Source organism: Pristiophorus japonicus, chromosome 2 (assembly GCF_044704955.1).
Source record: "Pristiophorus japonicus isolate sPriJap1 chromosome 2, sPriJap1.hap1, whole genome shotgun sequence".
In the NCBI taxonomy this organism is placed as follows: domain Eukaryota; kingdom Metazoa; phylum Chordata; class Chondrichthyes; family Pristiophoridae; genus Pristiophorus; species Pristiophorus japonicus.
Genome location: NC_091978.1, coordinates 73,839,229 through 73,983,407, shown reverse-complemented (window position 1 = coordinate 73,983,407; position 144,179 = coordinate 73,839,229).

The window sequence follows — 144,179 nt, the reverse complement described above, 5'->3', positions numbered from 1 at the left end:
CTCGAATTACGGTCATGGTACTCGTTTTCTGGCTTGCGCTTGACCTCAACTATGTCGGTCAGGACTGGGTGAATGAGGGACAACCGAGTTTTGAGTGTCCGTTTCATTAGTAGCTCTGCGGGCAGGACCCCCGTGAGCGAGTGCGGTTGGGATCTATAGGCCAGCAGGAAACGCGATAGGCGGCATTGTAGGGAGGATCCGTGAATCCTGAGCATACCTTGCTTAATGATTTGGACCTCACGTTCCACCTGGCCATTGGAGGCCGGCTTGAACGGTGCAGTCCTGACATGGTTGATGCCATTGCTCGACATAAACTCTCGGAATTCGTAGCTTGTGAAACATGGGCCATTATCACTAACCAGGATGTCCGGCAAGCCATGGGTTGCAAAGATTGCACATAGGTTTTCCACAGTGGTGGATGACATAGAAACATAGAAGCATAGAAAATAGGTGCAGGAGTAGGCCATTCAGCCCTTCTAGCCTGCACCGCCATTCAATGAGTTCATGGCTGAACATGCAACTTCAGTACCCCGTTCCTGCTTTCTCGCCATATCCCTTGATCCCCGAGTAGTAAGGACTTCATCTAACTCCCTTTTGAATGTATTTAGTGAATTGGCCTCAACTACTTTCTGTGATAGAGAATTCCACAGGTTCACCACTCTCTGGGTGAAGAAGTTTCTCCTCATCTCGGTCCTAAATGGCTTACCCCTTATCCTTAGACTGTGACCCCTGGTTCTGGACTTCCCCAACATCGGGAACATTCTTCCTGCATCTAACCTGTCTAAAACCGTCAGAATTTTAAACGTTTCTATGAGGTCCCCTCTCATTCTTCTGAACTCCAGTGAATACAAGCCCAGTTGATCCAGTCTTTCTTGATAGGTCAGTCCCACCATCCCGGGAATCAGTCTGGTGAATCTTCGCTGCACTCCCTCAATAGCAAGAATGTCCTTCCTCAAGTTAGGAGACCAAAACTGTACACAATACTCCAGGTGTGGCCTCACCAAGGCCCTGTACAACTGTAGCAACACCTCCCTGCCCCTGTACTCAAATCCCCTCGCTATGAAGGCCAACATGCCATTTGCTTTCTTAACCGCCTGCTGTACCTGCATGCCAACCTTCAATGACTGATGTACCATGACACCCAGGTCTCATTGCACCTCCCCTTTTCCTAATCTGTCACCATTCAGATAATAGTCTGTCTCTCTGTTTTTACCACCAAAGTGGATAACCTCACATTTATCCACATTATGCTTCATCTGCCATGCATTTGCCCACTCACCTATCCAAGTCACTCTGCAGCCTCATAGCATCCTCCTCGCAGCTCACACTGCCACCCAACTTAGTGTCATCCGCAAATTTGGAGATACTACATTTAATCCCCTCGTCTTAATGTACAGTGTAAACAGCTGGGGCCCCAGCACAGAACCTTGCGGTACCACACTAGTCACTGCCTGCCATTCTGAAAAGTACCCATTTACTCCTACTCTTTGCTTCCTGTCTGACAACCAGTTCTCAATCCACGTCAGTACACTAACCCCAATCCCATGTGCTTTAACTTTGCACATTAATCTCTTGTGTGGGACCTTGTCGAAAGCCTTCTGAAAGTCCAAATATATCACATCAACTGGTTCTCCTTTGTCCACTTTACTGGAAACATCCTCAAAAAATTCCAGAAGATTTGTCAAGCATGATTTCCCTTTCACAAATCCATGCTGACTTGGACCTATCATGTCACCATTTTCCAAATGCACTGCTATAACATCCTTAATAATTGATTCCATCATTTTACCCACTACTGAGGTCAGGCTGACCGGTCTATAATTCCCTGTTTTCTCTCTCCCTCCTTTTTTAAAAAGTAGGGTTACATTGGCTACCCTCCACTCCATAGGAACTGATCCAGAGTCAATGGAATGTTGGAAAATGACTGTCAATGCATCTGCTATTTCCAAGGCCACCTCCTTAAGTACTCTGGGATGCAGTCCATCAGGCCCTGGAGATTTATCGGCCTTCAATCCCATCAATTTCCCCAACACAATTTCCCGACTAATAAAGATTTCCCTCAGTTCCTCCTCCTTACTAGACCCTCTGACCCCTTTTATATCCGGAAGGTTGTTGGTGCCCTCCTTAGTGAATACCGAACCAAAGTACTTGTTCAATTGGTCTGCCATTTCTTTGTTCCCCGTTATGACTTCCCCTGATTCTGACTGCAGGGGACCTATGTTTGTCTTTACTAACCTTTTTCTCTTTACATACCTATAGAAACTTTTGCAATCCGCCTTAATGTTCCTTGCAAGCTTTTTCTCGTACTCCATTTTCCCTGCCCTAATCAAATCCTTTGTCCTCCTCTGCTGAGTTCTAAATTTCTCCCAGTCCCCGGGTTTGCTGCTATTTCTGGCCAATTTGTATGCCACTTCCTTGGCTTTAATACTATCCCTGATTTCCCTTGATAGCCACGGTTGAGCCACCTTCCCTTTTTTATTTTTACGTCAGACAGGAATGTACAATTGTTGTAGTTCATCCATGCGGTCTCTAAATGTCTGCCATTGCCCATCCACAGTCAACCCCTTAAGTATCATTCGCCAATCTATCCTAGCCAATTAACGCCTCATACCTTCAAAGTTACCCTTCTTTAAGTTCTGGACCATGGTCTCTGAATTAACTGTTTCATTCTCCATCCTAATGCAGAATTCCACCATATTATGGTCACTCTTCCCCAAGGGGCCTCGCACAATGAGATTGCTAATTAATCCTCTCTCATTACACAACACCCAGTCTAAGATGGCCTCCCCCCTAGTTGGTTCCTCGACATATTGGTCTAGAAAACCATCCCTTATGCACTCCAGGAAATCCTCCTCCACCGCATGAATTCAGAATGATGCACTCCATCCATTTCGAGTATGCATCTACCACAATAAGGAACATCTTATCCATGAACGGGCCCACGTAGTCAACTTGAATGCGTGACCATGGCCTGGTGGGCCAGGGCATGGGCTGAGCGGGGCCTCTCTGGGGGCATTACCCAGCTGGGCACGCGTCGTGCACCTGCAAACACAATGTTCCAGGTCTGAATCAATTCCAGGCCACCAAACGTGTGACCAGGCAATGGCCTTCATCCGCACAATGCCTGGGTGCTCGCTGTGGAGTTCCCTGATGAGTGCCTCCCTGCCCTTCTGGGGCATAACTACCCGGTGCCCCATAGTAGGCAGTCGGCTTGAATGGAGAGCTCATCCATCCGTCTGTGGAACGGGCTGACCTCCTCAGGGCATGCTTCGTGTGCGGGAGCCCAATCCCCAGTCAGGACACATTTCTTAATCAGGGATAGGAGGGTATCTCTGTTGGTCCAGATTTTGATCTGGTGGGCTGTGATGGGGGAGCTTGTGCTGTCAAAGGCATCGACAGCCATGACAATCTCGGCGCTTTGCTCCGCTGCCCCCTCAGTGGTGGCCAGTGGAAGCCTGCTGAGCGCGTTAGCGCAATTTTCAGTGCCGGGTTAGTGCCGGATGGAGTAGTCATAAGCCCATCGCTGTATGCGAGCTGATGCATTGGCATTGATAGCCTTGCTGTCTGACAACAGGGATGTTAATGGCTTGTGGTCCGTCTCTAATTCAAACTTCATACCAAAGAGGTACTGATGCATTTTTTTTACACCATAGACACATGCAAGCGTTTCCTTCTCGACCATCCCATATCCCCATTCTGCTTGAGAGAGCGACCTGGAGGCATAAGCCACAGGTTGTAGTTGACCCTCAGCATTGCCCTGCTGCAACACGCATCCAACCCCATAGAACGATGCATCATATGTCAGAACCAATTTTTTAACAGGGGTCGTACAGGGTCAACAACTTGTTTGAACAAAGTAGGTTTCGTGCCCGATCAAAATCCCGTTCCTGACAGTCCCCCCAAAACCAATCGCAACCCTTACGCAGGAGCACGTGAGCAGCTCCAACAATGTGCTCAAGTTCGGCAGAAAGTTCCCGAAATAGTTCAACAGTCCCAGGAATGAACGCAACTCCTATGTGTTGCAGGGCCTGGGTGCTCGTCGAATTGCCTCAGTTTTGGATTTGATGGGCCGAATCCCATCTGCAGCAACCCTCCTGCCCAGAATCTCAACCTCAGGAGCTAAGAACACACATTTAGACTTCTTGAGTCGCAGGCCTACCCGGTCCAGTCGGTGTAGCACCTCATCCAGGTTGTGGAGGTGTTCCTCGGTGTCTCAACCCGTAATGAGGATGTCGTCCTGGAATACGATCATTCCAGGAATGGATTTAAGCAGGCTTTCCATGTTTCGTTGAAAAATCGCGGCCGCTGATCGAATGCCAAACGGGCACCTGTTATAAATGAACAGTCCCTTGTGCGTGGTGATGGTGGTCAGTAGTTTAAATTCGTCGGCCAGTTCCTGGGTCATATAAGCTGAAGTGAGGCCCAACTTGGTGAACAGCTTGCTGCCTGCTAGCGTGGCGAAGAGGTCCTCCGCTCTCGGGAGCGGGTATTGATCTTGTAGGGACACCTGATTGATGGTGGCCTTGTAATCGCCACAGATCCTGACAGAGCCATCCGCTTTTAGTACGTAGGGGCTCGCCCAATCGCTGAATTCAACAGGCGAGATGATGCCCTCTCTCAACAGCCGGTCCAATTCGCTCTCGATCTTTTCCCGCATCACATACGGCACCGCTCTGGCTTTGTGGTGCACTGGCCTGGCGTCCGGGGTGATGTGTATCACTACTTTAGTGCCTTTGAAAGTCCCGACGCCAGGTTGGAATAGTGAATCGAATTGTTGTAGGACTTGTGAGCACGAACTTCGCTCCACAGATGACATTGCGTGAACATTCCCCCATTTCCAATTCATCTCAGCTAACCAGTTCCTCCCCAACAGTGCGGGACCATTGCCCGGGACAATCCAGAGCGGCAGCCGATTCACTAACCCATTGTGTGTGACAGCCAACAATGCACTGCCTAGTAGAGGAATGATTTCTTTAGTGTAAGTCCATAATTGTGTGTCAATACATGCTAATTTGGGTCTACTGGCTTTAAGTGGCCATAGCTTCTCAAATTGCTGAACGCCCATGAGTGACTGGCTGGCCCCAGTGTCCAGCTCCATGCGTACTGGGATACCGTTTAATAAAACCCGCATCGTCATTGGTGGAGTTTTGGTGCATGAACTGTGAATATTCGCCACATGGACCCGCTGAACCTCGGCGTCCATTGATTTGACCCAAAAGTCATCCGGCCTCAAAGAACCCTCTTCTGGTCCATCCGCCCCATATATTAGTCTGGTTGCAGACTTCCTGCACATTCGAGCTAAGTGGCCACTGAGATTGCAGTTCCTGCAGACAAACTGTTTAAATCTGCAAGATCTAGCTGAGTGTTTTCCCCCACACCTCCAGCATGAGTTAAAGTTTCCATTGTTGGGAACAAAGGAACTATGGCCAGGCATTCCACGCTGACTGTCCCTTTTACTGCTCTTAAGTACCCTATTGGTGGGTGTCAATGGCCCCATCCCGGGCCGCATTGTCCACTGTGATGGCATGAATGTCCGTTCAGCCTGCCATTGTCTCTGTTGAAATCCTACTCTGGGGTCTATTGCTGCCTGGGGAGTGTCAGACTTCCCCTGCCTGCCTGCGGGGCTCTGAGTCACATTGATGATGTTGACTCCCTGAGGCAGAATTGCGCGCATATATTATTTTTGTCTCTTCCTCCCCCGCCATGAAAGTTTGAGCTATCAACACCGCCGCTTCCAAGGTCAAATCCTTGGTCTCAATTAATTTGCGGAAAATTCCCGCATGACCGATGACCTCGATAAAGAAGTCCCTTAACATCTCCACCCTGCAGGCGTCTGTGAACTTACAGAGGCTGGCCAAACGCCGGAGGTCCGCTACGAAGTCCGGTATGCTCTGTCCTTCATGACGTCGGTGGGTGTAGAATCTGTGTCGAGCCATATGTATGCTACTCGCCGGTTTGAGGTGCTTCCCGATCAATTTGCTAAGTTCTTCAAAGGTTTTGTCCGCCGGCTTTTCAGGTGCTAGTAAGTCCATCATGAGCGCGTCAGTCTTTGGTCCGCAGCTGGTCAAAAGATGAGCCCTTCGCTTGTCAGCCGCTGCATCCCCCAGCCATTCTTTCGTAACAAAGCTTTACTGAAACCTCTCGACAAAATCATCCCAGTCTTCCCCAACACAGTATCGTTCCTCTGTGCTACCAGTGGCCATTCTCATGGGTCGTGAATTCCAGTTTCTCGTCGCTAATGTAAAGTCCTTACTCTACAGTATGAAACCACACGAAGCACATTCTGGGGACAAGGTCACTCTGTGACCTGAACTCTTTATTCACAGGACTCCAAAAACGATGATCCTGCGTGGGATCTCCCTTTTTATACCTGTGTGATCAGGTAAGGAATGTCTCCCACAAGTTCACCCCTTGTGATCAAGGTGTGCATCTAGGTTGAGTGTATACAGTAGTACAGTGGTGTTACATTGTGGTTATATACATGACACCGGGCATCAACTGCCATGATCCTGCACTGGTGGTCGTACACCAGCTGGACATTCAGGGAGTGGAATCCCTTTCTGTTCATAAAAGTCTCCGCATGGGTTTCTGGCGCCCTCAGACTGATGTGTGTGCAGTCGATGGCCCCCTGCACCCTGGGGAATCCTGCAATCCGGACAAATTCAGCCTGCCACTCCACCTGCTTCTCTCTGCTCATCAGGAATGATATGTATTGGACTCTTCTCTTATAGAGAGCATCGGTCACTTGTCGGATGGAGCGATGGGCGGAGAACTGTGAGATATTAGAAATATCTGCAATTGCAGACTGGAAAGAGACAGTTGCGTAGATGTTCAGCGCTATGGTGACTTTTGTTTCAATGCTGAGACCTGTCCTCAACCTTGTCTGAAGCTGCAGATCTGCCCACAGGAGATTGCACAACTCCCTGAGGATGTCCTTTCTAAATCTGAATTTTCTCAGACATTGCTCATCGCTTAACTCCAGGAATGAAAACTGATGTCGGTACACCCTAGCATGGCAGGACCTCCTTCCCCCAGGTCTCTGCTGGTCCCCTCCGATGGCAGCTGGCTGATTGCCTTCTCCCTCATCCTGTTGATGTTGATGGTCCTCAGTCACTGCAGGCTGAAGCTGGTAAGCATCTAGCTCCGCGCCCACTATCTGGTGCAGAAGGTCCTGCTCCTGACACCAGCTCCTTCCTGGCCAACCTCTTTGCCTTGAGGTCTGCGCCCATCTCCAGGCCCTTCTCCATACTGGGCAGCCATGGCTGCTTCTTCCCTTGCCCGCTGCCTCTGGACCCATTGGTGATGGCGCTGCCTTCTCCTGCGTGCCTCCCTGTCTCTCACAATGTGGACAATGATCCCATTGCTTCTGCAGGCTCAACCCTCACTAGGAGGCCTCTGTCGCGTACAGAATGAAGCCCCCAGACCACTAGTAATCATGGCAAGTAAAAAACTTTCCAAAAGTCGGCAAAAGTTCTCACAAGTCCATAACATGTTTTGGAACTCCCAACAATTTGTTACAACTCCATAAAATTCCGATCCCACCAAAACTCCTTTCTCCTCCGCTGGCGGTCTTGAGCAGCCTGGCAAAATGCTTCGACTCAAAAAGCTGTCGGGGGCACCGTCAGGAAACAGGTAGGTTTTTTTATAGTGAATATTGGGAAGAGCGGCAGCTGTGATTGCGTTATCACAGCCGCAAGCACAGTACCACAGCAGAAGTGGGGGCAGCAGGGCAAAAGTCATCACTGCTGGAAAAATGACCTAGCTAAATTTCGCTGCCAATGGCCACTGGACCGGAAGTCGGTGGCAGCTCGACTCCGCCACCTGGCCGCCGCATTCCGGTGGTAATGGGCCTTTTTGGGGCACCTGAATTTCAGCCCCGTAGTTTTCATGACTTAGGTGGAAGCTAAAAAGCTGCTGGAACACATATAAATGAAGTTATGTTCTTGAGATGTCATACATTTGAATCCATTCAGAAAGAACCCACAATGCATCGGACTGTCAGAGGCTGTTGTTCTTTGAGTCAACTAGAAATCTTGATAAACAGAGAGAATTTGGAACCAGGCAGAAGAATGATTTGGAGAAAAACAAAACCTGCAAATAGATAGAAGATGAGATTTAAAAAGAACAAATAAATGGATTCTTTCCATAACCACCCCCGTCCCCCACTCCTCACCCAGATAAGTTTTATTTCAGTAAGCCAGCTGAATGGCTATAATAGATAAAGTGATTGAAAAGAATTAGAATTTCTGCAGGCTTCTATAAGAAAGAAGAATTGCATCAGATTAACACACCAATATACTCGATGGGGGAGAAAATAAAAAGGGGCCAAAAATCCATAGTCCCTGCACCCTGGATGCTAGAATGCACTCATGCATGACCACCGGTACTGTCTCCACCAGGATCAGGGAGACATCACATAACTTAAATGTTGGAATCATGCACCTGTTTCATTAGAGGCCCACCCTGGACACCCACCTAACCCAGGAGGACCACACGCTGAATTGGAATATACCAATTCCGGGGCAAATAATGGGACCTCCCCTGGAAAGAGGCTGAATAACACCCACTGGCTCCCTTTATAGCTTCAGGGTGCAGAGCAAGTCCCAGGCTTTGACATGGAGCTGGGTCCCACTTCCTCCATTTGACAGGCTGGGTCAACCTGCTCTCAGTCAGCATATTGGTGTGTTGATGTCCAGCCAGGGTGGGAACATGGAAATTTCCAAATTTCCAGCCTGGTAATCCTCACCCATTCCCCCCTGCCCTCGCCCTCCCACCCCCAGCAGACCACCTCCCTTTCAATGGTGCTGTGCTCATTTGAGATGGGCAGAGACTCCGGCCTTTCCTTGGCCTCATGGAAGCCCTTAGGGAAGGAGTATCCGGACTTTAACAAAATATTGGCACTCCCATCGGAGTTACAGAAGAAGTGGACTGGAAAGACCACAGATCTTTGGCATTTTTCACTCTTTTTAACTGTGCAAGAATGATGGTGGTATTTATGAGACACCTTCCCCACTTGGGTGGTAAAGGGGTACAGTGGATTTCAATGTAAATCAGGCGGGTTCTATAATGACTAGACAATTCGATCTGCTGGTTTGCCACCCAAACAGTAAAGGTGAAAATTACCCCAGTGTGCGGTTGATTTAAAAAAAAACAATTTATAGCCTGCAGAAACCTAATTTTTCAAAGAGTTAAATTCAACCAAAGGAAACAAGAAGAAAACAAATCAGTGAACAGTTTCATAACAACCTTAATAGTGTTTGTCCAGAAAGTGTGCCTTTGATATTCTGCATGATGACATGATTTGTGATGGTATTATAGTGAAGCTAGGGATCAAGAGACTGAAAGATTACAGTTAACCATTGATAACACAATAGCTCAAGTGAACCAGAGTGCAGCTATAAAGGGACAGCATGTAATCTTCGGCCAACAGCCAGCAGGGGGACAATTATAGTCCAGTTGGAACCATAGAAGCTTATTGAACATTAGGAGGCCACTCATCCCATTGTACCTCATTATTAGAGCAATTGAAAAAGTGGAGAAGACCAAATCAGCCTAGTCAAAGTATATTTCCATTTCAGATTATAGAAAGGGAATAAAGACCGTAGAGGAACACAGATCTGTCAACAGATGTGGGAGATTCCTAATATATCCCAAATACTTACGTCCAGTGAGAGAAGCTGTAATTGTCACGGCAAAGCACAGCTCCAGGTGGTTTTACTGGAAAGAAAAAGTAGTTGGCAATATTTCAAAGGGGATCCACAAAGCACACAAATATGGCAATAGATTTTTGTCTTTACTGCCTGAGCGTTAAGCTTCACCTGGGCAGAGCGCAGAATAGAATAAAAGGAAAGTCTGTTGGGTTTTTCTAAGGGGTGTATGATCCTCCCCATCGAACCCAACTCTCTGTGCTCCGCACAGGCGATGCTTAACCTCCTGCCGATTAAACCATAAAATCTACCCCCACGCTTTTCTGGGTGTGAAAGAAAGATTTGGAGAAAACCCATAGATAGTAATACCATTTCATGGAAAAGTGCTGACACAATTTTAAATTGACCTAGGGCAGTTGTTTCAATAAGAGTTGATTCCCAGTATAAAGTAAGCAAAGGAAATGGCACCTCTATAGAAACAACTTTTATGTTCGAGGAGATAATGCTCTCGCTGTACAAGGGGCATTCTGAGGGATCCTGCCCTCTGAGAATAAATATATATTGCATGAGAGCCTAGCCACATGCTGTTGTACGAGTGTTGAACTGATACCCTGGGTAGAAACAGCAAAAAGGGAAGGTACAGGATACCAAACAGGCATATTTAGATGGAGGTTTACAAAGCATTCCAGTGAGCAAATTAGCAGCAAAAGTTAAAGGAACAAGCTTCAGGAAGATAACATCTGTAAACTGATCATGAAATACTGAGGGTAAAATTCAGCTTCAGCTGGGTTGCAAAATGGTCAGTAGCAAATCATCTGCATGTTATAAAACTCAACCGATTTTCTTTTCCACTGACATCAGGGGTGTATAACAGGGTTCCGATCCGCTATCGCCCATATTATGCTGACGCCGAAATTGAATTTTACCCCAATGTCTGCCGTGATGGCCAAAAAAAAATCAAAGCTGGATAGCAGACTAACACCATACTGAGACATGGCAGGAGAAGTGATGGTTCAAAACAGACTCCTTATAAAAAGGCACTCAGTTGGTTATTCCTACACCTATGTGCTCTGAGATGGTGGACACGCTGGGAGCTGAAAATGTCACGAGTGAGATAAGCCATTTATAAAGTGGCCAGGTTTGAGCAAGCAGCTTGAACAAATCAACAAGCACTATCCCAAACGGGCAGAGGAGGGAGCACACTAAGCTGAACCTATGATTCTATCTGTGTGTCAGTGGGAGAAGTTCAGAACTGCCTACATTGAATGGACAAGAGTTACTTGTCTCCTGACTCTATTTGAATTGATCAGCTTGGTTCCTCCCTCATGCATAAGACACAGACAAACAACCAATTCCAAATAAGCTTGGATGTTTTTCTCTGCAAGTGAAGCTGGTTTTTAACCCTTTATCAACCATGACAGAAAGAAAGAAGCCATGCCATGATATATCTTAATAAAATTGGTTCATTTTTTGCCACACTCCATTCCTAACGCACTCTTCCCACTTTCAAAAGCCTCTTCATGAATTACCTACCTTGGTTACATTAAAGGCTACAAAGTAATTGAACCCCTGCAATAGCTCCATTCATAAGCACACTAGTTAATGTGCATCTGAACCAAATAGACTTTAGTTCAAGGACCGTCAGCAGGTCGGGGCCTTCAAAGGAGCATACCAATTCAAGCTGCAGTGCGTGCTGGAGAGTGACGGCTGTGATAAGGGCGACTGGACTGGATATCAACAAGATCCAGGTCGCTGTTTGGAGCGTGGGCAGGTACAGCAGGAGCGGCAAGGTTGGGGCGCAGGAGTGGTGAGTGATTGTGCAACAACGTGATCGGGGCCCAGGGGAGGCGTGAGTTCGGGGCCAGGGGCCCAGGGGCAGCACGGGCCAGCCCACACTGCGATATGTGTGCACACAAGCAGAGCTGGACTCCAGTTGTCTTGGTTAATCCTTGCCACTGGACCAAGACCTAGCTCTGTCAAGCCCGTGTGGTGGCTGGTGTGCAACGGCCACCACAGGTTAAAAAAATCCACGCACAGGCATCTTCCACCCTTCAACATGTAGTTTGGGATATGGAATATTAGGTCCTTCATTGAACACCTGTGAACTCATCCCTTTTTGGCGTGGAAGCAAGTCATCCTCAATACGAGGGATCGCCTATGATGATGCGTTCAGATGGTGCTGAGATAACTGATCTCTGCTAGGGCAGCTGTTGTGTTGCTGCATTTATGTCAGTGCCCCTGAACTATGGAGGAGAAAACCAATGGGAGCTCTAAGGATAGACATGACTGCAGCAGTGCAGTATCAACTCTTATCGAGAAGAAGAAATATCACTCTGCATCAGTTTCAATTCTACTGCAGCTAGTGCAAGACTATCTCAGTGACGGGATCTCATACCATTTAAAAAAATTTATTCGTTCACGGGATATGGGCGTCATCCAAAAAGCCAGCATTTATTGCCCATACCTAATTGTCCTCGAGAAGGTGGTGGTAAGCCACTTCATAGAAACATAGAAACGTAGAAAATAGGTGCAGGAGTAGGCCATTCGGCGCTTCAAGCCTGCACCGCCATTCAATGAGTTCATGGCTAAACATGCAACTTCAGTACTCCATTCCTGCTTTCTCGCCATACCCCTTGATCCCCGAGTAGTAAGGACTACATCTAACTCCTTTTTGAATATATTTAGTGAATTGGCCTCAACAACTTTCTGTGGTAGAGAATTCCACAGGTTCACCTCTCTTGGTGAAGATGTTTCTCCTCATCTCAGTCCTAACTGGCTTACCCCTTATCCTTAGACTGTGACCCCTGGTTCTGGACTTCCCCAACATTGGGAACATTCTTCCTGCATCTAACCTAAACCCGTCAGAATTTTAAACGTTTCTATGAGATCCCCTCTCATTCTTCTGAACTCCAGTGAATACAAGCCCAGTTGATCCAGTCTTTCTTGATATGTCAGTCCCGCCATCCCGGGAATCAGTCTGGTGAACCTTCGCTTCACTCCCTCAATATCAAGAATGTCCTTCCTCAAGTTAGGAGACCAAAACTGTACACAATACTCCAGGTGTGGCCTCATCAAGGCCCTGTACAACTGTAGTAACACCTCCCTGCCCCTGTACTCAAATCCCCTCGCTATGAAGGCCAACATGCCATTTACAACCGCCTGCTGTACCTGCATGCCAACCTTCAATGACTGATGTACCATGACACCCAGGTCTCGTTGCACCTCCCCTTTTCCTAATCTGTCACCATTCAGATAATAGTCTGTCTCTCTGTTTTTACCACCAAAGTGGATAACCTCACATTTATCCACATTATACTTCATCTGCCATGCATTTGCCCACTCACCTAACCTATCCAAGTCGCTCTGCAGCCTCATAGCATCCTCCTCACAGCTCACACTACCACCCAACTTAGTGTCATCCGCAAATTTGGAGATACTACATTTAATCCCCTCGTCTAAATCATTAATATACAGTGTAAACAGCTGGGGCCCCAGCACAGAACCTTGCGGTACCCCACTAGTCACTGCCTGCCATTCTGAAAAGTACCCATTTACTCCTACTCTTTGCTTCCTGTCTGACAACCAGTTCTCAATCCACGTCAGCACACTACCCCTAATCCCATGTGCTTTAACTTTGCACATTAATCTCTTGTGCGGGACCTTGTCGAAAGCCTTCTGAAAGTCCAAATATATCACATCAACTGGTTCTCCCTTGTCCACACTACTGGAAATATCCTCAAAAAATTCCAGAAGATTTGTCAAGCATGATTTCCCTTTCACAAATCCATGCTGACTTGGACCTATCATGTCACCTCTTTCCAAATGCGCTGCTATGACATCCTTAATAATTGATTCCATCATTTTACCCACTACCGATGTCAGGCTGACCGGTCTATAATTCCCTGTTATCTCTCTTCCTACTTTTTTGAAAAATGGGATTACATTGGCTACCCTCCACTCCATTGGCACTGATCCAGAGTCTATGGAATGTTGGAAAATGACTGTCAATGCATCCGCTATTCCCAAGGCCACCTCTTTATGTACTCTGGGATGCAGACCATCAGGCCCTGGAGATTTATCGGCCTTGAATCCCATCAATTTCCCCAACACAATTTCCCGACTTATACGGATTTCCCTCAGTTCCTTCTTCTTACTAGACCCTCTGACCCCTTTTATACAACTGACTGGCTTGCTAGGCTATTTCAGATGGCATTTAAGAGTCAACCACATGGGTCTAGAATCACATATAGGCCAGACCAGTTAAGGACAGCAGATTTCCTTCCCTAAAGGACATTAGTGACCCAGATGTGTTTTTACGACAATCCGGTAGTTTTCGTGATCACCATTATTGATGCAAGCTTTTTATTCCAGATTTATTTATTAACTGAATTTAAATTCCCCAGCTGCCGTGATGGGATTTGAACTCATATCTCCGGATCATTAGTCCAGTCCTTTGGATTACTAGTCCAGTAACATAATCACTATACTACTGTACCCGCAATTTACTTAAATTTGATCTCTATCCAATGACTCTTGTTGTCAAATACCACATACTGATGTTGGGTGATGCCTGTGATCTCTTACATAATGGCATAGACTGCTAACATTCAATGTCTAGGATCACACAGGCAGAACAGACACTTACTTGAGGTGCAGGAGGGCTACCAACCTCTGTAGTATTGCTGTCTTGGCATGTGTCTTCAACTTCAGCAGAGGAAAGGAGAAAATTGGAGAACGAAAAGCAATTTGAGCAGCTTTCCTGCCGTCTCAAAAGACGATGCATGGTAGAGTATTGGTTGCTATTCGACTAGCAAGCCACAGATCGTGGGTTTGTAATCCCGCCAGTTCAGAAAAATGTGGTCATTTCTAGGCTGGCCCTAGAAAAAATGACCATTAAAGCTGCTGGGTTGTTGTAAAAACCCAACTGTTCACGCATGGCCATTGACTCCAGCCCCACACAATATCGTTGGTGACCTAGCAAAAAAAAGATCTATCACCTTCTCAGGGTAACTAGGGATGGGCTATACATCATAGTGCTTCCCACATTCTGGGAATTAAAAAAAAATTGCACTAATGGACCAAGTAGGAGGGAGGAATGAAAGTAAATCGAAATAACATTATAAAAAAAAAATAAAGGCGGGACATAGCGCTTGTTTCCGTTAGTGTTGTGTCCAGATTCCAGCACAATCTGGGCAGAATCAGCTGAACTAGCGCAAAAGATCGGGGAATTTAAAACGTAGGTGGTTTACGCGCCAAATCACTTATGTTCGTGTTTTCCGCAATCTTTTATGCTGGTTCAAGATTCACTTTGTCTGAATCAGGCCCCACCCACAAAACTGGCCGTGGTTGAAATTGCGAGATTCTGCCGATTGCATTGGATTGGGAAGGCTCTTCAAATTGTATTCATTTTCTTAGGCGCATGGACACTGGCAGGCATGTTTTAAATGTATTCTATCTCAAAAATTGTTTAATTTGCAAAGAAACTGATTAGTGTACACCAATGATACTAGTAAATGGTTCAGTATAGTTTTTACTAAGTCATTTTCAATGATTTTAAATCAGGTTACTCACAGGTGGAGGACTGGACATCCTTATTAAAAATGCTTATTTTTTGGTGATAATCCCATTTTCAGCTGGGTTACTAAAACTGCACCAGGTTACCACTCTTAAATACATCAAGGAATACTTTTTAGTGGAAAGAGAAAAAAACGATGATGTTCTATTACGTTGCCCGATTGCGCTGGTTCATGGAAGATTTTACGTTTGTGATTATGCAAATTAATTTTAACAGAAACTTGAAGCGTATCCTAATCAATGCACGTTCAAGCGCATTTTGTGCGCAATTCCCTGATTGTGCAAAAAGCGGAAACTCTACCACAAAATGTTCGAAGCTTCTTGTTTAACACATGGATAATAAACACTGATGAATGAGTGAGCACATGGCCTTCTGGGTTATGCTGATTTAAGCAAATGCCACCAATTTAATGACTAAATAACAAAAGCATCCTATGGCAAAAAATTGACTAGATTTTTGTGAATGAACTCATTACAGCTTGTCAACCAATACACTGGCACATGGCAATCAGTGGAGTTGAATGTCAATGTTCAGATTAGCTGTAAATAGTATAGTGGATGCTGATTGTTTTTGACTCCTTTCGCTGTCAGATTTGCTCCCTTTTGAAGGTGCTGACTTACACTGTGGTAAGCAACCCTATGGGACTTCATTAAAGTGACTGTCTTCATGTCTGCGCCTAGGCAGTGAGTGTTGGGACTATCTTCCGTGATCATCCTGAGACTGGCTCGGTTTTATATTACATAGTGGTTCAGAGAAGCTTTTATGTCTACTTTCAGCTTAATTCCATTATCACAAATGCATTTTTTACAGTCAAATAAATGAGTCCAACCATCAATTGCTGTACCATTGAAACATCTGCCAGTCACAAATGCAGTTGTGATTGCTGCATTTCTAAACATACATTCTTCAAGTTTATAAACATCAAGCAATCGTAGAGACCAAAAATCAGCTTTGTATTTATAAACATTCACTGAACTCATTGTCCATCAATCCAAATGTAATCTCTGTATCCATAAACACACAGACTTCTTGACTGCTTTGATAAATCATGGGTACAGCTGCTTCAGACTTTTGTTTCTGCACAATTATTGAATTCATAAACCGCCTTATCACATCTCTCAGAAGCATCACAAAGCCATTATTATTGCTATGGAAGTGAATGTGGCAGCCATTTTGTGCATAGAAATGTCCCATGAGCAGCAGTGAGATGAACAACCAGCTAATCTGTTTTTTGTGGTGTTGGTTAATTGAAGAGTGTTGGCCAGGACATAGGGAGAACTCTCTGCTCTTTTTAAGGAGAACTGGAGTAGACCATTCAGCTCTTGGAGCCTGTTCCGCCATTCAATGAATTCATGGCTGATCTGCGGTCTAACTCCATATATCTGCCTTTGGCCCATATCCCTTAATACCTTTGGTTAACAAAAAACGATCAATCTCTGATTTTAAATTAATAATTGATCTAGCATCAATTGCCGTTTGCAGAATAGAGTTCCAAACTTCTACCACCCTTTGTGTGTAAAAGTGTTTCCTAATTTCACTCCTGAAAGGTCTGGTTCTAATTTTAAGACTATGCCCCTAGTCCTAGAATCCCCAATCAACGGAAATTGTTTCTCTCTATCTAACCTATCTGTTCCCCTTAATAGCCTGAAAACTTCGATCAGATCACCCCTTAAACTTCTAACTTCTAGCGAACACAACCCTAATTTATATAATCTCTCCTCATAACTTAACCCTCGTAGTCCGTGTATCATTCTGGTAAACCTTTGTTCTCAGCCAAGTTGACATTTACTTCCCATGAAGCAGTGCAATACTGAGTTGCCATTAATATAATCAGGTAGCAAACTACTGAGATCCTTTATTTTAATAAATTACATTGAGAAAAATAAACCTCAAATGAAAATTGATAATGAACTCACATACTACAGATTTCAACTTGAGCCAGTACCCATCTGGAGCAGTGTAGAATTGAGTTTCATGACTGGCTCCATGATGTTCTCTTTTTATTCTTTTAAGGAGTCGGAATTTTACTGATAGGTTCAGATTGCTTGGAACTCTAAGGAAGGGAATAACGACACATTACAATATGATCTCTTTTCAGAAAAACCTCAGAAATATAGGGCTAGATTTTCGGTTCTGGTCATTTCGGAGCGGTAACGGCAGTGGACGCAGTAAAGTGTGTGCCCGGAAACAGTTTGCACCTCAGTCAGTAAAATTCATCAGCTGGACCCAGATTGTGGGGCGGAGCACTAAGGGAGGTGCACACACCTCTTTTAGGGTGCAAGGCCAACTGAAAATCTGTTGCTAAAGAGCCGGCCTCGGAGTGCCTTAAAAGAGGTTTCTGTGGCAAAAAAAATCGCACCTAAAAACACAACAAACATTCCCAATACCTTAAACATCCCACAATAAGCTACATTGCAAAAATAAAACTAAACAAAACAATCAAACTTACCTCATTCACCAATTACATCACTCACCGCTGCCGGGACAGTCCTGACGATCGGGTTTTCCAGGCGGCCCCCCACGGCGCACTACTGGATGCTAGAGCGTAAGCGCACAACAAAATTCACCACGCAGTCAAAACCAGCGGCGCTGCACTACGCCTCGATGCTCCCGGGTGGTGCTGGTCTACGCCCCCACAAAACCGCTAACAGGGGCTGAAGAGAAGACTGAAAATCCTGCCCATCATGTTTCACAAGTTTAGGTTCTACCTCCATGCTGACTTGGACCGATCCTGTCACTGCTTTCCAAATGCACTGCTATTTCATCTTTAATAATTGATTCCAACATTTTCCCCACTACTGACGTCAGACTAACCGGTCTATAATTACCTGTTTTCTCTCTCCCTCCTTTCTTAAAAGGTGGTGGTACATTAGCTACCCTCCAGTCCATAGGAACAGATCCAGAGTTGATAGACTGTTGGAAAATGATCACCAATACATCCATTATTTCTAGGGCCACTTCCTTAAGTACTCTGGGATGCAGACTATCAGGCACCGGGGATTTATCGACCTTCAAATACATCAATTTCCCTAACACAATTTCCCGCCTAATAAGGATTTTCTTCAGTTCCTCCTTCTCACTGGACCCTCGGTCCCCTAGTATTTCCGAAAAGTTATTTGGTCTGCCTTCGTGAGGATAGAACCAAAGTATTTGTTTAACTGGTCCGCCATTTTTTTGTTCTCCATTATTAATTCATCTGAATCTGACTGCAAGGGACCTACGTTTGTCTTCACTAATTTTTTTCTCTTCACATATCTATAAAAGCTTTTGAAGTCAGTTTTTATGTTCCCAGCAAGCTTCCTCTCATGCTCTATTTTCCCTCTTCTAATCAAACCTTTGTCCTCCTATGCTGAATCATAAAATTCTCCCAGTCCTGAGGTTTGCTGCTTTTTCTGTCCAATTTGTATGCCTCTTCCTTGGATTTAACACTATCTTTAGTTTCTCTTGTTAGCCACGGTTGAGCCACCTTCCCCATTTTATTTTTACTCCAGACAGGGATGTACAATTGTTGAAGTTCATCCATGTGATCTTTAAATGTTTGCCATTTCCTATCCACCGTCAACCTTTTAAGTATCACTCACTAGTCTATTCTAGCCAATTCACGCCTCAAACCATCAAAGGTACCTTTCCTTAAGTTCAGGGCCCTAGCCTCTGAATTAACTGTGTCACTCTCCATCTTAATAAAGAATTCTACAATATTATGGTCACTCTTCCCCAAGGGGCCTCGCACAACAAGATTGTTAATTAGTCCTTTCTCATTACACACTACCCAGTCTAGGATGGCCAGCCCTCGAGTTGGTTCCTCGACCTATTGGTCTAGAAAACCACCCCTAACACACTCCAGGAAATCCTCCTCCACCTCATTGCTACCAGTTTGTTTAGCTCAATCAATATGTAGGTTAAAATCGCCCATGATAACTGCTGTACCTTTATTGCAAGCATCTCTAATTTCTTGTTTGATACTGTCCCCAACCTCACTACTACTGTTTGGTGATCTGTACACAACTCCCACTCGCGTTTTCTGCCCTTTGGTATTCCGTAGCTCCACCCATACTGATTTCACATCATCCAAGCTAATTTCCTTACTATTGCGTTAAGTTCCTCTTTAACCAGCAATGCCACCCCACCTCCTTTTACTTTCTGTCTATCCTTCCTGAATGTTGAATACCCCTGGATGTTGAGTTTCCAGCCTTGGTTGTACAGGACCTTGGTGAGGCCTCACCTCGAATATGTGTTCAGTTTTGGTCTCCTAATCTCAGGAAGGACATTCTTGCTATTGAGGGAATTAGGCGAAGATTCACCAGACTGATTCCCGGGATAGCAGGACTGACATATGAGGAGAGATTGGATCAACTGGGCCTATATTCACTGGAGTTTAGAAGAATGAGAGTGGATCTCATAGAAACAAATAAAATTCTGACAGGACTGGACAGGTTAGATGCAGGAAGAATGTTCCCGATGTTTGGAAAGTCCAGAACCAGGGGTCACAGTCTAAGGATAAGGGGTAAGCCATTTAAGGCTGAGATGAGAAGAAATGTCTTCACTCAGAGAATTGTGAATCTGTGGAATTCTCTACCACAGAGAGTTGTTGATGCCAGTTCATTAGATATATTCAAGAGGGAGTTAGATATGGCCCTTACGGCTAAAGGGATCAAGGGGTATGGAGTGAAAGCAGGACAGGGGTACTGAGGTGAATGATCAGCCATGATCTTATTGAATGGTGGTGCAAGCTCGAAGGGCCAAATGTCCTACTCCTGCATCTAGTTTCTATGTTTCTATTGATGGCCTCTAGTTATGCTCTTCCCAACAAGTGGAAACATTCTCCCTGTATCCACTCTATCAAAATCTTCCATAATTTAAAAAATCTACATAAGAACATAAGAAATAGGAGCAGGAGTAGACCATACGGCCTGCTCCGTCATTTAATATGATCATGGCCGATCTGATCATGGACTCAGGTCCATCTCCCTGCCCCCTTCCCATAATCCCTTATTCCCTTATCAGTTAAGAAATTGTCTATCTCTGTCTTAAATTTATTCAGTGACCCAGCTTCCACAGCTCTCCAAGGTAGCAAATTCCACAGATTTACAACCCTCTGAGAGAAGAAATTCCTCCTCATCTCAGTTTTAAATGGGCGGCCCCTTATTCTAAGATCATGCCCCCTAGTTCTAGTCTCCCCATCAGTGGAAACATCCACTCTGCATCCACCTTGTCAAGCCCCCTCATAATCTCTACATTTCGATAAGATCACCTCTCATTCTTCTGAATTCCAATGAGTAGAGGCCCAACCTTCTCAACCTTTCCTCATAAGTTAATCCCCTCATTTCCGGTCAAGCCCCTCAACCCTCTATTAGGTCACCGCCTCAGCCTTCTGATTTCAAGAGAAAAGAGACCCAGCCGGTCCATCCTTTCCTGATATGTATACCCCCGCATTTCTGTTATCATCCTTGTAAATCTTCTCTGCACCCTCTCCAGTGCCTCTATATCCTTTTTATAATATGGTGACCGGAGCTGTATGCAGCACTCTAAGTGTGGTCTAACCAAGGTTCGATACAGGTTTTGCATAATTTACCTGCTTTTCAATTTTATACCTTTAGAAATAAACCCGAGTGCTTGGTTTGCTTTTTTTTATCATCATCATCATCATAGGCAGTCCCTTGAAATCAAGACTGACTTGCTTCCCCTCTAAAAGTGAGTTCTGAGGTGACTGAACAATCTAATACGGGAATTACAGTCTCTGTCACAGGTGGGACAGGCTATCGTTGAAGGAAAGGGTGGGTGGGGAGACTGGTTTGCCGCACGCTCATTCCGCTGCCTGCACTTGCTTTTTGCATGCTCTCGGCAACGAGACTCGAGGTGCTCAGAGCCCTCCCGGATGCTCTTCCCCCACTTAGGGCTGTCTTTGGCCAGGCCCTCCCAGGTGTTGGTGGGGATGTTGCATTTTATCCATGAGGCTTTGTGGCTGTCCTTGAAATGTTTCCTCTGCCTACCTGGGGCTCGCTTGCCGTGTAGGAGTTCTGAATAGAGAGTTTGCTTTGGGAGTCTGGTGTCAGGCATGCAGACAATGTGACCCGCCGAACGGAGCTGGTCGAGTGTGGTCAGTGCTTCAATGCTGGGAATGTTGGCCGACTCGAGGAGGCTAACATTGTTGCGTCTTTCCTCCCAGGGGATTTGCAGGATCTTGCAGAGACATCGTTGGTGGTATTTCTCCAGCGATTTGAGGTATCTACTGTATATGGTCCATGTCTCTGAGCCATACAGGAAGGCGGGTATCACTACAGCCCTGTAGACCATGAGCTAGGTGCCTGATTTGAGCGCCTAATCTTTGAACACTCTTTTTGTCATGTATCTTACATTATTAAATATAACTGTATCCTAACATGCTCTCCATGACTGTAATAAGATATGACCTGTAACAACCAGCATACCTTACCACCAGGGGTGCACTTGCAAGAGACAGGTATATAAGGGCAGGTCTCAGGCAAGTCCAGCATTCCAGAGCTGTGAAATAAAGGTGCAGGTTCAGAGTGACCTTGACTTCACTACATGCCTCGTGTGAATCTGTACTGAGGGGACAGGACTTTACACTTTTCCTCAGGTGGCCGAAGGCTGCGCTGGTGCACTGGAGGTGGTGTTGAACCTCGTCGGCGATGTCTGCCCTTGCTGATAATAGGCTCCCGAGGTATGGAAATTGGTCCACGTTGTCCAGGGCAGCACCATGGATCTTGATGACTGGGGGGCAGTGCTGTGTGGCTGGGTCAGGTTGGTGGAGGACCTTTGTCTTACGCATGTTTAGTGTAAGGCCCATGCTTTCGTATGCCTCATTGAAGATGTTGACTATGTCTTGGAGTTCAGTCTCTGAATGTACGCAGATGCAAGCATCGTCTGCGAATTGTAGCTCGATGACAAAGATTGAGATTTTTTTTAATGAATTTGCTAACCTGTATCGCAAGTTTTCGTGATTTGTGCATTTGTACTACGAGAACCCTTTGTTCCTCTACCCCACCAAGATTTGCATCTTCCAAGTAATAAGTGACCTCCCTATTCTTCCGACCAAAATGTACTACCTCAGATTTATCTTGTTAAACTTCATTTGCTATTTATATGTTCATTCTGCAAGTTTGTTAATGTCCTCATAATTTGATGCTGTCCTCAACATGTTATTTGAGGAATAAATATTGGCCAGGACACTGGGGATAACTCTCCTTCTCTTCTTTTGAAATAGTGCCATGGGATTTTTCTTGTCCACCTGAGAGAGCAGATGGGGCCTCAGTTTAACTTTTCATCCAAACAACACACCCCGCCCCCGCTCAATAGTGTCAGCCTAGATTTTATGCTCAAATCTTTGGAATGGGACTGTGAACTTACAACCTTCTGACTCAGAGGTGAGAGAGCTACCAACTGAGCCACGACTGACAACAGACCACAAGTGTATTGCGAGTGTAAAAGCATGAATCTCAGGGCTGAAGAACCACGGGTCCTCATTATAATATGCATAAAGAGTTCACAAGGCACTCAGCGGGTGGATTGTGCGATTAGCCAAATACTGCAATGGAATTTAGGGAGCTTGCTTCTGGGGCAGAAACCCAGCGTAATCAAAAATAGCTTCCATCCCATTTTACTGCTAATAAAAGTTCTTGCCCTGATTATACACTGAAACTATACCTAGTATATATCTTTTTAACCAACACCTATTGAATATTTAAATGCATTTTTGGGATGATAAATAATGTAGGAGGAAAAAGCAGAGGGTTTAGAAATGTTGATACTTATCACTAATAAGACCTAAATCATAGGCTAGACAGAGCAGTCTGAAACCAGAAAATGAACCAGTGAGTAACATCTGACCCAATAGCTGAGGAGTAGCTCCCTCCAATGGCTTCATGGGTACATGCAGCAATTCCTCTGGTACTGAGCAAAACAGAACACTCAGCATCCAGGTTTGATCTCAGTGCTGCGTGGAGTTGATGATCTCACCTGGTGCATTGGTGAGGTTGCTACAGCACTCAGCACCCCTTGGCTGTGGAGGGCAAAATCAGCCACGACTCCTACATTTGTTCCATCCAGTGAAACCTGCTGGAGAGTAGGCATGTATAATTGCTGAGTGAGGACTGTAAGATGATTTTACTCTCTAGTTTAGAACACAAAATTCTAAGAAACCAAGTAACACACTACAGTCATTTTCAAACTTTATAGAATATAATTTGACATCTCATGCTATAATTGCACCAGAAAGAAAGTAGTAATTTTTCATACAACCTTTTTTCTTTCTAGCAAGTACTACTCAGGACAAGGAATTGATCAGATTATTTGTCTTTTGGAGAAACCAAAGGTTCCTTTCCGATGTCGTCTTGTCCTGATGTCATCTGTGGTTTTCCTGAAAATCCTTGTAGATGAGCTGCTTTAATCCTTGTCAAAATCTGCTGCTTAATTACCAAATATCAAAGAATCTGTTAACCGTTTGCAAGCCTTGCTTCCTTATCTGTCCGCATTGTTTCATTAGTTACTTCGGGTATAATAGAAACATAGAAAATAGGTGCAGGAGCAGGCCATTTGGACCTTCGAGCCTGCACCACAATTCAATAAGATCATGGCTGATCATTAACTTCAGTACCCCTTTCCTGCTTTCTCTCCATACCCCTTGATCCCCTTAGCCGTAAGGGCCATATCTAACTCCCTCTTGAATATATCCAATGAACTGGTATCAACAACTCTCTGTGGCAGGGAATTCCACAGGTTAACAACTCTCTGAGTGAAGAAGTTTCTCCTCATCTCAGTCCTAAATGGCCTACCCCTTATCCTAAGACTGTGTCCCCTGGTTCTGGACTTCCCCAACATCGGGAACATTGTACCCGCATCTAACCTGTCCTATCACGTCAGAATCTTATACATTTCTATGAGATCCCCTCTCATCCTTCTAAACTCCAGGGAATAAACATATGAATATAAGAATTAGGAACAGGGGTAGACCATCTAGCCTCTCGAGCCTGCTCCGCCATTCAAAAAGATCATGGCTGATCTGGCCGTGGACTCAGGTCCACTTACCTGCCCGCTCCCCATAACCCTTAATTCCCTTATTGGTTAAAAATCTAGCTATCTGTGATTTGAATACATTCAATGAGCTCGCCTCAACTGCTTCCTTGGGCAGAGAATTCCACAGATTCACAACCCTCTGGGAGAAGAAATTCCTTCTCAACTTGGTTTTAAATTGGCTCCCCCGTATTTTGAGCTGTGCCCCCTAGTTCTAGTCTCCCCGACCAGTGGAAACAACCTCTCTGCCTCTATCTTGTCTATCCCTTTCATTATTTTAAATCTTTCTATAAGATCACCCCTCATCCTTCTGAACTCCAACGAGTAAAGACCCAGTCTACTCAATCTATCATATAAGGTAACCCCCTCATCTCCGGAATCAGCCTAGTGAATCATCTCTGTACCCCCTCCAAAGCTAGTATATCCTTCCTTAAGTAAGGTGACCAAAACTGCACGCAGTACTCCAGGTGCGGCCTCACCAATACCCTGTACAGTTGCAGTAGGACCTCCCTGCTTTTGTATTCCATCCCTCTCACAATGAAGGCCAACATTCCATTTGCCTTTCTGATTACCTGCTGCACCTGCAAACTAACTTTTTGAGATTCATGCACAAGGACCCCCAGGTCCCTCTGCACTGCAGCATGTTGTAATTTCTCCCCATTCAAATAATATTCCCTTTTACTGTTTTTTTTTCCCAAGGTGGATGACCTCACATTTTCCGACATTGTATTCCATCTACCAAACCTTAGCCCATTCGCTTAACCTATCTAAATCCCTTTGCAGCCTCTCTGTGTCCTCTACACAACCCGCTTTCCCACTAATCTTTGTGTCATCTGCAAATTTTGTTACACTACACTCTGTCCCCTCTTCCAGGTCATCTATGTCTATTGTAAACAGTTGTGGTTCCAGCAGTGATCCCTGTGGCACACAACTAACCACCGATTTCCAACCCGAAAAGGACCCATTTATCCCGACTCTCTGCTTTCTGTTAGCCAGCCAATTCTCGATACATGGTAATACATTTCCTCTGACTCCACGTACCTTTATCTTCTGCAGTAACCTTTTGTGTGGCACCTTATCGAATGCCTTTTGGAAATCTAAAAACACCACATCCATCGGTACACCTCTATCCACCATGCTTGTTATATCCTCAAGGAATTCCAGTAAGTTAGTTAAACATGATTTCCCCTTCATGAATCCATGTTGCGTCTGCTTGATTGCACTATTCCTATCTAGATGTCCCGCTATTTCTTCCTTAATGATAGCTTCAAGCATTTTCCCCACTACAGATGTTAAACTAACCGGCCTATAGTTACCTGCCTTTTGTCTGCCCCCTTTTTTAAACAGAGGCATTACATTAGCTGCTTTCCAATCCGCTGGTACCTCCCCAGAGTCCAGAGAATTTTGGTAGATTATAACGAATGCATCTGCTATAACTTCCGCCATCTCTTTTAATACCCTGGGATGCATTTCATCAGAACCAGGGGGACTTGTCTACCTTGAGTCCCATTAGCCTGTCCAGCACTAGCCCCCCTAGTGATAGTGATTGTCTCAAGGTCCTCCCTTCCCACATAACCGTGACCAGCAATTTTTGGCATGGTTTTTGTGTCTTCTACTGTAAAGACCGAAGCAAAATAAGTGTTTAAGGTCTCAGCCATTTCCACATTTCCCATTATTAAATCCCCCTTCTCATCTTCTAAGGGACCAACATTTATTTTAGTCACTCTCTTCCGTTTTATATATTGGTAAAAGCTTTCACTGTCTGTTTTTATGTTTTGCGCAAATTTACCTTCGTAATCTATCTTTCCTTTCTTTATTGCTTTCTTAGTCATACTTTGCTGTCGTTTAAAATTTTCCCAATCTTCGAGTTTCCCACTAACCTTGGTCACCTTATATGCATTGGTTTTTAATTTGATACTCTCCTTTATTTCCTTGGTTACCTACGGCTGGTTATCCCTTCTCTTACCGCCCTTCTTTTTCACTGGAATATATTTTTGTTGAGCACTATGAAAGAGCTCCTTAAAAATTCTCCACTGTTCCTCAATTGTGCCACCGTTTAGTCTGTGTTCCCAGTCTACTTTAGCCAACTCTGCCCTCATCCCACTGTAGTCCCCTTTGTTTAAGCATAGTACGCTCGTTTGAGGCACTACTTCCTCACCCTCAATCTGTATTACAAATTCAACTATACTGTGATCACTCATTCCAAGAGGATCTTTTACTAGGAGATCGTTTATTATTCATGACTCATTACACAGGACCAGATCTAAGATAGTTTGCTCCCTTGTAGGTTCTGTAACATACTGTTCTAAGAAACAATCCCATATGCATTCTATGAATTCCTCCTCCAGGCTACCCCGTGCGATTTGATTTGACCAATCGATATGTAGGTTAAAATCCCTCATGATTACTGCCGTTCCTTTTTCACATGCCTCCATTATTCCCTTGATTATTGTCCGCCCGACCGTGAAGTTATTATTTGGGGGCCTATAAACTACACCCACCAGTGACTTTTTCCCTTTACTATCTCTAATCTCCACCCACAATGATTCAACATTTTGTTCATTAGAGCCAATATCATTTCTCACAACTGCCCTGATATCATCCTTTATTAACAGAGCTACCCCACCTCCTTTCCCTTCTTGTCTATCCTTCTGAATTGTCAGATACCCCTGTATGTTTAATTTCCAGTCTTGGTCACCAAATCATACCCATTTGTAATGATTTGTGCCGTCAACTCATTTACTTTATTTCAAATGCTGCGTGCGTTTAGGTAGAGTGTTTTATACTAGTTTTTAAACCATGATTTTTAGTTTTGCCCCATCCTGTAGCCCCCTTATATTCATACATATTGTCCCTTCCTATCACCTTGTGGTTTACCCTTACCCCAGTGCTACTCTGCTCTGTTGCCTCCTGCCTTTTGCATTCTTTCTTGGGGTCCTGTTCATCTGAGCTCTCACCCACTCTAACTAGCTCAGAGCCCTCTCCTGGGTTCCAAATACTCCTCGCATTGAGGCACAGAGCTTTCAGGCTTGCCTTTTTATTACACTTTGACTCTTTAGAATTTTGCTGTACAGTGGCTCTTTTTGCTTTTTGCCTTGGATTTCTCTGCCCTCCACTTTTCCTCATCTCCTTTCTGTCTTTTGCTTCTGTCTCCATTTTGCTTCCCTCTGTCTCCCTGCATTGGTTCCCATCCCCCTGCCATATTAGTTTAACTCCTCACCAACAGCACTAGCAAACACTTCCCCGAGGACATTGGTTCCAGTCCTGCCCAGGTGCAGACCGTCCGGTTTGTACTGGTCCCACCTCGCCCAGAACCGGTTCCAATGCCCCAGGAATTTGAATCCCTCCCTGCTGCACCACTGCTCAAGCCACGTATTCATCTGAGCTATCCTGTGATTCCTACTCTGACTAGCACGTGGCACTGGTAGCAATCCTGAGGTTACTACTTTTGAGGTCCTACTTTTTAAGTTAGCTCCTAGCTCCCTAAATTCGTCTTGTAGGACCTCATCCCGTTTTTTACCTATGTCGTTGGTACCAATGTGCACCACGACAACTGGCTGTTCTCCCTCCCTTTTTAGTGGTCCTGCACCCACTCCGAGACATCCTTGACCCTTGCACCAGGGAAGCAACATACTATCCTGGAGTCTCGGTTGCGGCTCAGTTGATCCAGTCTCTCCTTATATGTCAGTCCTGCCATCCCAGGAATCAGTCTGGTGAACCTTTGCTGCACTCTCTCAATAGCAAGAACGTCCTTCCTCAGATTAGGAGACCAAAACTGAACACAATATTCCAGGTGAGGCCTCACCAAGGCCCTGTACAAATGCAATAAGACCTCCCTGCTTCTGTACTCAAATCCCCTAGCTATTAAGGCCAACACACCATTTGCCTTCTTCACCACCTGCTGTACCTGTATGCCAACTTTCAATGACTGCTGAATCATGACACCCAGGTCTTGTTGCACCTCCCCTTTTCCGAATCTGCCGCCATTCAGATAATATTCTGTCTTCGTATTTTTGCCCCCAAATTGGATAACCTCACATTTATCCACATTATACTGCATCTGCCATGCATTTGCCCACTCACCTAACCTATCCAAGTCACCCTGCAGCCTCCTAGCGTCCCCCTCACAGCTCACACCGCCACCCAGTTTGGTGTCGTCTGCAAACTTGGAGATATTACACTCAATTCCTTCATCCAAATCATTGATGTATATTGTAAAGAGCTGGGATCCCAGCACTGAGCCCTGCAGTACTCTACTAGTCACAACCTGCCATTCTGAAAAGGACCCATTTATCCCGACTCTCTGCTTCCTGTCTGCCAACCAGTTCTCTATCCATGTCAGTATATTCCCCCAATACCATGTGCTTTGATTTTGCACTCCAATCTCTTGTGTGGGACCTTGTCAAAATCCTTTTGAAAGTCCAAATACACCACATCCACTGGTTCTCCCTTGTCCACTCTACCAGTTACATCCTCAACAATTTCTAGAAGATTTGTCAAGCATGATTTCCCCTTAATAAATCCATGCTGACTTGGACTGATCCTGTCACTGCTTTCCAAATGCGCTACTATTTCACCCTGAATAATTGATTCCAACATTTTCCCCACTACTGATGTCAGGCTAACCGATCTATAATTACCCGCTTTCTCTCTCCCTCCCTTTTTAAAAAGTGGTGTTACATTAGCTACCCTCCAGTCCATAGGAACTGATCCAGAATCGATAGACTGTTCGAAAATGATCACCAATGCAGCCACTATTTCTAGGGCCACTTCCTGAAGTACTCTGGGATGCAGACAATCAGGCCCCGGGGATTTATCGGCCTTCTATCCCATCAATTTCCCTAACACAATTTCCCGCCTAACAAGGATATCCTTCAGTTCCTCCTTCTCACTAGACACTCAGTCCCCTAGTGTTTCCCGAAAGTTTTTTGTGTCTTCCTTCGTGAAGACAGAACCAAAGTATTTGTTCAATTGGTCTGCCATTTCTTTGTTCCCCATTATAAATTCACCTGAATCCGACTGCAAGGGTCCTACGTTTGTCTTCACTAATCTTTTTCTCTTCACATATCTATAGAAACTTTTTCTGTCAGTTTTTATGTTCCTGGCAAGCTTCTTCTCTTAATCTATTTTCCCCCTCTTAATTAAACCCTTTGTCCTCCTCTGCAGAGTTCTAAATTTCTCTCAGTCCTCAGGTTTGCTGCTTTTTCTGGCCAATTTGTATGCCTCTTCCTTGGATTTAACACTATCCTTAATTTCCCTTGTTAGCCACAGTTGAGCCACCTTCCCTGTTTTATTTTTACTCCAGACAGTGATGTACAATTGCTGAAGTTCATCCATGTGATCTTTAAATGTTTGCCATTGCCTATCCACCGTCAACACTTTAAGTATCATTTGCCAGTCTATTCTAGCCAATTCACACCTCAAACCATCGAAGTTACCTTTCTTTAAGTTCAGGACCCTAGTTTCTGAATTAACTGTGTCACTCTCCACCTTAATAAAAAATTCTACCATGTTATGGTCACTCTTCCCCAAAGGGCCTCACACAACAAGATTGCTAATTAGTCCTTTCTCATTACACATCACCCAGTCTAGGATGGCCAGCTCCCTAGTTGGTTCCTCGACATATTGGTCTAGAAAACCATCCCTAATACACTCCAGGAAATTCTCTTCCACCTCATTGCTACCAGTTTGGTTAGCTCAATCAATATGTAGATTAAAGTCACCCATGATAACTGCTGTACCTTTATTGCACGCATCCCTAATTTCTTGTTTGATGCTGTCCCCAACCTCACTACTACTATTTGGTGGTCTGTACACAACTCCCACTAGCGTTTTCTGCCCCTTGGTATTCCGTAGCTCCACCCTTACCGATTCCACATCATCCAAGCTAATGTCCTTTCTTTCTATTGCATTAATTTCCTCTTTAACCAGCAATGCCACCCCACCTCCTTTTCCTTTCTGTCTATCCTTCCTAAATGTTGAATACCCCTGGATGTTGAGTTCCCAGCCTTGGTCACCCTGGAGCCATGTCTCCGTGATGCCAATTATATCATACCCGTTAACTGCTATCTGCGCAGTTAATTCGTCCACCTTATTCCGAATACTCCTCGCATTGAGGCACAGAGCCTTCAGGCTTGTCTTTCTAACACACTTTGCCCCTTTAGAGTTTTGCTGTAATGTGGCCCTTTTTGCTTTTTGCCTTGGGTTTCGCTGCCCTCCACTTTTACTTTTCTTCTTTCTATCTTTTGCTTCTACCCCCATTCTACTTCCCTCTCTCTCCCTGCGTGGGTTCCCATCCCCTGCCATATTAGTTTAACTCCTCCCCAACAGCACTAGCAAACACTCTTAGAAAGGCTCCATTTCGTCTGGCTAACACGTACATTTCTCTCTCTCAGCATCCTCGACAATATGCATCCTGATTTCGGTCAAGCTGACAGCTATGTTCTTTACCAAGAATGCAAGGGTTTTTCAAGTCCATTATTTTAGTCTTCTTTAAAACAAGTATCAAATTTACAAAATCCCTCAGGACGGGATCAAGCCATGATGCTCCTCATGATTAAAGCCTGAGTGGACGTTAAGTGGAAGTTTGAAAGTTTAATACACTGTTATCCAGTTGGATTCTGTGCTGAGTCTGGCTGCTCACCTGTCGATGCCTGCCTTTCAGTGTGGACCTTTGTTATTAGTTAGAACCATGAAGAAATGGCACATTAACATCAGTCTTTAATGAATGGCTGAAGCACATCAGGGAAACGGGCTATAGGAACTGGGAGAGGAGTACCTGTATCAAAGTGGTTGGAGCACTGAAGCGAAATAGTAAGGTTACATTTTTCAAATTAAATGAAAAAAGCCGCAAATCTGAAATAAAAATATTAAAAATACTGGATATACACAGCAGGTCAATCAGCATCAGGGAAAAAAAAAGATTAACATTTCAGGTACATATTCTTCATCAGAATGATTCACCAGAAGAAAGCACAAAAAGTATAATGGTTAGTCAGCCCAGCAAGCCTGGTCCTTCCACAAACCATGTACAATCTATTCAGAGTTAACTGTGTCGATCCATTTAATTTCCTGAGGAAAAGTTCTGTAAAAGTTTGTCCGTGCCCTACAAAGCTAAATCAAGCAAAGTTGCAGAATACCAACCTGACATTATCTTCTATGTTGTATATCCTAGAGCTTCCTTGGCATGGAAGATCAGGAGCTATCATCTTCCACACAGCATTCAATTAACTCTATCTGTACTTACCCTGATATTCCTCAATCTGAAACTTCATAACCATGTTATAAACAAGGAACGTTATTAGTACAGGGCTTCATTTTATTACAAAGCATACATGATTATTTTTGTCGAATTGTTCTGCTCCACTCTTCTGACCCTTAGGTGTTGGATCCTTGTTGGTGACTCCAGTACCTTGCTCAATCATCCATTATTCCTCTATGAGCCTTGACAGTGAGTATCAGCATGCTATTTAAATGATGGTTGAGGCCTAACAACCAAGCTTGATCCTGTCCTCATATGATGTCCATACATGCATACTTGAAACAGAAATCATTGGACAGTGATCAAGAATTGGAACAATACCTAATATTCCTCTCCCTAACCAGACACACTCAGGTCAAGTACAGCAGCTCAACTGCCATCACAGTTGAAATCAGCTCGCTCAGCATAGATTGGGGTTTGAACCCGGTTAGTTTGTGTGAAATATTCTTTATGACATAACTAACAACACACACTACAAAATGGCTCCATTACATCATGTGACTTTTATTGTATATACAGCAGTTACCACAGTAGTCCACTAAGTGGAGCAGTGGTCTACTAGGGGAGCTCTATTACACTTCTCCCTCCTTAATGAAAAAGTAATCATAACAAAATAATCATCATACATTACTTGCATGGTTTTATATGTAACAAAAGATCTGGGGCTAGACTTTTTTTGCATGCATAACGCCCACTTAACATCCATTTTACCGCTGAAATGATATATAACGCCCAGATATTGCCCATTTAGCCACAAAATGGAAACTGACGCCCATTTTTTGGACACTTATCGCCGAGCGTTACTTTCCCCATGTGTGTAACGCCGGGAAAAAATAATACCGCCTGCCCACTTTTTTGAGGCGGAATCATCAGAATGGGCGAAACCAACGGCCATAATATCGCCCAGCGTTACTTTCCGCACGTAATTAACGCCGAGATTCAATAATACCGACCGCCTACTTTATTTTGTTGTAGAGATCACATTTGCCGAAACTAACGCCCAGGAGATCGCCCAGAGTCACTTTCACCACCTCGCACACATCTCGCCCACAATATCGCTCGCCCAAAAAAACCACCGGGAAAAAGTGGAACTAACCGTAACTATTCACAGCGTTATGGACGCCATGTTCTAAATCGCATGTCGCATCATTTAAAAGGCTCCTCTGCTTCAACCTTTGGGGGAGTTTGGATGTACTCTGGAGGTCTTTGGAGGTGATATGAACATCTGAACAAACATCTTTATGATACTGTGAATGATTGGAATTTAATAGGTGTCTTCGTCAGACATTCATACTTTGTGACTAATCGGTGGAAAAAAGATAGCTATTGGAATGGGGCCTATCCTTTCTCACCCTCTCTTGATGACCAATTACATGCTGCAGACTCGAGATGGCAGAAGGCACGCTCCACAGCATTCACCATCATCATCATCATCATCATCATAGGCAGTCCCTCGAAACGAAGATGACTTGCTTCCACGCCCCAAAAAAGATGATTTCACAGGTGTTTCGAAAGAAGGACCCGAACTACACCCTCAAGGGTGGAAGATGCCTGTGTGTGGATGTTTTTAACGTGTGGTGGCCGTTGCACACCAGCCACCACACAGGCTTGATAGAGCTAGGTCTTGCTCCAAGGGTTATCCAAGACGACTGGAGGCCTGCTCTGCTGCACGGACCCAGTCCGCACACATATCGCAGTGTAGGCTGGCCCGTGCTGCCCCAGGCCCCTGGCCCCGAATTCACGTCTCCCCTGGGCCCCGATCATATCCCTCCATAGTCTCTCACAGCTCCTTCACCCCGATCTCGTCGCTCCTGCTGCACCTGCCCACATGCCAATCACCGACCTGGACCTTGCTGACGTCACTCTTCACTGCCGTTGCCCTCCTGCACCAGCTCGCGCTGTACCTTGTAGTGGACTCCACGCTGCTGTCTGGGCCTCTGCGCACTCTCCTTTTATGGCCCCGATTTGCCGCTGATGGTCTCTCGCAGGTCGGGGCCTTCATGACGCCCCAGGGCCTCCGCATGCTGCTCATTTTATGTGGTAGGTCAGGGCCACAGCATTATGTGTCCAATGTAAGATGTGCCAGACTGATGAGGAGGACCAGACGTTACACCCCCCGCAAGTACAGGGAGAAGCAGTCTTACCTCAACTTGTCCAATAACACCTGCCTTCGGAGACTGCACTTCCACAAAGAGGTTATCACTGAGGTATGCCAGCTCATAAGGTGAGATCTGCAGCCTGCCAGCACTATCAGTATTGCACTGTCCGTCGAGGTCAAAGACACCTCGGCACTGTCAGTCTATGCGACGGGTTCTTTTCAGGCCTCAACTGACAACATTTGCGGTTTGTCTCTGCATGCCACACATTGCTGCATTAGACAGGTCACTGAAGCCCTGTACGCACGCAGGATGGACTTGATCAGCTTCTCTATGACCAGGGAGGCTCAGACTGAGAGGGCTTTAGGATTCTACCGAATTGCTAACTTCCCCAAGGTGCAGGGAGCAATAGACTGTACGCACATTGCAATGCGGGCACCTTTTCAGGAAGCAAAGGTTTTCAGGAACCACAAGGGATTCCGCTCCCTGAATGTGCAACATGTTGACGACCACCAGCAAATTATTATGGCAGTGAATACTAAATTTCTGGGCAGCATCCATGATGCTCACATCCTGCGTGAGAGCATTGTATTTGAGTTGGTGACAAAGGATATGGCCTCGCCATCTGGCTGATGACCTCCCTGTGTGACACCCACACCGAAGCCGAGAGGCGATTCAATGAGAACCATAGAGCCACTCGCACTATCATGGAGAAAACCATTGGAGTGCTTAAGCAGCGCTTTAGATACCTGGACCACTCAGGAGGCGAGCTCCAATACCATCCTGAGCAGGTAGCTCAATTTGTAGTGGTGTGCTCCATGTTGCACAACTTGGCTATCAGGAGGAGACAAGAATAGCCAGAAGGGTGTGACGGTCCAGCTCAGCAGAAAGAGGAAGAGGAGGACGAGGAGGTGGATGCTGACATCGGGCCAGACAATCAGGCTGATGCTGAAGCCATACCCCCCCCCCACTGTAGACTGCATGAAAGAGCCCATGGTGGCATCATAGCTACAAGACTCTTACGTCGGGAGCTCATAAATGAGTGCTTTGCCTGAAAGAACGTTGGTGGTATTTACAAGGCTGACACACTGTTGGGTGTGCAGGTCCTACATCAATGGTGGGCATCACCATGGTGACAGTTAAAGTTTAAGTTGATTGAAATTAAGTGTAATTATACCCTTTCATGTTACGGAATCACCAGTAATGGTGCAGCTATCTGAGCCAATGCGTAACAAGGTTTTGTTAAATAAAAAACATTTAAACCGAACATTTGTCTGAAATCATAAGTATTTCTGAAAAACCAGCCCTTCCCAACCCCACCCCCCTCCCTGCTTCTCCGCCCCACCTCAACACCTTCCCCTTCCCCTCCTGACTCCAAGTCACCTGGCCAAGGAGCTCCTCAGGTGATGCTTCATTGGTGGGTGGGGGGGGGGGGTGCGGCGGTGATGATCGAACTGCTGCTTGGACGGATACGGGAGAGGATGGTCCCGTGGTGGGAACTTGCTCAGAGCAAGAAACAAGATGCTGCTCCTGGCTCTCATGTGTCATTGACAATGGGGTGCGGCACCTTGGGGTGCAATGCGGTGCTCCAGCAGCAGTGGGAGCCCTCTGCCACTAGTGTTCCTGGCTACCAGTTCCAGGGCCTCCTCCATCCCTTCCATGTTATAAATTATTTGTTGGACAAAAACTCGGTGCCAACTATGTTCTTGGTGCTTAGTAGGCTTTTTGCTGCTGGTGAATCTCCCTCGTGCCTCCCACAGCAGCCAAACAAGCACACACCACAGCCACACACGCTTTCAGTCGCTCTCTGCTCCCTCTCTCTCTCTGTCTCCTCTTCTACGCATGTAATAATGACCCCTGACCTCCTGAATCGCGGGAAACGAGCATTGCCATGCCGTTGCGAAGGACGGCAACACTTTATGGCAGTAGGTCAGAGAGATTTTACGCTAACGCCCATTTCATATCGCTCGCGGTAACGCCCAATTTAAAAAATGAAGACTAGGGGCTTTGAGAATGGGCGACAAGCCTCGATTTGAAAATCCATTTTTACCGCCCATGCCGGAAATAACGCCCATTTTTGGGCAATCTGCACAAAAGTGTAAAATCTAGCCCATGGACTTATTTTGGCACATTTACAAATCAATCTTATTAACCATTGGTATTCTCTTTCGAATAGGATACCTTCGCTCTCGATCAGAAGTTTCCAAACTTGGTGTCAAACTTAGACTCATACCAGGCTGAGCCTTGATCTACATTTAAACTCTCTACAATTTCAGACTGTTTGTCTGTCTGACTCGGACTCAGACTTAAATTCTGACTTTCTCTGGAACTTGTTTCTAGTAGTAAGATTTGCTATTGGTACTCGACTTGCAACAAGACTATCTGATTCATCAGAAATAATCAAATCATTCCAACTTTCAACTCCTTCCACATCTGTAGGTAAAATGTGATCAATGTGAGCAAACCTAACCTGTCCATGATTAAACATTTTGATCAAATATGTACAAGAGCCACATATCTTCACTATTCTTCCTGGTAACCACTTTCACCATTTATGGTGATGGTTCTTCACTCTAACCTTCTGATTCAATTTCACACTTCTCTCTTACTCTACCTCTAATTGTTTCTCTTCTACTGTCGGTGCCAAGTTTGGCTTTAACAACAAGAACCTGGTTCGTGGCTGTCATTTGAGAAACAACTCTGCTGGTGTTCTACCAGCAGTTGTATAAGGAGTATTACAATAAGTAATCAGAAAAATTGCCAGTTTGTGATCCAACGACAACTGCCATTTCTTTGGATTTGGATCCAACATTTCTATGATGAGGGCACGTTTTACAATCTGTATTGTGCACTCTGCTGCACCATTTGAGGTAGGGTGGTACAGTGGAACTTTGGTAAGTTTCACACTGTTTTTGCTCATGAACTGTGCAAATTCTTCTGAGCAACATTGTGGCCCATTATCAGACAATTTCTTCTGGGAGGGCCTATGAAGAAAACAATCTTCACAAATTGTCTAGTGTTTTGCTTGTTGTTATTTTCCACATCGCAAACACATCGACCCACTTCAAATGGCTATAAATCACAATGAACAATTGTTGTTCTTCCAGCTCAGCAAAATCTACATGTAAACTTTGCCACACCCTGGGAGGCCAGTTCCATGGCTGTAATGGTACATGGAGAGGTATTCATTAAGGACACTGAGGCAGTCAGGGCCGGCTGGAAGGAATACTTCGAAGATCTCCTTAACTGAGACTCTGCCTTCGACGCGAGTGTCCCGAACTCCATCCCGCAGCATGCTACCCGCTACCATCTCAGCAAAACCCCAGCCCTGCACGAGGTAGGAAAGACAATCCATCAGCTCAAAAACAACAAAGCATCAGGAGCAGATGGAATCCCCGCCGAGACACTAAAGTATGGCGGAAAAACACTATTGGCACGACCTCATGCATGATGCATGACCTCATCTCTCTTATCTGGAAGGTGGAGAAGATGCCAGGAGATCTCAGAGATGGCGTAATCGTGACCATCTTCAAAAAAGGGGACAAGTCCAACTACGATAACTACAGAATAATCTCCCCGCTGTCGGCAACTGGGAAAGTCATTGCAAGTATCCTTCTCAATCATCTTCTCCCCATGGCTGAAGAACTCCTCCCAAAGTTGCAATGCGGATTCTGCCCACCAAGTGTTACAATGGACATGATCTTCACCGCACGACAACTACAAGAGAAATGCAGGGAAAAGCATCAACCCTTGTACATGGCTTTCTTTGACCTCACAAAGGCCTTTGACACTGTCAACTATCACGGATTAACGAGCGTCCTCCTCCATTTCGGCTGCCTCCAAAGGTTTATCACCATCCTCCGCCTGCTCCACGATGATATGCAAGCCGTGATCCTGACCAATGGATCCAGCACAGACCCAATCCACATCTGGACCAGGGTCAAGCTGGGCTGTGACATTGCACCAATGCTTTTCTCGATCCTCCTTGCTGCAATGCTTCATCTCACTCTCAACAAGCTCCCTGCTGGAGTGGAACTAAACTATAGAACCAATGGAAACCTGTTCAACCTTCGCCACCTCCAGGCTAGATCCAAGTTCATCCCATCCTCTGTCATCGAACTACAGTATGCAGACGATGCTTGCATCTGTGCATACACAGAGGCCGAACTCCAAGCCACCGTCAACACCTTCACCGAGGCATACGAAAGCATGGGCCTTACACTAAACATCCGTAAGACAAAGGTCCTCCACCAACCTGACCCTGCCACACAGCACTGCACCCCTGTCATCAAGATCCATGGCGCGGCTTTGGACTACGTGGACCATTTTCCATACCACGGGAGCCTAATATCAGCAAGGGCAGACAGCGATGATGAGGTCCAACACTGCCTCCAGTGTGCCAGCACGTCATTTGGTCACCTGAGGAAGAGAGTGTTTAAAGACCAGGACCTCAAATCTGGCATCAAGCTTATGGTCTGCAGGGCAGTGGTGATACCCGCCCTCCTATATGGCTCAGAGACGTGGACCATATACAACAGACATCTCAAAGTGCTGGAGAAGTACCACCAATGCTGCCTCCACAAGGTCCTGCAAATCCACTGGGAGCATAGATGCACCAACATCAGTGTTCTCGCTCAGGCCAACATTCCCAGCATCGAAGCACTGACTATGCTCGACCAGCTCGTTGGGCCGGCCACATGTCCGACACGAGACTCCAAAAGCAAGCACTCTACTCAGAACTCCTACATGGAAAGCGAGTCGCAGAGGAAACATTTCAAGGACACCCTCAAAGCCTCCTTGATAAAGTGCAACATCCCCACCGGCACCTAGGAATCTCTGGCCCAAGACCACCAAAAATGGATGAAGAGCATCTGGGAGGGCGCTGAGCACCTAGAATCTTGTTGCTGAGAGCATGCAGAAATCAAGGGCAGACAGCGGAAGGAGCGTGCAGCAAACCAGGCTCCCCACCCACCCTTTCCTTCAACCACTGTCTGCCCCACCTGTGACAGAAACTTTAAATTCCTGCATTGGACCTGAGAACTCACTTTCAGAGTGGAAGCAAGTCTTCCTCGATTTCGAGGGACTGCCTATAATAATCATGATGGTGGTTTCTTGCTTATCGATTGACATGTTGTACACTGACTAACAATGTATTCTATATCGTTATCAAGACCTGGCCATCATAAGTAACTGCATGCAAAACACTTACTCAAGCACATTCCTAGGTGCTGGTCATGAAGATCTCCTAACAATTTGGACCTGCACCCCACATGATACAATCTTTATCCACTAATAATTCATTCCTACAAACAAAGTATGGATGAATATCTTTCTCTGATACCTGTTTGGCCAGCCATTTGTTATGTAGTCATACACCTTTGACATAACTGGGTCATGTTTGGATGCTCTACCAATCTCTTCAGTTGTGATTGGCAGTTCATCAATGTATGAAAAATAGAACACTTCTTCCCTATTGGGTTGTAACTTGTGATGGGGGATGGCAACCTAGACATAGCATTAGCATAACTACGATCAGCTGATCATCTGTATTCAATGTCATATGTATATGCTGACAAAATCAAAGCCCATCTTTGCATTTGGGCTGCAGCTAAGGTTGGAACTGGGGACTTTGGATGGAGGATTGCTATCAGGGGCTTATGGTCAGTAACGATCATAAACTTACGACCATACAAGTATTTGTGGAACTCCTTGACCCCAAAAATTAATGCCAAAGCTTCCCTTTCAATCTGTACATAATTATGTTCACTGGCACTGAGAGTGCGTGAAGCAAAAACAATTGGTCTCTCCTCCCCACTAACTAGTACATGAGAGATCAATGTTCCAACTCCATATGGAGAGGCGTCACATGCTAGCTTGATCGCCTTAGATACGTCATAGTGAACTAAAATGGTACTCTCTACCAACTGGATTTTACACTTTTTGAATGCTGCATCGCATTCTTCTGACCACTTCCAATGGAACTATCTTTTCAACAGCTCATTCAGCAGATGTAACACTGTAGCCAAATTTGGTAGGAACTTCCCATAATAGCTCAAAAGACCCAAAAATGATCGAAGTGCAGTGACATTCTTGGGAGTGGGTGTATTTCAAATTACATCCAGCTTTCCCTTGGTTGGATGTAAACCATCTTTGTCTATTCTGTACCCTAAGTACTCCACTGAGTTTTGAAATAACTCACACTTATGAGCAGTCACTCGTACTCTGTGCTTCTCTAGCCATTTGAGTCATTCAATACATTATTATGGATTTGCCTGTTTGGTACTGAAATGAGTATGTCATCTAAATAACATACTACCCCTTCAATGCCTTGCAAAATCTGGTTCATCATCCCTTGGAATATGGTGGGTGTGGAAGACACTCCAAACGGTAGCCTATTAAATTGATTTAGGCCTAGATGAGTGTTTATAGTCAAGCATGACTTGGAATCCTCATCTAGCTCAAGTTGTGAGTAGGCATTTGTAAGATCTAACTTTGAGAAGATCTGACCACCTGTCAGTGTTGTGAACAAATCTTCCATATTTGGGTATTGGGTAGATTACCCTCTAGAATCTGGTTTATGGTTACTTTATAATCACCACACAACCTTACCTTATCATCTGACTTAGGTACAACAATGGATGTAACTCAATTACTTAGATCTACCTTAGAGATAATGTTCTCTGTCTCTAGTATTTTGAGTTCTTGCTCAGCTTTCTCCTTGAGTGCATATAGTATGGGACATGGCTTGTAATAAACTGGTCTAGCTTCTGTACTCTGACACCCGCCTTGAAACCTTGGATCGAACTGCCTGTTTCGCAGAACACCTTCGAATATTGCTTGATGACAGCATCCTTCGATGCAAGTCTCGTTTCAACTTGAAAAATCTCATTCCAATCCAGCTTTAGTGATCCCAACCAATTTCTACATATTAAGACAGGCTTGTCTCCTGCCACTACTAAGAAAGGCAAGCTCTGAAATTGACCCTTGTATTTCATCGGTACGGTGATATGTCTAATCACAGGGATTTGCTCTCCTGAGTAGCCTCGCAGCTTTATCTTCGACTTCTCCAGTGGAAAATCGTTCAACTTGTCGATATATAGCGATTCAGGTACTATGCACCAGTGTTGAATTCCATGGGTATCCTGGTTCCTGCAACATCTCCTTGGATGACGATACTTCGCGAATTGTTGTTAAATACCCATGTGCTCCTGATGACGTGTATCTCCTAATTCTCCTCATCCTGTTGCTTTTCTTCCATGCTATGTAACCTCTGGGGATTTCTACTTTTAGCCTTGAAAGTTGGTTTACTCTTCAGTCAGCATACCTTTTCAAGATGCCCAATTTTCTTGCAGAAGAAACATTCTGCCTTCACATATGGAGAGCTTTGAGCAATGTGTTGTCCCAGGCACCAATAGCACAACTTCACGCTGTTACCTTGGCCAGTTGCTGAGGCCTTGGGGCCCAACTGCCTTTTTCTTTTAACCTGCAGGCGATTCACCTCGGTTGTCTGGCGACTAGAAATAGCGCAAAAGTCTCGGGAGTACTGGTTGGCCATATTAATTGACATAGCTGTCTGACAAGCTAGATCAAAAGTCAAGTTAGGGGTAGTCAACAACTTTCTTCTGATTGTTTCATTTTTCATCCCACGAATAAAGCGGTCATGCAATGCTCGGTCCTGAAAGTTTCTGAAGTGACAGTGAATGGATAGCTTCTTTAAAGCTACAATGTACTCACTGATACTCTCGTCATTTAACTGATCTCATGTTCCAAAATGATAACTTTCATCAATTTCCAGGGGCTCAGGACTGTATTGCTGGAATCTCCTTCAGTGGCGTGGCCTTTGGTTTGATAGGAACAAGCACATTTTTCAGGGTTTCATACACTTCCAGATTTGCTTCAGTCAAGAAAATAGCCTGTTTTCATTCTAACACCACTCGGTCATGGTTTTCATCATCGGGGACTTCGACGATACTATTTGCTGTGAAAAACATTTCTAGCTGCTCCACATATGCTCCAAAAGTCTCTCGGTCACGATGGAACTCACCCAAGTGCCCTATTATTCCCATAGGTGCAGCCATTTGAATTCTAGCAATGTCAACAGTGTGCTTGAAATTTACCTTGGATTGTTAGCTGTGCCACAAAACAAAGGACCTCTCAAAATCTCTCTGTTGTTTGGCAGGAATCATCCACCAACAAAAATTTCAGCTAGGGAATCTGATTATCCTATCTTCATCACTAAAGTGATACATTCTTTACGACATCACGAACAACAAACACTACAAGATGGCTCCATTTCATCATGTGACTTTTATTCTATATACAGCAATAGTTGCATTACCACAGTAGTCCACTAGGTAGAGCAGTAGTTCACTAGTGGAGCTCTATTACAGTATGCACTAATAGGGTTGGACTTTCCACTTAGATCGCTAGGGCCCAAAAAATGGGCGATGTTTCAGCCTGAGTGATGTTTCAGCCTTCAGGATCGCTGGAAGATCGCCCATTTTTGGGTTCACTACTTTTGGCTTTTTTGGGGGGGGGCAATAGCTCAGCGATAGCCCAGCGATGTGAAATGGGCCCTAGCGATGTGAAAGGCAAGGCTTCCCTAGCAATGGCCTTCTACGCTTGCGGTTTTTTTTGCAAGCAAATTTTCCCACGATTCGGGAGATCAGGGGTCATCCACGCATGCAAAGGGAGGGGGATAGAGAGAGAGAGAGAGAGAGAGAGGATAGAGAGAGGATAGGAGAGCAGAAACAGAGAGGTGAGAGAGAAAGCAAGAGAGAGAGAGAAATAAACATCAACATGTCAAAGATAGATTCAGAGCACAGTGTGCAAGATGTGGAGGGGAGGGGGTGGTGGAGAAGGGCAAAGCCCTTTTCAGAAGAGGCTAACAAGGCCCTCGTGCAGGAGGTGCACGCCAGGTGGGCCCAATTAACCTGGGGTGGGCGTGGAAAACCTCCACCCCAGGCCTACCACAAGATTTGGGGTGAGATCGTCAACGTGTTCTCGTCGGCGTCCCATGAGGCAAGTGGGTCCGACCAGTGCCGGAAGAGCTGGAACATCCTGGTTGCTTCGGCAAGAATAAGTATGAGATAGATTTTAAATTGTAATGATGCACATAATATGTAAATCTCCCGGATTAAAGTTAAACTTGTTATTCTTGCATATTTTCCCTGCTAAGTTCTGGACAGGGCTCAGAACCTGCACCCTTTTTAAGTCTCACTGTGTCAGTCTCTCTGGCTGCTGTCACTTACACTATGACCCAGCCTGGACTGGGGGAGAGCTGTCCTTGCTCACTGTCTGTCCTGGGACACTTTGGAACATTAATTCCTGTTCACCAGCTATCCTGATTCCCACCACCCCCGGGGGCCCTTCAATGGAGATTGTAGTCGAAATGTTTGTGTCAAGCATTAGATCCTAAACACAATCTCTGTTATAACCATGCATCAATTGTGGATACAAACCCTATTAGCATATAACGTTGGAAACTGTTGTCTTTCCATGATAGTACCTAGTTAATTAGCTTATGCCACGCTATTGAAGGAGCCAAGCTGGGTAGGTTTAAAAAATATTTATTTTTGCTAATCTATTCACTGAACTCACCCGTTGAGGGTTCAACAAGTTTGAATGGATTTATTTCAAAAAAGCCTCATGAGTGTTAGATTATTTCAACAGAAGGGACCAACAATTGTAAATAAACAGATAACTTCAACTTATTGTGCCAGTGGGGTTTACACATTTATATTTCTACAAGTGTAAATAAATCACAGAACAAGAAAAACTATATGAACATACCCTGAATATTTGCAGGTTTGAGTTTGCAGTTTTAGTGACATGATTTATACTTTGGCAGAACATTCTGTCGCTTAATCATATCAAGGATTATATTTAATAGACTGACATTAAGATGTTTATTTTGCTATTTTCTTCTCTAGTAGTCTTGTTCTGACATAAGGCAAATTGGCCTTAACACAGAAAGTATACTTGTCAGTTTGCAGTCTTTGGCTTAAGGTTTGGATAATGGGGCCCCCACTTCAGGCCTCTACATGAATAGCATAAGGTGTCATGATAATTTGACATTTTTTGAAAAATAATTTCAGGACTGAAATATTCCTGCATTTCACAACAAATTTATTCTATTTCCAAAATATATGCTGCCAAAAACAAATGTTGCAATGAATTATGGCTGATAAAATTGCTGTGAATAATGAATTATTGGTGAACACATCGAGGACAAATTGCAAAACTTGTAGACCAATGTCTATGAAGATTACTGACATGATACATAGAGCAGCTATTTTATCACAGTTAACACTTGAGAACTGTGTCTGTGCATGTCTCTTATTCCCCGTCACTTATTTTTTCTTCTTCAAGATAAAGGTTTTAAATGGGATATGATCCACTGCTGCATCATCCACTGTTCAATCAAATAAGGTGGAACACTGCCCCCTTACTAAAGCAAGCAAGGTTTCCTCAACATATCTGTAGCTTGCCTGAATGAGGAACAATAGGAAGTACAGCACCAGAAAATACTCTGAGTTTCAGCTACCTGTCCTAAAATCTAATATCTTTCAATTGCCCGTTCCTTCAAAAACTATCCAATTCTCCTTTAAGTGTTTCCACATTACATGCCTCCTTGGCAGTCTGTTCCACATGTCCATTATCTTAAAAACATAAAAACATAGAATTTTACAGCGCAGAAGAAGGCCATTTCGGCCCAGCGTGTTCACGCTAGCCGACAAAGAGCCACACAGCCCTTGGTCAACAGCCCTGATGGTTACATATAAACATATGAACAATGAACAATGACGGAAAGGTAAAGAGCACCCAACCAGTCCGCCCCACACAACTGCGACCGAAACCGAAATCCAACCATGTGATCTCCTGGAAGAGGCAAAAACCAGATTAAAAACCCAGGCCAATTGGGGAAAAAAATCTGGGAAAATTCCTCTCCGACCCACAAAGGTGATCAAAACTAGTCCAGGAGATCACCCCGGCCATATTCGGTTCACTGCAGTACTTTCCATCATATCTGCGCCAGTAAACAAAAGATTATCCAGTCTAATCCCACTTACCAGCTCTAGGTCCGTAACCCTGCAGGTTACAGCACTTCAAGTGCACATCCAAGCAACTTTTAAATGTGGTGAGGGTTTCTGCATCCACCACCCTTACAGGCAGAGAGTTCCAGATCCCCACAACCCTCTGCATGAAGAAGCCTCCCCTCAAATCCCCTCTACACCTTCTACCAACCACCTTAAAACTATGCCCCTTGTAATTGTCCCCTTCACCAAGGGAAATAGGTCCTTGCTATCCATTATATCCAGGCCACTCAAAATTTTGTAAACCTCAATGAGGCCTCCTCTCAGCCTCCTCTGTTCCAATGAGAACAAACCCAGCCTATCCAATCTGTCCTCATAGCTAAGGTTCTCCATTCCAGGCAGCATCCTAGTAAATCTTCTCTGCACTCTCTCTTGTGCAAACATACCCTTCCTATAATACAGCAATCAGAACTGCACGCAGTACTCCAGCTGTGGCCTAACAAGAGTATTATACAATTTAAGCATAACCTCCTTGCTCTTGTATTCTATGCCTCGGCCAATAAATGCAAGCATTCTGTATGCCTTCTTAACCACCTTATCCACCTGGACTGCTAATTTCAGGGATCTGTGGACAAGCATTCCAAGGTCCCATTGTTCATCCACACTTTTAAGTGGTCTATACGCTTAATGTGTATACCCTTTCCTTATTAGCTCTCCCAAAGTGCATTACCTCACATTTCTCCGATTAAATTCCATTTGCCACTGCTCTGCCCACCTGACCAGTAGATTGATATCCTCCTGCAGTCAATGACTTTCCTCTTCATTATCAACCACACAGCCAATTTTAGTGTCATCTGCAAACTTCTTAATCATATTCCCTGTATTCAAATCTAGATCATTGATGTATACCACAAAAAGCAAGGACCAGTACTGAGCCCTGCGGAACCCCATTGGAAACATCCTTCTAGTCACAAAAACATCCATCAACCATTAATTACCCTTTGCTTCCTATCTCTAAGCCAATTTTAGATCCAACTTGCCACTTTGTCCTGGATCCCATGGGCTTTAACCTTCATGACCAGTCTACCATGTGGGACCTTATCAAAAGCTTTGTTAAAGTCCATATACACTACATCGTATGCACTATCCTCATCGACCCTCCTGGTTACCTCCTCAAAAAATTCAATGAGGTTAGTCAGACACGATCTTCCCTTAACAAATCTGTGCTGACTGTCCCTAATTAATCCTTGCCTTTCCAAATGTAGATTTATCCTGTCTTTCATGATTTTTTCCAATAATTTTCCCACCACTGAGGTTAGGCTGACATGCCTGTAATTACTGTAATTACTCGGCCTATCCCTTTCTCCCTTCTTAAGCAAGGATACCACATTAGCAGTCCTCCAGTCCTCTGGCACCATGCCCAAATCCAAAGAGGACTGGAAAATGATGGTCAAGGCCTCTGCTATTTCCTCTTTTACTTCGCTCAACAGCCTGGGAGGCATTTCATCCGGGCCTGGGGACTTACCTACTTTCAAAGCTGCTAAACCCCTAAAAACCTCCTCTCTCACTATGTTTATTTCATCCAGAATTTCACACTCCTCCTTGATAGCAGTATCTGCATTGCCCCTTTCCTTTGTGAAAACAGATGCAAAGTATTCATGAAGAACCATACCAACATCTTCCGCCTCCACATAGAGATTACCCTCATGGTCTCTAACAGGTCCTACCCTTTTTTTAGTTATCCACTTGCTCTTAATATATTTATAGAACATCTTTGAGTTTTCCTTAATTTTACTAGCCAAGAATTTTTCATGCTCTCTCTTAGCATTCCTAATATCCTTTTTAATTTTACCTCTTATCTTTCTATATTCCTCCAAAGATTCTACAGTATTTAGCTGTCGGTATATTAAATAAACTTTCTTTTTTTCTTTATCCTCCCCTGTAAGTCCCTAGACATCCAAGGGACTCTAGAATTTTTATTCACACCCTTTTTCTTTAAGGGCACATGGTTGGCCTTCCAGATCTTCTCCTTGAATGCCTCCCACTGTTCCGACACTGATTTAACCCACAAGTAGCTGTTTCCAGTCCACTGTGACCAAATCACTCCTCAACTTAATAAAGTTAGCTTTTTCCCAATTTGGGACATTTATTCCTGGTCTATCCTTGTCCTTATCCATAAATAATTTGAATCTGACTGAATTATGTTCATTGACACCCAAGTGCTCTCCCACTAATACCCCTTCCACCTGCCCAGCTTCATTCCCCATAACTAAATCCAGAACCGCCCCTCTCCCATGTTGGGCTTGTTAAAATACTGACTAAAGAAGTTTTCTTGAATGCATTTTAAGAATTCCGCACCCTCTGTACTCTTCACACTACATTTGTCCCAATCAAAATCGCCTACTATTACTGCCCTATGTTTTTTGGACTTCACAGCAATTTGCCTACATATTTGCTCCTCTATCTTCCTCCTACTGTTTGGGGATCTATAATACACGCCCAGCAGTGTGATCGCCCCTTTTTTATTTTAAAATTCAATCCATATGGCCTCATTTGATGATCCCGCTAACATATCATCCCTCCTCACCGCTGTAATAGTTTCTTTAATCAATACCGCAACCCCCCCTCCCTTTTCACCCTCCTCTCTGTCTTGTCGAAAAATCCTGTAGCCAGGAATATTGGTCTGCCAAACCTCTTTCAGCCATGTTTCTGTCATGGCTATAATATCAAACTCCCATGTGTCTACCTGTGCTCTTAGCTCATCCACCTTATTCGTTATACTCCTTACATTAAAGTATAGACCATTTAGTACAGGAAGACCTCCTTGATTATTACTTACTGACTCTTGTTTCCTCTGTCTTACAGATTCGCTTTCTAAATTCTTGCTATCCAATTTCAGCTTTACTTCCTTCCCTATTGAATTTGTTCTCAAGTTCCTACCCCCTGCTTAAAAAAAGTTGGGGTCAATTTTGTTATGGAGCGCGGATTTGGCAAGTGTTGGGCCTCCCCTGCTCACCCAATTATGCCACTTGTGGTCGGGCCTCATTTTAATATTCAGGAGAGCTGCCAGTCTTAATTTGACTCTCTAGACGCAACACACCAATTGGGATGCAGGAAATCTGTGGGGCAGTCATTACTCTTAAAGGGGAAGTGCACTCTTCAACGCTGGTTGCTGCCAATCAATTTTAGGAATCTGCTGACAAAACGACTTTGACCAGGCTCCCCAGATTTTCTGATAATGCTTTGGAGGTGTTAATTGAGCCAGTGAGATCCTCTTTCCCCTTTGATAGGAGCCAAGTTCCCAGGCAAATTTTCCAATAACAATGAAGATAGGTGAGAGTGCATGTCAACGCATGTCCGGGGTGTGTGGTGAGGCCTATAAGAGGCCCAACGTCAGAGGAGGAGCGGCAGTTTGAGCAGCGTGAGTCCGGGGTGCGTGGTGAGGCCTATAAGAGGCCCAACGTCGGAGGAGGAGCGGCAGTTCGAGCAGCGCGAGTCCTGGGTGCGTGGTGAACATAAGAACATAAGAACATAAGAATTAGGAACAGGAGTAGGCCATCTAGCCCCTCGAGCCTGCTCCGCCATTCAATAAGATCATGGCTGATCTGGTCGTGGACTCAGCTCCACTTACCCGCCCTCTCCCCATAAACCTTAATTCCCTTATTGCTTAAAAATCTATCTATCTTTGACTTGAAAACATTCAACGAGCCAGCCTCAACTGCTTCCTTGGGCAGAGAATTCCACAGATTCACAACCCTCTGGGAGAAGAAATTCCTTCTCAACTCGGTTTTAAATTGGCTCCTCCGTATTTTGAGGCTGTGCCCCCTAGTTCTAGTCTCCCCCACCAATGGAAACAACCTCCCTGCCTCTATCTTGTCTATCCCTTTCATGATTTTAAATGTTTCTATAAGATCACCCCTCATCCTTCTGAACTCCAAGGAGTAAAGACCCAGTCTACTCAATCTATCATCATAAGTTAACCCCCTCATTTCTCGAATCAGCCTAGTGAATCGTCTCTGTACCCCTTCCAAAGCTAGTATATCCTTCCTTAAGTAAGGTGACCAAAACTGCACGCAGTACTCCAGGTGCGGCCTTACCAATACCTTATACAGTTGCAGCAACACCTCCCTGCTTTTGTACTCCATCCCTTTCGCAATGAAGGCCAACATTCCATTTGCCTTCCTGATTACCTGCTGCACCTGCAAACTAACCTTTTGGGATTCATGCACAAGGGACCAATCGTAGAGCAGTAGAGGCGTGTCCTGCTCAGTTGGAGCTGTGAGCAGTGAGTGGAGCTGCTAGCAACTTGAGCTCCTGCCTGGAGAGCCCTGAGACCAGCCCAGGAAAAGAAGGAAGGAAGGGGCTTCACCTTCAACTTTACCCAGAGGGAGAGGAGGAAAAAGCAGAAAACTTTGAACATCTTTATTACCATTCTGCAAGGAGTTGGAGAGAGGGGGAAAAGACCAACAACATCCAGTCAGTGTGGAAGGAGGGAGACTCTACATTCTACAGGTGGGTGTGGGTGCATTTCCCCAAACAGACTTTGTTGTATCGGTGGGGGGAGGAAAGAAGACCACTGAGGGCCGGAACATCGCGGGGGGTGTGTGTGTGTGTGGTAGTGTGTGTGGGGGCCGTGCTTACAACTGGGCCCCCCCCACAATTGGAACCCCCCCCACCCCCCCCCCCCCAATTGCCTAGCCTGGGATAGCTGGAGCTACCAGGCTGAAGATTGTTGTTTTTCTTAAAACTCCCAATTAAAGATCGTTGGGAGTGCCTGGTGGCTCCAGCTACCCCAGGTGAAGACATCTTCTCCCCCCACCTGAAGACCACCCCAAGGACTTTTGTGTTTTTGCCATCTGGGGAGTGCACCCACCCACAGCTGCGAGGGGAGACCTGCCCTCGCAGTCCCCCCCACCCCTTCCCACCCCCCCTCTCTCTTTCTCTGCTACTCTGTTTCTCCCCTCTCTCTCTGAGGCCTCTTCCTTCCAAATTTGCAAAAAAAAAACCAATTAAGACAACTGAGCAGAGGGAGCAAGGCCTCTCCCCAATTGTCAACGAGGGGAGAGGTACCTCGTTAAGAGCTCCTCTGCTCAGTTAATTTACGAGGCCAATTAAGACCTTTAAGGCCTGTGACTTTGGGGTGGGTGTAGCCCTTAAAGGGACCCCGTGATGGCGACCCCATCCACGCCGGTGGCAGGGCCAGCAAGGACGTATGCGCAGGTGGCAACCGCTTCCACGGCCCCTCCTGCGCCACCCGCTGCCCTGCCACCATTTAGATTAATTACTAGAAAACACGGGGTCAAGAGCTACACTCACCCCACAATGACCATCGAGGAGTGCGTGCGGGCGATGGCTGGGGTAGTCGGCCCCTCGGCCATTGTCGCAGCCTCCAAGATGTCTGGGAAGGCCGTGTTCTTCCTGGGGTCGGAGCGGGCGGTGTCCCTGGCCCTTGAAAAGGGGCTCACGGTGGGCGGGACGTTCCTGCCGGTGGACCCTCTCGAGGCCACCGCGCAGAGGGTCATCGTGTCAAACGTCCCGCCCTTTGTTTCCGCTGAGCTCCTCCTCCCTCACCTACACCAACTGGGGGAGGTAAGGTCGGGGATCAACCCCATACCGCTCGGCCTCAGGGAGAACAGCCTGCGCCACGTGTTCTCCTTCCGCCGCCAGCTCTTTGTCCGGCTGGCGCGGGAGGACCTGACAGAAGGGCACTTTAATGTGGTGCACGAGGGGACTGCCTACCGCGTCTTCTGGACGTCGGACGGCGTGCGGTGCCATGCCTGCAGGGAGGTGGGGCACGTTCGCAAGAACTGCCCCGCCTCCAAGGCCGCCAAACCACCGAAGGCGGCCATAGCTGGCGCCGCCGCCACCCCTCCCCCTAGTTGCGTCCGCGTGCCGGGAGCCATGGGTGCGCGGGCATCGTCGGAGGCCTTTGTTTTCAGGGCCTCCGGCGGGGGGGAGGGAGAGCGTCCGAGCGGAAAGAAGGCGCGGAAGAAGGAAAAACATCTAGAGGCGGGTCCCCTCGGTGCGCCGGAAAGTCTGACCACCGCGCTCAGCCCAACCCAGTCACCGGCGAGCGCGGGGTGCCCCGAGCCCGTGCCCGGGCCCTTGAATAACACCACAGAGGGGCCCAGGCGCGGGCAAGAAAAGGAAAAGGGGGGGGCGGAGCGGGAGGCCTCGGCAGACATGGAGGTCTCCCTGACTCCGCGCGCCCCCAGGAACAAAAAGAGGCACCGCCCCAATGAGGCGGAGGGGGAACAACATCCCTCCGCGGAGGAGGCGGTGCCCGCCGCGTGTCCCGCGTCCCCCACCAGCGCCCCCAAATTGCGCTGCAGGCGCGAGGAGTCTTTCCCCGGGGAGGGTGAGGCAGTCGAGGCTGCCCAGCCGCTGCCTCCTGGGGAGGGCGTGGAAGATCTGCCTGTCGTGGGGGGCGTGGGGCCAGTGGAAGAATGCGTAGCCGCCGGGTCGAGCGTCCCGGGGACCGAGGCGGGCGGGGCCGAAAAGGCCGAACCTGAGCCCGCCCAGCCAATACACAACTTACCCCGGGATTTGCTCGACCCGGCAGAGAATGAAACAATTGATTTTAATGATACTGTAGATGCTGGGCCGGGGGGTGGCAGCGGGGAGGGGGAGGAACACCCACCCTCGCCCCTTACTTTGGAGCTGGAGCACTTGGAGGGCCTGGGGATTTCCTATGGCCGGGTCTCTCCTTGTTCTCCGGTTCCTGGGGCGGAGGGGGAACCCCTTCCGCTGTCATTTCCCGACCCGGCACCATTTTTAAAAGAGCCCAGTGGGGACTCCTCTGCCGACGATCCTGGGGGTGGGATCGGGGCAGTGCCAGGGCCGGTTGGAGCGGCCGGTTCATTTGCCGTACCTTGTGCGGTCGATGGGCCGGCTGCTGGCGGCCACCTCCCGGAGGAGGACGGGGACTCGGTGGGGGACGCGGGTGAAGACCTAGAGACCACCGCCAGGGAGGCGGTGGATCTGCTCGCGGCCGCCGCTGAGGCCCTCCTCGTTCCTGCAAAGGAACTCCGGGACTTTTTGGCCCAGAGCCGGGGTCGCCGCGACCAAGCCCGACTGGCCCTGGAAAAATGGTCCGAGCCGGAGCTGATCAAGGGGTCCGTCCGCGCCGCCGTTAAAACCTTGGCCGCGGGCGGGCCCTTGACAAAGGAGCAGCACCTTGAGCTGCGCGAGCTCGAGGGACTCCTCGCTGGGCTGCGGAGGGAGCGGAGTTCAACAAAAGACTCCGCTCCCTCCCCCACAATAGGTTAAGGTAGAGGTTGCACTATGCTTTTGCCATGAAGATAACCATAGCCAGCCTCAACATCAACGGCGGCAGAGGGGCACGCCGTAGATTTGACAATTTTTCGCTCCTGCGGGAGGGGAAATATGCGGTGTGCTTCCTGCAAGAAACCCACACCGTTCCGGGAGACGAAGCCACGTGGCTCCTGGAATGGCAAGGAGAGGTCCGCATGAGCCACCTCACCGCCATTTCTAGTGGGGTGGCCATCTTGCTGGGCCCGCATTTTCAGCCGGAGATCTTGGGGGTCGAGGAGCCCGTGCCAGGCCGCTTGCTGCACGTAACGGTTCGCCTGGGGGACGTGCCGCTCCATCTCGTGAACGTGTACGCCCCTCATCCCGGCCCGCAGCAGACGCGCTTCTTTGAAGAGGTGTCCGCTCTTTTTGGCTCCGTCGACGTCGGCGACTGCATTGTCCTCGGGGGGGATTTTAACTGCACCCTCGAGGCGAGGGACCGCTCCGGTGCCCCGCAGTGCATGACGGCGATGGAGAAGTTGAGGGACCTGGTCGGGTCCTTCGACTTGGTGGACGTCTGGCGAAATCTCCACCCCGACTCCAGCGCCTTTACTTGGGTGAGGCCTGGAGTTGGATGGTCTAGAGTCGACCGCCTTTACGTGTCTCGGGCGTACGTTTCCTGCGTCCCGGCGGCCTCCATGCGGCCGGTGCCGTGTTCGGACCACCACCTGGTGTGGGCGGAGCTCGCTTCGCTCCGCGCGAGGACGGGGTCCGCGTACTGGCACTTTAACAACCGGCTGCTGGAGGACGTGCGGTTCCAGGACTCGTTCCGTCGATTCTGGTCCGACTGGAGAAGGAAGCAGGGGGGCTTCCCCTCCTTGAGGCTATGGTGGGACGTGGGCAAGGCTCACGTCCGCGTCTTCTGTCAAGAGTACGCGAGGGGGTCGACCAAGAGGCGGGCGGCCAGAGTCGGGCGCCTAGAAAAAGAGGTGCTCGACCTGGAAGCCCGTCTCGGTCAAGTCGTCCGGGACCCGGCCCTGCGGACGGTGTACGAAGCGAAGAAGGCCGCGCTGAAGGACCTGCAGCTCGTCGGGTCCCGAGGCGCGTTCGTGAGGTCGCGGATCCGGTTCCTGCGGGATCTGGACCGCGGCTCCCCCTTCTTCTACTCGCTGGAAAAAAGGCAGAGTGTCCGTAAGCAGCTCTTGACGCTGCTGGCCGACGACGGCTCTCTCGTCTCGGATCCGGAGGGCGTCAACAACAGGGTCCGTGAATATTACGGGGCTCTGTTCTCTCCGGATCCGTCCAGCGAGGAAGCGCGTAGAGTTTTGTGGGAGGACCTGCCGAAGGTCGGCCCGGAGGGCGCCGAAAATCTGGAAGCTCCGCTAAGCCTGGCGGAGCTGACCGGTGCCCTCGCCCGGCTCTCGAGGGGAAAATCCCCGGGGCTGGACGGGCTGACCGTGGAGTTCCACAGGGCGTTCTGGGACGTCCTGGGGAGCGACTACGCGCGGGTCCTGGGGGAAAGTCTGGCGACCGGGGAGATGCCCCTCTCTTGGCGCAGGGCAGTCATCGTCCTGCTGCCTAAGAAGGGCGATCTCCGCCTCCTTAAGAACTGGCGCCCTGTCTCCCTCCTCAGCACGGACTACAAAATCTTCGCCAGGGCGATGTCTGCTCGCCTTGGTGCCGTGCTGGACCACATGATCCACCCCGACCAGTCATACACGGTCCCGGGCCGGACAATCCACGACAACATCCATCTGGTCCGGGACCTCATCCATTGTTCCCAGGAGGCTGGTCTGTCGGTCGCCTTCCTATCCCTCGACCAAGAGAAGGCGTTCGACAGGGTGGATCACGACTATCTGCTCGGAACTCTGCGCGCTTTCGGGTTCGGGACGCTTTTCGTCGCCCGGATCCGACTTTTGTACGCCGCCGCGGAGTGTCTGATTAAGGTTAACGGGTCCTTGACGGCGCCCCTTCGCTTTAGGAGAGGGGTGCGCCAGGGATGCCCCATGTCCGGCCAGTTATACGCCGTTTGCGTGGAGCCTTTCCTGCGCCTCTTGCGGACGAGGTTGACGGGACTGGCTCTGCAAGGGCCGGGCGTGGAGGTCGTCCTCTCGGCTTACGCCGATGACGTGCTCCTCGCGGTAGAGGATCCCGCTGACCTGCGGAGGATGCGTGAGTGCCAGGAGATTTACTCGGCCGCGTCCTCCGCCAGGATCAACTGGGAGAAATGTTCCGGACTCCTGGTGGGTCAGTGGCGGGTGGACTCCCTGCCGGAGGAGCTCAGGCCTTTTGCCTGGAGCACGACCCATCTCCTCTATCTGGGAGTCTACCTTAGCCCCGACGAGGAAGCCTGGCCGGCGAACTGGCAGGAGCTGGAGGCCAAGGTCGCCGCTCGCCTAGGGCGCTGGACAGGACTGCTCCGAGTGCTGTCCTACAGGGGTCGAGCGCTAGTCATAAACCAGCTGGTGGCCGCAATGCTGTGGTACCGGCTGGTCACTTTGACCCCTCCCCCTGCGTTTGTCGCCAAGATACAGAAGAAGCTGGTGGACTTCTTCTGGAACAACAGGAAGCACTGGGTCTCTGTCGCGGTCTTGAGTCTCCCGCTTGAGGAGGGCGGTCAGTCGTTGGTGTGCGTCAGCGCCCAGCTCGCGACTTTCCGTCTTCAGACCCTGCAGAGATACCTTTACGTCGAGCCCCCTCCTAGGTGGTGTGCTCTGGCGAGGTATTTCTTCCGCCAGCAGCTCGACCTCAATTATGACACGCAGCTCCTGTTTGTGAACTTGGGGGGTGCCAGGACCGCCCTCCGGGAGCTGCCTGTCTTTTACAGGGAACTCATCAGGGTCTGGAACAAAGTCTCCACCAAGCGCAGCTCTCCGCCGGCTGGAGTGGCGGCCGTCCTGCAGGAACCGCTGCTCGGGAATCCGTACCTCCACGGCCGAGGCTTCATGTGGCGGTCGGAAGAGAGGGCTGTGGCTGGTGAGGTGACCAGGGTCAGGGACCTGCTCGATGGCGGAGGAGCGGGCTGGATGGCGCCAGTCACGCTGGCGCGGCGCCTAAATTCTGCCAACGTCCGCCGCGCGGCCGATGCCATCGAGTCGCTAAAAACAGCTCTGGGCCCTGACTCCGTTAGGTGTATCGAGGAGGCTCAAGCACGTGGGGAGATCCCGTCCGAACTGACCCCCGTCCGGACGGAATTCCTCATCGGCGCCAAACCCCGGAACCTCCCTCGGGGGCCGGCGCCTCACAACTTGAGCCGCCTCGGGGAAATCCCCTCCGTGCCTTTCAGTTCCGCGCGGAGGGGTTTCCTGTACGGGCTGCTCCTGCACACCCTCAACTTTGCCATCCTCGCCGGCCGTCCGGACACGCCATGGCGTACCATCTTGCCGTCCGGAGGAGGCGGGGGTCCCCGATGGAGGGCACTCTACGCAGGGGTCCTCCCACTATTCATCGGGGACTTGGCCTGGAGGGTGGTGCACGGAGCAGTGCCGTGCAACAAATTTTTAAGCCGGTTCACGGACTCCCAGGCCGCCTGCAATTTCTGCGGTCTGGAGGAGTCCGTGTTCCATGTTTTTATTGAGTGCACGAGGTTGCAGCCCCTGTTCCATTATTTGAAGGGGCTGCTCCTGAAATTCTGGCTGCACTTCAGTCCCACCCTCCTGATCTTTGGGCACCCTGTGCGGAGGGGAGCGGGTAGGTCCGAAGGCCTCCTCGTAGGACTGCTCCTGGGCACGGCCAAGGGTGCCATCAGCCGGTCCAGGCAGCGGGCGGTCGAGGGGGTCGTTCAACCTGACTGCCTGCCTCTCTTCCGCTCTTACATCCGGTCCAGGGTGTCCTTGGAGATGGAGCACGCGGTGTCCACCGGTACGCTCGCGGCCTTCCGCGAGAGGTGGGCACCGGAGGGACTGGAGTGCATCATCACGCCCGGCAACCAAATTTTAATTTGATTTTACGTTTTAAAGTTAATTTGTTTTAATTGCCGGTGCTTTTAGTGTCCCCTTCCCTTTTATAGGGGGCACTGGGGAAAAATTGTGATTTTAGTGCCCAAAAAAAAACCAAAAAAAGAAAAACACAAAAAAAAAAAAAAAAGGGGGGGAAAAAAAGGGCCTTGTAAATGTCTGGAGTGTCACCCAGGTCGGGTGGCACCGTTTAATGTTTTATGTTTTCGCAGATAAACTCAAAAGAGTTTCATGCACAAGGGACCAATCGTAGAGCAGTAGAGGCGTGTCCTGCTCAGTTGGAGCTGTGAGCAGTGAGGAGAGCAGCTAGCAACCTGTGCTCCTGCCTGGAGAGCCCTGAGACCAGCCCAGGAAGAGAAGGAAGGAAGGGGCTTCACCTTCAACTTTTATCCAGAGGGAGAGGAGGAGAACAGAAAACTTTAACAACTTTACCATTTCTGCAAGGAGTTGGAGAGAGGGGGAAAAACCACAACAACCAACATCCAGTGTGGAAGGAGGGAGACTCAACTACTCTACAGGTGGGTGTGGGTGCATTTCCCCAAACAGACTTTGTTGTATCGGTGGGGGGAGGAAAGAAGACCACTGAGGGCCGGAACATCGCGGGGGGTGTGTGTGTGTGTGTGTGGTAGTGTGCGTGGGGGCCGTGCTTACAACTAGGCCCCCCCCCACAATTGGAACCCCCCCCACCCCCCACATTTGCCTAGCCTGGGATAGCTGGAGCTACCAGGCTGAAGATTGTTATTAATCACCCAATTAAAGATCGTTAGGAGTGCCTGGTGGCTCCAGCTACCCCAGGTGAAGACATCTTCTCCCCCCACCTGAAGACCACCCCAAAGACTGTGTTTTTTGTGTGTTTTGCCATCTGGGGAGTGCACCCACCCACAGCTGCGAGGAGAGACCTGCCCTCGCAGCCCCCCCCCCCTTCCCACCCCCCTCTCTCTTTTCTCTGTTACTCTGTTTCTCCCCTCTCTCTCTGAGAGCCCTTCCTTCCAAATTTAATTTAAAAAAAAAAACAATTTAAGACAACTGAGCAGAGGGAGCAAGGCCCCTCCCCAATTGCCAACTAGGGGAGAGGTGTGCCTCATTAAGGGCTCCTCTGCTCAGTCATTATACAAGAGGCCAATTAAGACCATTAAGGCCTGTGACTTTGGGGTGGGTGTAGCCCTTAAAGGGACCCCGTGATGGCGACCCCATCCACGCCGGTGGCAGGGCCAGCAAGGTCGTATGCGCAGGCGGTGTCCACATCCACGGCACCTCCTGCGCCAGCCGCTGCCCTGCCACCTTTCAGACTAATAACAAAAAAACACGGGGTCAAGAGCTACACTCACCCCACAATGAGCATCGAGGAGTGCGTGCGGGCGATGGCTGGGGTAGTCGGCCCCTCGGCCATTGTCGCAGCCTCCAAGATGTCTGGGAAGGCCGTGTTCTTCCTGGGGTCGGAGCGGGCGGTGTCCCTGGCCCTTGAAAAGGGGCTCACGGTGGGCGGGACGTTCCTGCCGGTGGACCCTCTCGAGGCCACCGCGCAGAGGGTCATCATTTCAAACGTCCCGCCCTTTGTTCCCGCTGAGCTCCTCCTCCCTCACCTACACCAACTGGGGGAGGTAAGGTCGGGGATCAACCCCATACCGCTCGGCCTCAGGGAGAACAGCCTGCGCCACGTGTTCTCCTTCCGCCGCCAGCTCTTTGTCCGGCTGGCGCGGGAGGAGACGACGGAGGGGAACTTTAATGTGGTGCACGAGGGGACTGCCTACCGCGTCTTCTGGACGTCGGACGGCGTGCGGTGCCATGCCTGTAGGGAGGTGGGGCATGTTCGTAAGAACTGCCCCGCCTCCAAGGCCGCCAAACCACCGAAGGCGGCCAAGGCTGGCACCGCCGCCACCCCTCCCCCTAGTTGCGTCCGCGTGCCGGGAGCCATGGGTGCGCGGGCATCGTCGGAGGCCTTTGTTTTCAGGGCCTCCGGCGGGGGGGAGGGAGAGCGTTCGACCGGAAAGAAGGCGCGGAAGAAGGCGAAACATCTCGAGGCGGGTCCCCTCGGTGCGCCGGAAAGTCTGACCACCGCGCTCAGCCCAACCCAGTCACCGGCGAGCGCGGGGTGCCCCGAGCCCGTGCCCGGGCCCTTGAATACCACCACAGAGGGGCCCAGGCGCGGGCAAGAAAAGGAAAAGGGGGGGGCGGAGCGGGAGGCCTCGGCAGACATGGAGGTCTCCCTGACTCCGCGCGCCCCCAGGAACAAAAAGAGGCACCGCCCCAATGAGGCGGAGGGGGAACAACATCCCTCCGCGGAGGAGGCGGTGCCCGCCGCGTGTCCCGCGTCCCCCACCAGCGCCCCCAAATTGCGCTGCAGGCGCGAGGAGTCTTTCCCCGGGGAGGGTGAGACAGTTGAGGCTGCCCAGCCTCTGCCTCCCGGGGATGGAGTGGAAGATCTGCCTGTCGTGGGGGGCGTGGGGACCGCGGAGGAATGCGTAGCCGCCGGGCCGGGCGTCCCGGGGACTGAGGCGGGCGAGGCCGAAAAGGCCGAACCTGAGCCCGCCCAGCTATTACCCAACTTCCCCCGGGATTTGCTCGACCCGGCAGAGAATGAAACAAATAATTATGACACTGTAGATGCTGGGCCGGGGGGTGGCAGCGGGGAGGGGGAGGAACACCCACCCTCGCCCCTTACTTTGGAGCTGGAGCACTTGGAGGGCCTGGGGATTTCCTATGGCCGGGTCTCTCCTTGTTCTCCGGTTCCTGGGGCGGAGGGGGAACCCCTTCCGCTGTCATTTCCCGACCCGGCACCATTTTTAAAAGAGCCCAGTGGGGACTCCTCTGCCGACGATCCTGGGGGTGGGATCGGGGCAGTGCCAGGGCCGGTTGGAGCGGCCGGTTCATTTGCCGTACCTTGTGCGGTCGATGGGCCGGCTGCTGGCGGCCACCTCCCGGAGGAGGACGGGGACTCGGTGGGGGACGCGGGTGAAGACCTAGAGACCACCGCCAGGGAGGCGGTGGATCTGCTCGCGGCCGCCGCTGAGGCCCTCCTCGTTCCTGCAAAGGAACTCCGGGACTTTTTGGCCCAGAGCCGGGGTCGCCGCGACCAAGCCCGACTGGCCCTGGAAAAATGGTCCGAGCCGGAGCTGATCAAGGGGTCCGTCCGCGCCGCCGTTAAAACCTTGGCCGCGGGCGGGCCCTTGACAAAGGAGCAGCACCTTGAGCTGCGCGAGCTCGAGGGACTCCTCGCTGGGCTGCGGAGGGAGCGGAGTTCAACAAAAGACTTCGCTCCCTCCCCCACAATAGGTTAAGGTAGAGGTTGCACTATGCTTTTGCCATGAAGATAACCATAGCCAGCCTCAACATCAACGGCGGCAGAGGGGCACGCCGTAGATTTGACAATTTTTCGCTCCTGCGGGAGGGGAAATATGCGGTGTGCTTCCTGCAAGAAACCCACACCGTTCCGGGAGACGAAGCCACGTGGCTCCTGGAATGGCAAGGAGAGGTCCGCATGAGCCACCTCACCGCCATTTCAAGTGGGGTGGCAATCTTGCTGGGCCCGCATTTTCAGCCGGAGATCTTGGGGGTCGAGGAGCCCGTGCCAGGCCGCTTGCTGCACGTAACGGTTCGCCTGGGGGACGTGCCGCTCCATCTCGTGAACGTGTACGCCCCTCATCCCGGCCCGCAGCAGACGCGCTTCTTTGAAGAGGTGTCCGCTCTTCTTGGCTCCGTCGACGTCGGCGACTGCATTGTCCTCGGGGGGGATTTTAACTGCACCCTCGAGGCGAGGGACCGCTCCGGTGCCCCGCAGTGCATGACGGCGATGGAGAAGTTGAGGGACCTGGTCGGGTCCTTCGACTTGGTGGACGTCTGGCGAAATCTCCACCCCGACTCCAGCGCCTTTACTTGGGTGAGGCCTGGAGTTGGATGGTCTAGAGTCGACCGCCTTTACGTGTCTCGGGCGTACGTTTCCTGCGTCCCGGCGGCCTCCATGCGGCCGGTGCCGTGTTCGGACCACCACCTGGTGTGGGCGGAGCTCGCTTCGCTCCGCGCGAGGACGGGGTCCGCGTACTGGCACTTTAACAACCGGCTGCTGGAGGACGTGCGGTTCCAGGACTCGTTCCGTCGATTCTGGTCCGACTGGAGAAGGAAGCAGGGGGGCTTCCCCTCCTTGAGGCTATGGTGGGACGTGGGCAAGGCTCACGTCCGCGTCTTCTGTCAAGAGTACGCGAGGGGGTCGACCAAGAGGCGGGCGGCCAGAGTCGGGCGCCTAGAAAAAGAGGTGCTCGACCTGGAAGCCCGTCTCGGTCAAGTCGTCCAGGACCCGGCCCTGCGGACGGTGTACGAAGCGAAGAAGGCCGCGCTGAAGGACCTGCAGCTCGTCGGGTCCCGAGGCGCGTTCGTGAGGTCGCGGATCCGGTTCCTGCGGGATCTGGACCGCGGCTCCCCCTTCTTCTACTCGCTGGAAAAAAGGCAGAGTGTCCGTAAGCAGCTCTTGACGCTGCTGGCCGACGACGGCTCTCTCGTCTCGGATCCGGAGGGCGTCAACAACAGGGTCCGTGAATATTACGGGGCTCTGTTCTCTCCGGATCCGTCCAGCGAGGAAGCGCGTAGAGTTTTGTGGGAGGACCTGCCGAAGGTCAGCCCGGAGGGCGCCGAAAATCTGGAAGCTCCGCTAAGCCTGGCGGAGCTGACCGGTGCCCTCGCCCGGCTCTCGAGGGGAAAATCCCCGGGGCTGGACGGGCTGACCGTGGAGTTCCACAGGGCGTTCTGGGACGTCCTGGGGAGCGACTACGCGCGGGTCCTGGGGGAAAGTCTGGCGACCGGGGAGATGCCCCTCTCTTGGCGCAGGGCAGTCATCGTCCTGCTGCCTAAGAAGGGCGATCTCCGCCTCCTTAAGAACTGGCGCCCGGTCTCCCTCCTCAGCACGGACTACAAAATCTTCGCCAGGGCGATGTCTGCTCGCCTTGGTGCCGTGCTGGACCACATGATCCACCCCGACCAGTCATACACGGTCCCGGGCCGGACAATCCACGACAACATCCATCTGGTCCGGGACCTCATCCATTGTTCCCAGGAGGCTGGTCTGTCGGTCGCCTTCCTATCCCTCGACCAAGAGAAGGCGTTCGACAGGGTGGATCACGACTATCTGCTCGGAACTCTGCGCGCTTTCGGGTTCGGGACGCATTTCGTCGCCCGGATCCGACTTTTGTACGCCGCCGCGGAGTGTCTGATTAAGGTTAACGGGTCCTTGACGGCGCCCCTTCGCTTTAGGAGAGGGGTGCGCCAGGGATGCCCCATGTCCGGCCAGTTATACGCCGTTTGCGTGGAGCCTTTCCTGCGCCTCTTGCGGACGAGGTTGACGGGACTGGCTCTGCAAGGGCCGGGCGTGGAGGTCGTCCTCTCGGCTTACGCCGATGACGTGCTCCTCGCGGTAGAGGATCCCGCTGACCTGCGGAGGATGCGTGAGTGCCAGGAGATTTACTCGGCCGCGTCCTCCGCCAGGATCAACTGGGAGAAATGTTCCGGACTCCTGGTGGGTCAGTGGCGGGTGGACTCCCTGCCGGAGGAGCTCAGGCCTTTTGCCTGGAGCACGACCCATCTCCTCTATCTGGGAGTCTACCTTAGCCCCGACGAGGAAGCCTGGCCGGCGAACTGGCAGGAGCTGGAGGCCAAGGTCGCCGCTCGCCTAGGGCGCTGGACAGGACTGCTCCGAGTGCTGTCCTACAGGGGTCGAGCGCTAGTCATAAACCAGCTGGTGGCCGCAATGCTGTGGTACCGGCTGGTCACTTTGACCCCTCCCCCTGCGTTTGTCGCCAAGATACAGAAGAAGCTGGTGGACTTCTTCTGGAACAACAGGAAGCACTGGGTCTCTGTCGCGGTCTTGAGTCTCCCGCTTGAGGAGGGCGGTCAGTCGTTGGTGTGCGTCAGCGCCCAGCTCGCGACTTTCCGTCTTCAGACCCTGCAGAGATACCTTTACGTCGAGCCCCCTCCTAGGTGGTGTGCTCTGGCGAGGTATTTCTTCCGCCAGCAGCTCGACCTCAATTATGACACGCAGCTCCTGTTTGTGAACTTGGGGGGTGCCAGGACCGCCCTCCGGGAGCTGCCTGTCTTTTACAGGGAACTCATCAGGGTCTGGAACAAAGTCTCCACCAAGCGCAGCTCTCCGCCGGCTGGAGTGGCGGCCGTCCTGCAGGAGCCGCTGCTCGGGAATCCGTACCTCCACGGCCGAGGCTTCATGTGGCGGTCGGAAGAGAGGGCTGTGGCTGGTGAGGTGACCAGGGTCAGGGACCTGCTCGATGGCGGAGGAGCGGGCTGGATGGCGCCAGTCACGCTGGCGCGGCGCCTAAATTCTGCCAACGTCCGCCGCGCGGCCGATGCCATCGAGTCGCTAAAAACAGCTCTGGGCCCTGACTCCGTTAGGTGTATCGAGGAGGCTCAAGCACGTGGGGAGATCCCGTCCGAACTGACCCCCGTCCGGACGGAATTCCTCATCGGCGCCAAACCCCGGAACCTCCCTCGGGGGCCGGCGCCTCACAACTTGAGCCGCCTCGGGGAAATCCCCTCCGTGCCTTTCAGTTCCGCGCGGAGGGGTTTCCTGTACGGGCTGCTCCTGCACACCCTCAACTTTGCCATCCTCGCCGGCCGTCCGGACACGCCATGGCGTACCATCTTGCCGTCCGGAGGAGGCGGGGGTCCCCGATGGAGGGCACTCTACGCAGGGGTCCTCCCACTATTCATCGGGGACTTGGCCTGGAGGGTGGTGCACGGAGCAGTGCCGTGCAACAAATTTTTAAGCCGGTTCACGGACTCCCAGGCCGCCTGCAATTTCTGCGGTCTGGAGGAGTCCGTGTTCCATGTTTTTATGGAATGCACGAGGTTGCAGCCCCTGTTCCATTATTTGAAGGGGCTGCTCCTGAAATTCTGGCTGCACTTCAGTCCCACTCTCCTGATCTTTGGGCACCCTGTGCGGAGGGGAGCAGGTAGGTCCGAAGGCCTCCTCGTAGGACTGCTCCTGGGCACGGCCAAGGGTGCCATCAGCCGGTCCAGGCAGCGGGCGGTCGAGGGGGTCGTTCAACCTGACTGCCTGCCTCTCTTCCGCTCTTACATCCGGTCCAGGGTGTCCTTGGAGATGGAGCACGCGGTGTCCACCGGTACGCTCGCGGCCTTCCGCGAGAGGTGGGCACCGGAGGGACTGGAGTGCATCATCACGCCCGGCAACCAAATTTTAATTTGATTTTACGTTTTAAAGTTAATTTGTTTTAATTGCCGGTGCTTTTAGTGTCCCCTTCCCTTTTATAGGGGGCACTGGGGAAAAATTGTGATTTTAGTGCCCAAAAAAAAAACAAAAAAAAAAGAAAAAAACACAAAAAAAAAAAAACACAAAAAAGGGGGAAAAAAAAAAATGGGCCTTGTAAATGTCTGGAGTGTCACCCAGGTCGGGTGGCACCGTTTAATGTTTTTATGTTTTCACAGATAAACTCAAAAGAGTTTCATGCACAAGGGACCAATCGTAGAGCAGTAGAGGCGTGTCCTGCTCAGTTGGAGCTGTGAGCAGTGAGGAGAGCAGCTAGCAACCTGTGCTCCTGCCTGGAGAGCCCTGAGACCAGCCCAGGAAGAGAAGGAAGGAAGGGGCTTCACCTTCAACTTTTATCCAGAGGGAGAGGAGGAGAACAGAAAACTTTAACAACTTTACCATTTCTGCAAGGAGTTGGAGAGAGGGGGAAAAACCACAACAACCAACATCCAGTGTGGAAGGAGGGAGACTCAACTACTCTACAGGTGGGTGTGGGTGCATTTCCCCAAACAGACTTTGTTGTATCGGTGGGGGGAGGAAAGAAGACCACTGAGGGCCGGAACATCGCGGGGGGTGTGTGTGTGTGTGTGTGGTAGTGTGCGTGGGGGCCGTGCTTACAACTAGGCCCCCCCCCACAATTGGAACCCCCCCCACCCCCCACATTTGCCTAGCCTGGGATAGCTGGAGCTACCAGGCTGAAGATTGTTATTAATCACCCAATTAAAGATCGTTAGGAGTGCCTGGTGGCTCCAGCTACCCCAGGTGAAGACATCTTCTCCCCCCACCTGAAGACCACCTCAAAGACTTTTGTGTTTTGCCATCTGGGGAGTGCACCCACCCACAGCTGCGACGAGAGACCTGCCCTCGCAGCCCCCCCCCCTTCCCACCCCCCTCTCTCTTTTCTCTGTTACTCTGTTTCTCCCCTCTCTCTCTGAGAGCCCTTCCTTCCAAATTTAATTTAAAAAACAAACAATTTAAGACAACTGAGCAGAGGGAGCAAGGCCCCTCCCCAATTGCCAACTAGGGGAGAGGTGTGCCTCATTAAGGGCTTCTCTGCTCAGTCATTATACAAGAGGCCAATTAAGACCATTAAGGCCTGTGACTTTGGGGTGGGTGTAGCCCTTAAAGGGACCCCGTGATGGCGACCCCATCCACGCCGGTGGCAGGGCCAGCAAGGACGTATGCGCAGGTGGCAACCGCTTCCACGGCCCCTCCTGCGCCACCCGCTGCCCTGCCACCATTTAGGTTAATTACGAAAAAACACGGGGTCAAGAGCTACACTCACCCCACAATGACCATCGAGGAGTGCGTGCGGGCGATGGCTGGGGTAGTCGGCCCCTCGGCCATTGTCGCAGCCTCCAAGATGTCTGGGAAGGCCGTGTTCTTCCTGGGGTCGGAGCGGGCGGTGTCCCTGGCCCTTGAAAAGGGGCTCACGGTGGGCGGGACGTTCCTGCCGGTGGACCCTCTCGAGGCCACCGCGCAGAGGGTCATCGTGTCAAACGTCCCGCCCTTTGTTTCCGCTGAGCTCCTCCTCCCTCACCTACACCAACTGGGGGAGGTAAGGTCGGGGATCAACCCCATACCGCTCGGCCTCAGGGAGAACAGCCTGCGCCACGTGTTCTCCTTCCGCCGCCAGCTCTTTGTCCGGCTGGCGCGGGAGGACCTGACAGAAGGGCACTTTAATGTGGTGCACGAGGGGACTGCCTACCGCGTCTTCTGGACGTCGGACGGCGTGCGGTGCCATGCCTGCAGGGAGGTGGGGCACGTTCGCAAGAACTGCCCCGCCTCCAAGGCCGCCAAACCACCGAAGGCGGCCATAGCTGGCGCCGCCGCCACCCCTCCCCCTAGTTGCGTCCGCGTGCCGGGAGCCATGGGTGCGCGGGCATCGTCGGAGGCCTTTGTTTTCAGGGCCTCCGGCGGGGGGGAGGGAGAGCGTCCGAGCGGAAAGAAGGCGCGGAAGAAGGAAAAACATCTAGAGGCGGGTCCCCTCGGTGCGCCGGAAAGTCTGACCACCGCGCTCAGCCCAACCCAGTCACCGGCGAGCGCGGGGTGCCCCGAGCCCGTGCCCGGGCCCTTGAATAACACCACAGAGGGGCCCAGGCGCGGGCAAGAAAAGGAAAAGGGGGGGGCGGAGCGGGAGGCCTCGGCAGACATGGAGGTCTCCCTGACTCCGCGCGCCCCCAGGAACAAAAAGAGGCACCGCCCCAATGAGGCGGAGGGGGAACAACATCCCTCCGCGGAGGAGGCGGTGCCCGCCGCGTGTCCCGCGTCCCCCACCAGCGCCCCCAAATTGCGCTGCAGGCGCGAGGAGTCTTTCCCCGGGGAGGGTGAGGCAGTCGAGGCTGCCCAGCCGCTGCCTCCTGGGGAGGGCGTGGAAGATCTGCCTGTCGTGGGGGGCGTGGGGCCAGTGGAAGAAAGCATTGCCGCCGGGCCGGGCGTCCCGGGGACTGAGGCGGGCGGGGCCGAAAAGGCCGAACCTGAGCCCGCCCAGCCAATACACAACTTACCCCGGGATTTGCTCGACCCGGCAGAGAATGAAACAATTGATTTTAATGATACTGTAGATGCTGGGCCGGGGGGTGGCAGCGGGGAGGGGGAGGAACACCCACCCTCGCCCCTTACTTTGGAGCTGGAGCACTTGGAGGGCCTGGGGATTTCCTATGGCCGGGTCTCTCCTTGTTCTCCGGTTCCTGGGGCGGAGGGGGAACCCCTTCCGCTGTCATTTCCCGACCCGGCACCATTTTTAAAAGAGCCCAGTGGGGACTCCTCTGCCGACGATCCTGGGGGTGGGATCGGGGCAGTGCCAGGGCCGGTTGGAGCGGCCGGTTCATTTGCCGTACCTTGTGCGGTCGATGGGCCGGCTGCTGGCGGCCACCTCCCGGAGGAGGACGGGGACTCGGTGGGGGACGCGGGTGAAGACCTAGAGACCACCGCCAGGGAGGCGGTGGATCTGCTCGCGGCCGCCGCTGAGGCCCTCCTCGTTCCTGCAAAGGAACTCCGGGACTTTTTGGCCCAGAGCCGGGGTCGCCGCGACCAAGCCCGACTGGCCCTGGAAAAATGGTCCGAGCCGGAGCTGATCAAGGGGTCCGTCCGCGCCGCCGTTAAAACCTTGGCCGCGGGCGGGCCCTTGACAAAGGAGCAGCACCTTGAGCTGCGCGAGCTCGAGGGACTCCTCGCTGGGCTGCGGAGGGAGCGGAGTTCAACAAAAGACTTCGCTCCCTCCCCCACAATAGGTTAAGGTAGAGGTTGCACTATGCTTTTGCCATGAAGATAACCATAGCCAGCCTCAACATCAACGGCGGCAGAGGGGCACGCCGTAGATTTGACAATTTTTCGCTCCTGCGGGAGGGGAAATATGCGGTGTGCTTCCTGCAAGAAACCCACACCGTTCCGGGAGACGAAGCCACGTGGCTCCTGGAATGGCAAGGAGAGGTCCGCATGAGCCACCTCACCGCCATTTCAAGTGGGGTGGCCATCTTGCTGGGCCCGCATTTTCAGCCGGAGATCTTGGGGGTCGAGGAGCCCGTGCCAGGCCGCTTGCTGCACGTAACGGTTCGCCTGGGGGACGTGCCGCTCCATCTCGTGAACGTGTACGCCCCTCATCCCGGCCCGCAGCAGACGCGCTTCTTTGAAGAGGTGTCCGCTCTTCTTGGCTCCGTCGACGTCGGCGACTGCATTGTCCTCGGGGGGGATTTTAACTGCACCCTCGAGGCGAGGGACCGCTCCGGTGCCCCGCAGTGCATGACGGCGATGGAGAAGTTGAGGGACCTGGTCGGGTCCTTCGACTTGGTGGACGTCTGGCGAAATCTCCACCCCGACTCCAGCGCCTTTACTTGGGTGAGGCCTGGAGTTGGATGGTCTAGAGTCGACCGCCTTTACGTGTCTCGGGCGTACGTTTCCTGCGTCCCGGCGGCCTCCATGCGGCCGGTGCCGTGCTCGGACCACCACCTGGTGTGGGCGGAGCTCGCTTCGCTCCGCGCGAGGACGGGGTCCGCGTACTGGCACTTTAACAACCGGCTGCTGGAGGACGTGCGGTTCCAGGACTCGTTCCGTCGATTCTGGTCCGACTGGAGAAGGAAGCAGGGGGGCTTCCCCTCCTTGAGGCTATGGTGGGACGTGGGCAAGGCTCACGTCCGCGTCTTCTGTCAAGAGTACGCGAGGGGGTCGACCAAGAGGCGGGCGGCCAGAGTCGGGCGCCTAGAAAAAGAGGTGCTCGACCTGGAAGGCCGTCTCGGTCAAGTCGTCCAGGACCCGGCCCTGCGGACGGTGTACGAAGCGAAGAAGGCCGCGCTGAAGGACCTGCAGCTCGTCGGGTCCCGAGGCGCGTTCGTGAGGTCGCGGATCCGGTTCCTGCGGGATCTGGACCGCGGCTCCCCCTTCTTCTACTCGCTGGAAAAAAGGCAGAGTGTCCGTAAGCAGCTCTTGACGCTGCTGGCCGACGACGGCTCTCTCGTCTCGGATCCGGAGGGCGTCAACAACAGGGTCCGTGAATATTACGGGGCTCTGTTCTCTCCGGATCCGTCCAGCGAGGAAGCGCGTAGAGTTTTGTGGGAGGACCTGCCGAAGGTCGGCCCGGAGGGCGCCGAAAATCTGGAAGCTCCGCTAAGCCTGGCGGAGCTGACCGGTGCCCTCGCCCGGCTCTCGAGGGGAAAATCCCCGGGGCTGGACGGGCTGACCGTGGAGTTCCACAGGGCGTTCTGGGACGTCCTGGGGAGCGACTACGCGCGGGTCCTGGGGGAAAGTCTGGCGACCGGGGAGATGCCCCTCTCTTGGCGCAGGGCAGTCATCGTCCTGCTGCCTAAGAAGGGCGATCTCCGCCTCCTTAAGAACTGGCGCCCGGTCTCCCTCCTCAGCACGGACTACAAAATCTTCGCCAGGGCGATGTCTGCTCGCCTTGGTGCCGTGCTGGACCACATGATCCACCCCGACCAGTCATACACGGTCCCGGGCCGGACAATCCACGACAACATCCATCTGGTCCGGGACCTCATCCATTGTTCCCAGGAGGCTGGTCTGTCGGTCGCCTTCCTATCCCTCGACCAAGAGAAGGCGTTCGACAGGGTGGATCACGACTATCTGCTCGGAACTCTGCGCGCTTTCGGGTTCGGGACGCATTTCGTCGCCCGGATCCGACTTTTGTACGCCGCCGCGGAGTGTCTGATTAAGGTTAACGGGTCCTTGACGGCGCCCCTTCGCTTTAGGAGAGGGGTGCGCCAGGGATGCCCCATGTCCGGCCAGTTATACGCCGTTTGCGTGGAGCCTTTCCTGCGCCTCTTGCGGACGAGGTTGACGGGACTGGCTCTGCAAGGGCCGGGCGTGGAGGTCGTCCTCTCGGCTTACGCCGATGACGTGCTCCTCGCGGTAGAGGATCCCGCTGACCTGCGGAGGATGCGTGAGTGCCAGGAGATTTACTCGGCCGCGTCCTCCGCCAGGATCAACTGGGAGAAATGTTCCGGACTCCTGGTGGGTCAGTGGCGGGTGGACTCCCTGCCGGAGGAGCTCAGGCCTTTTGCCTGGAGCACGACCCATCTCCTCTATCTGGGAGTCTACCTTAGCCCCGACGAGGAAGCCTGGCCGGCGAACTGGCAGGAGCTGGAGGCCAAGGTCGCCGCTCGCCTAGGGCGCTGGACAGGACTGCTCCGAGTGCTGTCCTACAGGGGTCGAGCGCTAGTCATAAACCAGCTGGTGGCCGCAATGCTGTGGTACCGGCTGGTCACTTTGACCCCTCCCCCTGCGTTTGTCGCCAAGATACAGAAGAAGCTGGTGGACTTCTTCTGGAACAACAGGAAGCACTGGGTCTCTGTCGCGGTCTTGAGTCTCCCGCTTGAGGAGGGCGGTCAGTCGTTGGTGTGCGTCAGCGCCCAGCTCGCGACTTTCCGTCTTCAGACCCTGCAGAGATACCTTTACGTCGAGCCCCCTCCTAGGTGGTGTGCTCTGGCGAGGTATTTCTTCCGCCAGCAGCTCGACCTCAATTATGACACGCAGCTCCTGTTTGTGAACTTGGGGGGTGCCAGGACCGCCCTCCGGGAGCTGCCTGTCTTTTACAGGGAACTCATCAGGGTCTGGAACAAAGTCTCCACCAAGCGCAGCTCTCCGCCGGCTGGAGTGGCGGCCGTCCTGCAGGAGCCGCTGCTCGGGAATCCGTACCTCCACGGCCGAGGCTTCATGTGGCGGTCGGAAGAGAGGGCTGTGGCTGGTGAGGTGACCAGGGTCAGGGACCTGCTCGATGGCGGAGGAGCGGGCTGGATGGCGCCAGTCACGCTGGCGCGGCGCCTAAATTCTGCCAACGTCCGCCGCGCGGCCGATGCCATCGAGTCGCTAAAAACAGCTCTGGGCCCTGACTCCGTTAGGTGTATCGAGGAGGCTCAAGCACGTGGGGAGATCCCGTCCGAACTGACCCCCGTCCGGACGGAATTCCTCATCGGCGCCAAACCCCGGAACCTCCCTCGGGGGCCGGCGCCTCACAACTTGAGCCGCCTCGGGGAAATCCCCTCCGTGCCTTTCAGTTCCGCGCGGAGGGGTTTCCTGTACGGGCTGCTCCTGCACACCCTCAACTTTGCCATCCTCGCCGGCCGTCCGGACACGCCATGGCGTACCATCTTGCCGTCCGGAGGAGGCGGGGGTCCCCGATGGAGGGCACTCTACGCAGGGGTCCTCCCACTATTCATCGGGGACTTGGCCTGGAGGGTGGTGCACGGAGCAGTGCCGTGCAACAAATTTTTAAGCCGGTTCACGGACTCCCAGGCCGCCTGCAATTTCTGCGGTCTGGAGGAGTCCGTGTTCCATGTTTTTATGGAATGCACGAGGTTGCAGCCCCTGTTCCATTATTTGAAGGGGCTGCTCCTGAAATTCTGGCTGCACTTCAGTCCCACTCTCCTGATCTTTGGGCACCCTGTGCGGAGGGGAGCAGGTAGGTCCGAAGGCCTCCTCGTAGGACTGCTCCTGGGCACGGCCAAGGGTGCCATCAGCCGGTCCAGGCAGCGGGCGGTCGAGGGGGTCGTTCAACCTGACTGCCTGCCTCTCTTCCGCTCTTACATCCGGTCCAGGGTGTCCTTGGAGATGGAGCACGCGGTGTCCACCGGTACGCTCGCGGCCTTCCGCGAGAGGTGGGCACCGGAGGGACTGGAGTGCATCATCACGCCCGGCAACCAAATTTTAATTTGATTTTACGTTTTAAAGTTAATTTGTTTTAATTGCCGGTGCTTTTAGTGTCCCCTTCCCTTTTATAGGGGGCACTGGGGAAAAATTGTGATTTTAGTGCCCAAAAAAAAAACAAAAAAAAAAGAAAAAAACACAAAAAAAAAAAAACACAAAAAAGGGGGAAAAAAAAAAATGGGCCTTGTAAATGTCTGGAGTGTCACCCAGGTCGGGTGGCACCGTTTAATGTTTTTATGTTTTCACAGATAAACTCAAAAGAGTTTCATGCACAAGGGACCAATCGTAGAGCAGTAGAGGCGTGTCCTGCTCAGTTGGAGCTGTGAGCAGTGAGGAGAGCAGCTAGCAACCTGTGCTCCTGCCTGGAGAGCCCTGAGACCAGCCCAGGAAGAGAAGGAAGGAAGGGGCTTCACCTTCAACTTTTATCCAGAGGGAGAGGAGGAGAACAGAAAACTTTAACAACTTTACCATTTCTGCAAGGAGTTGGAGAGAGGGGGAAAAACCACAACAACCAACATCCAGTGTGGAAGGAGGGAGACTCAACTACTCTACAGGTGGGTGTGGGTGCATTTCCCCAAACAGACTTTGTTGTATCGGTGGGGGGAGGAAAGAAGACCACTGAGGGCCGGAACATCGCGGGGGGTGTGTGTGTGTGTGTGTGGTAGTGTGCGTGGGGGCCGTGCTTACAACTAGGCCCCCCCCCACAATTGGAACCCCCCCCACCCCCCACATTTGCCTAGCCTGGGATAGCTGGAGCTACCAGGCTGAAGATTGTTATTAATCACCCAATTAAAGATCGTTAGGAGTGCCTGGTGGCTCCAGCTACCCCAGGTGAAGACATCTTCTCCCCCCACCTGAAGACCACCTCAAAGACTTTTGTGTTTTGCCATCTGGGGAGTGCACCCACCCACAGCTGCGACGAGAGACCTGCCCTCGCAGCCCCCCCCCCTTCCCACCCCCCTCTCTCTTTTCTCTGTTACTCTGTTTCTCCCCTCTCTCTCTGAGAGCCCTTCCTTCCAAATTTAATTTAAAAAACAAACAATTTAAGACAACTGAGCAGAGGGAGCAAGGCCCCTCCCCAATTGCCAACTAGGGGAGAGGTGTGCCTCATTAAGGGCTTCTCTGCTCAGTCATTATACAAGAGGCCAATTAAGACCATTAAGGCCTGTGACTTTGGGGTGGGTGTAGCCCTTAAAGGGACCCCGTGATGGCGACCCCATCCACGCCGGTGGCAGGGCCAGCAAGGACGTATGCGCAGGTGGCAACCGCTTCCACGGCCCCTCCTGCGCCACCCGCTGCCCTGCCACCATTTAGGTTAATTACGAAAAAACACGGGGTCAAGAGCTACACTCACCCCACAATGACCATCGAGGAGTGCGTGCGGGCGATGGCTGGGGTAGTCGGCCCCTCGGCCATTGTCGCAGCCTCCAAGATGTCTGGGAAGGCCGTGTTCTTCCTGGGGTCGGAGCGGGCGGTGTCCCTGGCCCTTGAAAAGGGGCTCACGGTGGGCGGGACGTTCCTGCCGGTGGACCCTCTCGAGGCCACCGCGCAGAGGGTCATCGTGTCAAACGTCCCGCCCTTTGTTTCCGCTGAGCTCCTCCTCCCTCACCTACACCAACTGGGGGAGGTAAGGTCGGGGATCAACCCCATACCGCTCGGCCTCAGGGAGAACAGCCTGCGCCACGTGTTCTCCTTCCGCCGCCAGCTCTTTGTCCGGCTGGCGCGGGAGGACCTGACAGAAGGGCACTTTAATGTGGTGCACGAGGGGACTGCCTACCGCGTCTTCTGGACGTCGGACGGCGTGCGGTGCCATGCCTGCAGGGAGGTGGGGCACGTTCGCAAGAACTGCCCCGCCTCCAAGGCCGCCAAACCACCGAAGGCGGCCATAGCTGGCGCCGCCGCCACCCCTCCCCCTAGTTGCGTCCGCGTGCCGGGAGCCATGGGTGCGCGGGCATCGTCGGAGGCCTTTGTTTTCAGGGCCTCCGGCGGGGGGGAGGGAGAGCGTCCGAGCGGAAAGAAGGCGCGGAAGAAGGAAAAACATCTAGAGGCGGGTCCCCTCGGTGCGCCGGAAAGTCTGACCACCGCGCTCAGCCCAACCCAGTCACCGGCGAGCGCGGGGTGCCCCGAGCCCGTGCCCGGGCCCTTGAATAACACCACAGAGGGGCCCAGGCGCGGGCAAGAAAAGGAAAAGGGGGGGGCGGAGCGGGAGGCCTCGGCAGACATGGAGGTCTCCCTGACTCCGCGCGCCCCCAGGAACAAAAAGAGGCACCGCCCCAATGAGGCGGAGGGGGAACAACATCCCTCCGCGGAGGAGGCGGTGCCCGCCGCGTGTCCCGCGTCCCCCACCAGCGCCCCCAAATTGCGCTGCAGGCGCGAGGAGTCTTTCCCCGGGGAGGGTGAGGCAGTCGAGGCTGCCCAGCCGCTGCCTCCTGGGGAGGGCGTGGAAGATCTGCCTGTCGTGGGGGGCGTGGGGCCAGTGGAAGAAAGCATTGCCGCCGGGCCGGGCGTCCCGGGGACTGAGGCGGGCGGGGCCGAAAAGGCCGAACCTGAGCCCGCCCAGCCAATACACAACTTACCCCGGGATTTGCTCGACCCGGCAGAGAATGAAACAATTGATTTTAATGATACTGTAGATGCTGGGCCGGGGGGTGGCAGCGGGGAGGGGGAGGAACACCCACCCTCGCCCCTTACTTTGGAGCTGGAGCACTTGGAGGGCCTGGGGATTTCCTATGGCCGGGTCTCTCCTTGTTCTCCGGTTCCTGGGGCGGAGGGGGAACCCCTTCCGCTGTCATTTCCCGACCCGGCACCATTTTTAAAAGAGCCCAGTGGGGACTCCTCTGCCGACGATCCTGGGGGTGGGATCGGGGCAGTGCCAGGGCCGGTTGGAGCGGCCGGTTCATTTGCCGTACCTTGTGCGGTCGATGGGCCGGCTGCTGGCGGCCACCTCCCGGAGGAGGACGGGGACTCGGTGGGGGACGCGGGTGAAGACCTAGAGACCACCGCCAGGGAGGCGGTGGATCTGCTCGCGGCCGCCGCTGAGGCCCTCCTCGTTCCTGCAAAGGAACTCCGGGACTTTTTGGCCCAGAGCCGGGGTCGCCGCGACCAAGCCCGACTGGCCCTGGAAAAATGGTCCGAGCCGGAGCTGATCAAGGGGTCCGTCCGCGCCGCCGTTAAAACCTTGGCCGCGGGCGGGCCCTTGACAAAGGAGCAGCACCTTGAGCTGCGCGAGCTCGAGGGACTCCTCGCTGGGCTGCGGAGGGAGCGGAGTTCAACAAAAGACTTCGCTCCCTCCCCCACAATAGGTTAAGGTAGAGGTTGCACTATGCTTTTGCCATGAAGATAACCATAGCCAGCCTCAACATCAACGGCGGCAGAGGGGCACGCCGTAGATTTGACAATTTTTCGCTCCTGCGGGAGGGGAAATATGCGGTGTGCTTCCTGCAAGAAACCCACACCGTTCCGGGAGACGAAGCCACGTGGCTCCTGGAATGGCAAGGAGAGGTCCGCATGAGCCACCTCACCGCCATTTCAAGTGGGGTGGCAATCTTGCTGGGCCCGCATTTTCAGCCGGAGATCTTGGGGGTCGAGGAGCCCGTGCCAGGCCGCTTGCTGCACGTAACGGTTCGCCTGGGGGACGTGCCGCTCCATCTCGTGAACGTGTACGCCCCTCATCCCGGCCCGCAGCAGACGCGCTTCTTTGAAGAGGTGTCCGCTCTTCTTGGCTCCGTCGACGTCGGCGACTGCATTGTCCTCGGGGGGGATTTTAACTGCACCCTCGAGGCGAGGGACCGCTCCGGTGCCCCGCAGTGCATGACGGCGATGGAGAAGTTGAGGGACCTGGTCGGGTCCTTCGACTTGGTGGACGTCTGGCGAAATCTCCACCCCGACTCCAGCGCCTTTACTTGGGTGAGGCCTGGAGTTGGATGGTCTAGAGTCGACCGCCTTTACGTGTCTCGGGCGTACGTTTCCTGCGTCCCGGCGGCCTCCATGCGGCCGGTGCCGTGTTCGGACCACCACCTGGTGTGGGCGGAGCTCGCTTCGCTCCGCGCGAGGACGGGGTCCGCGTACTGGCACTTTAACAACCGGCTGCTGGAGGACGTGCGGTTCCAGGACTCGTTCCGTCGATTCTGGTCCGACTGGAGAAGGAAGCAGGGGGGCTTCCCCTCCTTGAGGCTATGGTGGGACGTGGGCAAGGCTCACGTCCGCGTCTTCTGTCAAGAGTACGCGAGGGGGTCGACCAAGAGGCGGGCGGCCAGAGTCGGGCGCCTAGAAAAAGAGGTGCTCGACCTGGAAGCCCGTCTCGGTCAAGTCGTCCAGGACCCGGCCCTGCGGACGGTGTACGAAGCGAAGAAGGCCGCGCTGAAGGACCTGCAGCTCGTCGGGTCCCGAGGCGCGTTCGTGAGGTCGCGGATCCGGTTCCTGCGGGATCTGGACCGCGGCTCCCCCTTCTTCTACTCGCTGGAAAAAAGGCAGAGTGTCCGTAAGCAGCTCTTGACGCTGCTGGCCGACGACGGCTCTCTCGTCTCGGATCCGGAGGGCGTCAACAACAGGGTCCGTGAATATTACGGGGCTCTGTTCTCTCCGGATCCGTCCAGCGAGGAAGCGCGTAGAGTTTTGTGGGAGGACCTGCCGAAGGTCAGCCCGGAGGGCGCCGAAAATCTGGAAGCTCCGCTAAGCCTGGCGGAGCTGACCGGTGCCCTCGCCCGGCTCTCGAGGGGAAAATCCCCGGGGCTGGACGGGCTGACCGTGGAGTTCCACAGGGCGTTCTGGGACGTCCTGGGGAGCGACTACGCGCGGGTCCTGGGGGAAAGTCTGGCGACCGGGGAGATGCCCCTCTCTTGGCGCAGGGCAGTCATCGTCCTGCTGCCTAAGAAGGGCGATCTCCGCCTCCTTAAGAACTGGCGCCCGGTCTCCCTCCTCAGCACGGACTACAAAATCTTCGCCAGGGCGATGTCTGCTCGCCTTGGTGCCGTGCTGGACCACATGATCCACCCCGACCAGTCATACACGGTCCCGGGCCGGACAATCCACGACAACATCCATCTGGTCCGGGACCTCATCCATTGTTCCCAGGAGGCTGGTCTGTCGGTCGCCTTCCTATCCCTCGACCAAGAGAAGGCGTTCGACAGGGTGGATCACGACTATCTGCTCGGAACTCTGCGCGCTTTCGGGTTCGGGACGCATTTCGTCGCCCGGATCCGACTTTTGTACGCCGCCGCGGAGTGTCTGATTAAGGTTAACGGGTCCTTGACGGCGCCCCTTCGCTTTAGGAGAGGGGTGCGCCAGGGATGCCCCATGTCCGGCCAGTTATACGCCGTTTGCGTGGAGCCTTTCCTGCGCCTCTTGCGGACGAGGTTGACGGGACTGGCTCTGCAAGGGCCGGGCGTGGAGGTCGTCCTCTCGGCTTACGCCGATGACGTGCTCCTCGCGGTAGAGGATCCCGCTGACCTGCGGAGGATGCGTGAGTGCCAGGAGATTTACTCGGCCGCGTCCTCCGCCAGGATCAACTGGGAGAAATGTTCCGGACTCCTGGTGGGTCAGTGGCGGGTGGACTCCCTGCCGGAGGAGCTCAGGCCTTTTGCCTGGAGCACGACCCATCTCCTCTATCTGGGAGTCTACCTTAGCCCCGACGAGGAAGCCTGGCCGGCGAACTGGCAGGAGCTGGAGGCCAAGGTCGCCGCTCGCCTAGGGCGCTGGACAGGACTGCTCCGAGTGCTGTCCTACAGGGGTCGAGCGCTAGTCATAAACCAGCTGGTGGCCGCAATGCTGTGGTACCGGCTGGTCACTTTGACCCCTCCCCCTGCGTTTGTCGCCAAGATACAGAAGAAGCTGGTGGACTTCTTCTGGAACAACAGGAAGCACTGGGTCTCTGTCGCGGTCTTGAGTCTCCCGCTTGAGGAGGGCGGTCAGTCGTTGGTGTGCGTCAGCGCCCAGCTCGCGACTTTCCGTCTTCAGACCCTGCAGAGATACCTTTACGTCGAGCCCCCTCCTAGGTGGTGTGCTCTGGCGAGGTATTTCTTCCGCCAGCAGCTCGACCTCAATTATGACACGCAGCTCCTGTTTGTGAACTTGGGGGGTGCCAGGACCGCCCTCCGGGAGCTGCCTGTCTTTTACAGGGAACTCATCAGGGTCTGGAACAAAGTCTCCACCAAGCGCAGCTCTCCGCCGGCTGGAGTGGCGGCCGTCCTGCAGGAGCCGCTGCTCGGGAATCCGTACCTCCACGGCCGAGGCTTCATGTGGCGGTCGGAAGAGAGGGCTGTGGCTGGTGAGGTGACCAGGGTCAGGGACCTGCTCGATGGCGGAGGAGCGGGCTGGATGGCGCCAGTCACGCTGGCGCGGCGCCTAAATTCTGCCAACGTCCGCCGCGCGGCCGATGCCATCGAGTCGCTAAAAACAGCTCTGGGCCCTGACTCCGTTAGGTGTATCGAGGAGGCTCAAGCACGTGGGGAGATCCCGTCCGAACTGACCCCCGTCCGGACGGAATTCCTCATCGGCGCCAAACCCCGGAACCTCCCTCGGGGGCCGGCGCCTCACAACTTGAGCCGCCTCGGGGAAATCCCCTCCGTGCCTTTCAGTTCCGCGCGGAGGGGTTTCCTGTACGGGCTGCTCCTGCACACCCTCAACTTTGCCATCCTCGCCGGCCGTCCGGACACGCCATGGCGTACCATCTTGCCGTCCGGAGGAGGCGGGGGTCCCCGATGGAGGGCACTCTACGCAGGGGTCCTCCCACTATTCATCGGGGACTTGGCCTGGAGGGTGGTGCACGGAGCAGTGCCGTGCAACAAATTTTTAAGCCGGTTCACGGACTCCCAGGCCGCCTGCAATTTCTGCGGTCTGGAGGAGTCCGTGTTCCATGTTTTTATGGAATGCACGAGGTTGCAGCCCCTGTTCCATTATTTGAAGGGGCTGCTCCTGAAATTCTGGCTGCACTTCAGTCCCACTCTCCTGATCTTTGGGCACCCTGTGCGGAGGGGAGCAGGTAGGTCCGAAGGCCTCCTCGTAGGACTGCTCCTGGGCACGGCCAAGGGTGCCATCAGCCGGTCCAGGCAGCGGGCGGTCGAGGGGGTCGTTCAACCTGACTGCCTGCCTCTCTTCCGCTCTTACATCCGGTCCAGGGTGTCCTTGGAGATGGAGCACGCGGTGTCCACCGGTACGCTCGCGGCCTTCCGCGAGAGGTGGGCACCGGAGGGACTGGAGTGCATCATCACGCCCGGCAACCAAATTTTAATTTGATTTTACGTTTTAAAGTTAATTTGTTTTAATTGCCGGTGCTTTTAGTGTCCCCTTCCCTTTTATAGGGGGCACTGGGGAAAAATTGTGATTTTAGTGCCCAAAAAAAAAACAAAAAAAAAAGAAAAAAACACAAAAAAAAAAAAACACAAAAAAGGGGGAAAAAAAAAAATGGGCCTTGTAAATGTCTGGAGTGTCACCCAGGTCGGGTGGCACCGTTTAATGTTTTTATGTTTTCACAGATAAACTCAAAAGAGTTTCATGCACAAGGGACCAATCGTAGAGCAGTAGAGGCGTGTCCTGCTCAGTTGGAGCTGTGAGCAGTGAGGAGAGCAGCTAGCAACCTGTGCTCCTGCCTGGAGAGCCCTGAGACCAGCCCAGGAAGAGAAGGAAGGAAGGGGCTTCACCTTCAACTTTTATCCAGAGGGAGAGGAGGAGAACAGAAAACTTTAACAACTTTACCATTTCTGCAAGGAGTTGGAGAGAGGGGGAAAAACCACAACAACCAACATCCAGTGTGGAAGGAGGGAGACTCAACTACTCTACAGGTGGGTGTGGGTGCATTTCCCCAAACAGACTTTGTTGTATCGGTGGGGGGAGGAAAGAAGACCACTGAGGGCCGGAACATCGCGGGGGGTGTGTGTGTGTGTGTGTGGTAGTGTGCGTGGGGGCCGTGCTTACAACTAGGCCCCCCCCCACAATTGGAACCCCCCCCACCCCCCACATTTGCCTAGCCTGGGATAGCTGGAGCTACCAGGCTGAAGATTGTTATTAATCACCCAATTAAAGATCGTTAGGAGTGCCTGGTGGCTCCAGCTACCCCAGGTGAAGACATCTTCTCCCCCCACCTGAAGACCACCTCAAAGACTTTTGTGTTTTGCCATCTGGGGAGTGCACCCACCCACAGCTGCGACGAGAGACCTGCCCTCGCAGCCCCCCCCCCTTCCCACCCCCCTCTCTCTTTTCTCTGTTACTCTGTTTCTCCCCTCTCTCTCTGAGAGCCCTTCCTTCCAAATTTAATTTAAAAAACAAACAATTTAAGACAACTGAGCAGAGGGAGCAAGGCCCCTCCCCAATTGCCAACTAGGGGAGAGGTGTGCCTCATTAAGGGCTTCTCTGCTCAGTCATTATACAAGAGGCCAATTAAGACCATTAAGGCCTGTGACTTTGGGGTGGGTGTAGCCCTTAAAGGGACCCCGTGATGGCGACCCCATCCACGCCGGTGGCAGGGCCAGCAAGGACGTATGCGCAGGTGGCAACCGCTTCCACGGCCCCTCCTGCGCCACCCGCTGCCCTGCCACCATTTAGGTTAATTACGAAAAAACACGGGGTCAAGAGCTACACTCACCCCACAATGACCATCGAGGAGTGCGTGCGGGCGATGGCTGGGGTAGTCGGCCCCTCGGCCATTGTCGCAGCCTCCAAGATGTCTGGGAAGGCCGTGTTCTTCCTGGGGTCGGAGCGGGCGGTGTCCCTGGCCCTTGAAAAGGGGCTCACGGTGGGCGGGACGTTCCTGCCGGTGGACCCTCTCGAGGCCACCGCGCAGAGGGTCATCGTGTCAAACGTCCCGCCCTTTGTTTCCGCTGAGCTCCTCCTCCCTCACCTACACCAACTGGGGGAGGTAAGGTCGGGGATCAACCCCATACCGCTCGGCCTCAGGGAGAACAGCCTGCGCCACGTGTTCTCCTTCCGCCGCCAGCTCTTTGTCCGGCTGGCGCGGGAGGACCTGACAGAAGGGCACTTTAATGTGGTGCACGAGGGGACTGCCTACCGCGTCTTCTGGACGTCGGACGGCGTGCGGTGCCATGCCTGCAGGGAGGTGGGGCACGTTCGCAAGAACTGCCCCGCCTCCAAGGCCGCCAAACCACCGAAGGCGGCCATAGCTGGCGCCGCCGCCACCCCTCCCCCTAGTTGCGTCCGCGTGCCGGGAGCCATGGGTGCGCGGGCATCGTCGGAGGCCTTTGTTTTCAGGGCCTCCGGCGGGGGGGAGGGAGAGCGTCCGAGCGGAAAGAAGGCGCGGAAGAAGGAAAAACATCTAGAGGCGGGTCCCCTCGGTGCGCCGGAAAGTCTGACCACCGCGCTCAGCCCAACCCAGTCACCGGCGAGCGCGGGGTGCCCCGAGCCCGTGCCCGGGCCCTTGAATAACACCACAGAGGGGCCCAGGCGCGGGCAAGAAAAGGAAAAGGGGGGGGCGGAGCGGGAGGCCTCGGCAGACATGGAGGTCTCCCTGACTCCGCGCGCCCCCAGGAACAAAAAGAGGCACCGCCCCAATGAGGCGGAGGGGGAACAACATCCCTCCGCGGAGGAGGCGGTGCCCGCCGCGTGTCCCGCGTCCCCCACCAGCGCCCCCAAATTGCGCTGCAGGCGCGAGGAGTCTTTCCCCGGGGAGGGTGAGGCAGTCGAGGCTGCCCAGCCGCTGCCTCCTGGGGAGGGCGTGGAAGATCTGCCTGTCGTGGGGGGCGTGGGGCCAGTGGAAGAAAGCATTGCCGCCGGGCCGGGCGTCCCGGGGACTGAGGCGGGCGGGGCCGAAAAGGCCGAACCTGAGCCCGCCCAGCCAATACACAACTTACCCCGGGATTTGCTCGACCCGGCAGAGAATGAAACAATTGATTTTAATGATACTGTAGATGCTGGGCCGGGGGGTGGCAGCGGGGAGGGGGAGGAACACCCACCCTCGCCCCTTACTTTGGAGCTGGAGCACTTGGAGGGCCTGGGGATTTCCTATGGCCGGGTCTCTCCTTGTTCTCCGGTTCCTGGGGCGGAGGGGGAACCCCTTCCGCTGTCATTTCCCGACCCGGCACCATTTTTAAAAGAGCCCAGTGGGGACTCCTCTGCCGACGATCCTGGGGGTGGGATCGGGGCAGTGCCAGGGCCGGTTGGAGCGGCCGGTTCATTTGCCGTACCTTGTGCGGTCGATGGGCCGGCTGCTGGCGGCCACCTCCCGGAGGAGGACGGGGACTCGGTGGGGGACGCGGGTGAAGACCTAGAGACCACCGCCAGGGAGGCGGTGGATCTGCTCGCGGCCGCCGCTGAGGCCCTCCTCGTTCCTGCAAAGGAACTCCGGGACTTTTTGGCCCAGAGCCGGGGTCGCCGCGACCAAGCCCGACTGGCCCTGGAAAAATGGTCCGAGCCGGAGCTGATCAAGGGGTCCGTCCGCGCCGCCGTTAAAACCTTGGCCGCGGGCGGGCCCTTGACAAAGGAGCAGCACCTTGAGCTGCGCGAGCTCGAGGGACTCCTCGCTGGGCTGCGGAGGGAGCGGAGTTCAACAAAAGACTCCGCTCCCTCCCCCACAATAGGTTAAGGTAGAGGTTGCACTATGCTTTTGTCATGAAGATAACCATAGCCAGCCTCAACATCAACGGCGGCAGAGGGGCACGCCGTAGATTTGACAATTTTTCGCTCCTGCGGGAGGGGAAATATGCGGTGTGCTTCCTGCAAGAAACCCACACCGTTCCGGGAGACGAAGCCACGTGGCTCCTGGAATGGCAAGGAGAGGTCCGCATGAGCCACCTCACCGCCATTTCTAGTGGGGTGGCCATCTTGCTGGGCCCGCATTTTCAGCCGGAGATCTTGGGGGTCGAGGAGCCCGTGCCAGGCCGCTTGCTGCACGTAACGGTTCGCCTGGGGGACGTGCCGCTCCATCTCGTGAACGTGTACGCCCCTCATCCCGGCCCGCAGCAAACGCGCTTCTTTGAAGAGGTGTCCGCTCTTCTTGGCTCCGTCGACGTCGGCGACTGCATTGTCCTCGGGGGGGATTTTAACTGCACCCTCGAGGCGAGGGACCGCTCCGGTGCCCCGCAGTGCATGACGGCGATGGAGAAGTTGAGGGACCTGGTCGGGTCCTTCGACTTGGTGGACGTCTGGCGAAATCTCCACCCCGACTCCAGCGCCTTCACTTGGGTGAGGCCTGGAGTTGGATGGTCTAGAGTCGACCGCCTTTACGTGTCTCGGGCGTACGTTTCCTGCGTCCCGGCGGCCTCCATGCGGCCGGTGCCGTGTTCGGACCACCACCTGGTGTGGGCGGAGCTCGCTTCGCTCCGCGCGAGGACGGGGTCCGCGTACTGGCACTTTAACAACCGGCTGCTGGAGGACGTGCGGTTCCAGGACTCGTTCCGTCGATTCTGGTCCGACTGGAGAAGGAAGCAGGGGGGCTTCCCCTCCTTGAGGCTATGGTGGGACGTGGGCAAGGCTCACGTCCGCGTCTTCTGTCAAGAGTACGCGAGGGGGTCGACCAAGAGGCGGGCGGCCAGAGTCGGGCGCCTAGAAAAAGAGGTGCTCGACCTGGAAGCCCGTCTCGGTCAAGTCGTCCAGGACCCGGCCCTGCGGACGGTGTACGAAGCGAAGAAGGCCGCGCTGAAGGACCTGCAGCTCGTCGGGTCCCGAGGCGCGTTCGTGAGGTCGCGGATCCGGTTCCTGCGGGATCTGGACCGCGGCTCCCCCTTCTTCTACTCGCTGGAAAAAAGGCAGAGTGTCCGTAAGCAGCTCTTGACGCTGCTGGCCGACGACGGCTCTCTCGTCTCGGATCCGGAGGGCGTCAACAACAGGGTCCGTGAATATTACGGGGCTCTGTTCTCTCCGGATCCGTCCAGCGAGGAAGCGCGTAGAGTTTTGTGGGAGGACCTGCCGAAGGTCGGCCCGGAGGGCGCCGAAAATCTGGAAGCTCCGCTAAGCCTGGCGGAGCTGACCGGTGCCCTCGCCCGGCTCTCGAGGGGAAAATCCCCGGGGCTGGACGGGCTGACCGTGGAGTTCCACAGGGCGTTCTGGGACGTCCTGGGGAGCGACTACGCGCGGGTCCTGGGGGAAAGTCTGGCGACCGGGGAGATGCCCCTCTCTTGGCGCAGGGCAGTCATCGTCCTGCTGCCTAAGAAGGGCGATCTCCGCCTCCTTAAGAACTGGCGCCCGGTCTCCCTCCTCAGCACGGACTACAAAATCTTCGCCAGGGCGATGTCTGCTCGCCTTGGTGCTGTGCTGGACCACATGATCCACCCCGACCAGTCATACACGGTCCCGGGCCGGACAATCCACGATAACATCCATCTGGTCCGGGACCTCATCCATTGTTCCCAGGAGGCTGGTCTGTCGGTCGCCTTCCTATCCCTCGACCAAGAGAAGGCGTTCGACAGGGTGGATCACGACTATCTGCTCGGAACTCTGCGCGCTTTCGGGTTCGGGACGCATTTCGTCGCCCGGATCCGACTTTTGTACGCCGCCGCGGAGTGTCTGATTAAGGTTAACGGGTCCTTGACGGCGCCCCTTCGCTTTAGGAGAGGGGTGCGCCAGGGATGCCCCATGTCCGGCCAGTTATACGCCGTTTGCGTGGAGCCTTTCCTGCGCCTCTTGCGGACGAGGTTGACGGGACTGGCTCTGCAAGGGCCGGGCGTGGAGGTCGTCCTCTCGGCTTACGCCGATGACGTGCTCCTCGCGATAGAGGATCCCGCTGACCTGCGGAGGATGCGTGAGTGCCAGGAGATTTACTCGGCCGCGTCCTCCGCCAGGATCAACTGGGAGAAATGTTCCGGACTCCTGGTGGGTCAGTGGCGGGTGGACTCCCTGCCGGAGGAGCTCAGGCCTTTTGCCTGGAGCACGACCCATCTCCTCTATCTGGGAGTCTACCTTAGCCCCGACGAGGAAGCCTGGCCGGCGAACTGGCAGGAGCTGGAGGCGAAGGTCGCCGCTCGCCTAGGGCGCTGGACAGGACTGCTCCGAGTGCTGTCCTACAGGGGTCGAGCGCTAGTCATAAACCAGCTGGTGGCCGCAATGCTGTGGTACCGGCTGGTCACTTTGACCCCTCCCCCTGCGTTTGTCGCCAAGATACAGAAGAAGCTGGTGGACTTCTTCTGGAACAACAGGAAGCACTGGGTCTCTGTCGCGGTCTTGAGTCTCCCGCTTGAGGAGGGCGGTCAGTCGTTGGTGTGCGTCAGCGCCCAGCTCGCGACTTTCCGTCTTCAGACCCTGCAGAGATACCTTTACGTCGAGCCCCCTCCTAGGTGGTGTGCTCTGGCGAGGTATTTCTTCCGCCAGCAGCTCGACCTCAATTATGACACGCAGCTCCTGTTTGTGAACTTGGGGGGTGCCAGGACCGCCCTCCGGGAGCTGCCTGTCTTTTACAGGGAACTCATCAGGGTCTGGAACAAAGTCTCCACCAAGCGCAGCTCTCCACCGGCTGGAGTGGCGGCCGTCCTGCAGGAACCGCTGCTCGGGAATCCGTACCTCCACGGCCGAGGCTTCATGTGGCGGTCGGAAGAGAGGGCTGTGGCTGGTGAGGTGACCAGGGTCAGGGACCTGCTCGATGGCGGAGGAGCGGGCTGGATGGCGCCAGTCACGCTGGCGCGGCGCCTAAATTCTGCCAACGTCCGCCGCGCGGCCGATGCCATCGAGTCGCTAAAAACAGCTCTGGGCCCTGACTCCGTTAGGTGTATCGAGGAGGCTCAAGCACGTGGGGAGATCCCGTCCGAACTGACCCCCGTCCGGACGGAATTCCTCATCGGCGCCAAACCCCGGAACCTCCCTCGGGGGCCGGCGCCTCACAACTTGAGCCGCCTCGGGGAAATCCCCTCCGTGCCTTTCAGTTCCGCGCGGAGGGGTTTCCTGTACGGGCTGCTCCTGCACACCCTCAACTTTGCCATCCTCGCCGGCCGTCCGGACACGCCATGGCGTACCATCTTGCCGTCCGGAGGAGGCGGGGGTCCCCGATGGAGGGCACTCTACGCAGGGGTCCTCCCACTATTCATCGGGGACTTGGCCTGGAGGGTGGTGCACGGAGCAGTGCCGTGCAACAAATTTTTAAGCCGGTTCACGGACTCCCAGGCCGCCTGCAATTTCTGCGGTCTGGAGGAGTCCGTGTTCCATGTTTTTATTGAATGCACAAGGTTGCAGCCCCTGTTCCACTATTTGAAGGGGCTGCTCCTGAAATTCTGGCTGCACTTCAGTCCCACTCTCCTGATCTTTGGGCACCCTGTGCGGAGGGGAGCGGGTAGGTCCGAGGGCCTCCTCGTAGGACTGCTCCTGGGCACGGCCAAGGGTGCCATCAGCCGGTCCAGGCAGCGGGCGGTCGAGGGGGTCGTTCAACCTGACTGCCTGCCTCTCTTCCGCTCTTACATCCGATCCAGGGTGTCCTTGGAGATGGAGCACGCGGTGTCCACCGGTACGCTCGCGGCCTTCCGCGAGAGGTGGGCACCGGAGGGACTGGAGTGCATCATCACGCCCGGCAACCAAATTTTAATTTGATTTTACGTTTTAAAGTTTAATTTGTTTTAATTGCCGGTGCTTTTAGTGTCCCCCTCTCCTTTTATAGGGGGCACTGGAAAAAGGAAAAATTTGATTTTAGTGCCCCAAAAAAAAAAAACACAAAAAAAATAAATAAAAAAGGGGCCTTGTAAATGTCTTGTGTGTGTCATCCAGGTCGGGTGGCACGGATACATGTTTTATGTTTTTGCAGGTGAACTCCAAAAAGAGTTTCATGCACAAGGGACCAATCGTAGAGCAGTAGAGGCGTGTCCTGCTCAGTTGGAGCTGTGAGCAGTGAGGAGAGCAGCTAGCAACTTGAGCTCCTGCCTGTAGAGCCCTGAGACCAGCCCAGGAACAGAAGGAAGGAAGGGGCTTCACCTTCAAACTTTTATCCAGAGGGAGAGGAAGAGAACAGAAAACTTTTACAACTTTATCATTCTGCAAAGAGTTGGAGAGAGGGGGAAAAACCACAACAACCAACATCCAGTGTGGAAGGAGGGAGACTCTACATTCTACAGGTGGGTGTGGGTGCATTTCCCAAAAAGACTTTGTTGTTTCGGTGGGGGGAGGAAAGAAGACCACTGAGGGCCGGAACATCGCGGGGGGTGTGTGTGTGTGTGTGGTAGTGTGCGTGGGGGCTGTGCTTACAACTAGGCCCCCCCCACAATTGGAACCCCCCCCACCCCCCACATTTGCCTAGCCTGGGATAGCTGGAGCTACCAGGCTGAAGATTGTTATTAATCACCCAATTAAAGATCGTTAGGAGTGCCTGGTGGCTCCAGCTACCCCAGGTGAAGACATCTTCTCCCCCCACCTGAAGACCACCCCAAGGACTTTTGTGTTTTTGCCATCTGGGGAGTGCACCCACCCACAGCTGCGAGGGGAGACCTGCCCTCGCAGTCCCCCCCTTCCCACCCCCCCCCCTCTCTCTTTCTCTGTTACTCTGTTTCTCCCCTCTCTCTCTGAGAGCCTCTTTCTTCCAAATTTAATTTTAAAAAACATTTAAGACAACTGAGCAGAGGGAGCAAGGCCCCTCCCCAATTGCCAACTAGGGGAGAGGTACCTCATTAAGGGCTCCTCTGCTCAGTCAATCTACAAGAGGCCTAATAAAGACCATTAAGGCCTGTGACTTTGGGGTGGGTGTAGCCCTTAAAGGGACCCCGTGATGGCGACCCCATCCACGCCGGTGGCAGGGCCAGCAAGGTCGTATGCGCAGGCGGTGTCCACATCCACGGCACCTCCTGCGCCAGCCGCTGCCCTGCCACCTTTCAGACTTATAACTAAAAAACACGGGGTCAAGAGCTACACTCACCCCACAATGAGCATCGAGGAGTGCGTGCGGGCGATGGCTGGGGTAGTCGGCCCCTCGGCCATTGTCGCAGCCTCCAAGATGTCTGGGAAGGCCGTGTTCTTCCTGGGGTCGGAGCGGGCGGTGTCCCTGGCCCTTGAAAAGGGGCTCACGGTGGGCGGGACGTTCCTGCCGGTGGACCCTCTCGAGGCCACCGCGCAGAGGGTCATCATTTCAAACGTCCCGCCCTTTGTTCCCGCTGAGCTCCTCCTCCCTCACCTACACCAACTGGGGGAGGTAAGGTCGGGGATCAACCCCATACCGCTCGGCCTCAGGGAGAGCAGCCTGCGCCACGTGTTCTCCTTCCGCCGCCAGCTCTTTGTCCGGCTGGCGCGGGAGGAGACGACGGAGGGGAACTTTAATGTGGTGCACGAGGGGACTGCCTACCGCGTCTTCTGGACGTCGGACGGCGTGCGGTGCCATGCCTGCAGGGAGGTGGGGCATGTTCGTAAGAACTGCCCCGCCTCCAAGGCCGCCAAACCACCGAAGGCGGCCAAGGCTGGCACCGCCGCCACCCCTCCCCCTAGTTGCGTCCGCGTGCCGGGAGCCATGGGTGCGCGGGCATCGTCGGAGGCCTTTGTTTTCAGGGCCTCCGGCGGGGGGGAGGGAGAGCGTTCGACCGGAAAGAAGGCGCGGAAGAAGGCGAAACATCTCGAGGCGGGTCCCCTCAGTGCGCCGGAAAATTTGACCACCGCGCTCAGCCCAACCCCGTCACCGGCGAGCGCGGGGTGCCCTGAGCCCGTGCCCGAGCCCTTGACCAATACCGCGGAGGGGCCCGGGCGCGGGCAAGAAAAGGAACAGGGGGGGGCGGAGCGGGAGGCCTCGGCAGACACAGAGGTCTCCCTGCCTTCGCGCACCCCCAGGAACAAAAAGAGGCACCGCCCCAATGAGGCGGAGGGGGAACAACATCCCTCCGCGGAGGAGGCGGTGCCCGCCGCGTGTCCCGCGTCCCCCACCAGCGCCCCCAAATTGCGCTGCAGGCGCGAGGAGTCTTTCCCCGGGGAGGGTGAGACAGTTGAGGCTGCCCAGCCTCTGCCTCCCGGGGATGGAGTGGAAGATCTGCCTGTCGTGGGGGGCGTGGGAACCGCGGAGGAATGCGTAGCCGCCGGGCCGGGCGTCCCGGGGACTGAGGCGGGCGAGGCCGAAAAGGCCGAACCTGAGCCCGCCCAGCTATTATCCAACTTCCCCCGGGAGTCGCTCGACCCGGCAGAAAAACAATTAAATAATTATGACACTGTAGATGCTGGGCCGGGGGGTGGCAGCGGGGAGGGGGAGGAACACCCACCCTCGCCCCTTACTTTGGAGCTGGAGCACTTGGAGGGCCTGGGGATTTCCTATGGCCGGGTCTCTCCTTGTTCTCCGGTTCCTGGGGCGGAGGGGGAACCCCTTCCGCTGTCATTTCCCGACCCGGCACCATTTTTAAAAGAGCCCAGTGGGGACTCCTCTGCCGACGATCCTGGGGGTGGGATCGGGGCAGTGCCAGGGCCGGTTGGAGCGGCCGGTTCATTTGCCGTACCTTGTGCGGTCGATGGGCCGGCTGCTGGCGGCCACCTCCCGGAGGAGGACGGGGACTCGGTGGGGGACGCGGGTGAAGACCTAGAGACCACCGCCAGGGAGGCGGTGGATCTGCTCGCGGCCGCCGCTGAGGCCCTCCTCGTTCCTGCAAAGGAACTCCGGGACTTTTTGGCCCAGAGCCGGGGTCGCCGCGACCAAGCCCGACTGGCCCTGGAAAAATGGTCCGAGCCGGAGCTGATCAAGGGGTCCGTCCGCGCCGCCGTTAAAACCTTGGCCGCGGGCGGGCCCTTGACAAAGGAGCAGCACCTTGAGCTGCGCGAGCTCGAGGGACTCCTCGCTGGGCTGCGGAGGGAGCGGAGTTCAACAAAAGACTTCGCTCCCTCCCCCACAATAGGTTAAGGTAGAGGTTGCACTATGCTTTTGCCATGAAGATAACCATAGCCAGCCTCAACATCAACGGCGGCAGAGGGGCACGCCGTAGATTTGACAATTTTTCGCTCCTGCGGGAGGGGAAATATGCGGTGTGCTTCCTGCAAGAAACCCACACCGTTCCGGGAGACGAAGCCACGTGGCTCCTGGAATGGCAAGGAGAGGTCCGCATGAGCCACCTCACCGCCATTTCAAGTGGGGTGGCCATCTTGCTGGGCCCGCATTTTCAGCCGGAGATCTTGGGGGTCGAGGAGCCCGTGCCAGGCCGCTTGCTGCACGTAACGGTTCGCCTGGGGGACGTGCCGCTCCATCTCGTGAGCGTGTACGCCCCTCATCCCGGCCCGCAGCAGACGCGCTTCTTTGAAGAGGTGTCCGCTCTTCTTGGCTCCGTCGACGTCGGCGACTGCATTTGTCCTCGGGGGGGATTTTAACTGCACCCTCGAGGCGAGGGACCGCTCCGGTGCCCCGCAGTGCATGACGGCGATGGAGAAGTTGAGGGACCTGGTCGGGTCCTTCGACTTGGTGGACGTCTGGCGAAATCTCCACCCCGACTCCAGCGCCTTTACTTGGGTGAGGCCTGGAGTTGGATGGTCTAGAGTCGACCGCCTTTACGTGTCTCGGGCGTACGTTTCCTGCGTCCCGGCGGCCTCCATGCGGCCGGTGCCGTGCTCGGACCACCACCTGGTGTGGGCGGAGCTCGCTTCGCTCCGCGCGAGGACGGGGTCCGCGTACTGGCACTTTAACAACCGGCTGCTGGAGGACGTGCGGTTCCAGGACTCGTTCCGTCGATTCTGGTCCGACTGGAGAAGGAAGCAGGGGGGCTTCCCCTCCTTGAGGCTATGGTGGGACGTGGGCAAGGCTCACGTCCGCGTCTTCTGTCAAGAGTACGCGAGGGGGTCGACCAAGAGGCGGGCGGCCAGAGTCGGGCGCCTAGAAAAAGAGGTGCTCGACCTGGAAGCCCGTCTCGGTCAAGTCGTCCAGGACCCGGCCCTGCGGACGGTGTACGAAGCGAAGAAGGCCGCGCTGAAGGACCTGCAGCTCGTCGGGTCCCGAGGCGCGTTCGTGAGGTCGCGGATCCGGTTCCTGCGGGATCTGGACCGCGGCTCCCCCTTCTTCTACTCGCTGGAAAAAAGGCAGAGTGTCCGTAAGCAGCTCTTGACGCTGCTGGCCGACGACGGCTCTCTCGTCTCGGATCCGGAGGGCGTCAACAACAGGGTCCGTGAATATTACGGGGCTCTGTTCTCTCCGGATCCGTCCAGCGAGGAAGCGCGTAGAGTTTTGTGGGAGGACCTGCCGAAGGTCGGCCCGGAGGGCGCCGAAAATCTGGAAGCTCCGCTAAGCCTGGCGGAGCTGACCGGTGCCCTCGCCCGGCTCTCGAGGGGAAAATCCCCGGGGCTGGACGGGCTGACCGTGGAGTTCCACAGGGCATTCTGGGACGTCCTGGGGGGCGACTACGCGCGGGTCCTGGGGGAAAGTCTGGCGACCGGGGAGATGCCCCTCTCTTGGCGCAGGGCAGTCATCGTCCTGCTGCCTAAGAAGGGCGATCTCCGCCTCCTTAAGAACTGGCGCCCGGTCTCCCTCCTCAGCACGGACTACAAAATCTTCGCCAGGGCGATGTCTGCTCGCCTTGGTGCCGTGCTGGACCACATGATCCACCCCGACCAGTCATACACGGTCCCGGGCCGGACAATCCACGACAACATCCATCTGGTCCGGGACCTCATCCATTGCTCCCAGGAGGCTGGTCTGTCGGTCGCCTTCCTATCCCTCGACCAAGAGAAGGCGTTCGACAGGGTGGATCACGACTATCTGCTCGGAACTCTGCGCGCTTTCGGGTTCGGGACGCATTTCGTCGCCCGGATCCGACTTTTGTACGCCGCCGCGGAGTGTCTGATTAAGGTTAACGGGTCCTTGACGGCGCCCCTTCGCTTTAGGAGAGGGGTACGCCAGGGATGCCCCATGTCCGGCCAGTTATACGCCGTTTGCGTGGAGCCTTTCCTGCGCCTCTTGCGGACGAGGTTGACGGGACTGGCTCTGCAAGGGCCGGGCGTGGAGGTCGTCCTCTCGGCTTACGCCGATGACGTGCTCCTCGCGGTAGAGGATCCCGCTGACCTGCGGAGGATGCGTGAGTGCCAGGAGATTTACTCGGCCGCGTCCTCCGCCAGGATCAACTGGGAGAAATGTTCCGGACTCCTGGTGGGTCAGTGGCGGGTGGACTCCCTGCCGGAGGAGCTCAGGCCTTTTGCCTGGAGCACGACCCATCTCCTCTATCTGGGAGTCTACCTTAGCCCCGACGAGGAAGCCTGGCCGGCGAACTGGCAGGAGCTGGAGGCCAAGGTCGCCGCTCGCCTAGGGCGCTGGACAGGACTGCTCCGAGTGCTGTCCTACAGGGGTCGAGCGCTAGTCATAAACCAGCTGGTGGCCGCAATGCTGTGGTACCGGCTGGTCACTTTGACCCCTCCCCCTGCGTTTGTCGCCAAGATACAGAAGAAGCTGGTGGACTTCTTCTGGAACAACAGGAAGCACTGGGTCTCTGTCGCGGTCTTGAGTCTCCCGCTTGAGGAGGGCGGTCAGTCGTTGGTGTGCGTCAGCGCCCAGCTCGCGACTTTCCGTCTTCAGACCCTGCAGAGATACCTTTACGTCGAGCCCCCTCCTAGGTGGTGTGCTCTGGCGAGGTATTTCTTCCGCCAGCAGCTCGACCTCAATTATGACACGCAGCTCCTGTTTGTGAACTTGGGGGGTGCCAGGACCGCCCTCCGGGAGCTGCCTGTCTTTTACAGGGAACTCATCAGGGTCTGGAACAAAGTCTCCACCAAGCGCAGCTCTCCGCCGGCTGGAGTGGCGGCCGTCCTGCAGGAACCGCTGCTCGGGAATCCGTACCTCCACGGCCGAGGCTTCATGTGGCGGTCGGAAGAGAGGGCTGTGGCTGGTGAGGTGACCAGGGTCAGGGACCTGCTCGATGGCGGAGGAGCGGGCTGGATGGCGCCAGTCACGCTGGCGCGGCGCCTAAATTCTGCCAACGTCCGCCGCGCGGCCGATGCCATCGAGTCGCTAAAAACAGCTCTGGGCCCTGACTCCGTTAGGTGTATCGAGGAGGCTCAAGCACGTGGGGAGATCCCGTCCGAACTGACCCCCGTCCGGACGGAATTCCTCATCGGCGCCAAACCCCGGAACCTCCCTCGGGGGCCGGCGCCTCACAACTTGAGCCGCCTCGGGGAAATCCCCTCCGTGCCTTTCAGTTCCGCGCGGAGGGGTTTCCTGTACGGGCTGCTCCTGCACACCCTCAACTTTGCCATCCTCGCCGGCCGTCCGGACACGCCATGGCGTACCATCTTGCCGTCCGGAGGAGGCGGGGGTCCCCGATGGAGGGCCCTCTACGCAGGGGTCCTCCCACTATTCATCGGGGACTTGGCCTGGAGGGTGGTGCACGGAGCAGTGCCGTGCAACAAATTTTTAAGCCGGTTCACGGACTCCCAGGCCGCCTGCAATTTCTGCGGTCTGGAGGAGTCCGTGTTCCATGTTTTTATGGAATGCACGAGGTTGCAGCCCCTGTTTTATTATTTGAAGGGGCTGCTCCTGAAATTCTGGCTGCACTTCAGTCCCACTCTCCTGATCTTTGGGCACCCTGTGCGGAGGGGAGCGGGTAGGTCCGAAGGCCTCCTCGTAGGACTGCTCCTGGGCACGGCCCAGGGTGCCATCAGCCGGTCCAGGCAGCGGGCGGTCGAGGGGGTCGTTCAACCTGACTGCCTGCCTCTCTTCCGCTCTTACATCCGGTCCAGGGTGTCCTTGGAGATGGAGCACGCGGTGTCCACCGGTACGCTCGCGGCCTTCCGCGAGAGGTGGGCACCGGAGGGACTGGAGTGCATCATCACGCCCGGCAACCAAATTTTAATTTGATTTTACGTTTTAAAGTTTAACTTGTTTTAATTGCCGGTGTTTTTAGTGTCCCCCTCTCCTTTTATAGGGGGCACTGGAAAAATTTGATTTTAGCGCCCCCAAAAAAAAAAAAAAAAAAAAAAAAAAAAAAAAAGGGGGCCTTGAAAATGTCTGCTGTGTCACCCAGGTCGGGTGGCACAGTTTAATGTTGTTTATGTTTTGCAGGTAGACTCCTAAAAGAGTTTCATGCACAAGGAACCAATCGTGGAGCAGTGGAGGCATGTCCTGCTCAGTTGGAGCTGTGAGCAGTGAGGAAGCAGCTAGCAACTTGAGCTCCTGCCTGGAGAGCCCTGAGACCAGCCCAGGAAGAGGAGGAAGGAAGGGGCTTCAACACCACTTTAACCCAGAGGGAGAGGAGGAGAACAGAAAACATTTAAACAACTTTACCATTTCTGCAAGGAGTTGGAGAGAGGGGGAAAAACCAACAACAAACATCCAGTGTGGAAGGAGGGAGACTCTACATCTTCTACAGGTGGGTGTGGGTGCATTTCCCAAAAAGACTTTGTTGTTTCGGTGGGGGGAGGAAAGAAGACCACTGAGGGCCGGAACATCGCGGGGGGTGTGTGTGTGTGTGTGTGTGGGAGTGTGCGTGGGGGCCTTGCTTACAACTAGGCCCCCCCCACAATTGGAACCCCCCCCACCCCCCACATTTGCCTAGCCTGGGATAGCTGGAGCTACCAGGCTGAAGATTGTTTAATCACCCAATTGGAGATCGTTTAGGATTGTGTGCCTGGTGGCTCTAGCTACCCCAGGTGAAGACGTCTTCTCCCCCCACCTGAAGACAAACCCAAAGACTGTGTTTTTTGTGTGTTTTGCCATCTGGGGAGTGCACCCACCCACAGCTGCGAGGGGAGACCTGCCCTCGCAGCCCCCCCCCCTTCCCACCCCCCTCTCTCTTTCTCCGTTACCCTCTGTTTCTCCCCTCTCTCTCTGAGAACCCTTTCCTTCCAAATTAATAAAAAAAAAAACCAATTAAGACAACTGAGCAGAGGGAGCAAGGCCTCTCCCCAATTGTCAACGAGGGGAGAGGTGCCTCGTTAAGGGCTCCTCTGCTCAGTTAACATAAGAGGCCATTAAAGACCATTAAGGCCTGTGACTTTGGGGTGGGTGTAGCCCTTAAAGGGACCCCGTGATGGCGACCCCATCCACGCCGGTGGCAGGGCCAGCAAGGACGTATGCGCAGGCGGTGTCCACATCCACGGCACCTCCTGCGCCACCCGCTGCCCTGCCACCATTCAGACTCATTACAAAAAAACACGGGGTCAAGAGCTACACTCACCCCACAATGAGCATTGAGGAGTGCGTGCGGGCGATGGCTGGGGTAGTCGGCCCCTCGGCCATTGTCGCAGCCTCCAAGATGTATGGGAAGGCCGTGTTCTTCCTGGGGTCGGAGAGGGCGGTGTCCCTGGCCCTCGAAAAGGGGCTCACGGTGGGCGGGACGGTCCTGCCGGTGGACCCTCTCGAGGCCACCGCGCAGAGGGTCATCATTTCAAACGTCCCGCCCTTTGTTCCCGCTGAGCTCCTCCTCCCTCACCTACAACAACTGGGGGAGGTAAGGTCAGGGATCAACCCCATACCGCTCGGCCTCAGGGAGAACAGCCTGCGCCACGTGTTCTCCTTCCGCCGCCAGCTCTTTGTCCGGCTGGCGCGGGAGGACACGACGGAGGGGAATTTTAATGTGGTGCACGAGGGGACTGCCTACCGCGTCTTCTGGACGTCGGACGGCGTGCGGTGCCATGCCTGCAGGGAGGTGGGGCATGTTCGTAAGAACTGCCCCGCCTCCAAGGCCGCCAAACCACCGAAGGCGGCCAAGGCTGGCGCCGCCGCCACCCCTCCCCCTAGTTGCGTCCGCGTGCCGGGAGCCATGGGTGCGCGGGCATCGTCGGAGGCCTTTGTTTTCAGGGCCTCCGGCGGGGGGGGGGGAGAGCGTCCGACCGGAAAGAAGGCGCGGAAGAAGGCAAAACATCTAGAGGCGGGTCCCCTCGGTGCGCCAGATAATTTGACCACCGCGCTCAGCCCAACCCAGTCACCGGCGAGCGCGTGGTGCCCCGAGCCCGTGCCCGAGCCCTTGAATAACACCACGGAGGGGCCCGGGCACGGGAAAGGAAAGGAAAAGGGGGGGGCGGAGCGGGAGGCCTCGGCAGACATGGGGGTCTCCCTGCCTCCGCGCGCCCCCAGGAACAAAAGGAGGCACGGCTCCGATGAGACGGAGGGGGAACAACATCCCTCTGTGGAGGAGTTGGTGCCCGCCGCGTGTCCCGCGTCCCCAACCAGCGCCCCCAAGCAGCGCCGTAGGCGGGAGGAGTCTGTCCCCGGGGAGGGTGAGACAGTTGAGGCTGCCCAGCCTCTGCCTCCCGGGGATGGAGTGGAAGATCTGCCTGTCGTGGGGGGCGTGGGGACCGCTGAGGAATGCGTAGCCGCCGGGCCGGGCGTCCCGGGGACTGAGGCGGGCGAGGCCGAAAAGGCCGAACCTGAGCCCGCCCAGCTATTATCCAACTTCCCCCGGGAGTCGCTCGACCCGGCGGAAAAACAATTTACTGTTTTTAATGAAACTGTAGATGCTGGGCCGGGGGGTGGCAGCGGGGAGGGGGAGGAACACCCACCCTCGCCTCTTACTTTGGAGCTGGAGCACTTGGGGAGCCTGGGGATCTCCTATGGCCGGGTCTCTCCTTGTTCTCCGGTTCCTGGGGCGGAGGGGGAACCCCTTCCGCTGTCATTTCCCGACCCAGCACCATTTTTAAAAGAGCCCAGTGGGGACTCCTCTGCCGACGATCCTGGGGGTGGGATCGGGGCAGTGCCAGGGCTGGTTGGAGCGGCCGGTTCATTTGCCGTACCTTGTGCGGTCGATGGGCTGGCTGCTGGCGGCCACCTCCCGGAGGAGGACGGGGACTCGGTGGGGGACGCGGGTGAAGACCTAGAGACCACCGCCAGTGAGGCGGTGGATCTGCTCGCGGCCGCCGCTGAGGCCCTCCTCATTCCTGCAAAGGAACTCCGGGATTTTTTGGCCCAGAGCCGGGGTCGCCACGACCAAGCCCGACTGGCCCTGGAAAAATGGTCCGAGCCAGAGCTGATCAAGGGGTCCGTCCGCGCCGCCGTTAAAACCTTGGCCGCGGGCGGGCCCTTGACAAAGGAGCAGCACCTTGAGCTGCGCGAGCTCGAGGGACTCCTCGCTGGGCTGCGGAGGGAGCGGAGTTCAACAAAAGACTCCGCTCCCTCCCCCACAATAGGTTAAGGTAGAGGTTGCACTATGCTTTTGCCATGAAGATAACCATAGCCAGCCTCAACATCAACGGCGGCAGAGGGGCACGCCGTAGATTTGACAATTTTTCGCTCCTGCGGGAGGGGAAATATGCGGTGTGCTTCCTGCAAGAAACCCACACCGTTCCGGGAGACGAAGCCACGTGGCTCCTGGAATGGCAAGGAGAGGTCCGCATGAGCCACCTCACCGCCATTTCTAGTGGGGTGGCCATCTTGCTGGGCCCGCATTTTCAGCCGGAGATCTTGGGGGTCGAGGAGCCCGTGCCAGGCCGCTTGCTGCACGTAACGGTTCGCCTGGGGGACGTGCCGCTCCATCTCGTGAACGTGTACGCCCCTCATCCCGGCCCGCAGCAAACGCGCTTCTTTGAAGAGGTGTCCGCTCTTCTTGGCTCCGTCGACGTCGGCGACTGCATTGTCCTCGGGGGGGATTTTAACTGCACCCTCGAGGCGAGGGACCGCTCCGGTGCCCCGCAGTGCATGACGGCGATGGAGAAGCTGAGGGACCTGGTCGGGTCCTTCGACTTGGTGGACGTCTGGCGAAATCTCCACCCCGACTCCAGCGCCTTTACTTGTTGAGGCCTGGAGTTGGATGGTCTAGAGTCGACCGCCTTTACGTGTCTCGGGCGTACGTTTCCTGCGTCCCGGCGGCCTCCATGCGGCCGATGCCGTGTTCGGACCACCACCTGGTGTGGGCGGAGCTCGCTTCGCTCCGCGCGAGGACGGGGTCCGCGTACTGGCACTTTAACAACCGGCTGCTGGAGGACGTGCGGTTCCAGGACTCGTTCCGTCGATTCTGGTCCGACTGGAGAAGGAAGCAGGGGGGCTTCCCCTCCTTGAGGCTATGGTGGGACGTGGGCAAGGCTCACGTCCGCGTCTTCTGTCAAGAGTACGCGAGGGGGTCGACCAAGAGGCGGGCGGCCAGAGTCGGGCGCCTAGAAAAAGAGGTGCTCGACCTGGAAGCCCGTCTCGGTCAAGTCGTCCAGGACCCGGCCCTGCGGACGGTGTACGAAGCGAAGAAGGCCGCGCTGAAGGACCTGCAGCTCGTCGGGTCCCGAGGCGCGTTCGTGAGGTCGCGGATCCGGTTCCTGCGGGATCTGGACCGCGGCTCCCCCTTCTTCTACTCGCTGGAAAAAAGGCAGAGTGTCCGTAAGCAGCTCTTGACGCTGCTGGCCGACGACGGCTCTCTCGTCTCGGATCCGGAGGGCGTCAACAACAGGGTCCGTGAATATTACGGGGCTCTGTTCTCTCCGGATCCGTCCAGCGAGGAAGCGCGTAGAGTTTTGTGGGAGGACCTGCCGAAGGTCGGCCCGGAGGGCGCCGAAAATCTGGAAGCTCCGCTAAGCCTGGCGGAGCTGACCGGTGCCCTCGCCCGGCTCTCGAGGGGAAAATCCCCGGGGCTGGACGGGCTGACCGTGGAGTTCCACAGGGCGTTCTGGGACGTCCTGGGGAGCGACTACGCGCGGGTCCTGGGGGAAAGTCTGGCGACCGGGGAGATGCCCCTCTCTTGGCGCAGGGCAGTCATCGTCCTGCTGCCTAAGAAGGGCGATCTCCGCCTCCTTAAGAACTGGCGCCCGGTCTCCCTCCTCAGCACGGACTACAAAATCTTCGCCAGGGCGATGTCTGCTCGCCTTGGTGCCGTGCTGGACCACATGATCCACCCCGACCAGTCATACACGGTCCCGGGCCGGACAATCCACGATAACATCCATCTGGTCCGGGACCTCATCCATTGTTCCCAGGAGGCTGGTCTGTCGGTCGCCTTCCTATCCCTCGACCAAGAGAAGGCGTTCGACAGGGTGGATCACGACTATCTGCTCGGAACTCTGCGCGCTTTCGGGTTCGGGACGCATTTCGTCGCCCGGATCCGACTTTTGTACGCCGCCGCGGAGTGTCTGATTAAGGTTAACGGGTCCTTGACGGCGCCCCTTCGCTTTAGGAGAGGGGTGCGCCAGGGATGCCCCATGTCCGGCCAGTTATACGCCGTTTGCGTGGAGCCTTTCCTGCGCCTCTTGCGGACGAGGTTGACGGGACTGGCTCTGCAAGGGCCGGGCGTGGAGGTCGTCCTCTCGGCTTACGCCGATGACGTGCTCCTCGCGATAGAGGATCCCGCTGACCTGCGGAGGATGCGTGAGTGCCAGGAGATTTACTCGGCCGCGTCCTCCGCCAGGATCAACTGGGAGAAATGTTCCGGACTCCTGGTGGGTCAGTGGCGGGTGGACTCCCTGCCGGAGGAGCTCAGGCCTTTTGCCTGGAGCACGACCCATCTCCTCTATCTGGGAGTCTACCTTAGCCCCGACGAGGGAGCCTGGCCGGCGAACTGGCAGGAGCTGGAGGCCAAGGTCGCCGCTCGCCTAGGGCGCTGGACAGGACTGCTCCGAGTGCTGTCCTACAGGGGTCGAGCGCTAGTCATAAACCAGCTGGTGGCCGCAATGCTGTGGTACCGGCTGGTCACTTTGACCCCTCCCCCTGCGTTTGTCGCCAAGATACAGAAGAAGCTGGTGGACTTCTTCTGGAACAACAGGAAGCACTGGGTCTCTGCCGCGGTCTTGAGTCTCCCGCTTGAGGAGGGCGGTCAGTCGTTGGTGTGCGTCAGCGCCCAGCTCGCGACTTTCCGTCTTCAGACCCTGCAGAGATACCTTTACGTCGAGCCCCCTCCTAGGTGGTGCGCTCTGGCGAGGTATTTCTTCCGCCAGCAGCTCGACCTCAATTATGACACGCAGCTCCTGTTTGTGAACTTGGGGGGTGCCAGGACCGCCCTCCGGGAGCTGCCTGTCTTTTACAGGGAACTCATCAGGGTCTGGAACAAAGTCTCCACCAAGCGCAGCTCTCCGCCGGCTGGAGTGGCGGCCGTCCTGCAGGAGCCGCTGCTCGGGAATCCGTACCTCCACGGCCGAGGCTTCATGTGGCGGTCGGAAGAGAGGGCTGTGGCTGGTGAGGTGACCAGGGTCAGGGACCTGCTCGATGGCGGAGGAGCGGGCTGGATGGCGCCAGACACGCTGGCGCGGCGCCTAAACTCTGCCAACGTCCGCCACGCGGCCGATGCCATCGAGTCGCTAAAAACAGCTCTGGGCCCTGACTCCGTTAGGTGCATCGAGGAGGCTCAAGCACGTGGGGAGATCCCGTCCGAACTGACCCCCGTACGGACGGAATTCCTCATCGGCGCCAAACTCCGGAACCTCCCTCGGGGGCCGGCGCCTCACAACTTGAGCCGCCTCGGGGAAATCCCCTCCGTGCCTTTCAGTTCCGCGCGGAGGGGTTTCCTGTACGGGCTGCTCCTGCACACCCTCAACTTTGCCATCCTCGCCGGCCGTCCGGACACGCCATGGCGTACCATCTTGCCGTCCGGAGGAGGCGGGGGTCCCCGATGGAGGGCACTCTACGCAGGGGTCCTCCCACTATTCATCGGGGACTTGGCCTGGAGGGTGGTGCACGGAGCAGTGCCGTGCAACAAATTTTTAAGCCGGTTCACGGACTCCCAGGCCGCCTGCAATTTCTGCGGTCTGGAGGAGTCCGTGTTCCATGTTTTTATGGAGTGCACAAGGTTGCAGCCCCTGTTCCATTATTTGAAGGGGCTGCTCCTGAAATTCTGGCTGCACTTCAGTCCCACTCTCCTGATCTTTGGGCACCCTGTGCGGAGGGGAGCGGGTAGGTCCGAAGGCCTCCTCGTAGGACTGCTCCTGGGCACGGCCAAGGGTGCCATCAGCCGGTCCAGGCAGCGGGCGGTCGAGGGGGTCGTTCAACCTGACTGCCTGCCTCTCTTCCGCTCTTACATCCGGTCCAGGGTGTCCTTGGAGATGGAGCACGCGGTGTCCACCGGTACGCTCGCGGCCTTCCGCGAGAGGTGGGCACCGGAGGGACTGGAGTGCATCATCACGCCCGGCAACCAAATTTTAATTTGATTTTACATTTTAAAGTTTAATTTGTTTTAATTGCCGGTGCTTTTAGTGTCCCCTTCCCTTTTATAGGGGGCACCGGAGAAATTGTGATTTTAGTGCCCAAAAAAAACCCCCAAAAAAAAACAAAAAAACACAAAAAAAAAACCAAAAAAAGGAAAAAAGGGCCTTGTAAATGTCTGGTGTGTCACCCAGGTCGGGTGGCACCGTTTAATGTTTTATGTTTTGCAGGTGAACTCCAAAAAGAGTTTCATGCACAAGGAACCAATCGTGGAGCAGTGGAGGCATGTCCTGCTCAGTTGGAGCTGTGAGCAGTGAGGAAGCAGCTAGCAACTTGAGCTCCTGCCTGGAGAGCCCTGAGACCAGCCCAGGAAGAGGAGGAAGGAAGGGGCTTCAACACCACTTTAACCCAGAGGGAGAGGAGGAGAACAGAAAACATTTAAACAACTTTACCATTTCTGCAAGGAGTTGGAGAGAGGGGGAAAAACCAACAACAAACATCCAGTGTGGAAGGAGGGAGACTCTACATCTTCTACAGGTGGGTGTGGGTGCATTTCCCAAAAAGACTTTGTTGTTTCGGTGGGGGGAGGAAAGAAGACCACTGAGGGCCGGAACATCGCGGGGGGTGTGTGTGTGTGTGGAAGTGTGTGTGGGGGCCTTGCTTACAACTAGGCCCCCCCCACAATTGGAACTCCCCCCACCCACCCCACATTTGCCTAGCCTGGGATAGCTGGAGCTACCAGGCTGAAGATTGTCATTAATCATCCTATTAAAGATCGTTTAGGATTGTGTGCCTGGTGGCTCGAGCTACCCCAGGTGAAGACGTCTTCTCCCCCCACCTGAAGACCACCCCAAAGACTTTTGTGTTTTGCCATCTGGGGAGTGCACCCACCCACAGCTGCGAGGGGAGACCTGCCCTCGCAGTCCCCACCCCCCCTTCCCAACCCCCTCTCTCTTTCTCTGCTACTCTGTTTCTCCCCTCTCTCTCTGAGGCCTCTTCCTTCCAAATTTACAAAAAAAACCAAAACCAATTAAGACAACTGAGCAGAGGGAGCAAGGCCTCTCCCCAATTGTCAACGAGGGGAGAGGTGCCTCGTTAAGGGCTCCTCTGCTCAGTTAATATACGAGGCCATTAAAGACCATTAAGGCCTGTGACTTTGGGGTGGGTGTAGCCCTTAAAGGGACCCCGTGATGGCGACCCCATCCACGCCGGTGGCAGGGCCAGCGAAGACGTATGCGCAGGTGGCAACCGCTTCCACGGCACCTCCTGCGCCACCCGCTGCCCTGCCACCATTCAGACTCATTACAAAAAAAACACGGGGTCAAGAGCTACACTCACCCCACAATGAGCATTGAGGAGTGCGTGCGGGCGATGGCTGGGGTAGTCGGCCCCTCGGCCATTGTCGCAGCCTCCAAGATGTCTGGGAAGGCTGTTTTCTTCCTGGGGTCGGAGCGGGCGGTGTCCCTGGCCCTCGAAAGGGGGCTCACGGTGGGCGGGACGTTCCTGCCGGTGGATCCTCTCGAGTCCACCGCGCAGAGGGTCATCGTGTCGAACGTCCCGCCCTTTGTTCCCGCTGAGCTCCTCCTCCCTCACCTACAACAACTGGGGGAGGTAAGGTCAGGGATCAACCCCATACCGCTCGGCCTCAGGGAGAACAGCCTGCGCCACGTGTTCTCCTTCCGCCGCCAGCACTTTGTCCGGCTGGCGCGGGAGGAGACGACGGAGGGAAATTTTAATGTGGTGCACGAGGGGACTGCCTACCGCGTCTTCTGGACGTCGGACGGCGTGCGGTGCCATGCCTGCAAGGCGGTGGGGCACGTTCGCAAGAACTGCCCCGCCTCCAAGGCCGCCAAACCACCGAAGGCGGCCAAGGCTGGCGCCGCCGCCACCCCTCCCCCTAGCTGCGTCCGCGTGCCGGGAGCCATGGGTGCGCGGGCATCGTCGGAGACCTTTGTTTTCAGGGCCTCCGGCGGGGGGGAGGGAGAGCGTCCGACCGGAAGGAAGGCGCGGAAGAAGACAAAACATCCAGAGGCGGGTCCCCTCGGTGCGCCAGACAATTTGACCACCGCGCTCAGCCCAACCCAGTCACCGGCGAGCGCGGGGTGCCCCGAGCCCGTGCCCGAGCCCTTGAATAACACCACAGAGGGGCCCAGGCGCGGGCAAGAAAAGGAAAAGGGGGGGGCGGAGCGGGAGGCCTCGGCAGACAAGGGGGTCTCCCTGCCTCCGCGCGCCACCAGGAACAAAAGGAGGCGCGGCTCCGATGAGGCGGAGGGGGAACAACATCCCTCCGCGGAGGAGTCGGTGCCCGCCGCGTGTCCCGCGTCCCCCACCAGCGCTCCCAAATTGCGCTGCAGGCGCGAAGAGTCTGTCCCCGGGGAGGGTGAGGCAGTCGAGGCTGCCCAGCCGCTGCCTCCTGGGGATGGAATGGAAGATCTGCCTGTCGTGGGGGGCGTGGGGACCGCGGAGGAATGCGTAGCCGCCGGGACGGGCGTCCCGGGGACTGAGGCGGGCGGGGCCGAAAAGGCCGAACCTGAGCCCGCCCAGCCAATACCCAACTTCCCCCGGGAGTCGCTCGACCCGGCAGAAACACAAACTGATTTTAATGAAACTGTAGATGCTGGGCCGGGGGGTGGCAGCGGGGAGGGGGAGGAACACCCACCCTCGCCTCTTACTTTGGAGCTGGAGCACTTGGGGAGCCTGGGGATCTCCTATGGCCGGGTCTCTCCTTGTTCTCCGGTTCCTGGGGCGGAGGGGGAACCCCTTCCGCTGTCATTTCCCGACCCAGCACCATTTTTAAAAGAGCCCAGTGGGGACTCCTCTGCCGACGATCCTGGGGGTGGGATCGGGGCAGTGCCAGGGCCGGTTGGAGCGGCCGGTTCATTTGCCGTACCTTGTGCGGTCGATGGGCTGGCTGCTGGCGGCCACCTCCCGGAGGAGGACGGGGACTCGGTGGGGGACGCGGGTGAAGACCTAAAGACCACCGCCAGTGAGGCGGTGGATCTGCTCGCGGCCGCCGCTGAGGCCCTCCTCATTCCTGCAAAGGAACTCCGAGACTTTTTGGCCCAGAGCCGGGGTCACCGCGACCAAGCCCGACTGGCCCTGGAAAAATGGTCCGAGCCAGAGCTGATCAAGGGGTCTGTCCGCGCCGCCGTTAAAACCTTGGCCGCGGGCGAGCCCTTGACAAAGGAGCAGCACCTTGAGCTGCGCGAGCTCGAGGGACTCCTCGCTGGGCTGCGGAGGGAGCGGAGTTCAACAAAAGACTCCGCTCCCTCCCCCACAATAGGTTAAGGTAGAGGTTGCACTATGCTTTTGCCATGAAGATAACCATAGCCAGCCTCAACATCAACGGCGGCAGAGGGGCACGCCGTAGATTTGACAATTTTTCGCTCCTGCGGGAGGGGAAATATGCGGTGTGCTTCCTGCAAGAAACCCACACCGTTCCGGGAGACGAAGCCACGTGGCTCCTGGAATGGCAAGGAGAGGTCCGCATGAGCCACCTCACCGCCATTTCTAGTGGGGTGGCCATCTTGCTGGGCCCGCATTTTCAGCCGGAGATCTTGGGGGTCGAGGAGCCCGTGCCAGGCCGCTTGCTGCACGTAACGGTTCGCCTGGGGGACGTGCCGCTCCATCTCGTGAACGTGTACGCCCCTCATCCCGGCCCGCAGCAGACGCGCTTCTTTGAAGAGGTGTCCGCTCTTCTTGGCTCCGTCGACGTCGGCGACTGCATTGTCCTCGGGGGGGATTTTAACTGCACCCTCGAGGCGAGGGACCGCTCCGGTGCCCCGCAGTGCATGACGGCGATGGAGAAGTTGAGGGACCTGGTCGGGTCCTTCGACTTGGTGGACGTCTGGCGAAATCTCCACCCCGACTCCAGCGCCTTTACTTGGGTGAGGCCTGGAGTTGGATGGTCTAGAGTCGACCGCCTTTACGTGTCTCGGGCGTACGTTTCCTGCGTCCCGGCGGCCTCCATGCGGCCGGTGCCGTGTTCGGACCACCACCTGGTGTGGGCGGAGCTCGCTTCGCTCCGCGCGAGGACGGGGTCCGCGTACTGGCACTTTAACAACCGGCTGCTGGAGGACGTGCGGTTCCAGGACTCGTTCCGTCGATTCTGGTCCGACTGGAGAAGGAAGCAGGGGGGCTTCCCCTCCTTGAGGCTATGGTGGGACGTGGGCAAGGCTCACGTCCGCGTCTTCTGTCAAGAGTACGCGAGGGGGTCGACCAAGAGGCGGGCGGCCAGAGTCGGGCGCCTAGAAAAAGAGGTGCTCGACCTGGAAGCCCGTCTCGGTCAAGTCGTCCAGGACCCGGCCCTGCGGACGGTGTACGAAGCGAAGAAGGCCGCGCTGAAGGACCTGCAGCTCGTCGGGTCCCGAGGCGCGTTCGTGAGGTCGCGGATCCGGTTCCTGCGGGATCTGGACCGCGGCTCCCCCTTCTTCTACTCGCTGGAAAAAAGGCAGAGTGTCCGTAAGCAGCTCTTGACGCTGCTGGCCGACGACGGCTCTCTCGTCTCGGATCCGGAGGGCGTCAACAACAGGGTCCGTGAATATTACGGGGCTCTGTTCTCTCCGGATCCGTCCAGCGAGGAAGCGCGTAGAGTTTTGTGGGAGGACCTGCCGAAGGTCGGCCCGGAGGGCGCCGAAAATCTGGAAGCACCGCTAAGCCTGGCGGAGCTGACCGGTGCCCTCGCCCGGCTCTCGAGGGGAAAATCCCCGGGGCTGGACGGGCTGACCGTGGAGTTCCACAGGGCGTTCTGGGACGTCCTGGGGAGCGACGACGCGCGGGTCCTGGGGGAAAGTCTGGCGACCGGGGAGATGCCCCTCTCTTGGCGCAGGGCAGTCATCGTCCTGCTGCCTAAGAAGGGCGATCTCCGCCTCCTTAAGAACTGGCGCCCGGTCTCCCTCCTCAGCACGGACTACAAAATCTTCGCCAGGGCGATGTCTGCTCGCCTTGGTGCCGTGCTGGACCACATGATCCACCCCGACCAGTCATACACGGTCCCGGGCCGGACAATCCACGATAACATCCATCTGGTCCGGGACCTCATCCATTGTTCCCAGGAGGCTGGTCTGTCGGTCGCCTTCCTATCCCTCGACCAAGAGAAGGCGTTCGACAGGGTGGATCACGACTATCTGCTCGGAACTCTGCGCGCTTTCGGGTTCGGGACGCATTTCGTCGCCCGGATCCGACTTTTGTACGCCGCCGCGGAGTGTCTGATTAAGGTTAACGGGTCCTTGACGGCGCCCCTTCGCTTTAGGAGAGGGGTGCGCCAGGGATGCCCCATGTCCGGCCAGTTATACGCCGTTTGCGTGGAGCCTTTCCTGCGCCTCTTGCGGACGAGGTTGACGGGACTGGCTCTACAAGGGCCGGGCGTGGAGGTCGTCCTCTCGGCTTACGCCGATGACGTGCTCCTCGCGATAGAGGATCCCGCTGACCTGCGGAGGATGCGTGAGTGCCAGGAGATTTACTCGGCCGCGTCCTCCGCCAGGATCAACTGGGAGAAATGTTCCGGACTCCTGGTGGGTCAGTGGCGGGTGGACTCCCTGCCGGAGGAGCTCAGGCCTTTTGCCTGGAGCACGACCCATCTCCTCTATCTGGGAGTCTACCTTAGCCCCGACGAGGGAGCCTGGCCGGCGAACTGGCAGGAGCTGGAGGCCAAGGTCGCCGCTCGCCTAGGGCGCTGGACAGGACTGCTCCGAGTGCTGTCCTACAGGGGTCGAGCGCTAGTCATAAACCAGCTGGTGGCCGCAATGCTGTGGTACCGGCTGGTCACTTTGACCCCTCCCCCTGCGTTTGTCGCCAAGATACAGAAGAAGCTGGTGGACTTCTTCTGGAACAACAGGAAGCACTGGGTCTCTGCCGCGGTCTTGAGTCTCCCGCTTGAGGAGGGCGGTCAGTCGTTGGTGTGCGTCAGCGCCCAGCTCGCGACTTTCCGTCTTCAGACCCTGCAGAGATACCTTTACGTCGAGCCCCCTCCTAGGTGGTGCGCTCTGGCGAGGTATTTCTTCCGCCAGCAGCTCGACCTCAATTATGACACGCAGCTCCTGTTTGTGAACTTGGGGGGTGCCAGGACCGCCCTCCGGGAGCTGCCTGTCTTTTACAGGGAACTCATCAGGGTCTGGAACAAAGTCTCCACCAAGCGCAGCTCTCCGCCGGCTGGAGTGGCGGCCGTCCTGCAGGAACTGCTGCTCGGGAATCCGTACCTCCACGGCCGAGGCTTTATGTGGCGGTCGGAAGAGAGGGCTGTGGCTGGTGAGGTGACCAGGGTCAGGGACCTGCTCGATGGCGGAGGAGCGGGCTGGATGGCGCCAGACACGCTGGCGCGGCGCCTAAATTCTGCCAACGTCCGCCACGCGGCCGATGCCATCGAGTCGCTAAAAACAGCTCTGGGCCCTGACTCCGTTAGGTGCATCGAGGAGGCTCAAGCACGTGGGGAGATCCCGTCCGAACTGACCCCCGTCCGGAAGGAATTCCTCATCGGCGCCAAACCCCGGAACCTCCCTCGGGGGCCGGCGCCTCACAACTTGAGCCGCCTCGGGGAAATCCCCTCCGTGCCTTTCAGTTCCGCGCGGAGGGGTTTCCTGTACGGGCTGCTCCTGCACACCCTCAACTTTGCCATCCTCGCCGGCCGTCCGGACACGCCATGGCGTACCATCTTGCCGTCCGGAGGAGGCGGGGGTCCCCGATGGAGGGCACTCTACGCAGGGGTCCTCCCACTATTCATCGGGGACTTGGCCTGGAGGGTGGTGCACGGAGCAGTGCCGTGCAATAAATTTTTAAGCCGGTTCACGGACTCCCAGGCCGCCTGCAATTTCTGCGGTCTGGAGGAGTCCGTGTTCCATGTTTTTATTGAATGCACAAGGTTGCAGCCCCTGTTCCACTATTTGAAGGGGCTGCTCCTGAAATTCTGGCTGCACTTCAGTCCCACTCTCCTGATCTTTGGGCACCCTGTGCGGAGGGGAGCGGGTAGGTCCGAAAGCCTCCTCGTAGGACTGCTCCTGGGCACGGCCAAGGGTGCCATCAGCCGGTCCAGGCAGCGGGCGGTCGAGGGGGTCGTTCAACCTGACTGCCTGCCTCTCTTCCGCTCTTACATCCGGTCCAGGGTGTCCTTGGAGATGGAGCACGCGGTGTCCACCGGTACGCTCGCGGCCTTCCGCGAGAGGTGGGCACCGGAGGGACTGGAGTGCATCATCACGCCCGGCAACCAAATTTTAATTTGATTTTACGTTTTTTAAGTTTAATTTGTTTTAATTGCCGGTGCTTTTAGTGTCCCCCTCTCCTTTTATAGGGGGCACTGGAAAAAAGGAAAAATTTGATTTTAGTGCCCAAAAAAAAAAAAAAACACAAAAAAAAAACCCAAAAAAAAAAACAAAAAAGGGTCTTGTGTGTGTCATCCAGGTCGGGTGGCACGGATACATGTTTTATGTTTTCGCAGGTAAACTCAAAAGAGTTTCATGCACAAGGAACCAATCGTGGAGCAGTGGAGGCATGTCCTGCTCAGTAGGAGCTGAGCTGCAGAGAGAGGAGCAGCTATCAACCTTAGCTCCTGCCTGGAGAGCCCTGAGACCAGCCCAGGAAGAGAAGGAAGGAAGGGGCTTCACCTTCAACTTTAACCCAGAGGGAGAGGAGGAAGCAGAAAACTTTCAAACAACATTTTACCATTCTGCAAAGAGTTGGAGAGAGGGGGAAAGACCAACAAACATCCAGTGTGGAAGGAGGGAGACTCTACCATTCAACAGGTGGGTGTATTGGTGCAGTCCCCAAATAGACTTTGTTATATCGGTGGGGGGAGGAAAGAAGACCACTGAGGGCCGGAACATCGCGGGGGGTGTGTGTGTGTGGAAAGTGTGTGTGGGGGCCTTGCTTACAACTAGGCCCCAGACACAATTGAACCCCCCCCCCCTTCCAATTGCCTAGCCTGGGATAGCTGGAGCTACCAGGCTCAAGAATTTCATCACCTAATTAAACATCGTTGGGAGTGTGTGCCTGGTTGGCTCGAGCTGCCCCAGGTGAAGACATCTTCTCCCCTCACCTGAAGACCATCCCAAAGACTGTGTTTGTGTTTTTGCCATCTGGGGATTGCACCCACCCACAGCTGCGAGGGGAGACCTGACCTCGCAGTTCCCCCCCCCCCTTCCCACCCCCCTCTCTCTTTCTCTGTTTCTCCCCTCTCTCTCTGAGACCCCTTCCTCCTAAATTTAAAAAAAAAAGATAAAACAATTAAGACAACTGAGCAGAGGGAGCAAGGCCCCTCCCCAATTGCCAACTAGGGGAGAGGTGCCTCGTTAAGAGCTCCTCTGCTCAGTCAAATCAAACGAGGCCAATCAAGACCATTAAGGCCTGTGACTTTGGGGTGGGTGTAGCCCTTAAAGGGACCCCGTGATGGCGACCTCATCCACGCCGGTGGCAGGGCCAGCGAAGACGTATGCGCAGGTGGCAACCGCTTCCACGGCACCTCCTGCGCCACCCGCTGCCCTGCCACCCTTTCGACTTATTACCAGAAAACACGGGGTCAAGAGCTACACTCACCCCACAATGAGCATTGAGGAGTGCGTGCGGGCGATGGCTGGGGTAGTCGGCCCCTCGGCCATTGTCGCGGCCTCCAAGATGTCTGGGAAGGCTGTTTTCTTCCTGGGGTCGGAGCAGGCGGTGTCCCTGGCCCTCGAAAAGGGGCTCACGGTGGGCGGGACGTTCCTGCCGGTGGACCCTCTCGAGGCCACCGCGCAGAGGGTCATCGTTTCAAACGTCCCGCCCTTTGTTCCCGCTGAGCTCCTCCTCCCTCACCTACACCAACTGGGGGAGGTAAGGTCGGGGATCAATCCCATACCGCTCGGCCTCAGGGAGAACAGCCTGCGCCACGTGTTCTCCTTCCGCCGCCAGCTCTTTGTCCGGCTGGCGCGGGAGGAGACGACGGAGGGGAACTTTAATGTGGTGCACGAGGGGACTGCCTACCGCGTCTTCTGGACGTCGGACGGCGTGCGGTGCCATGCCTGCAGGGAGGTGGGGCACGTTCGCAAGAACTACCCCGCCTCCAAGGCCGCCAAACCACCGAAGGCGGCCAAGGCTGGCGCCGCCGCCACCCCTCCCCCTAGTTGCGTCCGCGTGCCGGGAGCCGTAGGTGCGCGGGCATCGTCGGAGGCCTTTGTTTACGGGGCCTCCGGCGGGGGGAGGGAGAGCGTCCGAACGGAAAGAAGGCGCGGAACAAGGAGAAACATCTAGAGGCGGGTCCCCTCAGTGCGCCAGAAAGATTGACCACCGCGCTCGGCCCAACCCAGCCACCGGCGAGCGCGGGGTGCCCTGAGCCCGTGCCCGAGCCCTTGAACAACACCGCAGAGGGGCCCGGGCGCGGGCAAGAAAAGAAAAAGGGGGGGGCGGAGCGGGAGGCCTCGGCAGACATGGAGGTCTCCCTGCCTCAGCGCACCTCCAGCAACAAAAGGAGGCGCCGCTCCGTTGAGGCGGAGGGGGAACAACATCCCTCCGCGGAGGAGGCGGTGCCCGCCGCGTGTCTCGCGTCCCCCACCAGCGCACCCAAGCAGCGCCGTAGGCGGGAGGAATCTGTCCCCGGGGAGGGTGAGATAGTCGAGGCTGCCCAGCCTCTGCCTCCCGGGGATGGCGTGGAAGATCTGCCTGTCGTGGGGGGCGTGGGGACCGCGGAGGAATGCATTGCCGCCGGGCCGGGCGTCCCGGGGACTGAGGCGGGCGAGGCCGAAAAGGCCGAACCTGAGCCCGCCCAGCCAATTCCCAACTTCCCCCGGGAGTCGCTCGACCCGGCAGAAACCGAAACAAATGTTTATAATGACACTGTAGATGCTGGGCCGGGGGGTGGCAGCGGGGAGGGGGAGGAACACCCACCCTCGCCTCTTGCTGTGGAGCTGGAGCACTTGGAGAGCCTGGGGATTTCCTATGGCCGGGTCTCTCCTTGTTCCCCGGTTCCTGGGGCGGAGGGGGAACCCCTTCCGCTGTCATTTCCCGACCCAGCACCATTTTTAAAAGAGCCCAGTGGGGACTCCTCTGCCGACGATTCTGGGGGTGGGATCGGGGCAGAGCCAGGGCCGGTTGGAGCGGCCGGTTCATTTGCCGTACCTTGTGCGGTCGATGGGCCGGCTGCTGGCGGCCACCTCCCGGAGGAGGACGGGGACTCGGTGGGGGACGCGGGTGAAGACCTAGAGACCACCGCCAGCGAGGCGGTGGATCTGCTCGCGGCCGCCGCCGAGACCATCCTCATTCCTGCAAAGGAACTCCGGGACTTTTTGGCCCAGAGCCGGGGTCGCCGCGACCAAGCCCGACTGGCCCTGGAAAAATGGTCCGAGCCGGAGCTGATCAAGGGGTCTGTCCGCGCCGCCGTTAAAACCTTGGCCGCGGGCGGGCCATTGACAAAGGAGCAGCACCTTGAGCTGCGCGAGCTCGAGGGACTCCTCGCTGGGCTGCGGAGGGAGCGGAGTTCAACAAAAGACTCCGCTCCCTCCCCCACAATAGGTTAAGGTAGAGGTTGCACTATGCTTTTGCCATGAAGATAACCATAGCCAGCCTCAACATCAACGGCGGCAGAGGGGCACGCCGTAGATTTGACAATTTTTCGCTCCTGCGGGAGGGGAAATATGCGGTGTGCTTCCTGCAAGAAACCCACACCGTTCCGGGAGACGAAGCCACGTGGCTCCTGGAATGGCAAGGAGAGGTCCGCATGAGCCACCTCACCGCCATTTCTAGTGGGGTGGCCATCTTGCTGGGCCCGCATTTTCAGCCGGAGATCTTGGGGGTCGAGGAGCCCGTGCCAGGCCGCTTGCTGCACGTAACGGTTCGCCTGGGGGACGTGCCGCTCCATCTCGTGAACGTGTACGCCCCTCATCCCGGCCCGCAGCAAACGCGCTTCTTTGAAGAGGTGTCCGCTCTTCTTGGCTCCGTCGACGTCGGCGACTGCATTGTCCTCGGGGGGGATTTTAACTGCACCCTCGGGGCGAGGGACCGCTCCGGTGCCCCGCAGTGCATTGCGGCGATGGAGAAGTTGAGGGACCTGGTCGGGTCCTTCGACTTGGTGGACGTCTGGCGAAATCTCCACCCCGACTCCAGCGCCTTTACTTGGGTGAGGCCTGGAGTAGGATGGTCTAGAGTCGACCGCCTTTACGTGTCTCGGGCGTACGTTTCCTGCGTCCCGGCGGCCTCCATGCGGCCGGTGCCGTGTTCGGACCACCACCTGGCTGCTGGAGGACGTGCGGTTCCAGGACTCGTTCCGTCGATTCTGGTCCGACTGGAGAAGAAAGCAGGGGGGCTTCTCCTCCTTGAGGCTATGGTGGGACGTGGGCAAGGCTCTCGTCCGCGTCTTCTGTCAAGAGTACGCGAGGGGGTCGACCAAGAGGCGGGCGGCCAGAGTCGGGCGCCTAGAACAAGAGGTGCTCGACCTGGAAGCCCGTCTCGGTCAAGTCATCCAGGACCCGGCCCTGCGGACGGTGTACGAAGCGAAGAAGGCCGTGCTGAAGGACCTGCAGCTCGTCGGGTCCCGAGGTGCGTTCGTGAGGTCGCGGATCCGGTTCCTGCGGGATCTGGACCGCGGCTCCCCCTTCTTCTACTCGCTGGAAAAAAGGCAGAGTGTCCGTAAGCAGCTCTTGACGCTGCTGGCCGACGACGGCTCTCTCGTCTCGGATCCGGAGGGCGTCAACAACAGGGCCCGTGAATATTACGGGGCTCTGTTCTCTCCGGATCCGTCCAGCGAGGAAGCGCGTAGAGTTTTGTGGGAGGACCTGCCGAAGGTCAGCCCGGAGGGCGCCGAAAATCTGGAAGCTCCGCTAAGCCTGGCGGAGCTGACCGGTGCCCTCGCCCGGCTCTCGACGGGAAAATCCCCGGGGCTGGACGGGCTGACCGTGGAGTTCCACAGGGCGTTCTGGGACGTCCTGGGGAGCGACTACGCGCGGGTCCTGGGGGAAAGTCTGGCGACCGGGGAGATGCCCCTCTCTTGGCGCAGGGCAGTCATCGTCCTGCTGCCTAAGAAGGGCGATCTCCGCCTCCTTAAGAACTGGCGCCCGGTCTCCCTCCTCAGCACGGACTACAAAATCTTCGCCAGGGCGATGTCTGCTCGCCTTGGTGCCGTGCTGGACCACATGATCCACCCCGACCAGTCCTACACGGTCCCGGGCCGGACAATCCACGATAACATCCATCTGGTCCGGGACCTCATCCATTGTTCCCAGGAGGCTGGTCTGTCGGTCGCCTTCCTATCCCTCGACCAAGAGAAGGCGTTCGACAGGGTGGACCACGACTATCTGCTCGGAACTCTGCGCGCTTTCGGGTTCGGGACGCATTTCGTCGCCCGGATCCGACTTTTGTACGCCGCCGCGGAGTGTCTGATTAAGGTTAACGGGTCCTTGACGGCGCCCCTTCGCTTTAGGAGAGGGATGCACCAGGGATGCCCCATGTCCGGCCAGTTATACGCCGTTTACGTGGAGCCTTTCCTGCGCCTCTTGCGGACGAGGTTGACGGGACTGGCTCTGCAAGGGCCGGGCGTGGAGGTCGTCCTCTCGGCTTACGCCGATGACGTGCTCCTCGCGGTGGAGGATCCCGCTGACCTGCGGAGGATGCGTGAGTGCCAGGAGATTTACTCGGCCGCGTCCTCCGCCAGGATCAACTGGGAGAAATGTTCCGGACTCCTGGTGGGTCAGTGGCGGGTGGACTCCCTGCCGGAGGAGCTCAGGCCTTTTGCCTGGAGCACGACCCATCTCCTCTATCTGGGAGTCTACCTTAGCCCCGACGAGGGAGCCTGGCCGGTGAACTGGCAGGAGAGGGAGGCCAAGGTCGCCGCTTGCCTAGGGCGCTGGACAGGACTGCTCCGAGTGCTGTCCCACAGGGGTCGAGCGCTAGTCATAAACCAGCTGGTGGCCGCAATGCTGTGGTACCGGCTGGTCACTTTGACCCCTCCCCCTGCGTTTGTCGCCAAGATACAGAAGAAGCTGGTGGACTTCTTCTGGAACAACAGGAAGCACTGGGTCTCTGCTGCGGTCTTGAGTCTCCCGCTTGAGGAGGGCGGTCAGTCGTTGGTGTGCGTCAGCGCCCAGCTCGCGACTTTCCGTCTTCAGACCCTGCAGAGATACCTTTACGTCGAGCCCCCTCCTAGGTGGTGCGCTCTGGCGAGGTATTTCTTCCGCCAGCAGCGCGACCTCAATTATGACACGCAGCTCCTGTTTGTGAACTTGGGGGGTGCCAGGACCGCCCTCCGGGAGCTGCCTGTCTTTTACAGGGAACTCATCAGGGTCTGGAACAAAGTCTCCACCAAGCGCAGCTCTCCGCCGGCTGGAGTGGCGGCTGTCCTGCAGGAACCACTGCTCGGGAATCCGTACCTCCACGGCCGAGGTTTTATGTGGCGGTCGGAAGAGAGGGCTGTGGCTGGTGAGGTGACCAGGGTCAGGGACCTGCTCAATGGCGGAGAAGCGGGCTGGATGGCGCCAGACACGCTGGCGCGGCGCCTAAATTCTGCCAACGTCCGCCACGCGGCCGATGCCATCGAGTCGCTAAAAACAGCTCTGGGCCCTGACTCCGTTAGGTGCATCGAGGAGGCTCAAGCACGTGGGGAGATCCCGTCCGAACTGACCCCCGTCCAGACGGAATTCCTCATCGGCGCCAAACCCCGGAACCTCCCTCGGGGGCCGGCGCCTCACAGCTTGAGCCGCCTCGGGGAAATCCCCTCCGTGCCTTTCAGTTCCGCGCGGAGGGGTTTCCTGTACGGGCTGCTCCTGCACACCCTCAACTTTGCCATCCTCACCGGCCGTCCGGACACGCCATGGCGTACCATCTTGCCGTCCGGAGGAGGCGGGGGTCCCCGATGGAGGGCACTCTACGCAGGGGTCCTCCCACTATTCATCGGGGACTTGGCCTGGAGGGTGGTGCACGGAGCAGTGCCGTGCAACAAATTTTTAAGCCGGTTCACGGACTCCCAGGCCGCCTGCAATTTCTGCGGTCTGGAAGAGTCCGTGTTCCATGTTTTTATGGAATGCACAAGGTTGCAGCCCCTGTTTTATTATTTGAAGGGGCTGCTCCTGAAATTCTGGCTGCACTTCAGTCCCACTCTCCTGATCTTTGGGCACCCTGTGCGGAGGGGAGCGGGTAGGTCCGAAGGCCTCCTCGTAGGACTGCTCCTGGGCACGGCCAAGGGTGCCATCAGCCGGTCCAGGCAGCGGGCGGTCGAGGGGGTCGTTCAACCTGACTGCCTGCCTCTCTTCCGCTCTTACATCCGGTCCAGGGTGTCCTTGGAGATGGAGCACGCGGTGTCCACCGGTACGCTCGCGGCCTTCCGCGAGAGGTGGGCACCGGAGGGACTGGAGTGCATCATCACGCCCGGCAACCAAATTTTAATTTGATTTTACGTTTTTAAGTTTAATTTGTTTTAATTGCCGGTGCTTTTAGTGTCCCCCTTCCCTTTTATAGGGGGCACTGGGGGAAATTGTGATTTTAGTGCCCAAAAAAAAAACCAAAAAAAGAAAAACACAAAAAAAAAAAGGGGGGAAAAAAAAAAGGGCCTTGTAAATGTCTGGAGTGTCACCCAGGTCGGGTGGCACCGTTTAATGTTTTATGTTTTTGCAGGTGAACTCCAAAAAGAGTTTCATGCACAAGGACCCCCAGGTCCCTCTGCATCACAGCATGTTGTAATTTCTCCCCATTCAAATAATATTCCCTTTTACTGTTTTTTTTCCCAAGGTGGGTGACCTCACATTTTCCGACATTGTATTCCATCTGCCAAACCTTAGCCCATTCGCTTCACCTATCTAAATCTCCTTGTAGCCTCTCTGAGTCCTCTACACAACCCACTTTCCCACTAATCTTAGTGTCATCTGCAAATTTTGTTGCACTACACTCTGTCCCCTCCTCTAGGTCATCTATGTATATTGTAAACAGTTGTAGAAACATAGAAACATAGAAAATAGGTGCAGGAGTAGGCCATTCGGCCCTTCTAGCCTGCACCGCCATTCAATGAGTTCATGGCTGAACATGCAACTTCAGTACCCCATTCCTGCTTTCTCACCATACCCCTTGATTCCCAGCACTGATCCCTGTGGCACACCATTAACCACTGATTTACAACCGGAAAAGGACCCATTTATCCCGACTCTCTGCTTTCTGTTCGCCAGCCAATTCTCTATCCATGCTAATACATTTCCTCTGACTCCACGTAACTTTATCTTCTGCAGTAACCTTTTGTGTGGCACCTTATCGAATGCCTTTTGGAAATCTAAATACACCACATCCATCGGTACACCTCTATCCACCATGCTCGTTATATCCTCAAAGAATTCCAGTAAGTTAGTTAAACATGATTTCCCTTTCATGAATCCATGCTGCGTCTGCTTGATTGCACTATTCCTATCTAGATGTCCCGTTATTTCTTCCTTAATGATAGTTTCCAGCATTTTCCCCACTACAGATGTTAAACTAACCGGCCTATAGTTACCTGCCTTTTGCCTGCCCCCTTTTTTAAACAGAGGCGTTACATTAGCTGCTTTCCAATCTGCTGGTACCTCCCCAGAGTCCAGAGAATTTTGGTAGATTATAACAAATGCATCTGCTATAACTTCCGCCATCTCTTTTAATACCCTGGGATGCATTTCATCAGGACCAGGGGACTTGTCTACCTTCAGTCCCATTAGTCTGTCCAGCACTACCTCCCTAGTGATAGTGATTATCTCAAGGTCCTCCCTTCCCACATTCCTATGACCAGCAATTTTTGGCATGGTTTTTGTGTCTTCCACTGTGAAGACGGAAGCAAAATAATTGTTTAAGGTCTCAGCCATTTCCACATTTCCCATTATTAAATCCCCCTTTTCATCTTCTAAGGGACCAACATTTACTTTAGTCACTCTTTTCCGTTTTATATATCTGTAAAAGCTTTTACTATCTGTTTTTATGTTTTCCGCAAGTTTACCTTCGTAATCTATCTTCCCTTTCTTTATTGCTTTTTTAGTCATTCTTTGCTGTTGCTTAAAATCTTCCCAATCCTCTAGTTTCCCACTAACCTTGGCCACCTTATACGCATTGGTCTTTGATTTGATACTTTCCTTTATTTCCTTGGTTATCCACGGCTGGTTATCTCTTCTCTTGCCACCCTTCTTTTTCACTGGAATATATTTTTGTTGCGCATTATGAAAGAGCTCCTTAAAAGTCCTCCACTGTTCCTCAATTGTGCCACCGTTTAGTCCTTGTTTCCAGTCTACTTTAGCCAACTCTGCCCTCATCCCACTGTAGTCCCCTTTGTTTAATCATAGTACTCTCATTTCTGACACAACTTCCTCATCCTCAATCTGTATTACAAATTCAACCATATTGTGATCACTCATTCCGAGAGGATCTTTTACTAGGAGATCGTTTATATTTCCTGTCTCGTTACACAGGACCAGATCCAAAATGGCTTGCTCCCTTGTAGGCTCTGTTACATACTGTTCTAAGAAACAATCCCGTATGCATTCTATGAATTCCTCCTCCAGGCTACCCCTGCGATTTGATTTGACCAATCGATATGTAGGTTAAAATCCCCCATAACTACTGCCGTTCCTTTTTCACATGTCTCCATTATTCCCTTGATTATTGCCCGCCCCACCATGAAGTTATTATTTGGGGGCCTATAAACTACGCCGACCAGTGACTTTTTCCCCTTACTATCTCTAATCTCCACCCACAATGATTCAACATTTTGTTCATTGTAGCCAATATCATCCCTCACAACTGCCCTGATATCATCCCTTATTAACAGAGCTACCCCACCTCCCTTCCCTTCCTGCCTATCTTTCCGAATCGTCAGATACCGCTGTACGTTTAATTCCCAGTCCTGGCCACCTTGCAACCATGTCTCTGTAATGACCACCAAATCATACCCATTTGTAATGATTTGTGCCATCAACTCATTTACTTTATTTCTAATGCTGCGTGCATTTAGGTAGAGTGTTTTCATCCTAGTTTTTAAACCATGATTTTTAGTTTTTACCCCTCCTGCAGCCCTTTTATATTCAGTGGTCCTTTTTGTTTCTTGCCTTTGGTTTCTCTGCCCTCCACTTTTACTCATCTCTTTTCTGTCTTTTGTTTTTGTCTCCTTTTTGTTTCCCTTTGTCTCCCTGTATTGGTTCCCATCCCCCTGCCATATTAGTTTAACTCCTCACCAACAGCACGAGCAAACACTCCCCCCTAGGACATTGGTTCCATTCCTGCCCAAGTGCAGACCGTCCGGTTTGTACTGGTCCCACCTCCCCCAGAATCTGTTCCAATGCCCCACGAATTTGAATCACTCCCTGCTGCACCACTGCTCAAGCCACGTATTCATCTGTGCTATCCTGCAATTCCTACTCTGACTAGCATGTGGCACTGGTAGCAATCCAGAGATTACTACTTTTGAGGTCCTACTTTTTAATTTAACTCCTAGCTCCTTAAATTCGTCTCGTAGGACCTTATCCCTTTTTTTACCTATGTCGTTGGTACCAATGTGCACCACGACAACTGGCTGTTCTCCCTCCCTTTTCAGAATGTCCTGCACTCGCTCGGAGACATCCTTGACCCTTGCACCAGGGAGGCAACATACCATCCTGGACTTTCGATTGCGGCCGCAGAAACGCCTATCTATTCCCCTTATGATTGAATCCCCTATCACTATCGCTCTCCCACTCTTTTTTATGCCCTCCTATACAACAGAGCCAGCCACGGTGCCATGAACTTGGCTGCTGTTGCTCTCCCCTAATGAGTCATCTCCCTCAACAGCACTCAAAACAGTGTATCTGTTTTGCAGGGGGATGACCACAGGGGACCCCTGCACTACCTTCTTTGTACTACTCTTCCTGCTGGTCTTCCATTCCCTAGCTGGCTGTGGATCCTTCTCATGCGGTAAGACCAACTCACTACACGTGCCACTTATGTCATTCTCAGCATCGTGGATGCTCCAGAGTGAATCCACCCTCAGCTCCAATTCCGCAACGCGGTCCATCAGGAGATGGAGGCGGATACACTTCTTATACATGTAGTCGTAAGGGACACCGGAAGCGTCCCTGAGTTCCCACATGGCACAGGAGGAGAATATCACGTGACCGATCTCTCCTGCCATGCCTTAACCCTTAGATACCCTTAAATTGGTAATAACAATGCTACAGTTTACTTACTGATATAAAAATAAAAAGAAAAGCTACTCACCAATCACCAGCCAATCACTTACCCCATTGGCTGTGACGTCACCTTTTGATTCCTTTCTACTTCTTTTTTGCTTTCTCTCCCGCTGTAGCTGCACCGGTACACCTTTATAGGCCGCTCCGACACTGCTCCCACCTCTCGCCAACTGCCGCTGACTCTCGAGCTCCCGCTGGGCCTTTTATAGGCCGCTCCGACACTGTTCCCACATCTCGCCAACTGCCGCTGACTCTCGAGCTCCCGCTGGGCCTTTATAGGCCGCTCCGACGCTGCTCCCGCCTCTCACCAACTGCCGCTGACTCTCGAGCTCCCGCTGGGCCTTTATAGGCCGCTCTGACACTGCTCCCGCCTCTCACCAACTGCCGCTGACTCTCGAGCTCCCGCTGGGCCTTTATAGGCCGCTCTGACACTGCTCCCACCTCTCGCCAACTGCCGCTGACTCTCGAGCTCCCGCTGGGCCTTTTATAGGCCGCTCCGACGCTGCTCCCGCCTCTCACCAACTGCCGTTGACTCTCGAGCTCCCGCTGGGCCTTTATAGGCCGCTCCGACACTGCTCCCACCTCTCACCAACTGCCGCTGACTCTCGAGCTCCCGCTGGGCCTTTATAGGCTGCTCCGACGCTGTTCCCGCCTCTCACCAACTGCCGCTGACTCTCGAGCTCCCGCTGGGCCTTTTATAGGCCGCTCCGACACTGCTCCCACCTCTCACCAACTGCCGCTGACTCTCGAGCTCCCGCTGGGCCTTTATAGGCCGCTCCGACGCTGCTCCCGCCTCTCACCAACTGCCGCTGACTCTCGAGCTCCCGCTGGGCCTTTTATAGGCCGCTCCGACACTGCTCCCACCTCTCGCCAACTGCCGCTGACTCTCGAGCTCCCGCTGGGCCTTTATAGGCCGCTCCGACGCTGCTCCCGCCTCTCACCAACTGCCACTGACTCTCGAGCTCCCGCTGGGCCTTTATAGGCCGCTCCGACGCTGCTCCCGCCTCTCCCGCCTATAAGAGGCACAACGTCGGAGGAGGAGTGGCAGTTCGAGCAGTGCGAGTCCGGGGTGCGTAGTGAGGCCTATAAGATGCCCAACGTCGGAGGAGAAGTGGCAGTTCGAGCAGCACGAGTCCGGGGTGCATGGTGAGGCCTATAAGAGGCCCAACGTCGGAGGAGGAGCGGCAGTTCGAGCAGCGCGAGTCCGGGGTGCGTGGTGAGGCCTATAAAAGGCGTGCTGGTACAGCTCCAGCCAGGAGAAAAAGCAAAAAAGAAGTAGGAAGAAATCAAAAGGTGACGTCACAGCCAAAGGGGTAAGTGATTGGCTGGTGATTGGTGAGTAGATTTTCTTTTTTATATCAGTAAGTAACCTGTTAACATTGTTATCGGCAATTTAAGTTAATCTAAGGGTTAAGTCATGGCAGGGGAGCTCGGTCACGTGATATGCTCCTCCTGTACCATGTGGGAACTCAGGGACACTTCCGGTGTCCCTGACGACTACGTGTGTGGGAAGTGTATCCGCCTCCAGCTCCTGACGGACCGCATTGCGGATTTGGAGCTGAGGGTGGATTCACTCTGGAGCATCCACGATGCTGAGAATGACGTGAGTAGCATGTGTAGTGAGTTGGTCTTACCGCAGGAGAAGGCTCCACAGCCAGCTAGGGAATGGAAGACCAGCAGGAAGAGTAGTGCAAGGAAGGTATTGCAGGGGTCCCCTGTGGTCATCCCCCTGCAAAACAGATACACTGCTTTGAGTACTGTTGAGGGGGATGACTCATCAGGGGAGGGCAGCAGCAGCCAAGTTCATGGCACCATGGCTGGCTCTGCTGCACAGGAGGGCAGGAAAAAGAGTGGGAGAGCGATAGTGATAGGGGATTCAAATGTGAGGGGAATAGATAGGCGTTTCTGCGGCCGCAACCGAGACTCCAGGATGGTATGTTGCCTCCCTGGTGTAAGGGTCAAGGATGTCTCGGGGCGGGTGCAGGACATTCTAAAAAGGGAGGGAGAACAGCCAGTTGTCGTGGTGCCATTGGTACCAATGACATAGGTAAAAAAAAGGGATAAGGTCCTACGAAACGAATTTAAGGAGCTAGGAGCTAAATTAAAAAGTAGGACCTCAAAAGTAGTAATCTCTGGATTGCTACCAGTGCCACGTGCTAGTCAGAGTAGGAATCGCAGGATAACTCAAATGAATACGTGGCATGAGCAGTGGTGCAGCAGGGAGGGATGCAAATTCCTGGGGCATTGAAACCGGTTCTGGGGGAGATGGGACCAGTACAAACCGGACGGTCTGCACCTGGGCAGGACCGGAACCAATGTCCTAGGGGGAGTGTTTGCTAGTGCTGTTGGTGAGGAGTTAAACTAATATGGCAGGTGGATGGGAACCAATGCAGGGAGACAGAGGGAAACAAAAAGGAGACTAAAGCAAAAGACATAAAGGAGATGAGTAAAAGTGGAGGGCAGAGAAACCCAAGGCATAGAATGAAAAGGGCCACTGTACAGCAAAATTCTAAAAGGACAAAGGGTGTTAAAAAAACAAGCCTGAAGGCTTTGTGTCTTAATGCAAGGAGTATCCGTAATAAGATGGATGAATTAACTGTGCAAATAGATGTTAACAAATATGATGTGATTGGGATTACAAAGACGTGGCTCCAGGATGATCAGGGCTGGGAACTCAACATCCAGGGGTATTCAACATTCAGGAAGGATAGAACAAAAGGAAAAGGAAGTGGGGTAGCATTGCTGGTTAAAGAGGAAATTAATGCAACAGTTAGGAAGGACATTAGCTTGGATGATGTGGAATCGATATGGGTAGAGCTGCAGAACACCAAAAGGCAAAAAACGTTAGTGGGAGTTGTGTACAGACCTCCAAACAGTAGTAGTGATGTTGGGGAGGGCATCAAACAGGAAATTAGGGGTGCATGCAATAAAGGTGCAGTAGTTATCATGGGTAACTTTAATATGCACATAGATTGGGCTAACCAAACTGGAAGCAATATGGTGGAGGAGGATTTCCTGGAGTTCGTAAGGGATGGTTTTCTAGGCCAATATGTCGAGGAACCAACTAGGGGGGAGGCTATCTTAGACTGGGTGTTGTGTAATGAGAGAGGATTAATTAGCAATCTCGTTGTGCGAGGCCCCTTGGGGAAGAGTGGCCATAATATGGTGGAATTCTGCATTAGGATGGAGAATGAAACAGTTAATTCAGAGACCATGGTCCAGAACTTAAAGAAGGGTAACTTTGAAGGTATGAGGCGTGAATTGGCTTGGATAGATTGGCGAATGATACTTAAGGGGTTGACTGTGGATGGGCAATGGCAGACATTTAGAGACTGCATGGATGAACTACAACAATTGTACATTCCTGTCTGGCGTAAAAATAAAAAAGGGAAGGTGGCTCAACCGTGGCTATCAAGGGAAATCAGGGATAGTATTAAAGCCAAGGAAGTGGCATACAAATTGGCCAGAAATAGCAGCGAACCCGGGGACTGGGAGAAATTTAGAACTCAGCAGAGGAGGACAAAGGGTTTGATTAGGGCAGGGAAAATGGAGTACGAGAAGAAGCTTGCAGGGAACATTAAGACGGATTGCAAAAGTTTCTATAGATATGTAAAGAGAAAAAGGTTAGTAAAGACAAACGTAGGTCCCCTGCAGTCAGAATCAGGGGAAGTCATAACAGGGAACAAAGAAATGGCAGACCAATTGAACAAGTACTTTGGTTCGGTATTCACTAAGGGGTCAGAGTGTCTAGTAAGGAGGAGGAACTGAGGGAAATCCTTATTAGTCGGGAAATTGTGTTGGTGAAATTGATGGGATTGAAGGCCGATAAATCCCCAGGGCCTGATGGACTGCATCCCAGAGTACTTAAGGAGGTGGCCTTGGAAATAGTGGATGCATTGACAGTCATTTTCCAACATTCCATTGACTCTGGATCAGTTCCTATGGAGTGGAGGGTAGCCAATGTAACCCCACTTTTTAAAAAAGGAGGGAGAGAGAAAACAAGGAATTATAGACCGGTCAGCCTGACCTCAGTAGTGGGTAAAATGATGGAATCAATTATTAAGGATGTCATAGCAGCGCATTTGGAAAGAGGTGACATGATAGGTCCAAGTCAGCATGGATTTGTGAAAGGGAAATCATGCTTGACAAATCTTCTTGAATTTTTTGAGGATGTTTCCAGTAAAGTGGACAAGGGAGAACCAGTTGATGTGGTATATTTGGACTTTCAGAAGGCTTTCGACAAGGTCCCACACAAGAGATTAATGTGCAAAGTTAAAGCACATGGGATTGGGGGTAGTGTGCTGACATGGATTGAGAACTGGTTGTCAGACAGGAAGCAAAGAGTAGGAGTAAATGGGTACTTTTCAGAATGGCAGGCAGTGACTAGTGGAGTACCGCAAGGTTCTGTGCTGGGGCCCCAGCTGTTTACACTGTACATTAATGATTTAGACGAGGGGATTAAATGTAGTATCTCCAAATTTGCGGATGACACTAAGTTGGGTGGCAGTGTGAGCTGCGAGGAGAATGCTATGAGGCTGCAGAGTGACTTGGATCGGTTTGGTGAGTGGGCAAATGCAATGCAGATGAAGTATAATGTGGATAAATGTGAGGTTATCCACTTTGGTGGTAAAAACAGAGAGACAGACTATTATCTGAATGGTGACAGATTAGAAAAAGGGGAGGTGCAACGAGACCTGGGTGTCATGGTACATCAGTCATTAAGGTTGGCATGCAGGTACAGCAGGCGGTTAAGAAAGCAAATGGCATGTTGGCCTTCATAGCGAGGGGATTTGTGTACAGGGCAGGGAGGTGTTGCTACAGTTGTACAGGGCCTTGGTGTATTATGTACAGTTTTGGTTTCCTAACTTGAGGAAGGACATTCTTGCTATTGAGGGAGTGCAGCGAAGGTTCACCAGACTGATTCCCGGGATGGTGGGACTGACCTATCAAGAAAGACTGGATCAACTGGGCTTGTATTCAGTGGAGTTCAGAAAATTGAGAGGGGACCTCTTAGAAACGTTTAAAATTCTGATGGGTTTCGACAGGTTAGATGCAGGAAGAATGTTCCCAATGTTGGGGAAGTCCAGAACCAGGGGTCACAGTCTAAGGATAAGGGGTAAGCCATTTAGGACCGAGATGAGGAGAAACTTCTTCACCCAGAGAGTGGTGAACCTGTGGAATTCTCTACCACAGAAAGTTGTTGAGGCCAATTCACTAAATATATTCAAAAAGGAGTTAGATGAAGTCCTTACTACTAGGGGAATCAAGGGGTATGGCGAGAAAGCAGGAATGGGGTACTGAAGTTGCATGTTCAGCCATGAACTCATTGAATGGCGGTGCAGACTAGAAGGGCCGAATGGCCTACTCCTGCACCTATTTTCTATGTTTCTATGTTTCTATCAAGCAGACGCAACATGGATTCATGAAGGGGAAATCATGTTTAATTAATTTACTGGAATTCTTTGAGGATATAACGAGTATGGTGGATAGAGGTGTACCGATGTATGTGGTATATTTAGATTTCCAAAAGGCATTCGATAAGTTAATCACACAAAAGGTTACTTCAGAAGATAAAGGTACGCGGAGTCAGAGGAAATGTATTAGCATGGATAGAGAATTGGCTGGCTAACAGAAAGCAGAGAGTCGGGATAAATGGGTCCTTCTCGGGTTGGAAATCGGTGGTTAGTGATGTGCCACAGGGATCGGTGCTGGGACCACAACTGTTTACAATATACATAGATGACCTGGAAGAGGGGACAGAGTGTATTGTAACAAAATTTGCAAATGACACAAAGAATAGTGGGAAAGCGGGTTGTGTAGAGGACACAGAGAGGCTGCAAAGAGATTTAGATAGGTTAAGCGAATGGGCTAAGTTTTGGCAGATGGAATACAATGTCGGAAAATGTGAGGTCATCCACTTTGGGAAAAAAAACAGTAAAAGGGAATATTATTTGAATGGGGAGAAATTACAACATGCTGCGGTGCAGAGGGACCTGGGGGTCCTTGTGCATGAATCCCAAAAAGTTAGTTTGCAGGTGCAGCAGGTAATCAGGAAGGCGAATGGAATGTTGGCCTTCATTGCGAGAGGGATGGAATAAAAAGCAGGGAGGTCCTGCTGCAACTGTACAGGGTATTGGTGAGGCCGCACCTGGAGTACTGCGTGCAGTTTTGGTCACCTTACTTAAGGAAGGATATACTTGCCTTGGAGGGGGTACAGAGACGATTCACTAGGCTGATTCCAGAGATGAGGGAGTTACCTTATGATGATAGATTGAGTAGACTGGGTCTTTACTCGTTGGAGTTCAGAAGGATGAGGGGTGATCTTATCGAACCATTTAAAATAATGAAAGTGATAGACAAGAGAGAGGCAGAGAGGTTGTTTCCACTGGTCGGGGAGACTAGAACTAGGGGGCACAGCCTCAAAATACGAGGGAGCCAATTTTAAACCGAGTTGAGAAGGAATTTCTACTCCCAGAGCGTTGTGAATCTGTGGAATTCTCTGCCCAAGGAAGCAGTTGAGGCTATCTCATTGAATGTATTCAAATCACAGATAGATAGATTTTTAACCAATAAGGGAATTAAGGTTTATGGGGAGCGAGCTGCAATACATAATTGAGGTTATTAGAAGGGAAGGGGAGACATGAGAATGCTTGCACTGCGCTGGCATATGTACGAGGAGCAACACTACTGCAATATATGTGAACGAGAGACATTACATATGATTAACATGAGAGTACAGAAGCTGCATGCATAACATTACATCATTCATATATTATAATGAAATGCCCTTAAATTACTTTAAATTACCACTGGTTTAACAATGCTTTACACATTACTCACGTGGCACAACAACGGGTTCTGCACCACCATGGTTGGCAGAACGATTGTGGGTGCCCACTAATGCTGCGGCACATTCTTCTCAGTCAATGAGCGGGTGGAGCTCAGCAAGCCCTCCTCCGGTCCGCCTCTGCTCCGCATGATTCTTAGATATCTTCCTCCGCAAACGTGACACGAGCATGGCGTTAGCTGCTTGACTTGGTAACACAACAGATATTGTAATCCACAATTAGTCACCCCACATTCTATTCATCAATAATTTTAACGTTATATGCTAATACGGTTTGTGTCCACAATGGTTAAAACATCTACTTTCAGAGAAAATATTTAATAAGATTGTGTTTAGGAATTAATGCTTGCCACCAAGCATCTCACGTACAATCTCCAGGAAAGGCCCCATCCACGGGCCGTGCCATTCGGCGCCTGAGGGGAGGTAGGCAGTTTATTTGAATCGATGGTGGTCCCCGAGGGGGAGTGGAAATCAGGACCGCTGGTGAGCTCATCAATGACAGGACTGTAATGGGAGGGGGCACCGTGTCCATGGGCTGTGCTCGGAGACCTTCGTGTGGCCGGAACTAATATCCCAAGGTGCCCCAGGGCAGACAGTGAGCCAGGGCAGCTCTCCCCCAGTCTAGGCTGGGTCATTGTGTGAATGACAGCAGCTGGAGAGACTCACACAGTCTGGGTAAAGGTGGCCAGACCCCTCAGTGCTCAGTTGTGCCCCATCCACCAACGTAACCAAAAAAGAGACGATGCCCAAGTTAAAGACTTGCTCACAGCAAACAAAAATTCTCCTTCTAAACTAAAGTGGTAAAAATGCCAAATGCTTGCAGTTTGTCTATTTCCATTGATGCGTCCTTACTATACAGTATAAATGCACACATAGCCCATGCTTGAGAGAAGGTCAGTCTGTGACCTGTCCTTTATTCCTTAGCACTCCAAGTAATGAAGGTGGGTGGAGCTTCCCCTTTTGTAACTGAAGGCGCAGGTTAGGAGTGTCTCCCACCTAGTGGTGTGTTCTCACAGTGTACAACTTAGGTCAGATTATACATGGGTTACAATGCTGGTTGAATACATGACATCATCTCCCCCCCCAAAGTCTTATTGGGATCACAGGTTGAGTCTCTCGGGTGGTTTATGCTCCCTTATAGAGTGCCTGAGTTGGGGCTCCGGTTGTTGGGCGCTGGCCTGAGTGTCTGCTGTTTGCGGTGCCTCAGGCCTGTCCGGACTGCCCACAGTGACTGGGCTCTCCTCCCTTTGGTTCCTGTGTTCGGTCACCCGTGGTGGAGTGAACTCTACAACTTGTTCTTCCTCTGCTTCTTCTATGGGGTTGCTGAACCTCCTTTTTGTTTGATCCACATGTTTGCGGCAGATTTGTCCATTGGTAAGTTTAACTACCAGAATCCTATTTCCCTCTTTTGCAACCACAATGCCTGCGAGCCATTTGGGCTCTGCAGCATAGTTGAGGACAAAAACAGGGTCATTTACATCAATACATCGCGCCCTCGCATTCCTGTCATGGTAGTCATATTGTGACTGGCGCCTGCTCTCGACAATTTCTTTCATAGTGGGGTGTATAAGGGATAACCGGGTTTTGAGCATCCTTTTCATTAGCAGCTCTGCGGGTGGAACTCCTGTGAGCGAGTGTGGTCGGGATCTGTAGGCCAATAGGAGGCATGATAAGCGGTATTGTAGGGAACCCCCTTGGATTCTGAGCATCCCCTGTTTGATTATCTGCACTGCTCGTTCTGACTGGCCGTTTGAGGCCGGCTTGAATGGTGCCGTTCTAACATGGTTAATTCCATTGCCTGTCATGAAGTCCTGGAATTCAGTGCTTGTGAAGCACGGGCCTTTGTCGCTGACCAAGATGTCCGGTAGACCGTGGGCGGCGAACATTGCCTGTAGACTTTCTACCGTGGCAGAGGATGTGCTTGAATTTAAAATGTCACACTCGATCCATTTGGAGTAGGCGTCTACTACAACCAAAAACATTTTCCCCATGAAAGGACCTGCGTAGTCCAAATGGATGCGTGACCAAGGCTTGGCGGGCCAAGGCCAGGGGCTAAGGGGGGCTTCCCTTGGCGCATTGCCCAGCTGGGCACACGTGTTGCACCTGCGAACACAAAGTTCCAGATCTGCGTCTATGCCTGGCCACCAAACGTGTGACCTGGCAATTGTCTTCATCGTGACAATGCCCAGGTGCTCATTGTGGAGTTCTTTGATGAACACCTCTCTGCCCATCTGGGGCGTGACTACGCGGTTTCCCCACAGTAGGCAATCAGCCTGAATCGAGAGTTCATCCTTGCGCCTGTGAAATGGTTTAAATTTCTCAGGGCATGCCCTGTACGTGGCTGCCCAGTCCCCATTCAGGACACATTTCTTGATTAGAGACAATAGCGGGTCTCTATTTATCCAGACTTTAATCTGACGGGCTTCCGAAAGCTTCAACAGCCATGACCATCTCAGCAGCATACTCGGTAGCCCCCTCAGTGGTGGCTAGTGGGAGCCTGCTAAGTGCATCGGCGCAGTTTTCAGTGCCCGGTCTATGCCGAATTGTGTAGTCATAGGCGGCTAACGTGAGTGCCCACCTCTGTATGCGGGCCGATGCGTTTGCATTTATAACCTTGTTGTCGGCCAAAAAGGACGTTAGGGTTTTGTGATCTGTCTCCAGCTCAAATTTCCTGCCAAACAGGTACTGGTGCATTTTCTTTACCACATATACACTTGCAAACACCTCCTTTTTTACCATCCCGTAGCCACTTTCTGCCTGGGACAGACTTCTGGAGGCATAAGCTGCCGGCTGTAACTGACCCTTGACATTGACATGCTGCAACACACACCCGACACCATAGGACGACACATCGCACGTTCACACAAGTTTCTTACATGGGTCATATAGTGTTAACAGATTGTTGGAACATAACAATTTGCGTGCTCTATTAAAAGCCCTTTCCTGGCTGTCCCCCCAGACCCATTCGCGACCGTTGCGTAGGAGCACGTGTAACGGCTCTAGCAGCGTGCTCAATTTGGGAAGAAAGTTACCAAAATAGTTCAGGAACCTCAGGAATGAACGCAGCTCCCTCATGTTACGGGGTCTGGGTGCTCTCTGGATCGCTTCCGTCTTGGACGCAGTAGGGCTGATCCCGTCTGCTGCTACCCTCATCCCCAGGAATTCTACTTCTGGAGCTAGGAAGACGCACTTCGCCTTTTTCAGTCGCAGCCCTACCCGGTCCAGTCTGCGTAGCACCTCCTCCAGGTTGTGGAGGTGTTCTTCAGTATCGTAACCCGTAATGAGGATGTCGTCCTGAAAAACCACCGTCTCTGGAATCGACTTGAGGAGGCTTTCCATATTTCATTGGAAGATCGCGGCGGCCGAGCGAATCCCGAACGGACATCTGTTGTACTCAAACAACCCCTTGTGTATCGTGATGGTGGTCAGCTTCTTCGACTCACTCACCAGCTCCTGGGTCATGTAAGCTGAGGTCAGGTCCAATTTTGAAAAAAGTTTGCCACCGGATAGCATCGCAAAGAGGTCCTCCACTCTCTGTAGCAGGTACTGGTCTTGGAGTGATACCCGATTGATGGTGGCCTTGTAATCGCCACATATCCTGACCGACCCATCCGCCTTGAGCACTGGCACAATCGGGCTCGCCCAGTCACTGAATTCGACTGGCGAGATGATGCCTTCCCTCAGCAGGCAGTCCAATTCGCCTTCTATCTTTTCCCGCATCACATACGGCACTGCTCTGGCCTTGTGGTGTACTGGCCTGGCGTCCGGGTTTATGTGAATCACTACCTTGGCCCCCATGAAAGTACCAATGCTGGGTTGAAATAATGAGTCAAATTTGTCCAGGATCTGTGAGCATGATACTCGCTCCACAAAGGAAATTGCATTGACATCGCTCCATTTCCAGTTCATGACAGCAAGCAAACTCCTCCCCAGTAGTGCTGGACCGTCCCCTGGGACAATCCAGAGTGGCGGTCTGTTCTCCGAACCTTTGTGGGTCACAACTACCGTGGCGCTGACTAGCACCGGAATGATCTGCTTTGTGTAAGTCCGTAGCTGTGCGTCAATCGGCGATAATTTTGGCCTCCTGGCCTTGGACGCCCACAACTTTTCGAACTGTTTGATACCCATCAGGGACTGACTGGCCCCCGTGTCTAGCTCCATTGATACTGGGATGCCATTGAGGAGCGCTTTCATCATTATCGGTGGCATCCTGGTGTATGAACTATATATGTGCTCCACATGAACTCACTGAACTTCAGCTTCCAGCGAATTCCCCCAGCGTTCATTTCTGCAATTTCTGCAGGTATTTTTCTCACCTCTGCAAACTCCGGCTGAGTGTGTGCCTCCACGCCTCCAGCATGAGCTGCTGTTTGAAACAAAAGGTCCCTTGCCAGTCGATCGTCCCTGACTGCCCCTGTTATTGCTAGTGGCCATGCTCGCGTGGTTTAAATTCCAGTTTCTTGTCGCCATTGATACGTTCTTACTATACACTATAAATGCACACAAGGCCCATGCTTGAGAGAAGGTCAGTCTGTGACCTGTCCTTTATTTCATAGCACTCAAGTGCTGGAAGTAGGTGGAGCTTCCCCTTTTATATCTGAAAGTCCAGGTTAGGAGTGTCTCCCACAAGTTCACCACCTAGTGGTCATTGTTCTCACAGTGTACAATTTAGGTCAGAATATACATGGGTTACAATGCTGATTGAATACGTGACAAATGACAGGACTGTAATGGGAGGGGGCACCGTGTCCATGGGCTGTGTTCGGAGACCTCCGTGTGGCCGGAACTAATGTCCCAAGGTGTCTCAGGACAGACAGTGAGCCAGGCCAGCTCTCCCCCAGTCTAGGCTGGGTCATTGTGTGAGTGACACACAGTCTGGGTAAAGGTGACCAGTTGTGCCCCATCCACCAACGTAACCAAAAAAGAGACGATGTCCAAGTTAAAGACTTGCTCACAGCAAACAAAAATTCTCCTTCTCAACTAAACTGGTAAAAATGCCGAATGCTTTGTCTGTTTCCAGTCATTCATTTAAATAATAATAATTAATACTGTTGATTAAATGTAAGGCATCTCAGCAAAATTAGACTTAAAGGGCGCATGTTCCGACCCCAGTCCAAATCTTAGCAGGGAAGCCAGCCAAGATTACCCAGCTTAATTACAATCCGGTAGATTTACATTTGAATTAATGAGTCAGTGCATCATTACAATTTAAAATATAATAATTTAATACTTACTCTTGCCGAAGCAACCCGGCTGTTCCACCTCTTATGGCACTGGTCTGCCTCAGGCCTATCGAGGGCCACAGATGAGTCTATGGCGGCGATATCGCCCCATATTTTTTGATATGTCCGGGAGTGGGGGGGGGAGGTTTCCCCCGCCCACCCCGGGTTAATTGGCCCTACCTATTCTCCACCTCACTAACGAGGGCCTCATTGACCTCATCGGAGAAGGCTTCCGCCCTCCTCTCCCTGACAGCTCCCTGCTGCATACTGCTATCACTGGACAAGCGTCAAATGAACAGACAGCTTCCTTCTCTCTTCTTTTCTCCCTTCCTCTCTTTCACTCTTCTGAGCAGGCGCAGATGACCCCTGAACTCCCGAATCGCGAGAAAAGTTCTTTGCTAAAAAAAAAATGCGCATACGCAGAACGGCCGTTGCTATCGATGCTATCCTTGCAAGACTGAATACATCACTAAGGCCCATTTCACATCGCTAAGGCTATCGCACAAATGAAAAAGGCGAAACTAGCGTTTTTTAAAATGGGCGATATTCCAGTGATCCTGAAAAATGAAAAAAGCAGTAAGGCCGGAAATAGTCTCTGTCATAGGTGGGGCAGATGGTGGTTGAAGGGACAAGTGGGTGGGGTGCTTGGGTTGTCATGCACTCCTTCCGCTGTTTGCACTTGGCTTCCACGTACTCCCGGCGAAGAGACTCGAGGTGTTCGGCGCCTTCCTGGATGTTTCTCCTCCACTTTCAGCAGTTTTGGGTCAGGGATTCCCAGGTGTCGGTGGGAATGTTGCACTTTTTCAAGGAAGCTTTGAGGGTGCCCCTGACGCATTCCCTCTGCTCACCTGGGACTCGCTTGCCGTGTTGAAGCTCTGAGTAGAGCACTTGTTTTGGGAGTCTGCTATCGGGCATGCGGGCCCGTCTATCGGATCTGATCAAGCATGGTCAGTGCTTCGATGCTGGGGATGTTGGCCTGAGCGAGAACACTGATGTTGGTGCGTCTATCCTCCATATAGGTAGGCGGCTATCACTACTGCTTTGTAGACCATGAGCTTGGTGCCGGGTTTGAGATCCTAGCCTTCAAACACTCTCTGCCTCAGGCGACCGAAGGCTGCATTGATGCACTGAAGGTGGTGTTGGATTTCGTCATCAATGTCTGCCCTTGTTGACAGTAGGCTCCCGAAGTACGGAAAGTGGTCCACGTTGTCCAAAGCCTCGTCAGGGATCTTGATAATCGGGGGGGGGCAGTGCTGTGTGGCGGGGGAAGATTGGTAGGGAACCTTTGTCTTATGGATGTTTAATGTAAGACCCATACTCTCGTACGCTTCAGTGAAGGTGTTGATGATGGTTTGGAGTTCGATCTCCCAGTGTGCGCAAATGCAAGCGTCATCTGTATACTGTATTGAAATGACAGAGGATGGGACGAACTTGGAACTGGACTGGAGGCAACGGAGGTTCCAGTGGGAAGCTTATTGCAGGTGAGATGGAGCATTGCAGCAAGGAAAATCGAGAAGAGCGTTGGTGCGATGACACAGCCTTGCTTGACCCCGGTCCGCACTTGTATTGAGTCTGTGGTGGATCCGTTTGTCAGGATCATGGCTTGCATGTCATCGTAAATCAGACGAAGGATGATGACAAACTTTTGAGGGCAGCCGAATTTGAGGAGGACACTCCATAAGACCTCATGATTGACAGTGTCGAAAGCCTTTGTGAGGTCAAAGAAGGCCATGTACAGAGGTTGATGCTGCTCCCTGCATTTCCCCCTGCTACTGCTACTTCCTCTGTTGCCCACACCTGCTGCTTTTTCCTCTCACCATGCATGCTATGCTAGGCTGCCACACATCTTGCAAACCCTTCAACAAGACATACTTCCACTCTTGCAGGAGAAGCTGGCTCACAAGAGAAGGGAGAGTGCATTAACAGAAGGAGGTGCTACCTCAATGCAAATGTTCACGTCAAGGAAGGAGGCGGCCATTGATATAATTGGCAGAGAGAGGGCACCCAGGCTTAAAGATAGCTAGACTGACGCTATTCACAGCAGGGTTTCTGGACAACTTCCCTTCCTTCTCTACTTATACTTAACTCTGTCAGTCATACACCCAGCATGACAACCCAATGGTGCATTGCGCTACCAATCGTCTGCTACATTTTATCTTTGCCACTACATGCGAATCCTTGTCCCTCTTCCCTTTTTCTAGGTTCATCAGATGTCTTAAGTCTTGCTGCAGCAAATGCCAAGGAAGAGAACCCTCCTGAAGATGTACCATCACTCGCATTTGCCCTTCGATGCACCAGCTCAGAAATTGGCACCGCCTGTCCTTTACATAATATGTTAGAGGGACCTGCTTCGGATAATTCACTGAACACAGGTGGACAGGAGGAAATGCAAGTGGATAAAATGGCCCAGAACATAGCTCACAGATGGGGAAGCTCTGCTGAAGAAGATAGAGATGTAGACTTCAGAGCCTCGTCTATAAAAGAACAATTATTTCTATGAACTATCAATTACTATATCACTAAATATATTCAAAAAGGAGTTAGATGTTGTCCTTACTACTAGGGGGATCAAGGGGTATGGCGAGAAAGCAGGAATGGGGTACTGAAGTTGCATGTTCAGCCATGAACTCATTGAATGGCAGTGCAAACTCGAAGGGCCGAATGGCCTACTTCTGCACCTATTTTCTATGCTCATTGCATTGGATTGCCTGCTGGGGAGCTTCTACAGCATGCTGGATAATGTGGAAGGGTCCAGTGTAAACTGTGTGGGCTTCAGGCACATTGAAACTCTGAAGCATATGGTTACCTCAATGGATGTTGCAGCTGTGTCCTCCTTGCAGGAGTCTCTGGTGCCATTAATAACACCTCTGAGGTGTGCTTATACTGGGTCCATGCCAAATCTGGACTCCTTCAGCTCCTCTGCCTTGGACAAGCTGGGAAACTGAAAGGGTAGGGGCTTCAATTGAATCACAGATCTCTTACAGTCCTGCTCTCCTGCAGATAGTTTGGAGAGCTGAACTGCAGCCCAATAGCCGGGCCAATGCTGCAATGCCAGAGCAACATTTTGCCATCTCTCAGAATGACCTTTGCGACCACCTCAACCAATGCATGCAATGGTGCCAGAAAGAAAGCTGAACCAGATTACCTTGGCAACCACCGAGTTACTACTGCTGCCACTGGGCCTTCTCAGGCCCAAACTCCGAGATGTCACCAAACATCTCAAGAGCCCTTGACTGAGCCACAGCAGTCTTCTGCCTCCCAGCCATTAGGGGAGCATCTCGTGAAGTACTAGAGTTGGAGTGATCGTGGCAGAGGTGCAGTGAATGACCAGGGCAGAGGAGCAGAGAGAGATCGGGGCCCATAAGCGACATGATTGGGGCCCAGGAGAGGCAAGAGTTTGGGGCCCAGAAGAAGTGTGGGCCCAGTGGCAGCACTGGCCAGCCCACACTGCGATATGTGTGTGCACTAGGTCCATGCAGCAGAGCTGGTCTCCAGTTATCTTGGTTAATCTTTGCCACTGGACCAAGACCTAGTTCTGTCAAGCCCGTGTGGTGGCTGGTGTGCAATGGCCACCACATGTTAAAAAACTCCACGTACAGGCACCTTCCACCATTCAATATGTAGTTCGGGACCTGGAATATCAGGTCCTCATCGAAACACCTGTGAACTCATCCCTTTTTGGTGTGGAAGCAAGTCATCCTCGATATGAGGGACTGTTTAAGAAGAAGAAGAAGGCTAGGGTAGGTAAGAGAGCACTTAAGGCATATATTAGGGGCTCTCACCAGGGTTGCAATTAGTATCCTGCCACTTCTGGATGTCCATGGGGGGGTGGGGGGGCGGGGGGCGAGGAGTTATGAAAGCTTTTGCTTTAGCAAAGATCGCATGAGTCACCCCGCATCATGCAAGTATGAATTCCAGACTGACTAATGTTATTGATATTCCCAGTGATAGCCTGGAAAGAGCAGAAGGCAACAAAGTTGAAGACTGCAGTGATCTTGACTACAACAGGCAAAGCTATGCTAGCTCTAGCAGGTGAAAAATGTCCACTTTTGCTATCAGTTTGCTTACTGGAAATGTGTTATTTTATCTTACGTGAAATTCTATTGTTGATAACCTCAAGCAATACCTTGCTGGCATGTGGGATGAGTGCTATGGTTCTATACTTTGTGCCTCTTCCTTCTTGGATAATAGCACAAACACTGATTTCCTGAAGACTGTCCAAGATCATTTCATGAAATTTCTTGACATCTGTCAGAATAAGGAGATTTTTCATCCAGCAGTATGCCATCCCATTGTTCCATCCAGCCCTAGTGTCATTCTAATTTTATAATTAGCTTTACATTGTTATATATTAATATACTTCTTGGCATAAAAGCATTCAAGTGTATAAAGTCCTTTGAAGACTGAAATATTAAAAGGGTTAATGATGTGTAACTCCTTTTGGCTATTACATGAAGGTCTGAAATCAGTTCCTACCAATTTAATTTGCCATCTGTTCCAATTAGGAGAAACTGATATTGGAAGAGTGAGCTCAGATAGGCATTTACCCTATCTGTACATTGGTCTGATAATTGCAATACTTGCAGGAAGAGTTCCTTCAGAAAAATTATCATAAAGGGCATGGAAATAGTATTATGTCTTTGGATCACTACCACAAAAAATATTTTTTCTTCTATTTCTTAGTGTATTTTAATTTCCTCCCCTCTTAGGTCCTGCCACAGGACACATTCCATGACCCAGCCACGAAATCGAGCATAAACCTGCCCCCAGGCTCATACAGCTCCTAACAAGGTAACCTTAAGGTAGCAGAAGAGCAGTCTCCCTTGACTAATAATGCTTAGCTGCTGCTCACTGCCTCCCCCAGAGGCAGGGTTGAGTCATAAGAACATAAGAAATAGGAACAGGAGTAGGCCATTTGGCCCCTCGAGCCTGCTCCGCCATTAATAAGATCATGGCTGATCTGATCGTGGACTCAGCTCCCCATAACCCTTTACTCCCTTATCGCTCAAAATCTGTCTATCTCTGCCTTAAATATATTCAATGATCCAGCCTCCACAACTCTCTGAGGCAGAGAATTCCATAGATTTACAACTCTCTGAGAGAAGAAATTTCTCCTCATCTAAGTTTTAAATAGGCGACCCCTTATTCTGAGACTATTTCCCCTAGTTTTAGTTTCCCAATGAGTGGAAAAATTCTCTCTGCATCCAACCTGTTGAGACCCCTCATTATCTTATATGATTCAATAAGATAACCTCTCATTCTTCTGAACTCCAATGTGTATAGGCCCAACCTACTCAACCTATCTTCATAAGTCAACCCCCTCATCTCCGGAATCAACCTAGTGAACCTTCTCTGAACAGCCTCCAATGCAAGTATATCTTCCTTAAATGCGGAGACCAAAACTGCATGCAGTACTCCAGGTATGGTCTTACCAATACCCTGTACAGTTGTAGCAGGACTTCTCTGCTTTTATACTCTATCCCCCTTGCAATAAAGGCCAACATTCCATTTGACTACCTGATTACTTGCTGTACCTGCATACTAACTTTTCTGTGTGGAATTGTTCGTTGGAACCCTTGTCCAAATATATGTGGTACGATATGTGGAAACATTACCATATGAAAAGTCTTGTTTGACTTTAAGTAAAAACAAATCCTTTGGAATTTATTTTTATTGGAAACTCATAGAATCATACAACACAGAAGGAGGTCATTCAATCCATCGTGCCTTTGAAAGAGATTTCAAATTAGTCCCACTCTCTTGCTTTTTCCCCATAGCCCTGCAAGTTTTCCTTTTCATGAATATATCCAATTTATTTTTGAAAGTTACTATTGAATTTGTTTTCACCACCTTTCAAGCATTTCATGTTAAATTTATTTTAATTGTGTACATAGTTCAAAAACATTTATTTTTCTGTTTCCCCTTTCCATTCAGATCTCTCCATCTCATACACCATTCCTTGAAAGGTTAGGCTGGTGACCTGAACTTAGGTTTCTGCAGTGGTCAGTTTTGAGATGACTGATAGAAATGCACAAAGTGAACCAAGATGGCTTTTTTTTTGCAAGGATTCAATTGGTCTGACTTCATTGATGAGTTAAATTGCATTTACATTTATGTAGTATAACAGATGTGCACCTTTGGCCAAGTCCGAACCTGGGCAAACGGGAGTACAGTGTTATGGTCAAGGGAGGGTGCATAGATTGAGTTTAGATGATTCCTTTGCTAATTCAATGAAAAGCTTAGTAACCTCAATGATTAATGTTTTCATATCATAGGACAAAGAAGTAAATGGGAAAAATTGGGCATTTATTTTTTTTAATTGGACTTTGGATGTCTGGCTTACATTTAAAAATTTTTGGCCCACTCAAAAGCTGGACTGTCCAATTCAAAATCAAACTTAGTTACTGAGAGGAAATATTACATCCAACTAGAAATGACTTATAGAAATGCACAAAGTGACTTTTTGCAAGGATTCAATTTGTCTGAGTTTATTGCTGAGTTATAGTGCAAAGTGTGGTTAGAGACCATGTTATAATAAATTGAATATAGAGAAAATAAATAACCAGGGAATGAAAATAGTAATGTACTGAGAGGTTTTGTGACTCCTTGGACAATGTTATGTGTCATATCTTAGAGAGCACACACATCACACAGCCTGTAAAATGGCTGCAGGTTCCGGTGACCCCCTGACCTGTTGATCAGGTGACCTGCTCTTTATTAACAGCACTAGCTGCAGTAACACAGGTGTCCACACTGTGGAGCTACAGACATTACATTTCTCCCTCCTTAATGAAGAGTTATTATAACAAACAATCATCATACATAACTTGCATAGTTATACGTAACAAAGGATATGGACTTATTTTGCCATATTTACAAATCAAGCTTATCCACTTGTTTTCTGTTTCAAGGGGGATATCTTCGCTCTCGAACAGAACCTTCTAAATATGGTGTCGAACTTAAACTCATTCGAGGCTGATCCTGAGGGAAGTTTTCCTCCAAGGTATGCTCTTGATTTCCATTTGAATTCTCTCTAACTGCAGACTGTTTGTTTTCCTGACTCGGACTCGGACTTAAATTCTGACTTTCTCTTGGATTTGTTTCCAGTACATTGGTGGTACGATATGCTACTGGTGTATCAAAACTATCTGATGAGTCAGAAATAATGGAATCACTCCCACCTTCAACTACTTCCATGTCTGAGGGTAAAATATGATAAATGTGAACAAACCTAACCTATCCATTATCAAACATCATGACCAAATATGTGCGAGGACCACATATCTTCACCACTCTTGCTGGTAACCACTTTACCCATTTATGGTGATGGTTCTTCACTCTCACCTTCTGATATAATTTCACACTTCTCTCTTTTACTCTACCTCTATCATGATTCTCTTTCTGTCTTAATTGTGTCTCTTCTACGGACTGTGCCAAGTTTGGTTTTAACAACGAGAATCTGGTTCGTGGTTGTCGTTTGAGAAACATCTCTACTGGTGTTCTACCAGTAGTTGTGTGAGGAGTAAACATAGAAACATAGAAACATAGAAAATAGGTGCAGGAGTAGGACATTCGGCCCTTCTAGCCTGCACCACCATTCAATGAGTTCATGGCTGAACATGCAACTTCAGTACCCCATTCCTGCTTTTTCGCCATATCCCTTGATCCCCCTAGTAGTAAGGACTTCATCTAACTCCTTTTTGAATATATTTAGTGAATTGGCCTCAACAACTTTCTGTGGTAGAGAATTCCACAGGTTCACCACTCTCTGGGTGAAGAAGTTTCTCCTCATTTTGGTCCTAAATGGCTTACCCCTTATCCTTAGACTGTGACCCCTGGTTCTGGACTTCCCTAACATTGGGAACATTCTTCCTGCATCTAACCTGTCTAAACCCATCAGAATTTTAAATGTTTCTATGAGGTCCCCTCTCATTCTTCTGAACTCCAGTGAATATAAGCCCAGTTGATCCAGTCTTTCTTGATAGGTCAGTCCCGCCATCCCGGGAATCAGTCTGGTGAACCTTCGCTGCACTCCCTCAATAGCAAGAATGTCCTTCCTCAGGTTAGGAGACCAAAACTGTACACAATACTCCAGGTGTGGCCTCACCAAGGCCCTGTACAACTGTAGCAACACCTCCCTGCCCCTGTACTCAAATCCCCTCGCTATGAAGGCCAACATGCCATTTGCTTTCTTAACCGCCTGCTGTACCTGCATGCCAACGTTATTACGATACGTTATTAGAAAATTAGCCAATTTGTGGTCCAATGACAACTGTCATTTCTTTGGATTTGGATTTGGATCCAACATTTGTTTGATGAGGGCACGTTTTACAATTTGTACAGTGCGCTCTGCTGCACCATTCGAAGCAGGATAGTTCGGTGGGACCTTGGTATGTTTCACACCATTTTTGCTCGTGAACTGTGCAAATTCTTCTGAACAAAATTGTGATCCATTATCCGAAACAATTTCTTCTGGGAGGCCAAATGTCTAATGTTTTACTTGTTGTTATTTTCCACATTGGAAACACTTTGACCCACTTTGAATGGCTATCAATGAACAATTGCTGCCCTTCTAGCTCAGCAAAATCGATATGTACCCTTTGCCACACCCTGGAGGCCATTTCCATGGCTATAATGGTACTGATGGTGGTTGCTTGCTTACCAATTGACATGTTGTACACTGACTGACGATGTACTCTATATCTTTATCAAGACTGGCCACCATAAGTAACTGCGTGCAAAACTCTTAGTCAAGCACATTCCCAGCTGCTGGTCATGGAGGTCTCCTAATAATTTGGACCTGAATTTATTTGGTATAACCACTCTTGCACCCCACATGATACAATCTTTATCGACTGGTAATTCATTCCTTTGAATGAAGAATGGATGAATATCTTTGTCTGTTACCTGGTTTGGCCATCCGTTTGCAATATAATCATTCACCTTCGACATAACTGGGTTACGTTTGGTTGCCCTCCCAATCTCTTCAGCTGTGACTGGCAGTTCATTGATGTATGAAAAATAGAACACCTCTTCCCTATTGGGTGTAACTTGTAATGGGGAACGCAATCTAGACATTGCATCAGCATTACTATGATCAGCTGATTGTCTGTATTCAATATCATTTGTATATGCTGACAAAATCAAAGCCCATCTCTGCATTCAGGCTGCAGCTAATGTTGGAACTGGGGACTTTGGATGGAGGATTGCTGTCAGATGCTTATGGTCCGTAATGAGAGTAAATGTACGACCATACAAGTATTTGTGAAACTTCTTGACCCCAAAAATTAATGCCACATTTCGATTTGCACATAATTACGCTCACTGGCACTGAGAGTGCGTGAAGCAAAAGCAATTGGTCTCTCCTCCCCATTGCGTAATACCTGAGAGATTACTACCCCACCTGCATACGGAGAGGCATCACATGCTAGTTTGATCTCCTGAGATATGTCATAGTGAACTAACATGGTGCTCTCTACCAATTTGCTTTTACACTCCTTGGATGCTGTATCGCATTCTTTTGACCACTTCCAATGGACCTGTTTTTCAATAGGTCATTCAGTGGATGTAATACTGTAGCCAAATTTGGTAGGAACTTCCCATAAAATTCATAAGTCCCAAAAATGATCGAAGTTCAGTGACATTCTTGGGAGTGGGTGCATTTCTGATTGTATCAGTTTTTACTTGGTTGGATGTAAACCATCTTTGTCTACTCTGTACCCAAAGTACTCCACAGAGTTTTGAAATAAGTCACACTTGCGAGCAGCCACTCATACACTGTGCTGCTCTAGTCATTTGAGGACTTCATTCAATATATAATTATGAATTTTCCTATTTGGTGCTGAAATTAGTATGTCTTCTAAATAACATACTACTCCTTCAATACTTGCAAGATCTGGTTAATCACCCCTTGGAATATGGCAGGTATGGAAGACATTCCAAATGGTAGCCTATTAAATTGATATAGGCCTAGATGAGTATTTATAATCATGCATGACTTGGACTCTTCATCTAATTCCAGCTGTAAGTAGGCATTCGTCAGATCCAACTTTGAGAAAATCTGACCCCCTGTCAGTGTTGTGAATAAATCTTCTATACTTGGCAATGTCTTGGGGACATTACCCTCTCAAATCTGGTTTATTGTTACTTTATAATCACCACACAATCTTACCTTACCATTGGACATAGGTACAACAACAATGGGTGTAGCCCAATTACATCGATCTATCTTAGAAATAATGTTCTCAGTCTCTCGTCTTTTGAGTTCTTGCTCAACTTTCTCCTTGAGTGCATATGGTATGGAACATGGCTTGCAGTAAACCGATCTAGCGTACTTCTGTACCCTGACACTTGCCTTGAAGTCTTGGATCGGACTGCCCGTTTCGCAGAACACCTTCGGATAATTCTTGATGGCATCATCCTTTGACGCAAATCTCGTTTCGACACAAAAAATCTCACTCCAATCCAGCTTCAGTGATCCCAACCAATTTCTTCCACTACTATTAGAGGCAAGCTCTGAACTTGATCCTTGCATTTCACTGGTATGGTGATACGACCTTCCACCGGAATGTTCTCTCCCGAGTAGCCTCGCAGCTCCATCTTGGCTTTCTCCAATGGGAAATCCCGCAATTTGTCGCAGTATAGCGACTCCGGTACTACACTCACAGATGCACCAGTGTCAATTTTCATGGGTATCCTGCAACAACATCTATGTGGATTATGATATTTTTCGAATCGCCGTCCATTAACCTCGTGCTCCTGATGATGTTTAACTCTAACATCTCCTCATCCTGTTGTTGTTCTTCCATGCTATGTAGTCTCTGGGGATTTCCACTCATAGCTTTGAAAGCTGGTTTACCCTTCAGTCGGCATGGCTTCACAAGTTGCCCAGTTTTCCTGCAGACGAAACACTCTGCCTTCATATATGGACAACTTTGAGCATTGTGTTGTCCCAGGCACCGATAGCAGACGTCAATGCTCTGTTCCCATTTCCAATTTCTGAGATTTTGGGACCCCATCGCCTTTTAATTTGAACCTGCAGGCTGTTCAACTCAGTTGTCTGATGACTGAAATTAGTATGAAATTCTTGGGAATATTGGTCGGCCATGCTCATCGACCTAGCTGTCTGACAAACTAAATCAAAAGTCAAGTCAGATGTTGTCAATAACTTCCTTCTGATCACATCATTTTTCATCCCACAAACAAAGCGGTCTCGCAATGCTCGGTTCTGAAAGTCTCTGAAATTACAGTGAATAGATAACTTTTTTAATGCTACAATGTACTCACTGATATTTTCTTCAGCCTTCAGATTTCGTATTCTGAAACGATAACGTTCAGCAATTTCTAACGGGATGGGGCTGTAATGTTGTTCTAGCTTAGTTAGAATCTGTTTCAGCATTGTATCCTTTGGCTTGTCAGGCACAAGCAAATTTATCAGCGTTTCATATAACTTGAGCCCGGCCTCAGTTAAGAATATAGTTCTTTTTCGTTCAATATTGTCTTCATTACCAGGAATTTTGATTATATTAGTTGCAGTGAAAAACATTTCTATCCGTTCCACATACACTCTGAAACTTTCACGGTCATGTTGAAATTGCCCCACGTGCTCTATAACTCCCACAGGGGCAGCCAATTTGACTCTGGAAGTTTCACCAAGTGTGCTTGTAATTTACCTCGGATGTGTAGCTGTTTCCAAAAACAGAGAAGCTCTCAAAGTCTCTCTGTCGGCTGGCTGAATCCTTCACCAACAAAAATTTCAGTTTTGTATTATCGATTACATCCCATTCCCGTCGCCAATGTCATATCTTACAGAGCACACACATCACACAGCCTGTAAAACGCTGCAGGTCACCTGCTGGTCAGGTGACCTGCTCTTTATTAACAGCACTAGCTGCAGTAACACAGGCATCCATAATGTGGAGCTATAGACATTACATTATGTTTTAACCTCTTTAAGGTACGGATATAAATGGTAATGTACTGAGAGGTCTTGTAATACATTGGACATTGTTAAGTTTTAAACCACATTAACAAGCACGGAGGCCATGTGAGGTTGGAAACCCCCTTGATCAGATAACCTTTGTAAAAACAGAAATTGTGCAAAGACAGCTGCAACGCATTATAGGTAACAACCAATGGTAGTTGAGCATGATGCATATGCGCGATGGGAAACTAATCAACAGTAATTATGTACTTGTTGGGTAAAACAGTATAAATGTGCACAAAATGTGTTACACGTTGAAGATCCATTCTCAGAGGTCTGAGAAGTGAAATGCTTCCCCTGCTAGCTTGAATAAAGTTTGTATTTTTACTTATCCGAGGTGTCCACCTGCTGATTCCGGATCAAAGAGTAGTCGAGTTTTTATATCAATTACTCCACTCTTACAATTGGCACTGCGAGCAGGGTACTAAGTCCACATAACCAGGCATGATGTGGAAGTTGTTGGGTTGAGTAAAAATTTAATATACCACCTACAAGTTAGAACTACCACATGCCCGCTGACGTGGAATAGTCTGTAATAAAGAACAAACAGACCCGGATGACGGATGCCAAGGAATAAGTAAAGCACAGGATATGAGTAGGTCTGCGCATGACAGTTAGGGAAACCACGGAGTAATAGTAAATACGAGCGGGTTAGAAAACTGATGTGTTAGGGTACAAGATTAACCTGCTAGAACATACTTAGCGACTGTATAAGCATGGCCGAAGAATATGATTGGGGCCCAGAAGGGTCTCTCCGGAATATGATATCAGTAGAATGTTAAGGGAATGAAAGAAAAAAGATAGCAACCAGATGACTGCCCATCGTGACAGGTAAAGTGGTGGGAAAGCCAGAAAAAAAACAAAATAGAGAAAGCCCATGTAATCGTTCCAGCCTGTTACCGAGAACAAACTAAAAAAAACAGCAAGGTTAGAACAAACTAATAAAGATTTGCAAAGTAAGATAGAATCCTTGGAAAATACTGATACACGTTTTACTCAAGGAAGTAAAATGTGTATCAGTAACCGTGCCTAGAGAACTCCCTCCCCCTCCACCCGCACAAAACATGTACCCAAGTTTAGATGAGTTGAGAGAACAATTGAAACAGTCCTATGATCCAGAGCGGGACAAATTAGCCAAGGAAGCTAGAGATCATGAGGACAAGGGTGACTGGCCACCACCATATCACGGGGATACGGTACGTATGGCCCCAGTAAGAATAACAACGGTGCCCACTAGAGGAGATAACCCGGCGATTATAACAATTCAAGAAGTTCCGTTGTCACCATCAGAAAGACAAGCCCTACTTAAGGATCTACCAACCCTAAAACAAATAGCGAAAATAATGGATTTTGGGATGCAGTGGGAACTATAACAGAAGCCCATAACTTAACCTTAGTTGGCATACACAGCCTGGTAAAGGGAAAGTGTGGTACGGTAAATTGGCTAAAAACAACGTAAGGGGTAAGGGGTGGAAGATGGCAAACATGGGAGCCACTCGGGACGGGTAAACTTGACTGAATCAAGGTTATGAGAAATTGTTGGTGTCATCCGAGACTAAATTGGTCTAAAATAATGAGAGTGACACAGGAAAGAGGAGAAAGTGTACGGGAATATGCGGAAAGGAAGTATACGGAATACCGAGACAGTTCTGGGATACCCAATCCCGATGATTGTTTTGTAAAAATGTTGAAGGAACGATTAAGTGAAGCCCCACCAGAAAGTACAAAACAAGGACAAGTGCTCTCCATATTAGCGATATTAGAGACATTACAAGATGAGGGATTAAAAGTAAACCCAAAGAAAGCGCAGATGGGAAAAGCAGAAGTCACTTATTTGGGATACATCATAACCAAGGGAAAAAAGGAAGACAGCTATCCAGCAAATGCCTCAACCAGGAACCATAAAAGAGGTATGTCAAGGCGTTATTCAATTACTATAGGAATTTTATCCCAGATTATGCTAAACAGGCCCAAACAATACAGGATCTAACTAAGGGAGGTAAACCCTCCCACTCTCCCATAGAATGGGGACCAGAACAAGAAAAGGCTTTCAGTAATTTGAAGAAAGCCCTTGTCCAAGCTCCAGTGTTCGTATTACCCGATCAGAGAAAGCAGTTTAATATATACCATCAGGACGGTAATCACTATAATGCAGTAGTGACCCAAGCCTATGGAGATAGACAAAGGCCAGTAGCCTACTATTCCACCCAACAATCGTTGGTAGCGGCAGGATTATCAAGATGTGTAGCCGCTTTAGATTGTGCAGCATGGGCGGTAAAAATCAATGAACCCGTAGTAATGTTGGGAGAAGTCATACTCCACACTCCCCATACTCTGGTGGAGTTATTAAACACAGGGAGATTACGGAAAGTATCCGACCCCGCCGAGCAAGATGGGAAGCAATCTTATTGCCCCCTCCGGAGGTCAGTAAAAATAGTCAGAGATATAGGAATAAACCCAGCCTGCGGAATAAACAATGAAGGAGTAACACATGAATGTAGCATTGAAGGACAGAAGGAAAGCAATTTGCTAAAAGAGGAAGCGCTCCAAGGGGAGGCCAGTAACCTATGTGTAGATGGGTCTCGGAGATATATCGACGGAAAACCAAGAACCGGATGGGCGGTAGTAGATGAGGACGGAAAGAAAATACTTGTTGGTCCACCAGAGCTCCATGCCAGGGAAGCGGCCTGGACCTACGACAAAAATATATATACCTTTTTAATTCTTATTATCGGCATCTTACAAAGCGGCCTGAAAAGGCCAAGCAATCATTTCTCTGGAAGCAAGGACCAGATTTCACCTCTGCATGGAAGGAGACGCCTATGTCTGAGATATGCCTGTAATGGCATGGGTGCCCACCAGACCTGTGCTAATAAATTGTCCTTCCTCTAGCCCTACATACTATG